The sequence below is a fragment of the Leptosomus discolor genome, chromosome Z (genome assembly GCF_034619465.1).
Source record: "Leptosomus discolor isolate bLepDis1 chromosome Z, bLepDis1.hap2, whole genome shotgun sequence".
NCBI classification, from domain to species: domain Eukaryota; kingdom Metazoa; phylum Chordata; class Aves; order Leptosomiformes; family Leptosomidae; genus Leptosomus; species Leptosomus discolor.
The window spans coordinates 12,383,635-12,527,813 of NC_141419.1; the positions used below are offsets into that span (position 1 = coordinate 12,383,635).

Genomic DNA, 144,179 nt, shown 5'->3' on the forward strand with positions numbered 1-144,179 from the left:
AATTTCACTATTTGCTTTTAAGTAGTCAATCAATAGCAGTTAGCAAAGTATGTACAAAGGACAAGGAGGGAGGATTGTGAAATTATTTATAAAACACATCTGCAAAAGTAAACATAATGCAGAACATTGTCCACGTGAAGCATTGCTTTTAGTAATATAAATAACACGTAACATAGTAGCATGTGCTATTTACTTGATTCCTAATAAATTCTTCCCACTACTGACAAATATATTGTGACTTTATATTCGAGAAGATGGTGCATTATTTTAATCCAAACAATTTAGTTATTGGTGCATCAGTACAGAAATAAAAATGTTCCAGAACATATTCACCGGTGTAAGAAGCTAGACTATGGCCCCTTTAATTTAAAAATTCCAGATGGACTTTTCAGTGGAGATTGTTTTAAATCATTTCGTGGGAGTTGAGTGGAAAAGCTGTCCCTAAAGATGGGCAGCGGGGGGGGGGGAGCTGTTGTAGAGAAACAACAGGACACAGAGGTTCTGTGAGCATCCTGTACTGCTACCCAATGCGTCCCCTTCACCTTGGCATTTTAGCTTCAGACATGTGCTGCCAGGAACTCCCCTCTAGTTGCCACAACCCTTGGGAATGCCTGGACAGTTTGTAGAAAAAGTTAGTGCAGTTTGAGGATATTCTGTGAAACCAGCAGGAGACAGTATGTTCTCTACGCTTATCCTCAGGCTTGCTTTACCTCTGTCCATCTGAGTCCTGAATGTAGCTTCTGACTATGCTGACCATGAGAAGTGGGAGAAATGGCAAAAAAAAGGAGGAAGGCTTTATGGAAGGTTAGGAAGAATGTGGCTGCAGACTGTTGGTAAGATGGTATGCAAATGAACGAGAATGGACACTATGTGGTAGTCGAACTTAAAACCTTAATCTTGCAGAGTTTTTTCAAACAAAATTCCTGTTGAAGTGTATAGAACTAATCTTTCTATGAATAATCCTTAATTGTTGCAACATAGGGCAGCTGTCTTAACAAAATCATAACAATGATTGTTTAAATATGTTCTGTACCTATAAGGAAATTATCTTTGAAGCAGTATTTGATAAGAGCCTGTTTTGCCCACAGAATCCTGGAGAAGTGGTCAGTTTTTCCTTTATCTTGCTTATGTATATAAGATGCAGACAAGGAATTGATATAGCAGCAGAGTGAGAAAAAATCCAGCTTATTACCCCACTGAAATATATGAAATAAGTGTGAAACTGCACACTTACCAAACTTCTACATGACACTTTTTTTATGTCACCATAGTGAGCCAGGGAATGCATCCTTGCAGCGGCATATAAAATGTACAGCTTTATCCAAAACACACATACATAAATTTTAGAGATCAGAAATATGACCATAAATGTTAGTAAGAGCCTACGGACTGGTACACTCGTTTAAAACTAAATAGGATGAAGCAAAATTTCATTAAGGTTCTTGGGAACACACCTTAAAAAAAAAATAAACCCCAGGCTTTTTGGATTACTAATACTCTTATTTATGTGACATGTTGTTAGCAATAAGAAATAATTTTAAAATACATTTAAAAATGTGTATTAATTGGAAAATAATATTCCATTTTTTTCTTAAAAGGCAACACAATGGAATGATTGGCAAGCTAGCTAATTAAAGCAGAACTGCCTGTAATCACACCTACAAAAATGGAGAATGCCTACCTATATCCTTGGTAGGTAGAAATCTGCATATCTTCACTGGGATAACAATAGGATCTGGTGCTTCTCTTTCATTGTTGATGCTGCAATAAAAAAGATAAAGCGTAGGACAGAAACAGAAGAATATTATTCTACATTTCCTATAATGTTCTTGGCATACAAGTAGAAAATTGGACTAATATTTTTGTGGTTTTTCCAAAACTTTACATTGACAAAGCAAAATTGGAATCTATCTTCAGTACAAGTTCCAGTACTTAAATCCCCATCCAGAACATTACATTAAGTTCAGTTATGCTTCCAGTAGATGTTGTCACAAGTTCAGTACTACATTCCATGGTCATCAGTAGAATAGTCATCTTGAACGCATCCTTACTGAATGGTATCTTTTCTGGAATTTCGTGTTTTTAAAAGAGTCCATCAGGGATAAGGTACAGTGGTGACAGGCATAATGCAAATCCTTATGACGGATGCAAAGAAAGCAATAGAAGTGGTATTTTTGCATAGCGTTTTAACACTATTAGGATGGGTTTTTTTCCCTGCTGCTGATCCTGCAGAAAAATACTTAATTGAGAGCGCGAGGATATCTCAATGGAGGCAGAGTGTGTTCTTTAACTTTTTTTTTTCTTTTTTTTTGTCACTTAATAACAGTATGAAGCAATATCTGATGCAGCAGAGTCATGACACAAAAGAAAGATATTCTGGTCTGTTTTGAAGAGCAGTACTTGTCATGTATCTGGACAAGTGGTGATTTTTCTGGTGCTGCCTTCTGTTACAAATCTCTAAATGTCGTCTGTAAAGCAGTAGCACTATGTTCTACCACATATTTCTGTATAAGATTAAAGGCAAACCTGTCATGAGACCATCACCACTTTGACTACCCCAGACAAGACATGGAGTAGCGCTTCTACAGATATCTGATAAAAAGTAATTTTGAGGATGGTCAGGAAGAAAGTATTTGTTCTCTTTTTCGCTCTACTGTTTTCCAGATGTGATTGGAAAGAGCAAGCTGTTCCACTAATGGCTCAGAAGATTGCTCTGTGAATTAAACATCATCTGAAAACACAGCTTCCATGTTTGATAGATATAAGTTCAAAATACAATGTAGATATATCAAAAAGGCCTCTTTAAAATCACAAGGAATGTATAGACATACAGTTTTGTGAGATTCCCCTGCTGATACTTGAGAAAAAAAAAATCATCAGCATTCTAGTCTCATATGTTGGTCTAAATGCTAATCTTAAATGCAGAACAGTTAAATAAATACACGCTATCGTGTCTGTTCACAGAGCATGTTTTGAATATATCATCATCTAAACTAGATATCTAAGATTAAAATACAGGTTTTCTATTGAAAAAGTGAAGCTACAGCACATTCAGTTCCAAAGTGCGCTCCAAATTTTAAACAAGTTTCTTGAATATAATAATCTCCAGTGCCACATGCGACCCATCACTGACAATTTCCAAAAAGACCAGGCAGCGAAATCCCTCAATATGAATTCCAAAACTTAAAAATAAAGAGGGAATTTTAAAAATATATTGTGTACCTTTAGCATACAATTCACTAATCATCACCTCTAAAAAGATACATGAACTTTATTTGAGGCAACAGATGCAAGGTAAAAAGTTCTGCAAATGAAGTGCTGAAGCTGCACAACAGTCTGATACATACAATATAAGAAAGGGACACAGAACCCCTAAATGTAATTTTAAATGCAGCTGCAAACTTTTTTTTTTGGTGCAAGTCTGTTCTGCAATGTCTCCATTCTCCAAGGGCAAAACATGGTTGAAAATTGGCAAATTTACTGAAATGCTGTAAAAGCTAAAATCTGTTCAGCATGCTGGGATGTATCCACATAATTAGAAAGGACTTAGGACAACAGGAGAAAGGGGAATTTAGGTTTTACTTTGCTGTGTCCTGTTGTCTACTGCAAACCACATTCCCAGATTAAGTCTATAAATTCTTCGTAAGCATGGGTTTAACTTTTATGGTAGAAATTCAGGATTTGAGAAACTTGATTTGAAATACTTTCTACCTTAATTTAGGGCAGTTCACGGAAAAGACAACTCTCTCTTTCTGGAAGTGTCCTTAATCAGTTGGCTATAGAATATTCTGGGAGAAAACTACTCTGTTTCCAAATGTGAGGCCATCCCATTTTTGTGTAGATAATTAAATATTCATCAAATGAAGGGCTGTAATTGAGTCATGTTTCACTGGAATGACATAGTTCCTTAGCTATTGAGCTGATCTCTTGTGCTCTTTTATCTCTCTTACTCAAAAAATACAAGCCTTTCTGTGTTTCTAGTCTGTAATATAGCTCAAAACTAGTTTAAAACAACCAATGCCTTACCATTTTTCCTATTGCATTGCCCGAAAAGTTTGATTTTACTTTATAAAATACAATGTGTAACAAGAAAGTGCCTTTTGCTTTATCTTTACAAGTGTGTTCGTCTAAATATGTGATCTTTTGTAGATACCTCTGTGTCAGTCATTTGTAATTTTTGGTGGCCTCATTCCTTCATTTGAGCTTGTTTCTTGAACTGAGACATACCAAGCTTATCAGAGCTCTGAAATGTAGGAGAGGAGTTAGAAAAATGAAGAGGTGTTTGAATACGAGGACAACGAGCATGCTGTAAACGAGTAATGGATTGATTACAGGTTCGTTGAGACAGGAAGTACAGCTTCAGGGAATGGTAAATTTCTCAGACTACCTACGAGTCTTTAATAAACCTTTATGAGAAGAAATAGTTCAAAAATATCCATTATGTGCATATTCTCAGTCATCTTCCGTAGAGCTTGGGTGGTCTTTTAGGAAAGACCTTGTGGCCTAGTATGCATGCCTCTTCAGCCAGTTTCTTGTACAGTTAATATGCCTGTTGAACATGTGGATGTGAATCCAAACTTGACTTTCTGACCACATTATTATGCTTGAATTAATGAAGAAGAGTAACATCTCTGGTTAAAAGTTGTGCCAATACTCAGTCTGGACTAGTATTTATCCAGGAGCTTGAAACAGTTTGTGAGTTGTAAAAATGTGCTGCTTTTTCCTTTTCTTTCAACTATAATTGGGAAATTCCAATTTCAAAAATACAAGGAGAACTTAGAACCACAGATCATTAATATGTTTATTTAACAGTATTTCAGATGTAAGTGAATATATGAAACTATGTCCTTTGCTCATGTATTCTGTCATAACTCTGCTGACTTGATGACCTACTAAAAACTGCTTTATATACAGAATTATCATTCATGCTGTTAATTAACATCCACCTCTTTTTCTCAGTTCCACTCTGACTCTTTTTCCAGACTCATTAGAAACAAAGGTACCATTTGAATAGAACATTTCAAAAGAAGATCTCCTTATCTTCTCTTCCGGACCACACTGGGAAGAATATGTAGAGATCTGCCACTTCTTTGATCAAGAACATTATAAGCAGACTTAAGCAGTTTTCAGAGGAAATGAGATGGAACATGAAGGTGCATTATACGCTGTTCTAGAGCTTTTCTCAGACTAGGCGAGTATACATCAGCTTCTGTCTGCTGGATGTTAACTGTACTATGTAATGATATATATGAGTTTTATAAATACAAAATCCTTCCGTTTTACTAATGTGATTCTGAAGTACCATCAGAATATTAGACAGTCACTGCATGTAGAATATGTAACAGGCTGAGACTGCTGGCCTCATGAGGCTTCCAGATACTCTAAATAGATTACTTGAGCTGCTCGGACCATTAGGTGCTATACTAATCTTTACTCAGCTGGCGTTTACATCTTATTCCTGATATATAAGGCAAAGCAGAGTGTAAAACATCAGAGCAAAATTCAGAAGAATTTGTTTGTCTTTGTAATCGAAATACTGTTTTCTTCTTTTTTTTTTTTTTTTAAAAAAAAAAGGCACTTCCATGTCTGTTTGGTCTGTCTTCAAGTGATTAACCGAAAGGGAAACAATGTAAGTTACTTTACACCTGAAATAAAAGATTTATTTTAGAGACTTAGCAGAATTTCTGAATTCATTCCTGAGCATAAGCATGCAGTTCTGCTGCCATGGTGAGTCAACATCTGTGCTTTTTAACTATTAGTAAAGATCAGGTTCTCCTTTTGTATGAGAATACACAGCTAACATTACTTGTGGTAGCAGTTCTGTACTGAAAGCTGTAACTCACTGATCCTTTTTACAGCCATATTTTTAAAGCCACTATACTCAATCCATATATTCAACAGTAAAACTTGAGAGCAATGGTAAAGCTGACTCAGTCACAATTTGTACTAATGTAAGCTGTCAGGCACACTGGTCCTGTGACGCTAGAGTACTAGCAGGTTATTTGTTTAATGTCAATTTTAGGTATAACAGTATTTTTGTCTGAAAGCAGAGCTAAGCACGGGAAGGAGAATCTAGCATTTAGGATGGCAGCCTGGATTTGGGCAGTGTGGGTTTTTCTTCCAGAACCTATTTTAGATGACTGTGAGGATTTCGCATTGATGGTACATCAATTCTCTGTTTGTAGAATGAGGATGGTATTTCCCTGAGGCAAATTCTGTGGGACCCAGACACTGTGGGAATGGTGGCCATATGAGTACCATAGGGAGTAAACAAGACAATGTAGATTATGTAGTTGCGTTTGGAAAGTTACAGTTTAAAGCAAAGCATACAGTCTGCAACAGACTCTTAGATAACTTCACTTTTGTTTGAGAGCCATTTTAATTAAAGTTTAGAACTTTCTGCTTCTTTCTGTCCATTTTTCTTCTACTTCTTTAGTTGTTGTGCCAAGGTATCCATGTGTGTTTCTTCCACTGTCATCTGGCTCATTCCCAGCAGATGCACACAATCTGTTTTGCTGTCACTGACAGGGCTCAGTTTATGGAAAGAATGTGACAGAACATGCTGCTGTATTCACTTATACAGGACTCTCTTTTCTAAAAAGTAACTGAGGATAAATTCGTTCCTTTATTTTTTTTTCATATATTGTTCAGTCATAGGGTTTTATCCAGGCTACTCTGCATCAGGTTAAACAGGGTATTTATTTAACATCTTAGCTTTACTTTTAATTTCTAGTTTGTAAAATACACATTTGCCAATAATGTATATAGGAAATCATCACAATACGTTGACAGACCTCGGTTTCAAGTGGTGGCAGTTATCCTGGCCATTCTGGAGTAAGTGTAATACTCCCAGCTATTTTGCAGAACATATTATGGCATTTCTTTTAAATTCTGTATTCTAATTTATAAGTATTACTGATCATCCCAAAATGTGGCATCTTAAGCATCCTGCATGCGTATGAAGCCTATAAAAGGATATTTTATAAGGGGGTATGTGTTCCTTCTAGTGCAAAGCATTTGCCCAGTAAGAGGCTAAGAAGGTACAAATAGCAAAATGAAATTTGACTGTTTCAGTCTTTGTTGCCTACAGAAAAAAAACTTTAAACATTAACGTTACACTTATTGTTGTGTTGTGATAACAGCTACAGGTCCTAAAGGAGATTAGGGCCTATAGTGCATGATGGTATGCAAATACGCATTAATGGACAGCCTCTACCTCCAGGCACTAAGAGTGTGAACAAACAGGGTAAACAAGGTGGAAGGGAAAGAAATGCAGATAGTTTTACTGTTAAGAATGACTTGCGGTTCTTCTCAGGGTCCAGTAGGAAGTGGTGTTTTAATTAAACTTTATGGAATGTGTCTAACCAGCACAATACCGTTTATGAGGTGATGGGGTGTTCCCATTAAGTCTTTGCCAGAGCAGGATTAGTCAACAGTTCAAATTTGGTAGAAATAACTTTGAGTTACTTCTTTGCTGCTTTCCACCTCTGTCCCGATGAGAGCAGGGATGACAAGAGCAAATTCCACACTGGGCTACTAAGGTTACAGCCTAAGCTGTTAAAAAACTGTTAACATTAAATATGTATGGGCACAGTAGATGTTTATTAAAGAACAGAATTTGTCTTACAAGCTGATGTTCATGTAATCCTATTATTTTCATCCTTAATGATCTACCTTCTATCTTTGAATCGTACTTTGTTCAGAGGCGTTAATGTGTCTGGGTTCTTTTTTATCTATAGCTAAAAAAAAAAGAATCTTCAACAGTGGAAATTTCTGTTAATTCCCAAAATCAAAAAGTAGTTTAATGAGCTTAGTGACTTGCCTGCATTTGAAATAACTGCGTATATACATTAACATAAATGAAATATATTTAAAGAAATTTGATCTGTATTTTTATGACATATTTTTAAACACTATTTCATTTTGGGGATTGCCTTTATATACTTAAAACTCTGAATTCATATGTTCGTACCTCACATAATTGCAGATTTAATGTTATAGATAGGGTATATATGTTAAAAAGGCTATCTAGAAATACACTACAGTGGTAGACTGCCATGTTAGCTAGGCTTGTGGTTTTTCTGTAAAATCACTTCCTGTGATCATGTACATATATTTATACATATGTACATATATATATATATGTGTGCTTTATATACAAATATACATGGGTTTCAAACTATGCTTGCATGCCTCTGGGTATGCCTTACACTGTAAATAAAACTGTCAAAATGTCTTTTCACAGTTAGACCTCATAAAAATAATCAGTCCATAAACACGTGGTGCTTTTTATTCACATATATACAGTTACTATGTAAAATGAAAGTCTTTCTCCTGTTGTTCTAGACTTACACTCCTCCTATATTATGGGTTAGAAACATAGTATTTTTTAAGGGGGTTTTGTGTGTGCTTTTATATTTGTTTCTGTATGCAGGTATGGGGAAGATATATATATTAAGCACCCCAAACATAACTTTTTCTTTGTTTCATGGGCAGCTTGGATTAGAAGATGACTGTAACCCCTAGTTTCCGTTACTATATTTCTAATATGTTATTTAATATTAATTACTAATACATTTTAGTATTATTTAATATTAATTTAATATTATTTTTGTCACAAGCTAGATCTTTCTAGCATTTCTACAAATAATACTGACAACTTAAATTCGTCCTAAAATTATTTTTGGGTGGGAATCAGTAATATGTGTATCTCTAAGAGACAAATATTTTCAGTATATCACTCATCACACATAATGTAAAAAGACGGCTAAGAGGAAACAGGGTCCTCAAATTATTTCTTTTGCTGCCTTGATTGAGAGGCTCAGTTCAACTCCAGAAATATTGTTGCCACATAGCTATTACACTTTTATGACCAAGATTACAATGCGACAAGCACATCTGTTAGTAAGTCAAGCAGCAGGAAGTGAATGGGATAATTTAATACATTTCTAGAAGAGTAGATTTTATATCCTGATATATGGCATGAGAATTGATATTTCTACAAAGTGTCAGGAAAGAGGCCAAAGACCAAATGAAAGACTATGGAATGTAATGCCTTCTACATTATGTCAACCTGTATTTATCCTGATTTTTTTTGGATGGACTTTCTTGTAAACTTAAGTGTATTAATTACACTTCTTTTGTAAGAAAACAACCTATAAATAGAACCGCAGTTCAGCACAGCAATATATTGCTTTCAGTTCCAAATACTAACACAAGAACCTCAAATCCATCTGCCTGGTACTTCATGATCCTACCTGGAACCTGATACGGTAAAAAGGATGGAATTTATACACATCCAGATTGGACAGATTAGCTGATAAATTTCAAAGCTGAAGACTTACTGTATAGAACTCAATGCCATAAGTTTACCAGTTTCAGAGTCTGTTTCAGTCATCAGCACTGATCTTATCTGTAGATATATCACAACTGAGAAGATAGAAAGTCAAGGTGTGGTGTTTTTTTCATTTTATACATAGCTGATAACTTCCATCTAAAAAAAAAACAACTCTGTAAGGAAAGCTGATCAAGTGATTAGCAGAAAAACAATAGGCTGGGAGCTACTTTTCCATAGACGCTGGTGGTTTTAGTTTACGTAGAGTAAGACACCTTTATATTCCCCTTGTTTTCATCTCTGTTGAATGAGGACTAGTATTTTCAATATCCCAGTAATGTTTTGGGAGAATATTGATAATAACTTAAGTGATTGTATGAAGATATCTATTTATCTTTAGATAAACAAATGTGTAGAATAGGTTGGTAAGTCCTGTATATGTTTGCATTTTATGCTTTCTACACTGTTAACAGTAACTTAAAGAACTGGAAAATATCATTAAAAGGATTAGTTTGATGTATGATTAAACACTGTAAAAATAAGGTAAAATCAATAGTAAAAAATTACATTTTATTGCTGTTCAGAAGGTGGAACAATACGGGCTTTTTCACTTGAAAACACTTTCCAGTGCCCTGCCAGTAACCTGTTTCCGATGTGGGAACCACCCTCCGTAGTGGTATGAAGCAGACTTTTTCCCTGTGTCAGCCTAGATGTGGACCTTTCATGAGCAGAGACAACCTACTTTTGTGATGTGAGCTGGCTCCAAAAATGTATTATTCATAGAGCAGTCCTCTTCACCAGTAATGATAGCTTGGATTTCTTGGGCTAGTACTGCCCCTAGTGAAAGCACTGTTTGTTCGGGGAATTTTTTCTTTTTAAAAATACACTTACACTTTTTTTATCTGTTTGCCCCAGGATGCGGGACCAACACATTACTCAAGAAGAAATTATACTTATCCACAATCTAAGAGAGAAGGGGACTGTCTGGTTGGAGTCAGAGTTGACCACTGACTCTTAAACGCCACACAGATTTGGCTGTGGTATGCAGTCATGCTCCACCTGCATAGATCTCATAAGCAGAAGTTGCGTGTATTTATACAGTGCAGGAGATGCTTCACAAATGATTCATTTTGAATCCAGACACTATATTCAACAAACAAAAATGTCAGTAATTAACTCTCTGGTCACTTCTATTACAGCTTTCCATTTCTGTTAAAATTTGTCCTTGGCAAAAATACAAACTGTGCTTTAACTACGAATTTATTATTGTGAAGAAAAATACATACTTTTTAAATGTACTTTTTGTAGTATTCAGAAAAATTAAGCATGTTAACTATGTTGAGATGGCTGAGGATGAACCAACCCTTTGGTAGCAGCACTTCTAAGTTATCTTGAAAACAGTTAAACTGACAAAGCTAATACCATATTAACTTTTTTAATTGGCAGTCTTATTAAGCTTTTGAATACGCTACCTCAGTAACTGTTCCAAGTTTTTATTTCTGTTAGTTAAAAAATGTAAAAATAAGAACAGACATATACCTTCATTGTTTCCAAAGTCTTATAATTCTGTTTTAGCTTGTTTGAAAATTAACTGTTAAAATATTAAATGTAAGCAGCTGAAAATATTATGTGCATTACAGCTCTCTCGTTCTGCATATTTCTACTGTATAGAAAATGTCCATTTGATGGGATAAAATGAAACCCTGCTCTTCAGTGGTTTATATTGGAATTAGCGGTATAAATTACGGTCCATTACATAATTACATACTACTGTCTTTATGTTTCAATGGCAAGGCAGTGGTAGGAGACGGAACTCCAATTCTGAAAAAATTTAAGCTTGAGAAAGCTCTTACTCAAATGGTCAGTTAAATAATTTTGCCTCCCTGTTAGTGTCACCTAAACCAGACCAATTGGGCAACTTAAGCGCTGAAGGATCTTGCCATTATGTTGAACAAGAAGAGCCAGGGCATTTCTGGAACTGAGAAGAGAAACAGTTCATTACAAGAAAGTAAAGCAGATATTTAAGAAACCTTTCAGCTTATCTCTCACCAACAAGATCACCTTCAAATCATCAATATTTACTTAATTTTTATGAAGTATATCCATGCAGGGCGTGCAAGGCAAAGGGTTTTTCTTCTCTTGTGCACAGAGAACACTTCTTATAAACAGAAGCTGGCTCACAGATAAAAATATTACATATTTATATTTTTAAAAAATGCAAAGCAGCAAGATGATCTTTCAGTCTGTATCATCAAAAAGATTTTGTCCACTACTGCTTTCAGTCAGAAGTGCTGCATACAGTAGCTTCTCAGTAAAGCGGGAAACAGCTACGTGTGTAACTATTTCAGCATTACATTAAGCTAATGTTTTCCTTCCCTAAATACCCACTGTTACATAATGCCATTGAAAAATCTTTTCACAAAACTGAAAAATACTCACATTGTTTATACCAACTTTTCTGAGAGATCTCTTCCTTTAAGCAGTAAAGTGACAGTGGAAGGTCTTTTTTTCTGAGTGATTACTTTGCCTAGTTTTGGTTTCTTTCCCTACCGTGCTTAATTAAAAAAAAAAAAAAAAAAAAAAAAAAAAAAAGAAAAAAGATGTAAGCAGATTTGTACAGTTTCTATTCTGAACTGTTGGGAGTGTGAGAAGACATTCTGTGGCGGCCATTTCTCCTCCTAAACTGGACTGATGGTACAGGCAGTTGCACTGTCGTCAAGGAAACTTGTGTTACTATCTTCTTAAGGTTCTGTCTCCTTCTACTGAAGCCTTGTTAGCTCAAGAGAAACTCTGTTCCACATCAGAATATTCACCAAACATGTTCAATTTCCTGACATCCAAAGGTGACGAGTTTTCACTGTGAAGCAGAGAAAATGTTTGATACAAAAACCTCAGACCAGAAAGTTTCTTCCTGTTTACATGAAGCCACGATAAAGATCCATGTTATGAAAGTGTAATTTTGTAGCTTTTATGTACAAAGCTACTCTGAATGAGGTTTTGGGGGACACTAATCTGGGTGAATTGTGTGGTTGTGTTACAGTAAAGGGCCAAGTCTTTAGTGGAGGACCTGAATTATTTTCCCAACTGCTTCTGGAGACCTGCTGCGTAACTCAAAAAAGCACATTTGAAAATTCCTGCTTTTGCTGTAGAACTTCGCTAGTTACTGTAAGTCAGGAGTGAAAAGCAGGGAGGAAAAACTTTATTTTATTATATACATTATTTTATAATCAGTATACTATTTTTGAAAGCTTCTGGAAAAATAACACTTGTCATTTGAGAGCTGCAGCTGTTAGTCTGTTGAGACATAGAGGGGATGGGGCATATGTTGAATTATTCATGAAGGCTACTGTTATAGTTGACAGAAGTTCATCAGCTAATTCCCCCACTCCATTCTGAACTTTCTTTCAAACTCGGTCAGGCTGTAGGGGTACAAGCTGTTACTTTCAATAGTCATGCTACTAGAAGTTTCCTAGACTGTATACATCACATAAGCGTTCTCTTTCAAGAAAGTTACCTATTGTTCATTGAGGGCCAAGAACTGCTTAATTTTGAATATTTTAATTCACAGATAATGTGAATAATTTTATATTATTATTTCAAGATGTAACTTACATAAATTTATTAGAAAATGTTTGTAATGATGCTTTGTCATCTTAATTCAATTTGGTGAACTCAAAACCCTTGTCATTTCAATTGTATACATATTTAATATTTTAATGATTTAAGAACACAAGCAGGTTTTCTGTTCTACTACATAACAATACTTTTTTCAGTTTATAGGCCAATTTAACATGCACAAATGCAAGGAAATCTTAGTTTGCACAACACAGGGAAATCAAGTACTTTATATTCCAATTGCTAAGCCTCATGCCTGCATAAGCCAACTATTTTGTTGTGCAGACTATCATATTAATTATAGAATTATTTTATGGTTCTTCAAAGCAGTGCTGAAGTTCAAGGTTAGTTTGGCAGACACCAGAATCGTCTCATGAAGTGCGTACTTGCGGTGGGTATTGTAGGAATGCTAAATATCAAAGACATCATCCCAGTTTGAGCGATAAGGAGTTGTGTGCCTCTCACTCCAGGGATTCCACAAGTGTAGCTCTGTTTTCACACAGGCGGGATTGCCAGCTACCTCTGCCTCAGCCACAGAGAAAGCACAAATCTTATCAGTGTGTATGTGTTATCTTTAGGAGACTGCTCTCTCTTTTTATATGTCACTACAGACTGATTTGGCAGATTTGAGTACAGTAGGAAATTATAATAAAAATTCCAATGTCCAGTTCATTCCGCTCTCCTCTATGGAGATCTCTGCAGTGAATGAGATTGAAAAATGCCTTTTTAGTGGTGTGCTTGATGCAGACAGTGCCCGTATTTATCCTGTGATGACCTCATAGCAGCAGCACATGCCCTCTTGATGGAGAGGATTATTGTAATTCCCTCCTAGAAAGGCTTCCAGCAGCTCAGCTCTGTCACTTGCAGACTGCTCAGAATGCAGTGACACACTGCCGTCCTGTCTTGAGCAAATGTGATCATCCACCTTGTACCTTAACCCATTTACTTCGTCTGCTATGAAGTAGCTGTTTGATTTTAAAGTTTGCTCTCTTAGTTTTGAAATCCTTAATGGTTTAGCTCCTGGCTATTTTCAAGAACTCCTCCACAAATATCATCTTGACAGATATCACCACCCCCGTAGCACATTTTAGGAATCTCAGCATCACATCTTAGGTTGGCAAGTTATGTCCTTTGCTGTGATAGGCCTTCAGTTAAGGAACTCCCCCAGGAAATCTGTCTTGAACCATATATCCTTATCAGAAAACATTAAAATTAAATTTACATTTTAGGCTAATTCTTTTTTCTTCACTATTGTTTTTCAGCATCATTCCTGTTAAGACCCTATTTATTACGGTTGTTCCTAATAATTCTTGGAGTTGTTATTTCAAATTTTCTTGTTTCCTTATTTGTAGAGTAACCTAAGCATGTTAGAGGCGTAGTTATAGATAATGACTTCTTAATGATGAGTTTCATGTTGCATGATAAGTGTACAAGCTTTTCCATGTTAACATACACAGTATGTCAATATAATTGCTGACTAAATAGGGCACATAGGCCATTATTACATTTAATATATTAAAATAAAATTGTGTTTGAATCTTTTTTCCTCTTCCTTAGAAAGAATTATTCCTTTCCTGTTCCTGCTGTGCAATCCACGTCACTAGGCTTCAGCTGTACAAAGCTTCAGATGGAAAGGAATCCTTTTCTTTCTTTGCTCGTCTTGCTGTCTATTTGTCTTGCTACTTCCATTATAGTCCCTGTAATTACGGTGAGATGTCTATAGCTATGTTTATACAGTGCCTAAATTTCTCCATTGATGGCAAAGTAAGCCTCTGTTTGAAGAAACTTAGACTAGATACCAAATGTTGATGGCTTCAGCTACACTTGTGGGCATTCATAAAGTACTTTGTGCAATACATAAGGCTTTTTTATTCAGTGCTATGTCTGTGTTTTCAGTCTAATTGCATTTTTCACACCTGAATTAAATTGTGGAAGCAGTTGGGACACTTTTTACCAAATTTCTTTAAATACTGTTCCATGCACTGATAGTACCACCTTTCACCTGATCACAGTGCCCATATTTAGATGCACGCAACTTGCATCCACCAAAGGTGTATGGACGACATCAAGGATGTGATTTTGCATCTCTAATGTACTCATTGGTTTCAGATTCTCACTGGCTTGCTTCACGCAGTGGAATGCAGTAACAACGTCTGTGATTTCATTCATATTAACCGTTACATGTGTACTTAATTTTAGGTACATGAACAATTCTGCAGCCTTCGGTGAACTATTCAAGTGTTTCAAATTAGCCATATACGTTCATGCTTGTGCGTTTGGGGCTACAAGCCATAGTACTGCAAAGACTTACACATTTGTTCAAATTTACTATTTTTGGATGTTGTATCGATGTCACAATTATTTTTGTCAAGTAAAATGCTGTCCTATTAAGCCCTCACTTGGCTGGTTGGTGATGAAGTGCTTTTAAATTATATCAAATCTTTTGAATTTTAAAGTATTCCATGGATGCAAGTTACTTAAATAGTCTGATTAAAATTATCAGAATTCAGAACATTTTCTAGACTCTATGTATTATTACAAAGTGAAAGCTAGTCTTAAGGGAAAAAAAAATGTTGTTGGTAGGTTTTTTCCTTAAATCAGATTTTTCAAATTAGTTGTTTCCTGAAAAAAGAAGGAAATTGAGGAAGTTGACATGCATACCTGAAGCTAACTTCATTATATTTAGAACTTTCTAAATTTATCTTCAGGGCAAACTCCTTCTTCTGCTAGGTCAGCTAAATAGATAATTTTTTAACATGTCTTTTTGCCTTGCTATTTTTAGTAGTCTTCTGATGGATCAGTCAGCGAGAATATGAAGGAACTTTTTAGTCCAAATAATTCTTGAAACAGTCCAAAAGTATAACATATTATTAAGCTGGGAATTTACAAATCCTCATTACTGGATAGTCTTTAGGGTAACTTACTCTTAATCATTAGGCCTTGAACCACAATCCCAGCAGAATGTAGTGTTTTTAATAGCACTGGTTCCTATGAGCAAATTTTATTGTGGCTTCGTGGAATACCATGCATTCTTTTGCCTTATGATTTATTCTCCCTAGATACAAAACTGTAAAAGAGATGTGTTAATCTATTTTTATTCAAAGTACAGAAATAGCTCTGTTACAGTTCAGGGATTGAATAACCAATATGAACATACTACTCATTCTTAGTCATGCCATACCTGATGCTCACAGTAAGAATATTGAACAATTACAGGCACAGATATGCAGCACATTTTACAGATCATTGCTAAACAATGCATTCTTCTGTTTCAGACTCTTTTACCAAAACACTGTTGTAAATCAAAAGCATAAAATTGCTAAAATTAAACAATGGATAATGTTCTTCAATGCTGATTGCAACTGTGTACTAGAAAAATACTCACAGTGAGGTGACTCAAAATTTTCCTTAAAGAATGACAGTATTTTATACGGTTTCTCCGTCTGATTGGATACTTAGGACACTGCTCTTCAGGGATTTATGCCCTACATATGTCTGAATTTATACAAGTAAAAAAGAAGTGTGTCAGAATGCAACATTTATCTCTAAATTGAGGGAAACTGTTATTCATTTGCCTGTTTCTCAGCGTGCAATTAGAAACTGGCTGTTATGCAGTGCAGAAAGGAGAATCAAGGCAGCTTAACTTGCTTGCCTGGCACTTACCATCCCACAGCTGATAACCCAGGCTGGCCCTGACCTTGGCAGCATTGCACAAGTAATCTTTGTGTGAGAATGAACTGTTCTTGAACAATTTCTCTAATGTATTAGACATAGGAAAGCTTTCCCTTTAACAAAGGAATGCATATTTTCTTTTTCCTTCTTATCTTGAACAAATGTATTTAAACAAGCTGCTGCCCAGGACCTTCAATTCTCTGTTTCTTGTTTGATCTCAGTCTTTTTTTTAGTACCCTGGGACTTGACGGAATGCATAAGTGAAGGTTACTTCTGTAGTCTTTTTGTGTCATTAATTTTGACAAGTTCAGATGGTGTTGTTTAGTGACCTAAAGCTGGAATATTACTTTAGAATGAACAAGGTGTCAGTAGGGACATATTTTTAGTCTATTGGCATAAGAAGAACCAAAATGATGAACTTTTCCCCATCATCAAAGGAGGTGCGCTACTGCTAACAAACAAGGTAGAGGTAAAAGGAATAATGCCATGGGCATTAGCATGAGTTCAGATACTAAGATAGAGGACACTAGGTAAGTCAGATGACAGAAAAAATCAGACCTTTTCTGTTACTTAAATTTCTGTGTGTTTGCTTCTAATGGAAGGTTCATCTCTTCAGGATATTGCATGTAATATTCATTTAAACAGTTTTCCATTAAAAATATGCAAAAGTTGGAACACTATTACACATTTTCAAAGTGTCTTCTTTTTCTGTTTTAGGTAACTAATGCATTCATCTTTTAAGGATGGCAAAAGGGAAATAAGATACATGTGCACAGATGCAAAAAGTCAGAACAGAGACTTTAGGCTATAACAATCAAGGGAACCTGCTTCATAATCTCAGATCAAATAATTGATAAGCAGGAACAGAAGTTGTAGAATATATTTTCTGAAGGGCTGTGCTACAGTGAATCTTTAAAAATCATTTTAGATTTACTGAAGACAGCAAGGGCAAAATGTTATACTACAGTATTACCAGGTTTTCAGTTGCAGGGAATACGCAGTCATTCCTAAAATGCAAACTAGGATTTTTTTATTATTGTCTAGCTGGCAGAAGAGAAGAATGTAGAACTAAATTACTTACCGTTACTGATCATTATTCTGTGAAGAGGGAAGGATTAAAAGGAGTCGCAGCACACTGCAACAGGTGGACAGCATTGCTGAGATGAGCCACCATTTCCACACAGTGCACATATTTACCTTTCACAACTTCTTGGTTTCATAATGTGCATGATATGTAATCCTACTACGCACATACAAAACCAACAGCCATGACAGTGGGGACATTTTCTGCAATAAAATGTCAAAAGTCATGCAGTTAGGCAAAAACAATGTGACAGTTTATGTTAATATTTATTGTGTAGTTCACAAAGGATTCAAGTTTATAATGCTTATAGTAGATATTGGTTAAAAGATATGTAATTACTTGCTAATGATCTTAATGTACTGAGTATGTTATATCATATTTTTCACCAGGTGCTTTTCTTCCAGTGAGACTAGGCCCAAACTATACCCTGTTTACACCCAATTTTAGGTCTTGCTATGTTCGACAATGATTTTTACCCTCTCAAGTGGAAACCTCCATGCATTTCAGTTGAAATATGGCCAAAATTTGGGGGGAAAACCCTATAAAATAAACATATCACTAGATTCTTACATGCAGATTTAACAGCAAACTGGAATCTAAAATGTCCTTCCTAAATTTAATGATAAATTATTTTACGTGAGTGAATCTTGCCATCTTTACCTTGGAAAATGTAAGAGTAATTTGTTTAATTATAGGCTATAATTTCAGGCTTAAGAAGTATCTTATTGCTGGTAGCAAACATTAAACAGCCTACTCCAAGTCAGTGTTGGTATTTGGCAAAAGTGGACCAAGACTTAGCCTTGGAAAAAGGATTTGTCCTTGGAACAATGCTAAGAAATTCAAGCTTGTGCTGCAGCACCACCTTTAACTTCTTTAGCTACTTTTTTTTAAAATGTGTTTGAAAGACAGTTGAGTTAGATCAGCCAGAGAGAAGCAACACAGTCAATTACAGTATACTTTAAAATTTGAAGTTTTTTCTTGTTTTACTATGGCTCAATAGAAACTAAATTGGTGCATATGCTGTAATTTTTCCTCAAATTAGTCTCAACTAATCTCAATGTCTGTACCCATTGAAAGTTACTATTTCTGGCTGATGTGTTTGTCCCGGAACTGCCAAACCTATGGCATTTTTGAGGTCCTTCTACCCTTTTTGTCCACTTCCAGGTAGAATTTGACCACATCCAAAGCTGATGATGTCGTCTGTTTTTGTGACATTTAAACACAAAGTGAGTGTCTGACATCTTGTCAGATTTCTTCAGAATTGTTTGATACATTGCAGATACTGCCTTCTAAAGCCTGACTGTAGGCTAAAGCATTGCCTATCCAGAATTTAAGAAAGTGTTCATGGTTACTGATGGCTATCATTCTGCCTTATCTAAACTTGGTTTCTGATGTTTTCTATCCATTCTTGTGTCAGTGTAGGTTGCCTTAGTGTGACATGTAATAAGAAGGAACAAATAATTCTTTTGTGGTTTTGTTTTTCTTTTTATGTTAGTATTAAAATCAACAAGGCTAAAAACCATTATTCCATGCATCATTCCAGGAGAGCAGGCAAGCAATTTTAATATCCACAAAAGTTTGCCTAACTTTAATAAGAAGCTATGCATGTGCTAAAGAAAATTCCTACTATGATTTTCAAATGACAGAATTTGTAGGCAATTAAATTTTCAGAAATAGGTATTTCTCAACCTATTTAATCAAATGGACAATACCTAAATCACCTCATTCCCCATCAAGAGAATAAAATCTCTGCACCAAGAATAGCTGTACTGTATGTGACAGAATAAAGTTAGGAAACACTATTAGGATCAATAATAAATTGCCTCCAACTGTATGATATTATAACATAATATAGGATATCTGTCTCCACATAGTTAGCATCATTTCTGTGGACCACCGATTTCGGATTTGTCACAATTTGAAAGCTTCTAAGAAGTTCTTGTAGGAAGAACTGATAACAGAGATAGTTTCTTGCTTAGCAGATTATTTTGGTCTCTCCATGTCAGAAGAGTATAGACTCTGGATTTCATGGGAATTCATTGAGTCACCATCCCTGGAGGTATTTAAAAGATGTGTAGATGTGGTGCTTAGGGACATGGTTTAGTGGTGGGCTTGGCAGTGCTGGATTAACAGTTGGACTCAATGATCTTAAGGGTCTTTTCCAACATAAACAATTCCGTGATTCTGTAAAACTTAATAACTAGGCAGTAGAAAAAAATTTATATACAATACATAAAACTCCATCTTTGACTGGGTTAAGCTGTGAACATGTCTGAGGAAAGAGAGTCTTGTTCCTCTCTTCCTGCATAGTACTTTTTGTGTGAACTTTCTGTTCTGTCTTTTGCATGATGCCAAGTCAGCAGTGTAAAGTGGACTTTCAAGTCCTCTGTGTGTTCTCCTTGTTAATGTATTCTTATTGTACTAAGAATCTGTTTTTATAGAGTTTGTTTCTCCCTGTTTCTAAGCATTAGATACGATATTCTGGTCAAAAATTGTATTTCTTGGTAAATTTTGGTGATCCAATTTACTAGTCAAACAACCAAGCCCCACCCCCAGCCCCTGCCTTTCTGCCACTGGAAGTTGGCCATTCTGTTCATTTTCTACCAAATACTGAGATTAGATGTCTCGCAGTATGTTTGCCATGAGATGTAATCACTGCCATAACCCTACTAAAAATTAGATTAAAAAAACAGGCTACTGCACAAAATACAACCACTAATACAATTGTTCTTAAGATACATTTTTTCTGTGACAACTTTAAAACATAAATAGGGTACTGAAAAGAGTAACCAGTAACAGAAACCAGTTTCCAAAAAGGCAATGTTGACCTTATTTAAAAATAATAATAGTAATTTAAAAAAAAATTATATGAAGAAGAATTTCCACACTCCAGGGTCTATGTCACGATTTACCCCTTGTCCTGTTTAAGACTGACTTATGTCCACCAGTTTGATCTGCATCACTCTGTATGCAAACTAATACAGGGAAAAATATAGGCTATCACAGCTTTTACAGGAATGTATGCTTCTGCTGTTGTCATGAGAAAAGCTGCCCTGAGTGATATGAAGCTGTTCTTTCTATGATCTATTGGTTGTGTCCACATAAACTGTTCAACTGTTAAGAAAAGATTATCAGTTAGGTTAGGTTTATTGAGACAACACTCAAGAATTATCATTCCTTTGGGTTTTGTCCATTGTTTTCTTTCATGACATTGTTACAGTCATCCATAACATGGTATTTCCAAAAACTCGATGTTACAAACAATTATATCTGAGAAGAGGAAATGAGGATACTAATTTTGTTGAGGATTTTTGGATGCAAAATATTCGTGTCTTCATTAATGTCAAAGGAGATTCTTATAAATATTTTTCTTTCTGTGTTACTTTTCTGGAAAAGCTGGTAAGAGGGAAAGACTTTGCTCACTTCAGACGTGATGAAATTCCTATTAATAAAAAAGCTTCCCAGTTATATAATATGAAATAGGCCCTACACAACCTATTGAAGTCTAAATATAAGCAAGGAACGTGATTAGTTCACGTGACTCTGAAGGCAGAGCCATGGTGAAATGCTAACACTTCTAACAACGTAAAACATCACCAAATGAGTTCTAAACCAAAAAGGAAATAACACCTTTTTCAACTGCATTAGAATTTATATTGGTGGAATAATGATCCAAGATGGAATTTGGCCAGGACATTAGACATAACTCATTCTGTAAAGACTGTAATGAAATCTTTAATGTTTTCAGTGATTAGGATCTTGGTTTTGCAATTCACTTGTAACACGCCCTTTTCTGTTAACATACTGCCTTCAAAACACCATTGATTGAAAACTCTCCAATTTCATGTATCGCCTGCACATTTGGATGTCTTTTGTTAACTACAGGTATATATGTAAAAACGTTCAGTAATATCCTGATGTTCCAGTTATGACTGAAAGCCCATTAGTTTACCTGTTATTTTTTGTACCATAGAATCTTATAGGAAGAGGCTGTCCCTGTCCTAAAGAATTTGCAGTACATAAATCTGACCCAGCTTGACCCTGATTAGAGTGTGAGAATCAACAGGATCACAGCACATGCTGGTTTGACTGCAGCAACTCAGGGAAGTGTCTCTTTCATTAACCAGGGTGACCATATGCCATACAGGTTAAGAGTAGTTGACACCTCTTTAATTGAGGGTGACAAGTCTTTAAAAAGATGAACATCTAATCTTACCCTCTTATATGGCAGAAAAGCATGGCACTGACTTACGGGTTGAGGAAACAGGGCCAAATATTACTACTCCCCTGCATGCATATCTATCTTGTGTGGAATATGCTTTGTTGGCAGGAGCAAAGCCTGCTTAATTTTGAAGGAACTCTTAGAGTATGCTTCAGGTAGTGCCAGACTCTCTACTCTTGCTGCTCTTCTGTTTTTCTTCAGATAAGCCAGGTTGAGGAGGGCGACCTGTGGTCCTAAAACCCTGTACTTTAAATCCTTCTAACACCTGTCTACCATGGGTGAACATCACGGTCAGCATGCTTTTTGACTGGGGAAGGGAAACGAGTGATGCACTGGCTTAACTGAAATATAGCAAAAAAATGCACAATGTCATGTTTCCACGTGTTTTTTGTCAAACAAGGTATTGTACTGTAACAATGACAACTACCAGTCTGTACACACCTGAATCCATACCACTGACAACTTCTTACACGTGTCTTGTCGTGGTTATTTCTACAGAACTATGCAGCAGTGGGGTTTCCAGAAACAAGCTCATGTAGATTTGCTACAGGCTCTGTTTGTCCCTGCAAGAGGTTTCAGCAGGAGCTGCAGACTTACTAATGCATGGCTGTCATCTAAAGAAACAGTTCTGGGAACTGGAACAAATTATCTTGGAATCTAACATCAAAGGATCAACAGACAACAAAATAAATATAAAAATAAAGATTTTGGCCTAAAAAATAGCCCCAAAACCACACTAAACTTAAAACCCAGCAAGAGAGTTGCTTCCATCTACTGGAGCCAAGAAAAAAATGACAACTGAGCAGTAAGCTCCTCTAACTTGGGCTTTAAATCAGTTCATTCCTGTCTCAGGCTGCTGCTACTAAAAAGTAAATCCGTGAGCTGGTATGGGAAAATGTTGGATGATTAAAAGGGCTTGAAAGTATCCCTTCAAGTTTTCAGTAACTTAGAAATTTTAACAGCAAAAGCTGTAGTTGTTTTTAAAGTTCCTAATTTATACTTGAACATGTTCAACATATTCTTATAGTTGTTTCATGCAAAATCGCAAAATGGAGCCTTTGGTTCCTCAGTGGTCATCTCTAGGTAACATACAGTACCAACACCTTTGTATTAACATGGCTGGTACTAAGTCACACTATTATTATTATTATTATTATTATTATTATTATTATTATTATTATTATTATTATTATTATTATTATTGTACTTTGAACATTTTATGCTTCATTTTTATGATGCTTTGTTACTGTATGGCATTGCTGTAGCCTATGGGGATTTAGAGCCTTGCACATCATAGTAAGTCATCACTCCTCTCCAGATCCACCCAGTGGACTCATCAGAGAGACTGAGAAGCATCAGCATATTTTTCTTGTATTTAAACAGGATAATGCCATAGAGATGCATGGGTAAGACCATAGAGAGTCTGCAGCCTTGATACAGGACTGGTCTTGGACATTTAATACAATATCCTTAACTTTTTTTCCAAAGACTCAGTGCTACTACTGTTAAAGTAAATAGAAAAATTGCCGCTAGCTTCCATATGCACAGAAGCAATCAGAAAATGAGATACTGTTTTCAGGAACTCTGTTTCCAAATTCTACAATCAGATTTTTAAAACAGTTGTAAAAAATCCTGTAACATCTAGAATTAGGATATGACATGCCATCAACATTTCCATTTAGTAGAAGCCATTACTGACTCAGATGGTTTTCACTTTTGCAGCACAACATGGATAGGTAAAAGGGTAAACATTTCTGAAGTATTAAATCTTGCGTTTGTTAATTCCGAACTAAAAAAAAAAAGAATGCTGGAGATTTCTTACCTGGAGATTCTGTGATGAGTCAACAGCAGATCAATTTGATAATTATGTTTAGAAAATACATTGCTTAATAGCAGTGGACGGATACTTACTTGCCATTTATGCATGTTCTAATTGTAATATTATCTGATTTCACCTATGAAGAGAGGAAATTAAGGTTTACAGAATAGAAAATCACTCTAACACAATATTTCCTTATGATGAAAAACTTGCTTTTAATTATTCACTGTTACTGTTAGCAGCAGGTTTTAAAGGCAGATTTATTATCAGGAATAAATATTAAATTTGAAGCTCACTTATCCAAAACATGTAGTTTTATTCTAAAAAAAAAAATGTATGGGAAAAAAAATACAGTTCTCATCTGACTCTTGTTTATTGTATCATTTCTTGAGTACTACTTCTTTTGTGCCTTGAATTTTATTATTCTCATCGCAAACTGTCTCTAGGGCCAAAAGTGTATTTTCTTTAATAGACTTTACAATGAATTTGATATGGAATGGATTTTGTCCAGTCTTTTTGTCTATTCATTGCAAAATGGAAATTAATCTCTTTAGCTTGAGGCTGCATAGTTTACTGTCGTTAGTTTGGGATAGTCAAAGACATGTGAAGCTTCAATAGTAGAGAAGCCTTGGGATTTTCAGCTCTTTCTGAGATCTTAATCAAAAATGTTACTGATTGCTTGGGAATCAATGAACACACTCCTGAGGAAAAAAAAAGGCGGCATAACCTCACCATTATTCTTAGGGTTTTCTTGAAAGGACATTGATTCATAACAATTATTTTTTTTTTATCTTAATGTAATGTAGTGAAGAATATTGAAGAACATTAGGAATTTTTGCTAAAAACAAATGGTTCACAAATGTCCAATGCTTTTGATCTTTTTGAGACAGTCTTACACATGAGTAGCTTTAAACACTTGTTTTCCTTTTGACCTCTTGACATATTAAGTTTTAGCATATTGAAAAGTCTGTGCCTATTCGGGGCTTTTGAAACCATAGCTTTAAAGTTGACGGATACTTCAGTACTGATATAATAAGTGCTGTTTTAAGAGAATTAACTTTGTACTGATGACACAAACTACAGCTTCTAGCATCAACGGAAACAACATTTCTGAATCGTTGAAGGACTTTAGCAGGAAGAAAAGACACTTAAAAATCATCATATTCCACTTCAGGAGAATACTGTCTCCATTGTATTATTCTCTGTTAGCATGATTAAAATTTGTCCCTGCTTTTAGCTGTCAACATAAGATTATATTTGAGTAAATAGGAGTTAAAGCATTTTTGAAAATTCTAGTGTCCAGTCAGACTACCGAGTTTCAAAACTTTGTTTTTCTTGGGTCTCTTTCAAACAGAAAAGAGGAAGCACTTCCTTTTACAACACGATGTCAAGACAAGGACACACACACTCACATATACACACATACAAACAAGGTACTATTCAAATTGCTTCAGAGTTTACTGACTGATACAGGATCCTAAATGATAGCAGGAAGAAAAATGCATAAAGTTTGTAAAAAATAACAGCTTAATTATGCAGTGTTTCAATAATTAAAGTATTTCTGTGCAAGACATAAGGAATAAAGATTATTGTTCAGAATAGGCACTACAGTCAGCAGTCTATGTTAATAAAGCAACAGGCTTCATTTTCCATGCATATATATGTGAAAACTATTTTTGATTGATGCATTTATTTAAAGGATGGTTGCAGGCTACATTCAGATCTCATTTTCACCAGTGTAAATGAGAAATAACGGAACTGGCTATGGTGCAGTTTTACTCATGGCCATGCATTTGAACAGCTAGGATCACAGTGCTGGCCCTGGGGCTATGGTGCACAGTTTTACAGTACTGTATTTTTTGTAGCAATAAGGACTTGCTGTGTTTTCAGCAGAATGTCTTGACAACAAAGTGTATCAATGAAGGCCACCTCACTCACAATGAAGATCTGTCTTTTAAAATAGCACTAAAACAAAATAATGGTTGTGTTTTGACATGATTCTTAACTATTTACAGCACAACAGCAAGAACAGTCAAAACTGCTTTAGTACCCAGATCTCTCTACACTGTAACTCCAAACCTGGAGGAAATACTATAATTAGGGTGGGGTTTTTTACCTATAGTTTTTTAAAATATAGTATCCATTATCAGTGTAAACATTCAGAAACCCAGACTGATATTTCTTTTTAAAAAGCAGAATTTTGTTTTGTGACAGCTGCATTGGATCTTTAATCATATATTATCTTTATGGGAGCCTTTTTCTAACATATGTTAATTGGCTGTTTTCTGTGACAAATTATGAGCTCTTACTTTGATGAGGTTCAATTGCAATCATGTTGAAGCTGAGTATGTAGAGTTTCCAACCCCCACTGGCTCCTTAAACCACTACAAACATCTGCACGTCACTGCAGTGCTGAGTAATGGCAGGATTTGGGTTGATCTGATTTCTGTATAGACTTTTTTTCCGCAGGATATTTTCAGCTTTTTGCACTAAATCTGTTACAGAGTTTGCTGGTTTTAGCAAAAGAATGATCTAAAATTAACATCTTGTATGTGATTATTAGAACACAATGAGAAATAATTTGCAGTACAGTATACTGCAATCTTTTTTAATCTTCAGTAATTTTAGTGCACTATCAGAAATACTCTGTCAACTGTTATTGCATGTTAGAGTTCAAATTTACCAGAGTCGTATAGAATTTACAGGAGTAAAAGTGTTGCCTGCCATATGAAGCCTATATTTTTTAGTTCCTAAATGTCAGTTTGGGAAGTTCTTTAAAAATAAATTTATTTTACTTTTTGAGAAGTGATTGGCATCATTTTAAATTTTTGCAAAGAAATGTATGTTTCACAGCCGGTCAGGAAATGTGTTTAATTATGTTTTACATAAACTTACACATTTTCCTGCTAGTAAAGAAAATGTTGCACTGAAATTTAATGTCTAGCTTTTTTGAGTTTAAGGAATATCATGCTTACATTTGTTCAGTATGTAAATGAAAGAAATACAGAAAACATTCACCACAATGGAAGTAGTATTGCTTTGAGCTTTTTTTATTTCTTACGTAGTCGCTTGATAATTGTGCACATAATCTTATTCTATACAGCAATTAGTTAGAAATGTTGAGATATAAAATGTGTGCTGTATTTTAGTATGGTTTTACTCAAAGCTGTACTTAGAGTGAATGTACAGAAACACAAAATCTTATATATTATAATACAGAGAGAGCAGTCTGTTCGTAAAATGGATGGAGCATCATCTTTTCAAAAACTGTGTCAAACAGTATCAATTACATTGCAATTAATTTAGCAGAACACCGCACAGCTCAGCTTTGACCTAAACCAAATGGCAGTAGATAAATCTGTCCCATTTGTTCTTCAGAGAAAAGATGGGGGTTAAATTTCCAGGCAGGTGTTAGAGTTTAGAATAAGAAGAGCCAGATGTGTATGGAAGCTACTTCGATCTCATGAGGCTGGTTTTAATTCAGCTATTTCTCTGGAGTACCACACAATCAATGAGTTCCAAATCCTGGAGCTACCTGCCTTTACATGAAATCATGGGAACGTTTCTTCACAGCATACTACTGAACATGTGTGGAAAAATTAGAGCAGAAAGTAAGGGTAAAAACGAGGTTGACCTCAGAAGTTGCACGAGTGTCATATTTCTTTTCATTTTGGCGATGAAGAGATGGTAACCAAGTGGAAATACTTAAAGAAGAGATGTATTACTGTAAGGAGAATTTTAAGCAGTGCAAAACTCATACCATGTATATTTAATCTATTTCTCTAAGCACTGCTCATTGTAGGTAGTGTTTTAAAAGTAAGCATATGTAGGTCATGTGCGGCACAGTGAGAGGCATTAAAGCTAGGTGAATTGAGCCAAGGAAGGGTTTCAAAAGGATGATTTTGAGAATGTTGTCTCTACTTCAGTATGTCTGTAAAAGTAAATTGTTGCATTTTATCTTAAATTAGTCTACACAATGGCATTCGGTTCCACTTGATAAGATGAGCTTAATTGGCTTTAGGAAAATAAAGCAAGGTAAAGGAAGATGTACAAGCGAAAGAGAGGGCTTGGCACTTTATTGGATTTTGAGGCCTGTGAGCCATGTGTCTTAATTGGGGCCAGTTGGGATCATTTAATAATTGCTGTCAGAAGATCAAATTTAATTCTCTTTATAAAAAGACCACAGTGGGATACAGTTAAACAAATTGTCATCTGAGGTTTCAAATGAACAAAGCTTTAATTAGGTTGATTAGGATGCTGTAAGAGAGAGAGTGTAAGAAACAGGAAATTGATGAATCTGCTGTGTACCATGTTGGACCTTATGTGACAGTACTGTCAAATATCTTTATTTCAAGAAGATATACATTAGCATAAAGGGCTATAGTACTAGAACAATGCGTGTATATAAATGCTTTAGATATACAAGAGAATTATAACTTTCTGAAATCAGTGATTTTAAACACAAATATTAATATTTTCATGATCATAATCTTTCCCTTACATTGCTTTCATACATTTTTAAATCTGTTAAATGATCTTTTCTGTTTGTATGCATACTCACTGACTGTGTCAGATGAGTATATTTACTGAGAGACCTCAGAATTTCTATATTGTGTGATAAATATTCACCGTACTGAACATTTGCATGAACAAATCCCCAGGTTTATTATCCCCACGTTTCCAACAGAGAAACTGAGTAAAAAATGAAGGTGGCACGAAATATTTTTGGCAGAAAAGGGAGCAGATCTCAGCCATGTTTGCATCCCAGCCTTAGATTCAAGCCTTACACTATGCTGCCTGCTACTTTTGCTGCAGCTGTCTGTTTCTAAGAACATTTTTTGTCAGAAATCACCTTGCATATCAGTAGACCTCCAAAAGTGCCATTTCTGAGAAAACATAATGTGCATTCAAGGCCACAAAAAGATTTAGCTAATGTATCTTTGTATTGATTGTGTTTTGGTTTTTTTCAGCGTGCTTCTAGGACAATAATAAAATAAGCAATGCTGGCAATGATCCATTTACAAAAAAAAAACCTGCTCATTCAAGCTAAAATGGAGACTGTCAAGCCAATTACACTATATTTCCCTCTGCAAATTAAGCACATTTTATATGTCTGTTACTCTCCTGATATTTGTCAAGGATGTTGACTTTTTGCATTGGCTACTGCCAAATGCAATATGTTTTGTACGTATAAGAAATAAAATAAATAAATCCAGCTGCGTGTGCTAATGGAGTGGTTATAACTGAGGTTCAGTAGGCAGGGTGTGGTGCTCACTTGTGGCTTTTGTAGTTGTAGACAGTGGTAGGTGTACCTCTGTGGCAAATACCTTCTGTTTCAGTAGAAAATTTGCTCTTACAGGTCTTGAGGTGAGAGCTGTTATACTCTAATTCTGTGAAAAATTAGAAAAAATCCTTGTGTGGAAAGTATGAATTACTTACCTAATACAATTTTCAAAAACTGAATGTGAACTGTGATGTGGTTGAAGAGCACCCTAAATTAGACGGGGCTCTTTTGTCTTTGTAACTGATTCAAGATGGATCTTCAGTGTCTAAAGTGCAGCTTTTAGCTCTTTATCATACCAAAACATAACTCCTCTGTGTGCTGTATATCTTATGTTTCTCCATTGTCTCTGTCTCTTTTTGTGTGAATATTTTTAACAGAAATATATCTATTGCTTGTCCCTTTGCCTACCACTAAGGAAAAAAAATCTCTAGAATATCCCACTAAGCCAGAACAGAAAATTCCTTCCTCAACAGACAACATAAGTCATTTTTTTCAGGCACCTTGCCCTTTTTTTCTCCCTTGAGCCATCTTTTTCTATTTTCTCCTTCATACCAAATTCTGTGTTATTTTTCCTTTCTTATAGCCTTGTCTGTTTATGCATTTTTTTCTAGTTCCAAACCAGTGGGAATCCAGTTTGGATCTTCCAGCACAGAGAGATGCCTCTTGTCAAGATACAGCCAGGAGGTAGAAAGCAAATAGCTGCAGCAAATGAGTAATGGTGTGCTAGCACTAGAAGAAATGGCTATGTACTTTATTTCTTGGTAGTCAGAACCTCCCATTTTTGTAACAGATGTCTCATCTTGAACATGTAGAATTCCAGACATGAAGCACCAGACAATATACGTACAAAGTTTATTTCCTATCATGTGGCTTACGAGAGGTATCAAATCATAAGTGCTTCTTTGCTGTTCTGTCACTGTACTTTTGGGTTTTTTTCCTTTTTTCTTTAGAATGGATGTATTACGAGTTCATGTGTTTCTACTTAAATTGCATGAAGTTTGTATATTTAAAAGCAGCAATCTATCCTGATTTATGAGCTTTGCCATTAGAAAAAGACATGTATTTCACAGGCAGAGGCAGTTCCTCACCCCTATTCAGTGAAATGCAGGTGTTTTCATTTTTTTTATTAGCCTTATTATGTACCTGACATACATTTTGTCTTCTTTTGTCCTTGGGATAAAAAATGTCTAAGTGGGATTGGAAGCATTAATGTAGACTTTTCAGCTGTCATGGTCATTGGGAAGATTGATATATTTATTTCCCTTGCTTTTTTTTTTTTTTTACCATCTTCCTCCTCATCTGAAGCCTGAAGCCGTCTCTGGGCAAGCAGTTGAGTTCACGGAGTGTCATAGGTTTTATACTCATATTTATCATATTGACGTTTACACAGAATGAATGAACACTTAGCAGCTCAGCAGCTCTCCACTATGTTGTGCAGCCTACCTTACATTCCAGAAGAGCTGTGTTTAACTCTTGACATTTCTGGGAAGGTCAGGAATTAAGAAGGAAAAGGATGTGTTTCTAGAACTAAGTATACAAAAAAAGAGAAGAACATCTCAGTATCTAATCATTCCTCTCTGAGAAATGAATTGCCAGGTGAAGGATAGACTCATCTGAGGTTGCCTTAGAAAACTAATGAAGGTACTTAAATAAGAAATTTAATTGTTTATTTCTATGTTGTAGGAAAACCAACTTTCTGTGGTGGTATAGTTGTAGGTGAGATGGTCTAACAACACAAAAAGAGATGATCTCTAGGCAGAAGTTATGTATTTCATTAGACCACCTTCTACAGCTGGAAAAAAAGGATGAGTTTTGGGTACAATGTGGATCCAAAGAAAGGATCGCCATAAACACGATTTATTTTTTCCAATTCAGTTAATCTAGATTAGATACTAACTGCTTACAAAGCTTGTCTAACTTCTTTTTCAGTACTAATGATGGATATGTCCTCATATTTGCAAGAGGTAGCTACATAAAAATCAGTGGCATTCTCTGGATTTAAAATCATCTGCCTGAGACTCAGTCCATCTTTAAAAAGTCAGTGATTGCTTTGGGTGACTGGTTGCATCATACAAGATATAAGGGTGAAAAGTAAATAAACAAATAGATAGAAAAATAAAAGTCTAAGGCATTAGTCCATCCATTCAGAATCAAATTTTTCAAGACTGAGTAGGATAACAGTAAACTACTAGCTGTTTAGCTTGAGAGCCTGGCACATACAGTTTCCAGGAATCTCCCAATATTTAGTCAGATTTTGAGGAATTTCTGTGGCTCAGGGACACGTGCCTGAAGTCTTTCAGTTTTGACTGCTTCAGTTCTCTGGGAGGAAATTGAACCATGTTAGGGTATGTGCTTAAGAGATGTTGCCCTTTTGGCTTGAGTAGCTAGCCAAATTCAGGTATTACAGGTTGTTTCCGTTAGGAGAGGGAAACTGACAGGTGACTCAAATATTTCCTTGATACTGTTTGTTTACAAAGGTTTCTAGTATCTCTAAATGTAGCAAGACTCAAGAATTAATGTCCATTATCAGGTATTAACATTTGGGTTTCCTTTCCCACTAGTAGTAACTTCAAAGCAGTTTCTCTGTGCCTATTTTACTTCAGGTTTTTACTCCCTGTATTTTCTATAACTAAGCTCTCTCCCAATTCTCTCAATTTTCAGCTTCTTTTCATGGTCACAAATCGCAAACCTCCATAAAATAACACCTAACAAAGTTCTTTGCTGTCTTTTATTGAAGTATCCAGGTCTATAAGATTACAGTTATGCTTATCAGGAGCAATCCTACCCCTTCTACCTTCTTTCACCTTCCAGCCATTACTCAAATTACTCTTAAAATGGCAGTACATGAGCAACACTTGCCAGCCAGGAAAAATATTATACCACCTTAACATATTTATACAGTTTCCCCATCAAGATATTTCCCATCACTAACCCAAAACAGTTTTATTTTCATTCAAGCTTTACTGTGACAAGTTTTGTCACTCACTTTGTTCATGTTAGAAAGGATTCCTTTTATTAACCCCGTCACAATATTTCTGTAGAACTTGTTGTCTGGCAGAGGCACTTTTTTTTTTTTTTTTTTGAGGAATTTATTTATACCTCAATTATTCTTCTCTTAATTTCTATACACATGTTCCCATTTTAAGGTGCTGTCATCCTCAATTTCGTCCCTATTCTACCTCCTTAGATGATCCTTTGTAATATTCAGCTTAGTCTTTGAATCAAATACAGTACTCACTCATTTATTTACTCAGTACTTTAAAGAGACTTTAGATTCTTGTGTTTTGTCATGCCACAAAATTTCCTTCTCTAAAAGCTTTCTCTTTTATCTAAAAAAATCCTGAAAAGTTTCATTTGCACATGTGTGAGATATTGCTTTTCAAAATATAACAATTCCGTTTTTACAATCCTAATCTTTGTTCCTCCTCAGAGAGATTAAGTGGTGGTGCAGCACAAACCCAGAACAGCAGAACTCACAGACAGGCATGATTACAGAGCCCTTTGAGTGAGAAAAGGGAGTATCCTGAGTCAGAGTGTATAAAATTCCTCTGGAGCTTATTGGATAAAGATGAAGGAGGCAGGTCTGTGTACATCTGAAGAATTCCACCTGTTTTACCCAAAATTTCATTCTCTTCTCTGTGTACTCTGCCTGTTGCTTCAAGACCAATCATTGACCATAATTCAGACACTGCTGTCTCCAGTTCTCTTGTCTAAGTGCATGTACCAATCTTCCTCCATTTCTACAATTCAGCAAATTATAAACAGAAAGTAATCAAGAATCTTTTCTGGTAACAAAGAATCCTTCTGAGAATCAATCCCTACTTTCTTCAACAGAGGACAATCTAAGATTGTCTGCCACTGGTATTGGCATTACCAAGCACTTGTGCCCAGGTTCAGACTGTGATTTGATATTGCAGTAGACAGCTTTTTCCAATAATACCCGTAATTGTCCCATGATTCTTAAAAGCCATTGTGGGGATTTATGTTCCTCACCACAGACTTCCTCACATAGAAGCACTAGTAACAAATCTGTAAATCTAGATCTAACCACAGCCAGAGGCTGCTTTCAGGTGATGCAATGTCTTAACTCTAGAGGTCTTAGACTTTTCTTGTAATAAGCCAACACTCTCCAAAGTCCATTGTGTATGAGACTGCTTCCAAACTGTAAACACTAGTGTCTTACCTGATACGAAGGATGTCTTTAAATATAGGTGGACAAAGATCAGAGTAGTTCCAAGACACCTTTTCAACCCACAAGGTGCTAAATCATACACTGTTGACCACTGAAATGCTTCCTCTTCTTCTCCAGCTCAGTAAATGACAGACTGAATTTGTAAAACATATTTCCTGATATTTATTGCACATTTATTAACTATAATGCAATTCAATTGAATTATTAGCTCAAAACTATTGAGACTCCTAGCTGAAATTGCAGAGTTTCAAATTTCCCTACTACATTTTCAGACAGGCTCCCATTCCTAGTCACTGTCTCCATTTCAGACCAATTAAGTGATTCAGTTTTCAGTCCTTTATTTTTCCCCTTGTATTATTAGCTTGTCTGATTCAATAAGCTGTTATGCTTAAGCCAGTTTCACAAGCACTCCAAGGATCCTATTCCATATTTATTGGTCAGACTCCCATTATGTCTGTCTAGCTGCCAAAGGTACTTCATGAACTTAATCATAAACCTGTAAACTTTTTCTTCAAACTATTTTATTTCCATTTTTTTCAACTGGGTGATGGGTGGACAATGAAATATCACCTGGTAGTCACTGTAGATTTAAAATCAACTTTTCACGGGTGAGTTTTTTAGTATACTAGCATTTCACTTAATTGCTTTCCTTAAAATATGCTTTAGTGTCTGTATTCTTTGCTTTACAAATCTTCTTCATCTGTTCTTCAAAAATTTTGTAAATTAGCCAAGTCTTCCTTTCTTCAGCAAGCGTGGCACACACATACCTCTTCTTATTCTGCTGCAGGCAATCAGTTTTCATCTAGATTGCCATCGGTTGCTTCCTCTTTTGGTGCACCACCGCAAGAAATGACTCACCATCTGTGGCAAATTCCACAATCACTTGGAGGACCTTTGGCCTCCTATGGTGGGTCTTTATCAGTATCTCCAGGTTTGGTATAACATGCACATACTATTCAGAAAACCCTCCTTCACTGTGGCTGAATGATGACTCTCAGCACATCCTCTGGAAGGTAAGCTGAAGTCATTCCTTTCCTTTTCATATAGGCATGGATCAGCTTAAATTGATAGGTGGCTACAGACTAAATAGTGTCTGGAAACTCAGTCATTTGAAAAGCAGGGCCTATTGCATAATGAAGTAGGACTACTATTAAGAAGTACCAACTTCTCCGCTATTTTGGCAATGACGCTTAATTTGCCCAAAAAAACTTTCTTTCTGTGGGGAACTTTGCAAAACAACAGCAAGTGAAACTCTTCCACCCACAATGTGTGAGTTCTTGCTTTGTGAAATAACTTTGTACTGTATTTGAGTTGTAAGGTACGGTGACCACAGTTGCCTGATTCAAGGGAGATGAAGTATGCTTACCACTAGTCTTCAGAAGTGTTTAACTCAAAGTTCCAAAAAATTCAGTGCTAGATATTCTTATGCCTTTTCCTCCTAGACATACAAATAATGGTATTGATCCTAAGAGAGTAACTTGGCTAAAAGAGAGGAATTTTCTGCAATTCATTGCTACATTGTCAGTGTAATAAGAATATATTCAAGTATAAATGTGAAAAGCGAATAAGGTATATCTCCTGAAGCTTAGGCTTAAAAATTAATATATTCTTCTATAATTTACAAATAAATAAATAAATAAATGGAGTATCAATTGCAATGGAGAAACTTACAAATTCAGCAGATGCTTTCAAAATCAGTAGTAAAACTAGCGAAATATGAGTCCATATCAAATAGTTCAAGTTTTCTCTAAAACTTCTAATTAACAACACAAATGTAGGGAATGATTTTGCAGTTCGCAAGTTTATGAACATTTTACTCCTGCTTTGATACAGAAATTCATTGCCCTTGAATGGTTCTCTGTTATAAATTAAATTCATTCCATAAATCATGAATCATTTAGATAAATGAAAATATGAATAAGCTTTGGTAGTTAAAGATTACAAATATTTTCTTTATGTACAAACTTTTGACATACTCTCTTTCGAGTAGTCTGTAGTATTTCATCTGTTATGTTACATCCATTATGTCTTAAATGTTTGGTATATGCTTCCTGTAGCAAAATGCATGATCTCTTGAGAGTTAAATTTAGTAGATTAAAATTAACTCCCTTCCAATCTTTTCATGTGGCAGCCTGCTCGTAAGATCAAAACACATAAATGGAGGTTATGTTTAATTTCTAAATCAGGGTGTTGTGGACAGATGTTTGAAACCTTAAGATGACTCAGATTCATTTCTTACAATGCTTTCTACCTAGTAACCATACTGTAGATCATGCCATTTCTGCTTTACTGATGTACTGCTGTGGTGATGACATATATAATTTTATCATAACCTTTCCGTTAATGGCCCAAACTGTATCTTCTGTAATGACCATACAACCAAACCACATTGAATGTGAAGGACCACTTCCAATTTTAATGTCAGCTGATCTCAGTCGGGTAACCTGGGAGACGATTGTTACTTTCACCCTTTTCTGTATTTCTTTCAATTTTATCCAGCTCAAGGTGACAGACCCAAAGTGATCGGTGTCTTTATTTGATACAGTATGCCCAACTGTTTCTTCACTGTGTGGCTAACTTTTTATATGGAACATAGTCAGCTCAGGCTCTTACAGAAAAAAATCTGAGTGGCCATATTATTTGAATATGTATTCCCCGCTGTGGATTTTCACGAATATGTTGCAGTTTTTGCAGTTCATTTTTCATCAGAAAAGTAGCTGATACATTCTTACTCAGTACATTTAGATTTTTGGTTAGAATCTGATTCAAAACTCTTTTGAGTAAAGAGAAAAGCTTGCACTAAAATATTTCCTAGATCTTTGAAGATACTTTTATTTATTAAGATAAGAATGGTAAGAGAAAGGGGACAGCATTTTTTGTTTGCTTCCTTATATTAGGAAAATAAAAAAAAAAAATTATTTGGTCCTTTAGTTTTAACCTAATTAACCCACTCAGAATGCAAGCTACTTAGTGGAACAGGGACATCTTTATGGCAAGTTTGTTTCTTTTGTAAAGCAACCATGAAAATGCTAAACCCTAGCACATTTTAACTTAGTTTTTCTCTGGCTGCCTTCTTGTTTATAAATTAAATATTTTGACTCTCCTGTTTTGATACTCCTTATTGCTCCTGGTGTGACTGTTCAAAGAACTCTCTGTCTGGGGTGTTGCAGCAGAGCAGATTCAGACAGTTCTGCTCGGAGAAGGAAGTGGAGAGTTTTGGTTCCCATTTTGCACTTCTGGAACAGTTTAGGGAAGGAAGCACCTTTACACCTTTTATTGTTCGTGGTTGCTGACGTCATATCCTTCCCTGACCACTCTGTGCGTGTTTCCTGCCATTCTATCAAGATTCTTCTGTGTTACAGAGGAGGGATAGTGGGTGTGCATATGTGTGTGTGTGTGCGTGCGCCCGTGTTTATGTCCGTGTGCGAATGTACAAACGAGAGACAGGAGTGGTCAAGTGATCTACTGCTTTTGTCCATTAGCTCTTTTCTCTTCTCAAGGCTCAGAGCAATCTGCTGTCAGCTACCACTGCCTCTGCCAAATCATATAGTGAACAGAAGCCCGCCAAAAACAAAGTTCCTCTTTTTGTAAGCAGTCTGATTTTTTTTTTTTTTTTATGTTTGGGTTTGCAAAAAGAAAAAATGCTGAAGACTGTAACAGTATGTGTTTCTTTAAGTGCAATTTGTTGGCATGTGACCATGTCATTAACTTGGGAGGTTTCTTTTATGTAGAGAGCTTCTTCAGCAAAGATTCTCGAATTTTTTTTAATTCCTTTTCAGATCCTCTTGGATAATGAAAGCCTGACTTTTGTAGTACCTTCAACTTTTCTAGTTGCTAGTATGCTTTTTTAGCATCAAGGAAATAGAATTTATCAGTTAACAGAAACTTTAAATAATTAATACTGTAATCCTTATTCCTGCAATAACTTTCAAAAGGTATCGAGAACACTGGTGAAGTCCTAAAGCAGCCACGGGGATTTGTTGGTCTCCAGAGTTCTTTACATTCTGTTTGACTGTCACCAGCCTTTGAACGTTATAGCCCTTCAAACACGTGTCTTGATTCACTCATCTGAATCTAACTGATTTGGAATCAATCAAGCTATCTGCTTTATATATGTACTAATGAAATTAATAGAACCATAGGCAACCACGTAGTAAGAACAGCACGTGAAGCAGTATGTGTTGATACGTATATATGTCTAAAAGAGTAGGGTGGGGACAGAGAATACCACAGCATTCCCAATTTGCATCTAGTAGCAGCAAAAATAGCAGAAATTATTTTTCAAAAAGGAAATAACTTTTCTGGAAAAACTGAAAAGCTTTTATTTGAAATTGGACTAGTGAGGAAAAAGCAAATTGGAGACAGGATTTTTTCACCCATGACAAAAACCTTAACATGTTATCTGTTGAAGCAAATTTGTTTCTTTGCAAATTGTATGTATGTTGGATACGTATGACCTAACACATTCTGTTTTCTCCTTCGGGTTCCCTGAGGTTGTATGATAATATTTAACAACCAAATCATCCTTGCATCCTTTCAACTTTATTTTCCTGCACATCTGTTTTTCCACTTAAAATAAAACTGGTGTAGTTAGTGGCTTACTACAAGTAATGAAGTATAAAATTCTGCTCAAGTGTTCATTAATTATAAGATAATTTTGTATTGATCATAGGGATTTTAAGCGTTCTGACTTTAAACTGCCTATAAAAGCTTTTGTTGTTTGAAGACTGGTCTTAAATGTGGAACCGATGAGTGTGTGGGAGGGACTCAACATATTGCTTTTCCACTAAGATTTTTGTCCTTCCTGGTAGATTTTCTCAGTGTTCAGTGATTTTTCTGAACTCTCTCAGCATCAGCTCCGTGATCTGCAGAGCAGCTCTCACCCTTGCTACCCCATCGCCACTGCTCTAATCTGTCCACCCTGACCTTCCACCTTGCAGTGAATAAGAGCTTAGGCAGGCGTAGTGCTGTAAGCCGATAGTGCCACTGGCCTCAGCTGAATGAAAAGAAAGGAAGTTGTTCCATATGCATTTGCTGTGGATTAGCGTATGGGCTTACTGTTGCAGAGAAAGCCTGTTAGACTCCTTTGGGTCCTGCATGTGCATGGGAAACACCATTCTAACTTGCTCTTTGTATCAGAGGTAGGACTATAGGAAAAACAGGAAAGAAATCCAGTCGGAGGAAATTTAAAACTGCTTCTAAAAATAGATTGGGTTTGTTTGTCAACACTGAATATCAGATAAGAGTGTCTCTTAGCTTTGTTTGGAAAAAAAAGTTTTATAAATACATGTAATCAATTTATTTCAAAGTTTTGGACTTCTATCTTTTGTTGTGAATATGATCAAACACCTTTGTGTCTTTTTAAGCAGTGAGAAGTTGAACTGTTTTTGAAAAAGTAAAAAGCAGCGAAAAAATTTTTCAGCGTTTACATTTTAGAATATTGGCAATATGAGTTGTTCCATATTCCATGTTCTGCATTACAGTAATGATTTAGGCATATATAAATCTGCCTAGCAAATAACATTAAAAGTCATTCATGTACAGAAAGGTAATAAATATTATATTTGAAATTTTATTTCACCCAGCAAATTAGTTATATCGTACTGGCTAGTCAGAAAACTCAGACTGACTGCTTATTTGTTAGCTTATTTTTTTCTTAGAGTGATAATACACTTGAGCAGCTTAAAGTTTAATGTATGCAAAGAAAATCAAGAGAGAATTGAAGATCAGAATAAGTGAGGTCTAGCTTTTCTACCTCAGTAGCTTTGAATCAGAGCCAAATAATGGATTAAATGGCCAGGACATCGGCTTAGTGTTACGTAACATATTGTGAGAATTTGTCAGGTTGGCTGTGAGACTACAAGCTCAAAATAAATAAGGAAACACCAGCCTATGTTTTAAAATTACTGAATTTATATTTCCAAGGCAATATTTTTAATACACTATGTATCTAACATGAAACTTTAAAAAATCATTTTAAATTAAGCTCTTTCAGATTTTTTTTTCTCGTCTGTGTTTAAAAGAACTCTGCACTGTTCTGTTCAAAATACATAAATATAAAAATATGATGAATGAAGGTTAAAAAGGGAAAAAGTTGAATCTTTTACTTTAGACTGAACATCATTTCTGTATTTTCTTCTATTTCTATCATGTCTTTTACGGCTAAAAATAGTTCACCTATGACAAAAATTAATTTTGTGATTTATGACATTTTGTGAAAAATGGAATATGTATGGTGTTCTGTATTTTTATATACTGCATCTAACTGTCCTTAGTTTTACGATAGAACTATTGTGAAATTCAGAGAGCCACTGTCAATGCATTACTAGAACTGTGGAAATATTTTTCAAAACATTCTTAAATTACTGTCTGTCGCTATTATTCTGTGCTCTATAGCTTGTATTTTGGTGCAAGAATATTTATAACGAAATATATACATTTTTGCTAGTTATAAATCATTTGTCAGAATGTTTTAGAATTTACATTGAAATGAAGTGTGGGAAAATGCACTACTGCTTTCTTCAACTATCTTGAGTAATACTTGCACTAATCTGTATTCTTAAAGAATAAAGTTAAAAATTTTGGATTTTAAAGTAGCTGACATCTCTCATATATCAAGTAACACTTTAATAAAGGTCCATCCTATTTGCATAATGAGGGACATTATCACCTCTGCTGTCAAAACACAAGATTTTTTTCCCTTCAGAAATGAATTAGCTGGCCTACTTAGCATACATAGGTACAGAAAGGTTCATTAACTCTCTGATTTAGGTAATTTTTCATATTACAGCAGTGAGTGATATTTAAAACTAGAGACACCTAATTGCATTAAATTTTGGCAAAGTGTATTTCAGTCCTTTCCTTCGTTTCTTGATGTATTGGTGGGTTTGTTCATAAAAGAAGCCTTTGAATTATATTATTTGTCTATGCATTACTTATTTTAGAGATGCAGTAGATTTTCACTATCATTTACTTGTACACTAAATTATGATGAGGATGCTTGGTCAGCTCCATATAATACCTTCCATCTAGTTATCAATTTTGTAATAACATTTTATTTCCTTTCTGTGTTTAGCAGGAACGGATGCAGGGGACTGTGAACTGAGTAGTGCAAGTGCTGAAGAAGGAGGTTTGTTCTGAGGAAGCGGGAAAGAGGAAGAAAAGAGAAGGGAAAAATACATAATTTTAAGGAAGAAGGAGAGAAAAAAAAACGGGGACTATGGGGAGAAAAAAGATTCAGATTACAAGGATTATGGATGAACGTAACAGACAGGTGAGTAGCAAAAATGCCATGTTTGAATGTCATAGTATGTTTCTAAGGTGACTTACTCTCGTAAGTGATTAAAAACTTGATAACTTTGTGTACATATACATATACCTACATATATGTATACATATACACTACATTTGGAAGACTATCAAAGAGAAAGTACTTTTGGAAAGAACCAGAAACTTCACAGACAGTTTTTTCAAGTTTAGTAACAGGCGTAGTTAGGAGCCTATTACTTGAGGCCTTGATTCTACAAAGACTGTTGTGTATGCTCTACTTTGGGCCCCCTCTGCACTCGCTTTGACTTCAGTGTGTAATATACATGGTTAAGCGCATCTGCAAATTGTCACAGGAAACAGGCTTTGAATACTGTATTTTGTGAACTATTATAATATGAGTTTATTTGCAGGACTTGCATTTAAATTCATAGGTCCAAATTATTTATGTTTCTACATGTTTGCAGCACTGTTTTTTTTTTTCTCCTTCATATAAAAATGAAACTACTCCATAAAAAATCACATCTTTTCCTGTCTGAATTTTAAAAAGAATTTGAGTAGCCTAATAAGTTCTAAAACCCACATACAGTAATAGTGGCATGTTGTAGTTAAGAAACAAAGTCTCTATTACTGATGCTATAGCTAAATAGGTCCAGAAGGACTGGATAATTAATTATTACCACTGCTTTAGATAAAAAAGCTGTCACATATTATCAACGCTATCTCTGCTATTTAAAATACAGTCATAAATTGGAGAATGCTTTCCTGTTTTCAGAAAATTAAAATTAAACAATTGGCTTAAAATAAAATCAGTGAAAAGCTGATGCTGTTTACATTTGATGTAAATGAATGGGTGTTTTGTTGAAACTGGAGATTCACAAGTGTGAGAAAATCTCTATAAAATTGTTTAATGTTCTTCATACATGTGACTAAAATTTAGGAGTAATCTTCAGTAGCTGTTTTTTTAAGAACTTGTGGCTGAGTTACTATTAATATAATAGTTCTGTTCATTTGAACTATAAATTTCTTCATATATTCAGGGGTTTTCTTAAGAAGCTGTTGTTAGTCTTCAAGGGTTTTATAAAGCCATAAGAAACTTAGCCTAGGCATAATAACAAATTATAATCTTTAAATATGCTTTTGAAGAATTTTTAAATTTTGTAGTGTCAGTAGTCGTTTGCCTTCTCCATGGCAGAAAATCGTGTATAAAAGCAAAATTACATTTATGATGGATGCATTTTTTGTTTCTCCTAAAGTTTGCCTATTGCTGTGGGCCAAGCCAAAAAGTAATAGTTCTATCAATATAAAACCGTCATTATATGTAATTTAGTTGGTTTATAGCCTGGAATTGAAAGTGAATTTGAAATATTGAACTGAACTTATCATTAAACATTAAGACAGTTGGAACTTTCCCGTACTACTATGGTTTCTTTTCCAAATTAATCTGAATTGTTTTGTAAGTGATACTGTGTAATTTTGATATTAGTAGCATTAGTTCATACAATAGCTTCAGTGTCAACTTGCTTAATCAAACACAGGATTTATGGATAACTTAATGCTCAGTTCTGTCATAGAGATATCTTTCAAGAGGCTAAATTTCCTTTAAAAAATGAAGACAGCTAGTCTTTTGTCATTGAGACTACAGTTTCAAGACTACTAGCACCAGCATTCAGAACTAATAATTATGGATAAAACTAAGACACTAGAATACTAACAACTGTAGTGTTGGTGCAGAAGGTGTTTATCTCACTTTGATAACATTTGATATTATCCATCATGTCAATTAGTCGCTGTGAGGCTGGAGGTATAGATTTACACTACTTTACACTCCACAGTATAATTGGCTTGATTCTGCTTTTCAGTTCTACTAGTGTATTGAAACATAGATTAGAAAGTGTTTCTACTGGGTGTACTCTTTTTGCATTTAGTGCCCTGACATAAAGCTCAGTGAAGCCAATGAAATGATTTCCATTGATTCATTTGGACTGTGGGATCAGTCTTTTTAGTTGTAGCAATATATATGTGATTAAATACAACTGGATTTTCACTAATAGCTGATGGATCTTTTAACTATTTGTATGAGTCGTACTCTTTCACAAGCCTTACTGTCTCTTAAAATATAGTGTATTCCATGACCTATTGCTGCTTCAGTGAAGCTGCATCAGTTTATGTGCCTTCTCATTTATATACTTCCATTAATCTTAAAATAGTAACTGGTTTATATTCCTTTTTTTATATTTGATGACATAAATACATTTGAATGCACAGAAAAGACTAAAAAGTTGCACTGGGAGGAAAAAAAGTTAAAAGCTTTTGATTAATAAAATTAAGATACAAGTTGAAGCATGGTTCCACAAAGCTTATTTGTAGATCCGTTTACTATGACATGGATGGAGACAGTTTTCTTTTTTCTTACTACCTCACCGAAAGATGTTTGCAAGAGCAGCAGCAGCAAACAGTTGACTTGAAATTGCCTTATTGTTGCTTATATTCAAACTCAGTGTGGTTTCACAATGCAAGGCATGTTAGATGCTAATATGATATACATGCATAGTGCATCCTCAGCTGTTTTTAAGCACATAAATTCTCTGCAGGACAGCACACGCAGGGAAAAATAGATGGAACACATTGAACAAGGGGATATAAGAATAGTTTGATTTTTCTGCCCTTTCAAGTGCAAAGGTGAATGTTTGAATAAGAGAGTTTTTTCGAAAGCATTTAAGTTGTTACAAGGCCTGTGGAAGGTGATTTCTGTCCTTGCTTTTCCACCCATTTGTCCAGCATCCTGACTAGCTATTTATGTTAACCATTGAATGGAGTACTTGTTCTGTCAGTATAACAGCTGTTTTCTTCCACGCTACTGTCTGCTCTGGTGGGAGACTCCCCTACTGTTCAAACGGTTTGTATGTGTGGATTGGGAAGGACAAAAACAGTGCTAACCGCCCTTCAGGAATATTTCTTCTGAGCAAGTCTAGTTGGTTGGATTGGTGTACTTTAGTGACCATACTGATAATAAATGTGAGTTGAAACTGTCCGGAGTCAGATGTTTGGATGCAAATCTCATAGGAATCTGCAATACGGGAATATGATCTGCACTTTTCCAAAAACTATTTGAAACTTTGACATTTTGGGATAAGTTAAGGAAAGCTACTGCAACCCAGACATTATAGGCCCAGTCCTTTTACCCTGTACTACGTAACAGCTCTCTCACTGACTTCAGTGAGTGCAGAATTCAGGCTTTTAATTAGGAGGAACGATTAATTTAATGTTGTTTCATGTGGGCTGCCAATTGGCTGAATTTTCCTGGCCCTCATAGTTACCATGAGGTGACAAAGGTGGCAACGATGTTTGAATCTTTTGTGAGTGATCATAAATTCTCTTCAGTTGTGAAAGTTTCAGAAAAGCCAATGTGAAAAATTCCCTTTTGCTTTGCTTTTAGCTACAAGGAGAAGGAGTATGAACAACTGCCAGGGCTAGAGTAAATGTGTATTTATTTGTGTAGTTTAGTTATCCTCATGGTAGTAAATGGAAATGAAAACTCTCAAGAGAATCCTGTTATAAGCAGCCAGTGTGACCAGAGACTTTCTTTTTATTCTTGTGACACTGGATAATACAGTGCTCATAAACGTGGAATGAATCTCTGGTAGTGTTACTCAGGTTCATGAGATCGTGGTAGCTTTGTCAACAGACCATTTCAGTAGAGTGCATACATGGTATTAGTTGCACTACCAACAGAACTAATTGCCAAAAATATTACCACCGACATCATGATGTTGGAACCTCCTGACTGCTACAAATTCTTTGTGCAGAAATTTCCTTCTGAGAAACTGGAGAAGGCTGCTGTGAAGAATTCTGTTGCATTTTGGGGGTTTTTGGGGTTTTTTGATTTTTTTTTTTAAAAAAAGAACATTGGCAAAAATGGGTGAACTTCATTTTCATTTGGTTTCCTAATTGAGAGAAATAATTCAACTAACTCTCTTACAATTAACACATGAAGGAAAAATTGCATTCATCTACCTCAGGAAAGTCCTTGTGTTTTTTGGTTTTGTTTTTCATCAGTTTGAAATACTTTGTTAGTTTTAATGAGGTCTGGTGTAGACTGGGATCATCTGAAACTCTTTGCAAAGTCCAGGCAGGACTGCCCAGGCCTAAAATAAATAAATGTAATGATGTAAATGATATTGTATTACTGTTATACAAGGTCACTTACAAAATATCTCATTAAATCCCTGGTCTGTGAGCTAAATCCAGAGGTACATTGACCCCCGGAACAGGGCATATTGACACAATGACATTCTGGTATCGTGTCTGGAACACCCTCTTGCTTCTAATGTATTGTTTTTTCTAGTTAATATTAAGAAATATCGGGTCCTATATGGCAATCCTCGATTTTTTTATCCCTCTTATCATCTTGCTCATTAGTTCTGCATTTTTTTTCCTGCTTGTGAAGCATGCTGTTTTCAGATTCACAGTTAAAACTGAGTTTGGCTTAGCTAATGATTCTGCATACTGTTTAAAACATCCCTTTCACTTTGTAATGAACTGCTGTGAGCTGAAGTGTTGTTAAATACCATAGGAAGTGTACACTTCAATATTAGGGTGCTTAAATAGTATGACACATTTTTTAAAGTATCATGTCTGTGTAATTCTATGGGGTACGACAGTAACTGACACTTGCTGTTTTAACTTTTTCATACATAGACTTTTTAGCATTCTTTGATTCCAGCCAATCTCTAAAGCTATAAACCAAGACTTACTGCAGTTATCAGCTCAATAGAGAACAAATTAAAGCAGATAAGTAAAGTGAGGTTATGGGGCAGGGGAAGAATATCCTGGAGGGAAATGACCGTTTTCAGGAAGACCTAGATTTGTTCTACTGACTTCGATACCTAATGCTGCTGGTTTCAAAACTAATTTCAGCCTCGTGTATCTATTTTTATCTGTGTTTCAGCTCTATTTAAAAGGAAAGAGTAAGAGACTATCATCGGCTGAATCAGAAACTCCCCTGTAGAAGGAGAGAAGAGCCTTGCATATTAGTGCTAACATGAGCACAAGTTAGATAGAAAACTTTTTTCCAACAATTTCCTGATATATTCAGTCTTCCCTCATGGGGTGTCTTTATCCAAGATCTGAGATTTAATGATTTTTTTTTTTTCCCTCCAGTGAAATGTTTTCATATGAAAGCATAACTGCTTAACTGCAACTAAGCATCATTCTGTTCAATGAACTTTTGTCTTAAACATCACATGCTTTTTATGCTTTACATATCTGAATTCCTTCTCTTGCTTACATTAAAGTGCACACAAAAAGACACGTACTTAGAATACAGCATTACAGTTAGGTCCTGTTATTTTTCGGAGGTGATGTTAGGTTTCTGTAAGCAAAGAATACACCTCAAGTTTTCACAGCTCCTAAATTGTAGTGATCTGCACAACTCTGGCATCACTTTTCACATTATGCCAGACTACCTGAGAAATACAGTTTTAAGAGAGCTGCTGAACTGAACCATGAATTTCTAGAATGTATTATATTTAAGGCTAAGTGTGCTTATATTACAAATGTATGTTCTGAGCATAATTTAGAGTGAATTAGCATAAGGTAAATATTTAGGTCAAATTACTTTTAATTTGAAGTGTGAGCAAGAAGCCTAAGCAGTAGTGAATGAGACATCTGCCAACACAGCAGAGCTGAAAACAAGTGCCGAGTGCCGGCACAGGCACAGCCTTGCTGCCTTGCAAGGAATGGTTTGGAAAGCCCTGGGGGAGAAAGAGCTGGAGGTGGGAAGCAGAACTGAAGCCATTGTGGAGAGGAAGAAGTTACACTCTTCCTGTTATGACAGGAAATGCAGACAAATGTGCTTCCTGACCATTTGCTCAGCAGGGAATGAAATATTCTTTGACCTTTACCTTATGAACATTTTAGCAGCACAGAACTAGTAAACATGTTTTTTACCCTAAACATCTATTTGTACCTGCCAGAACTGGTGATAGCATTCTGAAACAAAAGAAGTCAGCTTTCTTGTATATTGTATTAGCTACTGTGTTTTTGACAGGGATGATGTTTTTTGCCTAAAATACGTACATATATATACATCTGTATAAAATGGACTTAATCTTACCTCCTTGATTCAACAAAAGGAAATGAAATATCAGAGATTAACCATTCTTATGCTTGCATCCCTGTCTGGTTTTAGATCTTAATTTGTAAGTTAAAGTGGGAAGCGTATTGATACTGCCCTAACCTACTAATTTCTGGGTTGCTATATCATCTGTTAATTAACACATCTCCCAATTATCCCTCCTCTTTTTGCTTACAAAGAAAAATTCGTATGAGAGAGGATTTGGGCAGACTGAATAACATCACTATTTTAAGTATTTGATCTGTTATTTATGTACTAATATACAAAAAATGGGGTATAACACGCTAGTACAAACCCCTCTTTTTTTATACAGATTAATCATGAACATTTTATTTGTTATAGCTATAATTTTAGGGCATCCTTCTTAGAACTCGTCTTTATCTGGACTATTCAGCAAGTCATAGCTCAATAGGCTTGAGGCATTCCAGGACAATAGCTCTTTTACCAGCATAAATCACAGCTGTCTCATCCCTGTAAGTTATGCTGGAGGGTTGTAAGAACATGGAAGCAGGCTGCTGAAGGTCCTTCACTGCTGTTTAAAGGGTCTTTCATTTAATATGGCATGCATAGCTACTGCATAAAGGAAGGTTTGTTTACAGCGAATTGTGCATGGGTGCTTCTCCCCAGTCCCTCTGAGGGTTGCTGTAGTGATTGTTGCAGCCAGACCTCTTCGTACGACGAACGGATCTAAACAAAAATTAAATAGGAGGAAGGGCATGAGAGAATATGACAAGAGCTGTTGCCTCTCCAGTAGTTATCTGGGGTTTCAACACAATAGGATTAGGTGCCTGGCAGCGACGTTTTAGTCAAGAGCCCCTTGGTTTACACATGGCCAACTTGACTCTACTGTGTTTGAAGTTAGGTAAATTGCTCATATAGTACCACCTCCTATTTGAAAGACACATCTTATCTACCATGCTTGCTCTAGTCCCTGTGTCAGAAATTTAGACATTCCAGATGAAAGGAAGACAAAGAGAACAATGTTTGTTCTTTGCCAGGCAGTGTCTGTATCAGATACTTCTGTGCATCAGCTGGTCCCTGTTTTTCACTAGTTACTCGTACATGTTTTATGGCAGGAAGTGTATATGGGAAGGATTATATGCAAATTCTCTGTTTCTCTCATTTTGCTATGTCAGCAGCTATATATCTTTATAATCAGGATAGGAAGAAGTAAGGGATCACTGGTATTTTGCCACTGGCCGGACTGAATTTCTTGAAAAATCACAGGACTCCTACGTTGAAAACATAAAATGTTAGCAAATATGCTGTGACTGTTAGTGACGAATGCAGAATGCTGTTATGGCTCAGCCTCTTGAAGTGTGTGAGATTTCAGAAAAACTACTAGAAGGTACTGAATTAAAAAAAGAAAACAAAAACAAAAATTAAAATAATATAAAATAAAATAATCCCAAACTAACTCCCACCAAAAAATACAGAAAGAAACAAAAGCTACCTTGCGACAAAGGTAACTAATGTATCCTGAAGACTGTATTCATTAAATGGGAGTATTTATAGTTGCTGCTGTTCCCCCACTGATGTATTAACATCTTTAAGAAGCATGTAATTGTTGTTACAAATTTAGCTAAATAAAGACTAAGTGGCCAATATCACTATTTACATGCACATACACATAAATTTAGATTTCAGCAAGTGAAAGAATTTATACTTGCAACTGAGCAACATTACCTTCTCGTTTATTTAGTTTAAGTAAGTTTTACCTACTAGCGATTAAACAAGAAAGCCTGTTCCAGGCCAAATTACCCTCTAAATGGAGGATAATTGAATTCAGGCTGTGTACACTTGAATTCAGGCTGTTTACAGTCCCGCTTACAGACATTGCAATGAGTAGTCCGTGAACCACCTCTCAGAAGACCCTTGCAGCTTTATGCATGAAGAGCATGGAGAGCTAGTTGGGAGGTGTTTCCATGGTATTGAAGAAGAGCCAGAGTTGAAGTGAAAAAGCGTCCTTTTAACAATCCTCTTTTGTCAATGCCTCTCCTTTAGCGCACACAGTAGGTTTCACCTTTGGTTAGAATTTAATCTAAAATGCATAAAAATCTCGCCTTGATTTATATCAAGGAATTTGTAAGCTGGCTTCTTCACTCTTTGTTGTTTTTTTTTTCTTCTTTTTTTTTTCTAGTTTTCTCAGTACTTGAAAGCAGCATCTGATTTGCTCACATCCTACAAAGTCATCAGCATTTATACTTCTTCACATACAAAAATGCTGCATGCTTTAGCAAGCTACCTTCTCAGTACCATCATTCCTGTTATGAGGGCAGTTTGGCTCTTAAATTTTTTAAAATAACCTTTAAATAAGTAAAATAACCATAGGGCTAAGACAAATGTAATAGAGTAGTGTGGTTGAAGTTAATATGAAGAGATGGAATTAGCTTATTTTTCGTTGTGTTTCAGAGGTAACTGTGGTACTCTCTGCACATAGCTCTTTTTTCAATACATACAAAACTATGCATAAAAGCACCTCAAAACCGTGTTTAGAAATTGTGTACATGTTTCAAACCTTGTGTTTTATATACACATGCTTACAAAGACTTTAAATACAGTCGAATCCTGGCCTCTTATCTGTTCCACTTCCACCCTCCACTCCACTTTCATTCTCCCCAATTCTCACACTGTCGTTATAAAATATTATACCGCAAAAAGAGAAGGACTTCCTAAATTGCCTCTCATTCTCCTAAAGAAGAGAAAATCTGTGAACTGAAAAGCACCTACAAATTAATAGTGGTTTAAACAGCAGAGATAATTAATCATATCTTGACTAATATTGTCAGAAAAGAACATCTAGTGATTTGATTCTTGCTGCTGAAAAAGTTAAATATTAAAGAGATGTTGAAACTCATACACTTTTTTGGATGTCCTTTTTTTAAATATGTTGATTAGCTGTCTCACTGTACGTGTGTTTTCTTTCAGTCTCACTAGTGTTCTTTATGTCAAATGACAAAGTTACATTATCTGTTGTTGTATGGCACTATCATGACTGAGAACTTTGAACATGCTGTATGATAATAAGACTGTACAACCCCCTGGATTTTTTGGTACTGTAGCTACAGCTACTCAAAAGCTTGTGTTCATGTGGATTGTATGCCTTGTTTGTTCTCAGCACTGTCAGTTCAAGTGCAGTCAGAGCTTCTTAAGTGTAGGTTGGACACTGCCTTCCACCTAGACAAAAGAGACAAAATGTTTTACATAATTTATGCTAAATTTTACCACTGAGCAAAAATTCGGCAATACTAGAATATTGTCTGTTATCTTAGACATTATTTATTAGATACTTTTAATTTGGGTGAATATGGTTAACATAAAAAGTTTTTAACAAATTGAGACCCAAAAAAAGTTAAATCATAAAGAATCTGTCTAATATATTGCTCACAAAAATATTTTAGTATGTGGAAGAGAAGTATGTTCATCTTCCTTACACATATAAAGTATGCAAAAAGATTATTTCTTTTTAAACATCTTGAAGAGTATTCTTAATCTTCTCTGAATTTATTGGCCTTTCACTATACATTTGAAAATACAAGTTCACCCCTACTATAAACTGCTGTAAAAGTGTGGTAAATTTCCTTATATATACGTAATATAAATGTGTAAAGATAAGCCACAATGAATGGCACATTTAAAAAGAAAAATGACATTCCAGATCACCATAGAAACAGTAGTTTCAGATACAATTGTTTTTAATGCATTTATCAGCAGTGACAGAAAGCATTATCTGACAGATTTAGAAAATATTAGAAAGATCAAGGAGTTAAAATCAAATCCAATCCAGAGTAACTAAGATTATATTTTAAAGAAAGAAAAAAAAATCTAGCTGATTTACTGTTCTTTTTTTCACTTTCCACAAAAAGGAACTCTAACCAGTATCATTCTGGTGATAAGTATTATGAAATAAGTATGTGCTATGCAGCAGAGCTGTGTGGTTATTCTAAACGTTCGGGAGCACCTAACAGTAAATACAAATAGTGGCTTTAAAGATATTTCTGTACTGGAGTGTACTTTGATGGTGAGAAGCTGTAACATGCTGAATTCTGAGGTTTCTGTGCAACAGAAACCATGCTGTACAGAGACACTCCACCTACAGCACTGTGGTCAAAAAGTTGATTGAAAGGCATTTTAGACACAGAAAAATACGTTGAGTTAGTATATTTTATTTTCTGTATGTTTAGCTTTTCTTAAAACATGCTTTTATATATATATGTGTGTGTGTGTTTGAACAAATGCATTACAATTTTCTGTAATCAGAGAAAACATTAAAGGAGTATTTGAAAGACTAGGATTTGAAAGACTTTTCAGAATTCAATTGAAGTTTTATTACCTATCTCATTCATTCCAAGTATCAGAAACCATTGAGACAGAAAAATTTAGAAAGACTTTGCTATCAATTATGCGTACTTGAGACCAGTGCTGTGGAAAGTGTGTTTTTAAAATGCCTGAATAATTGTGTATAATGGCAAGCCATCTTTTCTCAGTACACTGACAGAGGCTAAAGAGATTGAAATGACAATAAGAGAAATAACATTCATTGTACATTTGGGAGAATAAATGTTCATAGTATTGGCACAGAGCCTCCTCTTTCTGAGATGGACTAGCAAATAGGGATTAGCAATACTTAAAGGTCACATTTTCCATGGCCTGACGTGCTGGGATTTTAAGGTAGTCTGGGGTTGCCGTTAGCATTAGCTTGCATTAGGGGTGTGACAAGATAAAACAGCAGCCATGTGAACCGTGTACAGATGAATCTTCTTGTCTCAGCATTAAAGTGCAGAGGTGCTACTGCTTATGGGTATTAAGGAATAGTAGCAACAAGTGCAGGATTAGGCAGACCTGTAAACTTGGTTGTGTGCCTGTCCTTGACACATCAAATACCTTGACTACATGTTAACTTTGATTAATAACAGGTTAGAAAAAAAAATTTTAATCTCAAATTCCTGTCACTGAAAATTATTAGAGAAAAAGATAAGTGTTAAAAAAATGGCAGTAATCATATACATTTAGTGAGAATTGCAGCATATATGAAGAAACAGAAGAAGGAGAAAAAATCAACCATACGTTAGCTTTAACAGCTCATGGTTGTTTCTTATTCTGAGTCACATGTCTTACTGGAACTTGTAAGCTAGTACAGAAAAGAAGAGGGGGAAAAAAAGAAGATTTATTTGATGTGCAAGTCTTTCACTGTCAAAACAGTCCCTGTGGAAAATTATGATTTTGCACTGAATAATGATGTTTTTCATGCTGCTGAGGTTTTGCATGATGTCAGGGCACTAGCTGGCCTACTGAAAACTTAAAAACACATCTCTATTTTTTCCTATATAATATGACCCAAAGTCCTTTGTAGTAAAAAATGACAACTTGTATTTCTAAGCATCGAATTTGAAATGAAATAAAGTATGCTACATCTGTGTTCAGAAAAGACCCTGTTTCAAAGGTGGTATTTGTTTCTGGCCAGCTACTGTTTGTTCTTCATTCATGGTTTATAAGTCTCATTTCTCGCATGAGTGTTTTAATTTTTAATGCTAGACTTTTCTTCAAAACTATTGTGAGTATGTTTATGTGAATAATATATCTCTTTTACACAACTTAAAATCTGTATGAAATAATTTCTTCACCAAAAATCTTGCAGGAGTTGGGGGGCATGGAATGAAAGTCAATCACTATCAAAAATAAGAATTGACTGCATGTGTTCAAATTATTTACAGCTGCAAATCCGAGGTGCAGTTTTAAAATATTGATGGGAAAGATGTATGCAGAATAAAGGTGTATGAATTAAAAAGTTACAGGGAAAGATGCAGTATCAACACTTCACAGTGCTACTTAATGAAAGTGTGCCATGCTCTTTACCTGTACCTGGACTTTTGTGCAGTGAGAATTAGTGAGAATTTCCTCAGTTACATAACACACACACATACTTATATTCCATTTTGGAACTATATTTATATTTATGCATTTGTCTTCTGAACGTGTTCAATTCAAAGACTACAGCCATCACATATTATATTTAAAAATAAATAAATAAATAAATAAAAAGGACTACAGAGACCAGCTTGGGGATTTTTGTGGACTTTTTTCTTTCTTTTTTTCCAGGTGACATTTACAAAGAGGAAATTTGGGTTGATGAAGAAGGCTTATGAGCTGAGTGTTCTGTGTGACTGTGAGATTGCTCTGATCATCTTCAACAGCACCAACAAACTGTTCCAGTATGCCAGCACTGATATGGACAAAGTGTTGCTGAAATACACTGAGTACAATGAGCCGCATGAGAGTCGAACGAATTCGGATATTGTTGAGGTAAGATTTTGTGTTCTGTGACTACTCTTTTTTTTTACTTTTCTTTGAGATGGAGGTACTCAAAGCGGGAGGACTGACCATCTTTCTCGAGGGTTGCAGAACATACACTGTAGGTGACACAGCGGCAGGAGAACACAACAGGGGCAACGGAGTATTGATTTGGGGGTTGGAGATGGTGCAGCAGAGACTGGAGGGAATCCATGTCTTCTGTGAGCCATAAGTTTTATCCTGCTGAGTCTCGCATGCTCAGGAGAAACTGTTGCGGTAGGATCTTGGGCTCTGTGTTATCCAGCTTGCTGTGCTGCTCTCTCCTGTTAGTCCTTTCCATGCCTTGACCGCTACCTCCCAGATGAATCTCCCCCTTGTCTCCTAGTCCATCCCAGCGACATGTTCTCCAGAAAACATTGTGTGCCCTGTCTCCTCACCCCAAAAGTTACAATGTCCCCCATCCTGGAAGAACTAAAAAATACATATTGAAAGATGTGGAAGAAAAAGATTTAGAATCACTGCTTTAAGGCATTTGATAAATTCGTTTAGCTTTTTGTTATTTACAGAGGAAGGAGTTTTAATAAAATGCAAGAAAAGTTTGCTTACGAGCTGCACAATAACAAGTGTTTCAACTACCTCACACAGAATGCTGTTACAATAATATAATAATAACAGTACCAAAGCCATGCTATCAGAATGCTAGGGACATCTTGTAATTTTATTTTTTTTTAATTATATAGGGCAAGTTTTATTTGCAACTACTAAAAATGATTAATTAAAATTTAAGATTTTCAATTTTAAGCTTCTAATATTTGCAGAAAAGTCAGTTTACTTTATAATGACATTAGGATTCAAGCCATGCAAACTAAATAAAGCTTTCAACGATTTTGTGGTAATAGAAAAACACTCAGAGTGATATCTAAAAAACTAGTTATGTGATTTATGCAACTCCTGTTTTCAAAGCACCTGTGTGATTAAGCATCTAATGGTATCATTTAAAAAAGTATTGGATGGATGAAGTCCTGTCTTAAAGATCAGTGAAAATTTATTCATAAATGCTACTGAATACCTTGGCCTATACACGTAGATTACAGCAGAACTTTTTAAAAGTGCAGTTTCAGATTTTTAAGTAATCTGGATGTTGTCTAAAAAGAGACTTTTGGTGCTTTTGGAATCTTCACCTGGATCAGTCATGTATTTGAGACTAGCAATGGAAGAAAATAAGTGTGTGAATCACGTTTAAAATGTTTTTGATGGAGAAAAAATAGACATCATTACACTTGTTACAAGATGTCACAGTCACACCACCATAGATTGGCAAAGACTGCAACCCAGGAATATGTATCACTTTTCCGTCTATCCTTATGTCAACGTATAGGATGATACTGTTTTGCTTCCTCCATGATCTCTCAGCAGATTTCTCCCTCATTACGAGAGGATGAGGTTCTGACAGCAGAACAAAAATTTATGTGAGTTAAGACTAAGAGGAAAGTACATAATTTCTTCCTCCTCTCCATCATCTCTTTTCCTCTCTTACTTCAGATCTCTTGTATAGACATGAAGCCTTTCCTGTCACCTAGCTCTGGTAAGCCCATGTCCTGTCCAGCAGAATTAAAATTCTGTCCCCAAAATCATGCTCTGTGCTCTTTCAGTGGCAAAAAGCCAGAATATTCTTAGCAGGAAAAGTTTCCTGTGATATCTTTATTTCTTCCTGCAGGCTTTCTTGTGGGAATAGGTGAGTAAGCCAGTAGTTAGGGATTTATTACTTGCTTCATACTGAATTAATACTTTTGATCATGAGGACTATGGTTTTTCAAGAACCTTGAGTGAAAATGTAAAATTTAAAATAATGTTTATTTTTGTGGTAACTTTGAGATTTTCAGAAAGAGCACTCTCTGCACCGGTAAAGTCCCTTTCCTGCAAAAATAGCAGGCCAGTTTGGATAGGCTGATAGGCAGTTTTGCATGCAGATGTGCAATTTCCTGGCTATACCTAAAATTTGGTGGGCACTCCTTTTCACTGCTCTAAAAGGAGCCAGATAAAAGTAGGTAATTGAAATAAGCATTATTTAAATTGAGTAACCTAACAATAGGCATAAAAGGCCAAATGACATTTATAGTTTTTCCATATGTTCTGTCAGCTCTGAATCCAGTTATTTGATTGTTTTGCTGTTATGGTTTTCAACATTCTGCCTGCCAGTACTGGTTCCACACCAATGCCAGTACTGGTTCAAGATGGAAGAAGTACTTGTGCATTATCATGTCTTTACTTTGTAATTAACATCACAGTTATGACTACAATAGAGGAATTGAAAGTATGCAATCTGAGAAATGGCTTGACTCTTAGTGTAGCTTGGATATATTTTTAGGTACAGAATATAAATCTGCCACACATTTAAATATTTAAATTGATCAGTTAAACTGACTACATTACACATATTTTCCTTGTAAGTAGTCCATTTTTTTTTTTTTTTTGCTTTCAGAGAAACAGATTTCACACTTACAAGTTTTTAATCTTGTTCTACCAGAGCAATCAACAGCAGCTGAGAATCAGGCAGTATTATTAAATCTGATCATTTTCAACTAAATGACTGTTCAATAACTATATTTCAGCAGAAGAAAAGGGCATAGCTGTACTCATATATTTCCTCACAGTATTAAAGAAAGAAAACTTTTTTAGGTAGCCTTACAAAATTATGAAATATCTTTCATAATCAACCATGTAAAGGTCTTTAATTTAGAATCCAATTGCTGTTCACATTCAGCATAATTAACTATTTAGTTCCTTTTTGGTTGTGGTAGAACTGTGTAACCATCATTAGAATGTGGTATAACTTCTTTGAACAATCTCTATTCAAAGAAAATCAAAAGACTATGTCTCTAATATGCAGTTAATTATTTTTGAGTTAAACCACTGATATTCAAATGGAAAAATTATATAATTTTTCATGTAGGTCTGGCTAAAGCTGTTAATTTTATTAAGCAAATGTTTGCAATTTAATTACTGGGATTAATTATATTTAGCATTTCTGATGGAATGAGTCTTCAGGCCAGATTTGTTATTTGAAGTATCAGAAGACACTGTCATACATCTAACAAACATTACACTGTTTTTCAAGGGAAAAATTATTTAACATTCATTTTAATACTTGTACTACTGCAAATCAAGCAATTTAGTCCTACCCAGCTTAAAGGTATACGACCTGATTACATCTGTCATCATGTAAAATGGAATGGCTAGTAGTAAGAAAATTATAAAGTTCAGTTACTATTATTCTTTGAGCTTTTTTGGTTTAATGATTTAAAAAATTAGCTTATACCTACTTTACACATGTAGAAATTTTATTTACATATAATAAATATAACTGAGATGGTCTTTTCTGGTTGCCTTATTCAAAATGGCATTGATTAATGTGCAGTTTGATATATTTGATTTCTTTAGATCAGAAAAATTATCTACCAGCTGAATGTGCTTCAGTTATTACCCAGTAAATATTCTTACAACATCCACAGGTAACTAAAAATAAATGTGTACTCCTGAAGGAGAAGATATTTGCATTAAATGCTCAATTTTATCCATTTTAAGCAGCAGTGACAATTATTGTGAGTCTTAGCAAAATCTGCATGGAGGTTTTATTATACGTATCCGTTCTGCGCAAAAAAAAAAAAAATGTTCATTCTGAGCCTTCTGTTTAGAGTTAACTGCCTTCTTAAAACTGAAGCCTTTATGTCCTCACCCATCAAACCACTCACACCACAACCATTCGTTCAATTTTGCTTCAGTTAAAAAGTATGTGTTGGTTGCTGGATATAGGAGCTTATTTTAAGGAATAGCAGAACCTGTACAGGGTACCTTGGATACCAAGGAAAAAAAAGATTAATTTCATCTTTATGTTAACTTCCAAGTGCAGTACGTAAATACCAACAACAATAAATTCAGCAGCTGTCATTTAAAATCCTGTGATATAATTACTAGAAGATTTGTAATCCTTTACTTTAAAATGGGATTACATTTTCCCTCATTACAAAATTGTGTGGCGTTTGGTACAGAAGTATTGTTTTTACAGCTAGAGTTCCAATCTGTCCTTAAGAGTTTGTCAATGCATCCAGTTTCTATCTGCTTTATCAGAAAAAACTCACCTTATGAGTTTGTTGTTTAACTTTATCAGCACAGTTGTGTAGAACTAGGTAATAATTTTCTTATGGCAACGAGGAAATGGGGAAGAGTAAATGTCAGAGTTTTACGACAGATGAGTACATGCGTTATGCATTTTTTGCATTTCTTTAAAATGAGGCCAGAACCTCTCCTTGTTTCTGCAAAACAGAAGTGGATGTAACACAACTTAATTCAGTGATATTTCACTGCCACACTACTGTGATGAGAATCCAGTGCTAAAGCACTATAAGCCCTCTGCTTAGGAGCTCAGAAAGGACATTGCCCTTAGATTGCAGGGGGCATGTTTCAGAGGAGGAATACAGGGAAATGTTTTGCATCTTGGCTGCAAATGTAATTACAACCCTAACCATATTACAGAAATCTGCTGTAGTTCTCCAGCTAAGCCATCAAGCCTTTGCTGACTTAAGGCGAAACTTCCTGCCTGTTTTCTTGCTCACTGTCCCTTCTTCTTTGTCGTTTCTTTCCCATCAAAGCATGAGCTACTGTCTCAGCTTTAGCAGACCTCTAGTGATTTTTTACTATGTCCTGGTTTTGATTCTGTTTCTTAAATACTGAGACTAATATGTTGCCCCTTGCTCTGTGTGCACATAAATCATTCCTCCACAAATCACTAACCACTTTATCTTTCATCTCTTTTTAAGCCCCCAATCCATCAATTTCTTTGACTCTGCTCCTCTTATTGTCCCTCTTTCCCCAATTGGCTTCTATGCTTCTGCTGATTCAGTGGTCGCTACCTTTAAGTCAAGTTCTCTAGTAGCCCTTTCAAACTCATCCCATTAAACATATCTTCCATTTTCTGGCCAACATGCATCCACCTCCTCAGTTCCTCTCTGCCATACTCCTAGTCACTGGTAGAGATAAAAGAGGAACAACAAAAACTTCCTCCATTTTTCTCTTTGCTAACTGAGGTTCTATATTTTCAGTGCTGATCACCCACAAAACCTTCTCTGAATTTTGTGAATTTCACTACTTAAAACTGCTATTTTGCATGCATACACACACACACACATCTGTGTCACCTTTGCAGCTGTCTTTTATCTTACAAGAAACTCTTGCCTGACCTCAGTGTCTTTTCCTTTTCTGAAATGTCTCTCTTCCTATCTGCCCTTAGCTCTATCTTTTACTGGCATCTGGCTTTCTGGCTTCAACTACTTTTTATCTTTCTCTTTTTTTTTTTTTTTTTTTTTTTTTAAACTTAGAAGGAGGATCCTTGACACAGACTTTTACGTATAAGAAGATGTCAGCTCCTTCAGTACACTGTCATAACCTTCTGCTTCAATAAAATCTTATCCTCTTTTGGCTTCCCAGCTATACATTGTCTTACTCTGTGGGGTTTTTTTCACCTGAACATTTACCCAGCATGCTGTGCCCTCTCACCCACCTCTCCACTCTTGCATTTTGCTGTATTCTAATGCACACTAACAGGTCCTGCCTCAAAGTATTCACAGCCCTACTTCAGACATGGCACAATAAACACAGGTAGCAAAATAAGGTGGTGATGATGTAGTAACATGATTCTCCATGTAAGATACATCAATCCTGTTTCCTTCAAACAAGGTTTATACTACTTATACCAAGGATCATCTTTTGATTATTCATGTTCAATTCATCCTTGGTTTTGTCCATCTTAATCTCTTGCCAGTTGCACTCCTGTACATACTTCTTTTTCTGTCTTACTGTCCTTGAGAGTGTCATTAAGTTGTGCTCTCCTTTGTCTCTTGCCTCACCAGCTGCTCCTTCAGTCTGCCTGTTAGAGATCGTTTTTCCATTACACTTGGTGCCCCTACATCCTCTTTTCCCTCTCCTTTCTTACTGAAATAAGTCAGGTTTGGAGAAACTCACATTGGGTGACCTGCTTTTAGTGATACTGAAGACTTCATCAACAACTTGCCTGACCTACTCTAGGGGACTTTAATTTTATCCTAGGGCCATTTTGATGGGGTGGCTGGCTGGCCATGGGGAAAAATAGTTCTAATTTGCAATAACATATCAGATTTTTAAATAATTACAAATTATAAATTCTTTTTCATAGATAATCAGCATCTAGCATTGTCTTTTCAGCTTCTTTTGCATGAGGTCACAGATCTTCATTGCTCTAGTAACTGCTGACGCATTGACCTTTTGCAGAGTATTTTCCCTTCCCCGGTGGACTCCTGTATGTGGTGAGGGAAAATGAACTGAACATAACAGGAGAGATGAGTGCCATTTGTAACAGCATTTTCCCGCAAGGGGAAGAAGTGAGTTTGTGGACATGTGAAATTCTCCCTGCAGATTGCATATCCATTGTGTTTTACAACACATAGAGACACCTTTACAGATCTTAATGTTAAGATTGTAGGGAACGAAGTAATATCAAGCCTCATAGGGTGGTGAAATTCAGAATTTTGCTTTTTCTCTGTGTGTGTTTTTATTTGTTTAAAAAGCATTTTGCTCTAAAAAACTGTGTATATTAAAAACATGCAACTAGTGATAGATAACAATGAATACTTCCGCAGGTTTGTAGAAGAACTATCCTGAACTGAAAATGCAGTTGCTTTTAGTATGGCCAGAGACAGAGTGTTAATGGGAATAAAGCACTACTAAATCTCCTACAGGCTTGAGGGACTCGAGATTTAAAACTTAGTACAGTTTTAGCACATTGAAAGGTTGGAGTTGATGAGGATGGCACTCAGGCAGCAGAAGCTGCACACATGTGACACACAATATGGGCAGTATATTGTGCCTAAGAGGATTGTCACAGTTGTGTTTTGCTGATGGACGTACTGCACATTATCCCATCGATTCTTACAGGTGTGCTGTGGGTCCTATAGCACATGTAAGATAGTTACTTGGTGTGGAAGTTCTGAATGAGATGAAGAGGAAAAAAATTTCATTCTGTCAATTATTTCTAAAGGTCACAGAGCTAATGACTAGCTGGGAGGTTAATTAGATTCTGAAAGCCTCTTCATATCAATTAAGACTCTTATATGTATATTTGTAGTAAATAAGCCTATATAACTCTCTAAATGAGCTCTTTTTAGGAAAAGTAAGGCAACTGTTGTAGCTTGTTTAATGTAATAAGTGTATTTTCTTCTCTTACCGTCATAACATAATTCTGCCTATAAACAGGCTGTGGAATACACACTGAGTCAGCTCTTCAGCTGTTGAAATCAGGGGAATTATTTCGGCTACCATGGGTTGAAGATCTGGGACAGTATAGAAAGTAAGCCTGTATTTAAGAAAGGTTATTCAGGGTGATCTAAAGAAGTACAGTCTATTGGATACTGCCCTGGACTAGGACTCATGAGACTTGGATTTTATTAATAGCTTTGCCAAATACTGTTATGTGACCTTGGACAAGTCACATTTCCTCCTAGTGCTTCAGTTTCCCTATCTGTAAAATGGGGATATCATTATTGATTTCCTTTTTAAATTGGTTGAAGACCAGCTTGTTGAAAAACAGCTACTGTTACCAGTTTCCACAGGCCAGGAGATGATTCGATAGAGTTAACCAGCCAAAGAATTTCCTTTGGATGATATTCAGGCTTTTTTGTTTCTTACTTCTTGTTTCATTTTTAGAAAATATGGGCCAAACCATTATTACCAACGTCATGTATGACAAAATCATGGGATTGACTTCAAGGTCTTCAGCATTTTTGTAACACTCCTTTGGTGTTTCTTTGCCTTCTGAGTTTTGAGCTTTTGGAAAACATGTTTGTAACCTAATATCCTCATGTGAGTTTTTTCTATGTTTTCCCTAACTGTGATTAGTACAAAAAGATCTTGGAGGGAAAATATCCCATTTTCAAACATAATCTAAAACTCTCCACTTTATTAATCTTAATTTCATTTTTTCAAGCAATTACTTTAGAAATACTTTTTTAAAAAATCTGATACTCTTACTTAATCTTATTATTCCATCAATTTAGACTTTACGTAAATATTAGCTATTACAAGATCACAAGAAAAATTTCTAACTTGGAAAACTTTGTGGAAGGCAATTCTATTCTGTCCAAAGTAGCCCCTCAACGGGACTGCTGTTCCAGTGAGTGGGACTGTCCAAATTAGTCCCTCTACTGCATCCAATAGATAGCAATTTATTCCCTTCCTCCCACTTACCCACATGGGATTTTTGACACTGTCTTTCCATCCACAAGCAGTTGTTTAAGCTCTCCTTGATAACTCTGCAGCATCCTGTTGCCGTGCAGCTAATAAGTGATAGACTTTTGATGCTTTGCAGCCTAGAAGAAAGGTAGAGGGTCAAGTTTTGTCACTATTTTTTTTCCTATTATATTTCAAATTAATCCAGCATATGAAAAATGCAGCTAAGGGAAAGTTGCATAATGAATTGTTTTGTTTTGCTTTCCTGCTCAAAAAACCCAAAAGTTTTCCACTATGATTTATTCGCAACAAGGATTTGGTTGACATGAAACATAGTTTGTAGTCCTAATGTATCTCAAATGAAAGTGAAGTAGCTCACCTGATAGCTTGTTTTTCCATACCTGGAAGAAGAGAATAGGGACAGACAAAACCAAAATGGATGCAGAGTTAGTTACTCTGAAGCACGTGGTAGAGCAAAAACTACTTTTGAGTATATTTTGAGCGAGCTCTGGACCTCCTGATTTTTTACTTGACAAGGATCAGTTTTATTGGTCATGTCCCCACACTACTTTTCTTTTATTCTTCTATTCTTTTGTTCTTAGTAATAGTTTTAAAAATATTTTAATAACTTAGGAAATGTTTTAGACAGATTGTTGTAAAAGTGCTATGATGAAAAAGGCAAAAAATATGTGCAAAATATAATGCATTTCAAACTCTGTTCATAGCTCCTTTCTTTGACAAACTGGGAGCTTAAATCTCTGTTTGTTAGAGCAAGGTCTATTTCTTAGATCACTGTTTCTTTCTCCAAAACATGATATATCTGGCTGAGAAGCTGGAAAAATCTTACATGTCTGTGTTACATTCTTATAACTTAATAGTGCCAAAGTTTTATCTGAATCTAGTCATTGGAGAATGTTCTTTGTTTTTGTAGTCACTGTTTAACATAGTAACAGCTTGTTGTATTTTGGTCTGTTTGCCAGAGGGTAGGTTTATTTTTAAATCCCTGAACTCTGAATTTTCTTTATTTTTCCAAGATTGGAAGCAGCTGAAACGCCTGGAGTTACAGGTTGAAGGGTTTGCTTCACAATATGAGATGGAAAGCCTCATCCCCTCCCCCTTTTGTGTTTTTCTTTTTTTAAATTTTTCCTAACAATATCTTTTAACTGATATTTGTCTAAAAATAGAAAACTGCCTAACTAAAAATAGCTTGGCTCTCAGTCTTGCCAAGGAAAATGGAGAGGAATAGGCGTGGAATAGAAGGCTGAGTAATCCAGCGCTATTCATTCACAGATCCCTTTGAGAATGCAGGCGATGATAAAGTGCCCTCAAAAAACCACAGGCCTGAGTTACTCTCTTCAGACTCCTGGGTGCCAATAAACATTTTAGCCCAAGGATATTTTTCTTTTCTCATGGATCGTAAACACTTTCTGAAAGACAAGGCTTTGTTTCACAGAAGCTAACTTACTGTCAAAAATAGCTGACTTTCCTAAGGTCCTTTTTTTTTTTGCCTTTCCACATGTTTTTTAATTTATTTTCAAATGAGCAATGACTGGAATGTTCTGTCAAGAATTACCATGAAATGTCACATATCTAGTGTGAATGAATGAATGAAAAAAATAGTTGCTTTTCATTGATTTGAGACTTAAAATTGTGCCCTCCAAACTTCACGTATCAATAAGAAAAAAATTCATTACTCTGAGTGGCAAAAATGAGTGAATAGACAGCTGATTTATTTCGCTGAGAAATCAAACTTTAGCTGCAGAGCACTTCTGCATATACATAAGTGAAGTTTTTTGTTTGTGATTTTTTCATTTATTGAAACTCAGATTTCACCAAGAGGGTAGAGGAGATGGGAATGGCAAGGGGCAGGATCTAATTAACTTAAAAATAAACCTGTTGAGAACCCCACAAAGGAGGAACTTTTAATTTGAAAAGCTGTCATATTAGAGAAAGGCACTCTTGTTTCATGCTACAGAGGTTTTTCTATCACATCACCACTGTGGTATTGCAGTGTGAGGTATCAGTAATAATGGATGGCAGAGAAGACACCAGGAAGGGTTGAGCATGTTATTTAAAACAGGAATGTTTGTTGTTGTTCTGTATGGAGTTTTTTGGGTTTTGTTTTTTGTGGGGTGTTTTTGTTGGGGTTTTTTTGTTGTTTTTTTTTTAATCTCAGTAACCTGGTGAAACACAGCAACAGGGTGTGGAAATGTCAGCACAGTTCACAGGGTTATTTGAGCCTGAGTATTGTTTTGTTCAGTTCCTGTAATGCTGCTTGTGATAAGACTCTGGAGACAAAGGACGATAATTGATGGAAAGGGACTTAAATCACTCCAAAAAGAATCAAGGTCCTTGTATTTGGGTACATCGACTCTTCTGGTCTCCTTCCTCCCTGTAAAGGATTTTGTCTTCTTGCATGTTGGCCCCCTACTGCTCTTTGTAATGGAGGCAGACCACAAGTGATTCCTTTATGCCGTACACAGGGTGTAATTGTGTCTGTGTGGTGTATTAGTAATCACCAAGGCTGAATTCCCGTATTGTATCTTCACTGCAAGCATGGAAAAATAGGACACACTATCCTGCATTACCATTTTCAACCTAGATAGTGAGCTACTTATAGCTACATTCCAGACACAAAGGCTTTTGTGAGCAAACATATTTTTAATTTTCATCAAGACATCCCTGCTTTGTAAGGTAAATACAAAATGTGGTTATTTACCTGGGTTCTTATACAGTAGTAATAATCACAAGTGTAGAAATACCACATCTCCTCTTACCTCACAACTGTCTTTAATGCAAACTGCTGACCTTGCCCTCGTTTCCCCCAAGACTTTTTGGTTTTTTGAGCTCCCTTAAGCTGTCAACTATTCTTTGTCAAACCAGTGTTGAAGATTATGCAGCACTGATTTTCTAGCAAAATCAGCAAGTGATATGCAGTTCTTCATATGCTTACACATGAGCAAAGTTGTTTTTACTGTACAAGTATTTCCAGATGCGGGCCCTTAGCTACTGCTCGTAGTTGTATTAGGTAAAAAAGAGCCTTACGCTACCAAAAGCCAAAAAATTCTGATATGTAATGTCCACCATCCAGGTTTAATTAGGCCCCTGATTTAAAGCCTAGAGTGGTCAATAGGAGCCTTCTGACTAACTTCAAAACTAGCTGATTCCTAGCACAGACACCAATTTCCACAGATTCTGTCACCTTTTGTAGCAAGCAATGCTAGAGTAGATCTTATTTCTACAAAGACTCATAGAAGCCCTGTTTCAGACAGTAAAACCATTCATAAGGAGAAAGTTGAATGCTCCTGCAAATCTCTTCAGAATCATGACTTTATTTCTGAAGCAGCTCCAGTGTCAGTAAGAATGGCAGAACTGGGACCTGAGTAGTTCATACCATAAGTAGCATTTATGTACCTGTACTGAGAAGTAAAAACATCCACTTCTCTACCATGCCACAGAGAGCTGTCAATAAGTGAATCCTCTTTTCTGAGTAACAAAGGGCACTGTGCAAGAGAAGCTTCATAACCAGAGAGGATAAAAAAAGTCAATCTAATCCTAGCTTTTTGCCTACTTCACTCCAACCTGCCAGGGAGCTCACATTTTAAATGTTTTGCTCAGGCCAGAGCACCTTACCCTTCTGTTTTGCATGAGGCAAAACTTCTCCATACCTTTCCTTCCCTGGACCCCACAGATACATTACTTGTTCTTGAGATGCTTTTCCACAGTTTTCATAGTTCTGGCAAAAGTTCTGTTAAACTTCAAAATACGCTGACTTTTCTTCCTTCTTACAGTAAGAAGGTATAAATTAATTATTTATTTGTGTACTATAAAATTTGCATTCATCCTTTATGTATTATGTAGTTCATATTGATTAGACTCCATTTGCCCTGAATTCAGGGAGGCCTCTGTGTTTGTTTATATAAAAGATGATTGAAATTAATGTAAGTTGCCAAATTTACAGGGCTATAAAACCTCAAACTTTATTGTGCTTTATTGTTCTACATTTTTAATAATCACAAGTCTAGCGGTCAGCTGTGAATTAATGTCCATAATACAGAACTGTTGAATGTAGTTAAAACTTAAATAGCCATTGTTCTTTGAATCAAAAAAGAGCCTTTAAAACAGTGTTTCAATCAACATTTTCTTTATGCAGCAATTTATAAATCCACAACTTTAGGTTCTTGTCTTTTCCTCACTTAATTTTGCTATGAGTGTTTTTATATATGACTACCAGTTAATGGAGGAGTAAAAACTTCCATTAAAAGATGTTGCATCATCTGTATTCCAAACAGTTCATTAATATTTTTGCGTGATAGTGATGTTAAAGGGAAAAATACGAGATATATTGAACAGATTTGTATTAAAAAAAAAAATCTCAAACCTATTTATTTATATAATCCTGTGCGATCTATAGTCAACTATAGGTACATTTTATAGTGCGGAGTTATAAAACTGTGCATGCACTTTACTTTGGGTTGTTAACATATACGTTTATTTCTTTGATCAAATGTTACAGCACACAAGCTGTTCAAAGAAGGCAAATTATAAAAGAGTCAATAAGAGTACTTTAAACAACACACAGCTGCTATAGATTGATTCAAAAGAGATCAAAATCTTGACAAGGAAGCAGTTCCTAATGGAGTGTACGGTGTTTAAAGTATATTTAGCTTACTACAGCTGAATCATGACTATAACATGAAAAACATAAAAACACGTAATTTTTCCTTTCATTGTTATAATCCAAGGCTTGGTTATTACATAGTTTCTAGCATGTTCAAACCTCTATCAGTAAAATGGAAACTTTACACTTTTGTCTCCAGCATTTACCAGTATGAGCCTCAGCATTTAATCTGAATTTTTGTAACCTATGTGAAAAGAAGCTTGCCTTGTCAAATGTAAATTCACACAACACACATATATTGTCTAACTCATGAATAAAAATTCCTAATTATGCTCAGTACTTTCCATCCTATATCTGAAAGTGTTTCACAGAAGTGACTAAACATAAACTTTAAAATATGTCAACTAAGGTCATTTATCCAAAAGCCTAATCTGGAGGCACTGGAAAGATCTTATTATTTGACCTTGAAGATTCCTAGGGGCCTGTACTTGCTTACTAAATATTAACCCACTGTGGACCAACATGGAGAGTCTTCTCCCATTGGGAAAATGGAAAGTTTAAGCCCCAAAAGATCTAGGAACTCTCAGTTCTCCATGAACAAAATACCCCTGGCAGCAAATTCCTAATGCAATACACAAGCACAGATTCAAGATTTTCACAAAACAGGATCAGAAAATATTGCTGGTGTTCGTGTGCTATCAAAGGGATAGAGACTTCACTTTGATTCCTTTCTTAAAGGATTCTTTCTGCATTATATTGAGAGTCTATTCAACATAAAATGCAGACACCAGCTCTGGAGCAGAAAACAGATTTCAACAGACTCTTCCCTCAAACAAAATTGCTGTAATAAGCCACAGAGCTCTGTCCCCTACTCAGGTCTGTTGCTCTGACCCAACAAACATTGCATTTGTTAATGCACAAAAGCAAAATATTATGGGGAAGTGCAGAAGTTTAACCTATCTAGAACTGCACAGAGCATGGGAAGCTGGGTAAATCCTATCCCTTATAGAGGTATGGGCAACAATGGGTTAGAGCCCATTCAGATCAAAGAAGAAACAGAGCCTGTGTTTCCAGTTTTGTATCAGGTTTCTAACCACTAGTTGTTACACAGAAAATCTGCAACAGCAGCCTTTTCTTAAAAGGGAAGAGTGACTCTTCCTCAAGTCTTACAAAGATTAGCTGTAGGAGTGGACAGTATGCCTGACTCAATGCCTGCATGCCCCATAGGGCTTTGTGGATGAAGCTGTCTCTGCAGCCCTGGGTAAGCAGTGTAACTTCTGATGAGAGTTACGATTTCTGAAACCCCATTTGCTTGGTCTGGATCACTCAAGACTTCATCACATGCTGCTAGGTTTGGATCCCGTTCTGTAGCAACAAACTCTTCCGCTGTCCTGCATAGGGAGCCTCAGGTCCTAACACAGTGTGAATTCCACTCTGGAGGTCAGGTGCCTAAATAGTAAGTATTGCCCAATTGAGCTTTCTATGTCCCTAAATCCTTTATTGGACCTATTCCATAGCTCTTTCCTGTCACAAGGCCCTTCCTTGCAGCAAGGGAATTGCAGCTGGGTATGGACTGCTCTTCATGGTTTCAGAGCAAGCTCCAAGCAATGCAGCTAAGATGGAATACTCCTCATTGACTCTTTTCCTACCCTGTCCCTTTAAAAAATGCTTCCATTCCCCAGGATGCTTAGAAAGGTGTGGTCTCATTTCTCTGTCCCAGAGATGTCTTCATTTATAGCTTTCAAACGCTGGTGGGTATAGTGGAACCTGCCTAATTGGATTCGTTAGCAGAACCTTTGAACTATGAGGAACCCCGTAGATAAATATATTTGACAATTCTCACTTGACCTGTGTCAATAGTAAGGAGTTTGTTTAGTAGGACTAAACTCAGCTGCTAGTAATGCCCATGAGGGATTCACAGCTATAGTCTGAACAGAAGTAAGATGCTTCTGGGCCTGCACTTCAGGTGAAACACTGGATCCCCAAGGGTTATAGAAACCTCTCTTGTCTCTCCCACAGACTAAATCTTTCATTCCCTTCCATTAAGGAGTCTGAGAAATCCTCCTACTCCTTCTGTACAGTCTTTTTAATGGGAGAAATGTTCCTAATTCCACCTCCTCCTTCACAGAGTGAAGGAGCAAAAGGGCTGACTAAACATTCTGTAGTTAAGTTTGCTTCCTACTGATATCCATGGCCAACTCAGTGACAGGGATAAAGGAAGTACTCATCCATTCCTGCTACCACTATTTTATTCTGGGGTCTTGTGATCTAGCATACCCCAGGCAGAAACAGGAACCTTCCCAAACTTTGGAATCAATGTAAGTAAGCTTTGCTGCAGTTTGAGTGTTTCATGTTGCTGAGAAGCTCCAGGCAAACCTCAAGACTGTGAACATCCCTGCAGATACTAGGAAGAAAACTGGGTGCTTCTGAACTGCAGAAGTTCTTATATGCCTGTTGGCCTCTTCCTGGAAAGAATCTTGTAACATTACTGATTTTCACTGAAATTTTGGTTATTAGGACATTTCTGGTCCCTTTTGCTACTGCAAGTGCTATGTGAAAGCCTGGGTCCATTGAAATGTCAGGATCTCTTTGCCAGATCTTTGATTTTAATATATTGATAGTAAGAGACAAAGCCACGTGTGTTTTGAGGTAATCTCAATCCTCAATCTTATCGTCTCTGATTTCTTTGGCATGGTCAGCTTCTGATTGCTTTTAAAATTGAATCTTTGTATTCAAACATAAAATGAATGTTAAAGAACCTGAAGTATTCCTTTATCATTCCATGTAATACTCTTCACCTTTCCTCTAGATTGTCTTATTGCATTGTAAATGCTTTGCAGACCTTAGGAAAGCGCTCTCGCTACTGTGATGGCAGGTTGATGGCTGCAAACAGCTTAGAAAATAGCCAAGATAATAGCATAACTAAATGAGCTCAGTTTTCTTGCCACAATAATGTTGATAGGAAATACTATTGTTCCATCTCTCAGCATAATGGTTTCAGGTTCAGTCTGTAGTTGGTCTAAACCTCCATCACAGCAAGATTTTTGGACTGGGAGTAGTGCTTGTGCACCTGTGGATTTCAGCTCCTCGTTAAGTAGGGATCTGGTATGGTTCTTCCTTATACGCAAGCTGAGCATGTTAGAAAAAAAGTCAGAATGTTACTGACTTCTGAACATTTTTCTCAGATAGCCAGAAGTCAATAGAGATTTATCTTTTTCTCAGGAGCACAGTCTCCAAAACACTACCTGTGTCCATGTTGCAAAACACACCGAAGTGATAAATGTGTCACGTGTATCCTGTAAACCAAGAAGGTCAGTTCTTTAAATCAAATAAAGTCCTTCAGGCTGTCCTGGCTTTGGAATTCACAATTAGAAGAGTTCCCTTTCTTATATGTAATATGGCTCTGTGAGACTCTGAGGGAGGCTGTCTGAGGAAACAGCTGTCGTATCTGGAGATGTGAGTACCCCCAAGCTATTTATTGCCTTCCCTCCGTTGGAGGTTACCACCTTCACAACAGAGTCCAAGGAAGGGAATGCATGCTCACTCCTTGCCTGCTCCACCTCTGCAGCTCTAGTATGGGGTGAGTAATCTCTTATGGCAGGGCAGAGCAGGCAGCTCTGCACGGTGATTTAAACTGCAGCAGCGACACCCACCAAAGGTGGTCAGAGCCAACAGCCAAGTTTTCACCAAGTGAGACAGTACCGATCATGCACGTGTTCGTGTTCACAGCATCCTTCTTTTCCACCTCTACCAAGTCTTGGAAGAAATTGAACAGGCTGAAGTCTTGCTCCATTTGTCCAGCTCTCCTGCAGAATTAGGGGGCCCAAGCAGAAACATCTTTCATAGCCCACAGAATTCTCTGTGCAGGAATACCATATGATTAAAGGTTTGAAGATTTCAGACAGTAGGACTTTGGCAGGCCAATGTACCAATTCTCCTTCACAAAACTATCATTTTCTCCAAAAAAAGAAATCCAGTTTTACAATGAAAAACCCTAACATTTAAAGTATGTTTTAGCTGCTTCTGGAGAAAGATGAAATTTTCATTAAAAGATGCTTCGTTTCTGAATGAAGATTTTTTTCTTTTCTTTTCTTTTCCATTTTACCTTCTCAACCAGACTTTTTTTGGTATCCCCCTACACTCTGTCTGCAGTTGTGGTCAAATTTTTCTGACTAGATCTTGAGTCTGCCACTTCTGCTTTCTTACGCAGGGAGAAGAACTAGGAGCTGCTCTGTTTCTCAAGTTTTCTTCCTTCCCAAACAGAGTAACTCCTAGTTCTGACCATTATGTTGTTAATTTAACTTAGATACAGAGGGAGGCGTGTAAGCCAGTGTTTTGCAGGTGTATGTGAGGGTCTGTCTGTCTATATTAAATTTAGACTCCTTGCTGAGTACATTACAGTTTGCTTGGGGTTTTCTTTCTTATAGCACCCTAATTACACTGGTAATTACTATCATTCAACTTTTTATAGAGGGAGAACTATAAAAAAGTGAATTAACAAAGCCCATGCAGGTAGTTAGCAACAGAAGTGGGAGATAAATTGCAGCTTCTCTGGGTATGCAGTAGGAGCTTAACCCTCGCATAGTCTCATGTAAAGAGGCTAATCTTTTGCCTCCATCAAGGCACAATTTTTAATAATGGAAATTTAGAGTTCCCTTGCCTGGAAAGTTTCCTAAATTCTCCAACATTTTTTCAAAATCTAAACACTTTTAGCTAATCCTGTCATGTCTGGTTCTTTTGAAAGAAGTGCTTACTCCTCTCAAGGGAAAAGCAGAGTGATAGGAGCAGTATGACTTTTGAAGGAGTTATGCTTCAGGAAAACAGAGTCGCTTGAAGGACAAGCTTTCTAGAATAGTCATGCAGTTCTGGAGTTTCATCCAGCTCCTTCATACAACTCCTGACTGTACTCTGTCACTCCTTTGTTTACTTATCTGCAAGTTTCAACTTGCAAAGTTTCTGTCTGAATCTTACCATTCCTGTAGGATTTTCCATGGGAAAATAAAACCCAGTTCTTTGTTTCTAGCAGATGACACTTTGGTAAACAGACAAATGCATATTTTAGCCTAGAGATTTTAGCAGGTACAATTCGCACAAATGTTTCTGGTAAATAACAGAACTTATACAAATTGTTGGTCTAACAGAAAAAAAACCAAATCCATCTTAAATCAAGTATGAAAGTCTGAATCCTTTGAGTCATCTGTTTTCACAGCTAAGATTGTGGGCCAATTTTTCTTCTCAAATAGTGCTTGCTCACCCTAAACTTAGTGAAGAGACTTCTTTCTCTTTCTCCTTGGTGAAAACTTGACTCTATCAGCAGAACCGTGAGTTGATGGTTATTGCTTTGTTGCTATTTAAGGCCTCCATCCTGCAAAGAAAGAGGAGGGTAGAGTTTCAGAGATCTAACCTCTATTATAATTCACCATTTTAAAAAAATTTATTGATTTGGGCTTTTTAACCAGTGGATAAAACAATTATGGTACTATAAAAATAAAAGGGATTTTTTTTTCCTCTAAAAGGAACTGCTGTTCAGCACATTTTCTCATTGTCATATTGGTGCAGTTTTTTGTAATACCCTGTAATTTGATCTGCTGTAAAATAATGTTCAAATTCTGGAAAAAAAAAAAAAAAAATCTGTTCAGAACTTTGATATATTCAAGATTTTTATGGGAGACCTCCAAAGAAAACCCAGGTACTGAAGGAAGTGGTGCTCTTGTCTCAGTGGGTGGCATTTTCACTGCTGAGTCAGTACTGCACCAGTTCAGTGCTGCTGGAGGTTCTCTCTTTCAGATTAAATGGAAAAGCAAAATGTTGTGGTCATCAATGATTCCCTGGGCCCATGGTTAAGGGTGAAGGTGTTTGCCCCATGGCCTAGGAAAAATTCCGTCTCAAGTAACTTATATCATATGTTACAATTTTATTTTTCTGAAGTATATACCATTTCTGCTCCTGAAAACTTCATTGTCTAGTGCAGCTACACAAGTTGACGATACATTCACTGCAGGATGGCTGCATTTTAATGATATGTGAAGTGGCCCTTAAACATATAGTTTCAAGATCTCTTTGGGATCTTTTAGAACACAGATAATGCCTAAAATATATGCAAAGTATAATTCCTATCAGCTGCTATTCTTTCTGTAACACATTTTTGTGACAAAAGATTCTGTAGGATATATGTGTTACTCTGTATGTCACATTTCTGAAATATTTTGAATATGGCATTTAGTATTAAAGGTTCCCTTTTATATCATGGAAAAACACCAGCTGCCTTTAAAATAATTAATTGTTTCTGCAGTCATTTATATTAAGCCCTGCATATTTCAAATACTGTATGTTTGAAGAGATAGTAACACTGATGTAACAGAGTTGGTAACACCACTGTACATCTAGAATAACTCAACTGGTGTCTTTACAGCTGTTCCAAATCCAGCTACAGATTTACACTAGTGTAAATGAGATCTGAGTTCAGCCTTGTATTTGTGTATATGTCTGGCTAAATTAGACACAAATGAAAATGTTGAGGGCAGTGCTCCATCTGGAAGGGCTGGAGTCAGTGGAGAAGGATTATAGATAGGCAAACATAAAAAGAAGGAGGGAAATAAGAACCTGTTGATGATTACAGTGTTTATTTTTAAGTGGCCTCATATTCCCTAAAGAAGCTGAGATGATTCTGCTGAACTACTGTAAAGTTTATTTTTCCATTCATATGCTTTGTGTGTCTGGCAGCAAAACCTAGTACAAATCAAATACACTATGTCTCACCAGTATCTTCGTCTATTTTAAATATGCTTAATAAAGCTTAGAAAAAAACTGGCTATTTAGATAATTGATACACTTTAGAGGTTTTGAAAAATCAGTAAAGGATGTAATGGACTGATATTATGCTGTGGCCAAGGGGCAAGAGAAGAGTCAGAGATGCATCTGTTCTGGCTTTAGGCCATCTTTGCACCTCTTGGCCAACCGGGTCTACTTGCAGACTTGTGGTGCTCCTGCCAGTAAACTAGTGAAAATAGCCAAAATATTCAAGTTTTGTCTTCATGGAGTCATTCTGTAAATACTGCACCTTGAGAAATAGTGGAATTCTATTTTCTGTAAATCCGCTTTCCAAGACAGAGGATGGAAAACAAGGTATTTGCCACCAGGCTGTGGTGCTAGCCTTCATTCTGCAAGAGAAGGCACACATTTATGGGCAGGGCAGCATGCATAAAAAGGGGTGTGAAGAACAGGAGAGCAAGCTGAACTTTTCTGTCCTTACCTACATCTTCTGTGTTTCCATTACTCAAAAGCAGTGTCTGTGACAGGTCTTTGAACCTTAGTAAGGGCTTATAATCATTGGGGTGCTCAAAGAGTGGTGTTAACTATTCTAACCCTAAAACACAAATATCCTGAGAACATCTCTGATCTAAGCAAATAATCTGCTAACTTTGTGCATGAAGCACTGACAGTGAGATTTTGGGAAGCTGTCAGGATTTTTTAACAAAATACAGCAGAATCAGACTGTCTTTTCAAAGTACAGGTTTAGATAGCTGTTGCACAGAAGTTTCATTTTAACACAGTCTTTGGGTGTAAAGGGTGCATTTGACATTAGAGTAAATTCTGACTAATGTTTAAAAGGAATTTTTTTGTCCAAGGACAATTTTTTCTCTTTTTAGATCTCACGTATCTGTAGAGGTGATTTTATCAAAAGCTGTAATCACAACTAGGTCAGCATTACATTTATGTCACTAATCTTAACACCTCCAGCTAATCTTGCTCGTGAATTCATTATTTAGAAATTGCCAATCTTGTCTGGAAATGCACATCCCTTTTTTTATCTCCGCTAATCCAACACACCAGCAATATTAAGCTGGTATTAAACTGCACCATAGCAAACGGAGGCTGGTCATGCTTATGCGTGAAGACATCTAAAAAATCCCTCTAGATCTGAACAAAAAGGTGCTGAGAGTTGATCTAGTAGAGGGTATGTATGTGTATATATATAAATATGTGTATATATATATACGCATATATTTATGTATATATATATATCTCTAAATCACAAATGCTACATTCCTGTAGGCTGTGACCACATGAGAGCCGAGAAGTGTGACAGCAGCACGGGTGAAGAAAAAAACAAAAAAACAAACAAACAAAAAAACCCACCGACTACCAAAAAAACCCTCAAACCCAAACTGGCTGGCCAGTAGGTCCAGGAGCGGAGTGTTCCCAATCAGCGCAGCAGCCCCAGGGACAGCCATCTATGGCCATGGGGCAGCAGGTGCCGGCACTGACAGGTGGGGATGACAGGGATGCGTGACATTGCTGTGGCCGGGCTGGGGACCTGCTTGCTGCCAGCCAGAGCCACCGGTCACTTGATGCTCTGCTCCGCCCGTGGATTCCCAGGCGGCCGGGCTCGGCGGGTGCTGTTGCCCATCTCCTCTGTTGAGGCCAGGGAAATGCGATCCCCTCCATTGAGGGCTGGCGTAGGAATCCTACATCAGCTGCCCAGGGGGATTTGTGGGGGTTTCAGACCTTTTGTGGCACGATGATGGATGGGAATAAGCCTGAAGGATGAGGAAATATCCTTACTTAGAACCTCGGGAATTATGCAGATCTAAATTCTTTTAAAAAAACAACAGTTTCCATGTGCACTGATGGGCAGAAGTCTTTCATGTGTCCCACGAAATATTTGTGAACATAGCAGGGGGCAAGATTAGTTGCATTCATTAACAGAAATTTCAATACAAACTTTAATGCTGGAGTCTTCATGTGATTTGATTTTGGTTTAGATTAGCTGCGATGAGATCTCTGAATCTGACATATCCTTCTTCTATTTACACTTATAAAGCCAAAGTTGCCCTGTGTAATTCAAGTCAATACTAAATAAAAAAGCACTGGCAAGTGTGTAAGACTGAACATTTATGAAAGGGACTGCGCTTGGTCTCTTTTAGAGAGCAAACCTCTGCCATCTCCCTGTCTCCAGTCTCACCATCTCCCCAGAGGGGTAAACCGGGCACAGCAGCCAGACGGCAAGGTGTGCTCTCTCTCATGGATGCAGGAGACACACTGCAGAGAAACAGCAGGAGATGTGGTGAGGCTGACCAGGCTGCTACAGACTGCAAGGTCAGAGCAAACAGGCTGCACCTCCAGAGGGCTGCACCAGGTGCACTGCCTCGCCAAGCTCCCCCCAAGTTACATAGCACAGCTATGGGGAACAAAGAAGCAAAAATGCCACTGTCCCAGTGCGCATTTGGTTTTATACCAGTACTACAAAACATTGTAGGTATGCCATGGCATGTGTCGAGAGTGTGAGTGGATGAAACTAGACTGAACTCTGTAAGCAAGGTAGAAACCTCGTGTCCTGATGAGCTCGCAGCATACATACAAACATTTGTAACATGCTGGTTGATCATTCATAAGCAAAGAGAAGCAGATGTTACTGGCAAAGGGTGTCGCCATTGTTTGGTTTCACAAGAGGTGTGATTACAGAAGGTACTTGAAGGAGAGAATAATCACTTGCCATGCAAAAATGAAAGGCAAATCCAAGTAGAGGGTTTGGTGTATTGTTGTGAAAAGCTCACTTATGTATATTTGTTTGAAGAAGACAGACATACAGGACCAGACAATGGAAAATTTTTTTTCTTTGAAACTTCGGTGAAAATAAAATAGTAACAAAAAGGTTAACATGTGGTTAGAGAAGCTAAGCTATTATATAAGCCCTGTAGCTTGCTTCAAAAAGAGTATAAACCGCAAAAGCATTTTATGACTTATACAAAAGAGGTAAGAAATGTTCCATTTTTCTGTGTTACTGGTATATACATTTTTTTTTGCCTGGAGCTTGTTAGATAACAGTAAGTATAATAGTGTTTTATCTGATTCTCCTAAACATGCAATTAAGGTACATTAGTACTGGCATACTAGTTTATGTTCATTATTAAATGTAAAAATCTAAGAACTCTACATTAATGGAACATAAAACTTGAGATTTTAGTTACACAGAAGTCAGGGGATTCAGATGGATGGTTCCCATAGCAACCTATCTCTTCCTCTTTGTGTTTTTCATTTCACTAGAACCTTTCATTACTTGATTGCACCATACATTGTATCGTGCAATTTCATCATAAAATTTCATCATTATAAAACTGTGCAAGAGAAGAGAGTGAAGGTTTTCTTCACTCAACACTTTCTAACTTTAATGTTTCTGTTGCACAGAGAGAAAAATGACGCTTAAGTGAAACAGGACCATGGTCTGACTATGTTCTGCTTTTTGGGGGGATCTCCATAAATTTGGCTGGGTTCTTTGGAATGGCTATAAATAATAAAGCAGTTGAGCACAGTAGCATATCATTCCTTTGTAGTTGGCTATTGCCTGCCTTGCCACGTAGATATGTGGCTCCAGTAAGCAAAAAAAGAAACCAAACCATTTTTCGTTTGTGGCTAAAATATTTATCCCATCCAGATACAGGGAAGAAAGTGATAGTGGAAAATGGAGGGCACTTGTGGTTTTTGTCTCCTGACGGTGGAATATAATTTACCAAATTACAACTCTGTGGATTGTCATGGTTGCTAGTGAGGTTATCAGCGAGAGATCATTGTGTGGGCTTCTAGACAACCTAACAGATACAGGAATTTGTGAAAGTAGACCTGTAATTCTGAATTTTTCCATACTGTGAAGTTTGCTTACAGATGAAGAAGAGCCAGTGAGATCTCACTTTTCACTACACATATGAAGGCAGTGATTAACCTTGTGATAGTCAGGTCTTTGTCGCAGAGGATATCAAAGTGGAACAGACAGAGTGGGCTGGTCTCAACCTTATTGGGAGGACCTTATTGACTGACTTGTATTTTTAATTTGGCAGCTATACTGTGAGCGTTACCAAGCCCCAATATCTGTGGCTTCTCAAGCCCTGGAGTGCTGTGCGGTAATAGTTCCACAGCAGATGAACCTATTAGGAAGAAAGGAGATACCCCTCTACAAAGATGAGCAAACTAAAGGATAGCATGAAAAAAAACAAACAAACAAACAAACAAAAAAAAAAAAAAAAAAAAAAAACCCAAATAATTTCTAACCTTTTCCACTCTTCCTGTTAAAGAAATGCTAAAAGAAGAGGATAATACTGCAGAAACAGAGACTACTGGATTAGGAAAATGAAAGGCTTTTCCTCCTCAAAAGCCTTCAAATTGTGATGATTTCCATTGCCTTGATAAAACCAGACCTGGCTGTTAGTGCCATATTTTCTTTTGCGCTTTTGTAGTGATAATAAATTTTGCATGAAATGAAAGTAAATAGTTGTTTATACTTCATTTTACAGCAGCCAGTATGTCACTAAGTCAGCACTTCTCCTCTGAGATTTATAGAGCAGGATTTAGGCTAAATTGCTGGCATATGAGATTTCAGCCAAAGGTTGTTTTCCTTTAACCATTTTGTTTTTCAAATGCCTTGGCTGATTTTAGGTTATTGGAGCCCAATATAATTACTTGTTTAATTGCTTGGAAGAAGTGGAGCTTCCGTAGTTCAAAAATGGCTCATTTTCTTTAAAAATAACTGAAATCTGGCTTGGGGTTCTCTAGAATGCAATGCACTATACAATTGTGTAATTTTATCCTCTTAAAAATTCCCTGAATAGTCATTAAATCTTTGGAAAGTAGCTAATCTCCAGGAGAAAGCGATAGGTCTGGCTATTTTCCAGGGTTTGCAAGAGGCAATGACAGCTTAACATGGTAAGAAAAATGGTTTCTAAATCACTGCATGACTGAGTCAAAGACTCTAGCCTGCTAAAACCCAGTTGGTCTTCTTAATAACTCCAGTCTTCTCTGATATCCAGAACCAACCTCTGCTTTCAAGAGGTGACACGGAGCAGATAAGAAGAGGAAAAATTGACACAGAGTTCAGAGAGCTTGTGAATAAGGATTGATCAGTTAGATATTGGTCAGTGCCGCTTCTAGTTGTGCTGTACCAACTTGTGTTGTGTTGAAGCACAACAATAAAGGAGCTTTATGAGAGTTATAATGTGGCAGATAGTGATATAAAGGAGAGTAAAGTAACAAACAAGGCTGCAGCCTGCATGTTGAGAAGCCAGACATAATTCTAAGATGTTCAGGATCATTATATTTGTGATGAGTATCACTCACTACCTTAGTGCAGAGGATAAATACGTCACTTTCAGCCTGCTTTCCTCTCTAGAGAACTGTGTATGCGAGCATGTGTGTTCACGTGCCTGTGCAGTCTGTCAGTCTGTTCTTCTGTCTTTTCCCTTTAACTTCTTCATTTTTCATTTAGCTCCAAGTAAATCTGGTGCAAAGGGAAGGGTCTCACAGACAATGAAATTCAAACAAGTTTCATGAAAATTACATGCTCTTGAGTAGAAAAAGAGAACTAGAAATTACTCCCAGAAAGACTCCCTGCTGAAGGCAGCATTGCAGCATAAGGCCTCACACACAGAAGCAACAAAGAATCAGCAGAAGGATGGGTAGGGGGCAAGAGAAGCCCCAAGAGACCCAACCACAGCAAATCTTCTCTGGATATTGCACTTTACCCCAAAATGTAACTCACAGAGAACCAGGAATTAGTTCCAGCACTCACAAAGCTCAGAGCTGGGCCTCTGACTGCAGCACACTTGCGGAAATTTCTTTTGCCATTACTATACTGGAAGAAAATCTGGTCTCTTTTTGGAGACTGCTGCAAGATGTTCTTTAGGTTACATGGCCTTTCCTCCTCTGAACATCTAAAAGACGGCAGTGCATTCCTGAACCTCTACAAATCGCAGAAGTGGCTGTTTTACATGAGTGCTAAGCAGACAGTCACAGAACTTTAGGGCATCGTGAGTGTGCTGAGGACAAGATGCATCTTCTTTTCACCCAGACACGTTCTTGTGAATTCAGCAGACAAGGGTTTGGGAATGATAGGAGTGGAAAAATTTCAAAGAGGCTGCAAAACATTCCCCTTCTTGTTTTTTCATATTGCTCTTCATCTGGCTTGTCTAGTAGGATAACTATTGTGCAGCTGCCTTCCCTCACCTGTGCCCATTCAGTCACAGTAGTGTTGACCTCTGCGAAAAAAAAGAGGTCATTGCTGTTTGTAAATAGAGGAGCTGGATTGTCATGTCACTTCTTGGATTTGAGGATGCCAGCCACTGCTGCTCACATCAGAGTCCTTCCTCAGAGACTCCATGCGAATTAGCAGGACTCCATCAGTGACTCAGGCTCAAGAAAAAGGCCCAAGAGTGCTAAACAGGGTTCCATGTCTGGACAGCTTGATCCAATGGATCTTGAAACCAGAATATTTTATTTATTCAGAGGACAACTCTTTTGTACTTATCTGAAGAGAAGAATGTTAGATGAGATTATTTATTCAGATGTAAAAGAGAGCTTTCACTTTTAATATGTCATAGTGTATCTACTAAGTCTATCAAACAACAGCTGTGTCAGCAGTAGCTCATGGGACTGGATGGGAAGTCTGTATAGATACAAAGTTTGAAAAGAAAGACCTACATTAAGCCAGCCTTCCACAGTTGCCTAAATCTGTTTCAAAGATCCACAACATGAGTTTGCAAGGCTCAGATCTCTTCAGGCAAATCACCATGACTTTGCTGACTTGATGAAAATGTGAGGTTCAGGGGGTGTGTCTCCACAAGGAGAACAGCTTTATAGCTTTTGCAGGAGTAGGAAAGCTCTATTCTTATGTTTCAGGTAAAACGCAGAAAACTGAGTCTAATTTTTATAAATAAATGCAGTAGTACAGAACCAACATATGACATTATAATACTTGAGGGCTTTAATGGTGGTAAACTGGGCATTGCCATAAAGAAAACAACTAGGAAATGTGCTTTCCAAGAGGAACAAGAGCTCAGATAAGAGGCAGGCATATGAAAAGAAGGCAAAAAGAAACAAGTTAGAGCATCCCACACTAATACACAGCATGAGCATAGCCACTTATTAGCAAGAGTGCTATGTAATCTACAGGTAACTGAGATTGGTCAGCCAGGTTTCAACTCAGAATTAACCTCAAGCTGTCTAATAAAGTTTGTAGACAACCAAATGGACTCTTTGAAGAGTTTTTGACCAAGACATTCTTGAAGCTAAATTTGAGAACTCTTACAAACACTGACTTTGTGGACTATTGTTTGTTCTTGGGGGATCCACAAAGACTTGCTTCTCATATTCTTTTACCTTAATGAAGCCCATGACTGTTCTTTGGTGATCTGTTGAAGTAGATCTGTTAAAACCTATTTGAGGCCAGGCAACCATTCTGAATTGTTAGCTATGGATTTCATTCTGTTTTCAAGCTTTTTCATCTCCATTACTTATCTTTGTGACGATAATCATGGTTGCGAGGGTTGATTTGAGCTGCTGAACCTGAAATTCATCTGTGTTGGCTTTTCACTAAGCACCCGTTTTAGCAGTGCTTTTTCCTGTACATTGAGCTTCAGCACTGTGCATTTGTAGTACTGTAACTGGAGTCAATAAAAAGCAAACACCATGTCTAGAAGCTCTTAATCAGTATTTCACAGCCACATTAGCAACTCCATCCTCCCCCTAGTCCTGTCAAAAGCATACACTTAGGAATGGCAGGGCATTGCTAATGTCATCCCTTACATCCAATTCAAAGGAAGAATTCAATTTAGGTACGCCTCCTTCTTCATCTATGAAGAACATGAATTCCTAAATTTGTTGTTTCGGGTTTTTTCTTCCTCTTTCTTTAGAGAAAAAGAAAACACCAGGGTATTCCACTGTATGCATCCTTTGCTTTTAACGTTCATTCATTTCAAATGGATAAATATGTTAAAACAAATTGCATTCTGGGTGGATGTCTTAACTCCTCAATGCTATGGGATATGGTGGGGAGAGGGGGTACTAGAACAGGCACTTTGCCAGATTGCCAGCTTCATTCTTTGTTGACTGATGCTGGTTTCAAACGAAAGAGATCTGTATGGTCCTCTCTTGCCACTTGTATTCGGAGACATATAGCATCAGTGTGGTGGATCTCTAGTCACTTTCTTTCCCTAAAGCATAATGTAAAACGATCCACTTCTGGGCAGTTTGTGCTACTGTTAACACTGCTGAGTCTTTCTTACAGCCTGTGTCAAGGATTGAACTTTCCAAATTATGTATTTCAGACGTTGAGAAAGAAAGGACTTAATGGCTGTGACAGTCCAGACCCCGATGCAGACGACTCAGTAGGTCACAGCCCTGAGTCTGAGGACAAGTACAGAAAAATTAATGAAGATATTGATCTAATGATCAGCAGGCAAAGATTATGTGTAAGTACTCTGAGCTCTCTTTCATTTTTTTTACTTTTTGATATTTCTCTGAACCTGGCAGGCATTGAACAAGAAAGAAAACAAAGGTTGTGAAAGCCCCGATCCTGACTCCTCTTACGCTCTCACCCCACGCACTGAAGAAAAATACAAAAAAATTAATGAAGAGTTTGATAATATGATCAAGAGCCATAAAATACCTGTAAGTACCAAAGGTTAGATGGCTGTCTGCTGATAACTGCTGCAGTAACAAACCATAACCCTTTCAGTTCTGGCTTCTTAAGGAGAACATTTCAGCTGGAAACAGGCTTTAATGGCCCTATATGTAAACATCGTGGTCAGAAAATTTCACACAACATATTTTTCTTCCAAGTCTCTACTTCTGACACAGACAAAGCCGCCTACTATAGGTGAAACCTACAGAAGGAAGTGAAATATACATATATCCATTTTATTCACTTGATTTACAGAACTGTTTTACCACACCACTCGCCCAAATTATATCTAAAAAATAATGATGGAAATCTTTCTTTATGGACAGGCTAACAAACCCACAGAACACTTTCTGTGGTGATATAGAAAAACTGATGTAGAACTGAAATTCCTTTATATATAGTAATTAGTGCATTCTGTGAGTGTCACTTCAGTTCTCAAGTGTCTCTGCTAAACTCATTTGCAGCACTGAAGGGTTACAGCTACTTGCTCGCTGCAGATAAACAGGCTGCATGAGAGCCTAATGGTAGGATTCAGACATGTTTGTGTGTTGGGGTGATTTTACAGCTTTATCAGAGAATTTGCTTTAACTTCATCAGCAGTTCTTTAATGCTTTAACATGAGCTAAATTTTTTTTAACCAAGTCAAAATTTCTAACCGTCAGTCATATGCCTTGCCAGATATGTAAGAGAAATAACTCTGCATGTGCTATTTGGTTTGCACAAGACATACAAGGGGAGAATACTTTGTCATTATGTTTACTATTACATTTATAAAGCCGACAAAAAGAATGTGGCGGTTTGGAGGTTATGTTTAGCCTTTCTTCCAAATATGTGTGGAAGAGAAAGTAGCAAACCAAAGATTTGCCCAGGTCCAAAGAACTGTCTGAATTTGCATAGGTAACTACTTGCTTCTAAAAGAGATCATTTGGATGGGTTCATTCCGCATTCCCACATGCAAGTTGTATGAGTAGCTGCCAAAAAGGATGTCTGTATACCCAGAATGAGCAAAGTCTCTTCTGTAGTTCTAGTTAATTGTACGTACAAAATCTGATACCTAAGCCGAGGATATCTCTTAAGGATGCTCAGATTCTGTCTCATGCAGTGTAAGTGTTCTTTCCATTAACTCTCAGCAGAAAGATTTTCACTCAAGTTAATTAAAATTTGAAATTCTCACATCATGGCAAAGTTTATTTTCGCAAAATTTAAAAAAAAAATAAATAAATAAATAATAAAGATTTTTTCCAGAGACCAGAATGGCATCAAATTTCATAAATTAGTATTTGGAATGGCTGGTTAAGAATGGCCAACAGGTATATAAAATATCAGGAAGCAATACATATATTTTCCATCTTTTTTTATCTCCCTTTTTATTTGCTTCTTTTGCACAGATGTTTTTCTCAGAAAAGAAAGCTCTAAAGCTGTAACCATGAATTTGATTTCTCAGGATAGAACTCAGTTTGACAAATGATGACTGCAACATTTAGGGTGACTGTTATAACCTAGAAAGCTTAACCCTTTTTCACATAAAAGACTTACCAATTGCCATTCCTTTCCTCTTTCAAGGATCACCTTTGGCTTGTTCAAATCAAAATGATGGAACTTTAATCACACAGTGTTTAACCAAGCTACTTTTCCACATTATAAATTGGTTTTGGGATGGTCCTTCAGATCATCTGTTTCTCTCACGCTACCTGTTTTTGTTCCGAAAAAGCAGCACATGTGATAACTGTTTGAAGTCTTAAGACATGAAAAGAAGAGCTTGGAAAACTCACTGTTGTGGAATCACTTTCTTTACCACCACAAGCATTTGGAAAAATCGTCTTTTCTATAAAACTAGAAAAGCCCTAGGAATTCGAAACAATACAGTTAATCTAAATATGGTACATCAATTTTGTCCTCCCAAAAAGTAACAGACTTTCACTTTGGTTGCTTTCATTGAAAACAACCTTTTGATGTCAAATATAGTCCTACTTCAGCTATTAACTTAGTGATTAACTTGGTTTCCTGAGCTGTATTTTGGGTATGATGTAACTTCCTACCTTGCAGGGCTATTACAAGGTACAGTGTACTATCTTTTTGTGAAATTGCTTCAGAGATGCTTCAGAGATACAGAACTGCAAAACTTTAGTGTTTCTTTTCATGTAAGACAGGATATCCCTTCTTTGAATATTTCTCACGCAGAGCTCAAGGTCTGTGTGCTCCATCAAGCTGCTTACCACAAAAGGAACAATTGGTAGATGTTCTTCCCTAATGCAACAGGAGCTCCTTCTCTTGGCATAAGCCAAAATGGAATAGGCAAGATGGAGCTTTGAGCTAGTACATGATGGAAATTTGTAAATATGTTTTTATATATACATATTATATTGTATACAATAATATCCTTAACTGTACAAATCAGTATAACTTCAGGGAAGTCAGGGAAGTTAATATTCATTTACATGTGATCATCAAAGATAGCCAAGAAAGCTGGGGGGAAGAAAGCAAAACTGAACAAAAAGTCACCAAGTCAACTCATTAAATCACTACTCACAAAATATATAAAACAATGCAATGCTGTGCCTTGTCTTGTAACAGAATAAAGCTGCTGCCAAATGAAAACTAAATTGGCTTTTGCTCCTAACAGCTAAGGCCAATAATGTTTCCTCAGATAATTTTCTGGGGATAAGTATTTATATTGTTCTAAAACATCTGATAATAATTAGACGTTTATTTGTAGTTTTCATAAGAGTGATGAAAGCAGAAGAGACAGAAATAGTTCACTAGAAGGGAGCTATAAGTATCTCTGTCTCTACATAAATGAAGGCCTGGTTGAACATGGGAGGGGTAAAAGCAATGTTTAACACAAACTGTTTGGTCCATTAATTTCCAAGGGTTTTGAGTCCCCAACACTTTGCTTTGCACAACATACCACAGCTTGTGGAGCATACATTTAACACAGTGTGTGCTGTACACTGGCAGTGTCCTCTCAGGTGAGCCATCTGCCCTCTTTGACAGTTGTGTCCAAAGGAGAAAAAGACAGAGAAAATAAAAAAGGAAAAAAAAAAAAACAAAATATGGCACGCTACATACATTAGAGTGAGGGTTCATCTATGTTAGTAAATTAGCAAAGGGCAAAGAGCATACCAAGGTAGTGTGAAGTGCTTATCTCTGCCATGAATTGTTTGAGTAGCCCCTGGCACGCTTTTGGCACTGGCCAAATAACGCTTTTTCAGACAATCTCATAGCTCTGTTTGGTTGTTAGCCCAGGCCAGGAACAATTCCCAATTGTCAGTTTATGTGTAGTCATGATGTTTTTGAGGTTGAGAAAGCTTAATAGTATGGACATGGACTGCTCTGTGGCCTCAGATGGCTGCAGCTCCTAGGCAAGCTTCATTTACTAATATAGATATTGCGCAAGTGCATCATAAGCCTTAATGTCCATCAGGCCTAGCTGGAATAGATACACCCCATGACTTACCACCAAGAACGACAAGGAATCTGCAGGAGACTGCAGTTCTTGGTGAAGGACATACGAGACTGTAACAAAAGTTAGGGAACTGGAGCAAAACTGTAGCTAGAGACTTACTGTTTAAAACTGCTCCTTATCCAGACAAACTTCTCTCTCTAACCTTTGACTACTAAGGACAAGAAATAAAAGCTACTATATTCCATGTATAGTGTGTACTGTGCTGCAAAACAGAGAGTAAACTGACTTTGTCCTGCTAAAAATTGCCTATACTCCGTAAATAGATGTAAGTATATTCAGACAGTAGGTAAAATGGTGAAAACGAAACCACTACTACAGAAATAAGAAAATAATTTAACTAGCTTAAAAAAAAAATTTTAAAATGACAAAACGAAAGCTAAGTAACTGTTTCAGCAATGTTTCAGTCATGACTAGTGAGACTGGCAGCCACAACAGCAACCAAGACTGGAGCTCTTTTCTGCTGTACTAACATAGAAAAAGAAGATTACAGCCCTTGAAAGATTTGGTTTGTACATGGAAGGAAGACAGAGCATAATGATGAAAGCAGACAAGCCTGTTTAGGATTGGCAAAACCTTCAGATTTGCATTTGGACCTGTGTTTTAGTTTAGATAAATCAACAGAAATTTGGATTAGCAAAAGAAGTTAAGAAAACAGATGAAATATTGGTGTCTATTGAGGCTCAGAGGGCAGATTTCACAGATCTCATGACAGGTGAATAAGACATTGTGCAAATTGCTCCCAATGGGTGACACTCAATCTGACTTCGGCTGGCACTCAAGCAGGCAGGATCCTGTGCTCAAAGCCACCAGGCAGAGTGATCTCCAACACAGCCCTGAACATTGCAATAGCAAGAGACTCCATATTGGCTTATTCATGTCTCACATCCAGCTGGAGGTGGAGCTAAGACATCTATCCTCATGTGAATTCACTGGCTAAAATCTTTTGAAAAAGCAGAAACCAGCAGCAGTAGCTGACTTTGAGCTTCAGGACCAGCCATGCACTTCTGACTTTCATGGGATTTGGGAACATCTTGGGTCTTTCTGTGGCCAGTGAAGAGAATGTCTTGCTTCAAAACATACATTGAGGCTGGTAGAATATTTCAGATCATGTGAATCAATTCCTGAGGAGCCTAGGCCTCAGTCATGTCATACACTGGTACTCCCCGTGTTATGTTCTTTGCAAATTTTCCTTTGAAAGACAAGTCACACATGCTGCTAGCGAGCTGGACTTCAACCATAAGAATGTCTGAAGGCAAAAAACTGTTGCTCCTGAAAAAAATAGGAAACACACTTTAGTAATTACATTTTTCGTCACATAATCATTTATTCTCTATTTTTCTGTTTGTGAGACATAAACATTAGTATGCTTCAGGATCCCTACACAGACGTAGCAGCATGTCTAGTTTTGCTCTTTACACACTGAACATGTTGATTCACCAGACTCCTCTTCTCCCCTTCTCACCTCTACTTAAACCAGTTAACTCTATGGAAAATATGGCCCTTGGAGCAAAGGGAAACAAGTCACAACATGCAGCCCCACCAGCTGGGGAGCAATTCCAGCAGGTCCATCCACTCAAGTGCCCTGCCTGATCTCAGCTCTTATGCTATGGCCATCTCTCACAAAACCAGGCCACAGGTGATGTAGAGGGTTTCAGAGCCAAATAAAGACCTTGAAATAAGTCCTGAGGGATTTGTGTAATGTATCCTTCACATCACACCCTGAACTAAAATTTTGTTGAGTGTTTCAGGGGTTAAGCAAAATGATTCATCTATATTTAGAGCAAAATTATATCTGCCTCTAGAAAGGGGAGAGGACAAAAAAAAAATAATTGCGAGATAACCGTCATTTGATGGCCAGCGCTGTAATATGCAGGGCACAGCCAACAGCTCTGGCCAGGCAGAGAAGATATGTGTGGGTGGCACAAGGTCAGGGTGCCTCTGTTGCCTGACACAGCAGATTATGTGTCCAGCTCTCAACATACTCCCATCTAGGTCCTTGAAGGCTTACCAGTACTATCAGCTGCCAAAAACAAAATTAAAATCTGTGCTTTCCTCCCACTGAAGATGTTATGAAGCTGGCTTGAAGAATTTTTGATGGGTTTAGACTCCTGAAGCTTATAAGATTTTTAAATGGTAAATCGACGGGTACTTCTTTTGCATTCGGGTATTTGCATATTTAAAATGCTGTCAGGTAATTCTGAAAAAGTTTTCTTTCCATTCACAAAGGCAAAAAATTAATTATTTTAAAAACAAGTAGATTACGTACGGAGTTCTGATGTGTTGGATGAGAGTCATAAATTTTAAAGAAATTCAGGCAACTGCCACCCAGGAAAACACCAACCAAAAAACCCAGCAACCAACCAAGAAAATCTGAGTTGGCCTTTCTAAGAGCATAATGAGAATCAGGTACTGCATCTCCTCACACCCTCTGTCAGAGTGGTCCATAATTTGATTCTTTTTTGAAAGGGATTCTTGCAAAGGAAAGTGGTTCAGGGGAAGATCCTGCCTTAAAGTATGAAAACAATATATTGAAAAGGTGTCACCAAACACCACCACCACCCCAAAAAAAAAAAAACAAAACCAAAAAAAAACCCACAAAGACAAGGAGACTGGTGTGTATTTACTACCTGTATTTGCTACCTGTGTCTGGGTAAAACTTTGTTTCTTTTAAGCCCTGCCAAGATAAGATAAAAACTTTTTTAAAAGTAATTTACTGTGTTGATGCCTTTAACGTGATTTGGGATCATTTTGGTTGCTAAAGCAACATAAGCTGAAATTAGAGCTTTCCCTTTTGCATTCCACCCCTTCTAATTTTTTTCGGTGCAGTGAAGTCATCATAATCATGTATCTTTGATCTTGCAGTCATCTGTGACACTAGATTAAGATATCACAAGCGAACAATTATGACTTCACGGAATGAAAGAGAAAGAAAATTAAGCTTCATAAAGCACAGTTTTGTTTCAAATTAAAAAAAAATCTTTGCAGTCCTTAAAAAGTAAGTGTGCAGCTGCATTAAAGGAAGATGGAATCATGCTTTGAAAAATCATACTTAAAAGCTTTGGTAACTCTTTTGAAACTCTTCTCTTGACTATCGGGGGAGGGGGGCGAGCGTAAATATTTTAACCACCAACTACAAAATATTTGCACTAAATATAGAGTAACTGTACTTGAAGGCTGTTGTGCTTCTGTACTATTCTCGTCTTTGTTTCCCTTTTTTGCTTGTACAGGCTGTTCCACCACCAAACTTTGAGATGCCAGTTTCCATCCCAGTGTCCAACCACAACAGTTTGGTATACAGTAACCCAGTCAGCTCGCTGGGAAACCCCAACCTTTTGCCGCTGGCTCATCCTTCTTTGCAAAGAAATAGCATGTCTCCTGGAGTGACACATCGGCCTCCAAGTGCAGGTAACACAGGTAGGCTCTGTTCAATCCCATCCCTTTAAATGCTCTTTTATCAGCTGCTCATGTGCCTTAGGTCACTTTAAAATTTACTCTGAGAAGCAAGAACTTGCTTTTACCAGTCGTAACGGTTCGTCTAAATTTACTGTGCTGAAAAATCAAAAGAAGAGCCAAAGGGGTTTCTATTCCCATTTTAGAAAATTAAAAAAAAAAAAAAAAAAAGAAAAGAAAACCCACAGTTCTAGAAAAAGCTGAATATTGACTAAGATTAAAGGAAATCAATAAAGGATAAAAGGGCAGACAATTTGCTGTTTCATAAAAAGGCAGCTTGTCTGCTTAATTCATGCAAGAACTCACTATACCATAAAGCTTAAGAGGGCGGGGGAGAAAATGTAGCCAACGCAAACAAGTTGAAGCAAGTAAAAAAGGACACTCATTACTGAAATCATCAGTCTAGAAGCTGAATGCAGAATTGGTTATTATTTATGCATTCACAAGTTCCTTGATGGGTAAATGTTAGTTGAACTCTGTACCTGAGTGCCTTGTATAGCAAGAGGCTGTGTTTTACTCCAGTGATGGTGAGGGCTCACTTCTGAACAGGGTAAATGGAGATTAAGTTCATTCAATCTGTCTGGCTGAAGCAGCATCTAGAGCCTTAAGCATACCAGGTTAACAGAACCATTTGAGGTCCCCAAGTGCAAAAAGAAGTTTTAAAAATCCTTAGAGTGAATGTCTCTGAAAGGCTGAGGAAATTAAAATTAAAAGCTATGTAAAAAAGTATTATAGCTTCTGAGTTACATTCTCGTCCAGACATTTTCAATCTTTTCCTCCCAACCCTATGTGGAAGCCTCTGCTTTTCTGACTAATACCGAACTAAAGATGGTTTTCAAATGAAGTTCCACTATACATAACTTTCAAATATAATTGATTTTTTTCCTATGCTGTGGAAGTATGAAAATAAAATAATAAAATCTTGTCTACTACCTGTCTTGTTTGTCCTTGAAAGGCAAGTGTCTTATATGGGTAACATTAAACATTGCAATTTTATGACTATGGGTCTGATCCGATGGCTGTTGAAGTCAGAGGAAAACAGTGGTGGGTAGTGAAGCAGCCTGTTTGAAGTTAGAGAAAATGTTTTGAATGTTTGCCTGTTATAATTTATTGCCTCATTTTTAGTATTTCATTTCAACCCCCTAGGTGGCCTGATGGGTGGGGACCTCACAACCGGTGCAGGCACCAGTGCAGGTAAAGAGAAAAGAATTTATATTTATTTTTCTAAGTGAACAAAGGGTTTCCTTCAAAGGCTGAGTCCTAAAATAGCTCCATATTGGAGGTGGGATATTAGAAAGTGATCAGCATTGGTTTATTTCCCCCAGCTGAAGGGTGAGGAGTTGATATTTGTGCTTCTTCTGTTAGTAGGAAGAGGTTGTTTTCAGCAGGGTCAAAAAATCTTTCACCTCAACAAATTCCACAGGTACAAACATGTTTTCCTTCATATTAGCTTTTCTGTAGAAAAAGTTTTGGATGCATTGCATAGCCCTGTTCAGGCAAAACTGCTGCTGAGGCCAGTGTCAGAAACTCTAATTCTTTTGAAGTCACAGGGAGTTTTTCTATTGACTTTAGTGGAATTGGGGTTTTCATTTTATGATTTAAGTTTGAGTAAAGATTTCAATATTGATTTGCTCATTAGACTTCAGTCTACTGAGCACAGATTTGATTTCAAGCCCCTGCTCTAAGACCATTGCTACTCAGCAAAATCTGTTAGCATTTACTTAAATAATCAGTAATTAACTTAAGCTTAGTTTTATGTATTTGCTTAAGTGCTTTGGTACACAACAGGGAAAGGATTTTCAAAATACCCATGCAAAGAAAAAAGATTAACCCTTTTAGTCCTGCTCCCACAGAATTAATGAGAACTGTACTTGCTAAGGTCTGTGTTATCAAAGCAATGTTGTCGGAGTAGTCCCCTTTGCTCAGTAAACGCAGTGGTTTGTTAGCAATGTCAGCAATGTTGCATTATTACAAATACAGATTACAAAAGACAATGGCAAGATTACTGTTTCAGTTTGAGAAGTAAACACATGTTCAAAGAAAATAAGCTGAGTGGTAAAACATGGACAACATCCAATTTTACTGGGTTAACTCCTTTCAGAAAGAGCTGCATGGAAAAATAGTTGGAAGATCCATTTTTTGCACTGTAAACCAAGCCTGATATATATGCCGATTCTGACATTGTCTCATAAAATTATTTATAAAGAAATTCTGGATATAGTGATCTTTTCTTTCTTGGCTCTTCTCAGCTCGCATTAGACCACCCCTCCTTTTATCTTCATGCATGGATGAGTCACAGATGTTTGTGTGATGCATTTTCAGTAAAATTGAAACTGCACAGCATTGTGTCAGAAAGGCACTTAAAAAGCATGCTGATGCTTTGAGGGGTCATTTTGTATTAATTTAGGAGTAGGGAAGGCAGACCACAGGAACTTAGCTATTAGTCTCCTTTGTTCTCGAAAAAAGAAAGCATGATAGAAAATTATAGTTTTGTTAATTACCTTTTGTTAGCCTGTGAAACACAGCTAAAGAAAGATTGATTCTGGCGATGTTCGCATTTCATCTCCTTTTAACCTCGTACATGGTTGAAACTTCAGGAACGGCAACGGAGGGACTTGGGTTGGAAACTGTTTGCCCTGTTAAGGGGCTCCCTCTCCTGGTTCATTAAGAATTATCATTGCCTCGTTACTGGTTTCCCTGTTCCTTTAAAAAGACACTAGAAAGCAATTAGTAAAGAAGGTAATGTTTTCTTTTAGAAGGGGCACATACTGAAATAGAAGTTGGTCTACACATGCATCTGGCTTAATAATCCTTGTGCTTAATAACATCTGTATATCAATATGCCAGCTGAAAATTTATATTCTTTCTAAACACATTTTTTCTTGGAAAAATATTAAAAGCATACATAAACATAGGAAGAGGGATAGCTTGCTTATTTACTCACAAATTAAGAATTTGTATTTCCTCCACGCAGTGTTATGCATTAAGCTCTCAAGCAATGCAGCTTTGGAGTAGGCAATTGATTTGAGGGGCATATATATGAGGGGCATTGCTAGGAATGCATCATAAATATTTAATCGCATGAACAGTCTTTGTTCTTTATCTGGCAATAAGAGCTTTAAACACCATTAAAGAAGTGTTTTCTAAGCCTCCTCAATGCAGAGCAGTAGGAAGAATTTGATACAGGGCTGAAAGAAGATGAAAAGGTCACTATAAGGTTGAATCCTTAGTTGCATCATTCCGCAATAGCTCTATTTTGGACAGTACTCTTTCTTTAGGTTGCAGAAGAATAAACATCAAAAGTTCTCTTTGTTCATCATTCTTCACAAGAAACAGAGACCTCTATGTTTTCTTCTACTTGGCATCTTAGAAGCTGGTAGCATGATCATGTGGTTAAATCTGTTGGGGTTCATATTTCTGGCCAAATTAGAACATTATGAATTTGCATTTTTCTGCAGTGTCCAAAAATAGCATGTGTTCAAAATAACATACTCTAAGAAGAAGAGCCTAAAGATTTTCATTTCTGCCATTATGAAATGAAACTACTTTTGATTACCAACACCAGGCTTCAGCTTCTGCACTACTTTAATGAATTACATTATAATAAATTGTATTATAACAGCAATATCAGAAGTGGAAAAAGATTAGTTAAGCCTGTGTTTTGAGCAGTATGTTATTTTGTTGGTTTGAAATCATCCACAATTTACCTTGGGAGTCAACCCAAGACAGAAATAGAACATAAAAAAGCTGACTACGTCTTTATCATCCTACACAACTGAATATCATCAGTGGTATTTTTAAGTTAAACCAAGGTTATCTCAGGTTTGTTAGAGTAAAATTGTTCTTGGCCAAACACTGATTGAATAGTTTCTATCATGTGATACTAGCAACTGCCAACAAAGTTGGACCGAACTTCACGTTTAGTATAGTTACTAAATTATAAATACAGCAATGTCTTTGGCACTGTTCTCTCAAACCAGAGGTTTTTGTTTGAAAGAGAACAACAACTTTTTGGACCCAAATTGTTATGCTGTGAAACCATTCTAGCTTACCCCATAACTAGTATGATGACTAAGTGACATTACCTGTTTACATAATAGACTATATGTGAAGTTCTTTTAATTTTTGGGAAGCATAGTCTTTAACAAAACCACTTAACAGTAATTTGACCAGAAATAAATAATGTCTTCGAAGTTTTAGTACTGAATTTATTATGTATTATAATTTATCTGAACTCAAATTTTATTTAGTGGCTCAATATTTATGTTGAAAGCCTGATGAAAGATTAAAACTTTAAAAATATTTCAGAAGTTTTAAAAACAAAATATAACAGTATTGGGGAACATCATACTTCGCATCTGTACTTTAAACTTTTGATTTTCAAACTGAGTTGTATTTTTAGATTATGTTTTTTGGTTTTAGATGTTTTTCAGATTATGACATTTTGTATTGTATAATTGTTTTCTTTTTAATGGAATAAGCCCATCTATATCAATAGAATTTCTTTACAGTTTAAAAACCACTATAAATAATAAAATCAAAAGAAAAATTCAAATTCGGGTTTTAAATCCAGGATGTATATAATAAAAAATACACTTACTTTAATTGCTTATTCATTCTTTGTAATTTTTTTGTTTCACTATTTGATCTCTGTACCACCTCCATCTTGACATTAATATTAAATTGATGGAGCAAGTTATTCAAAAATACTTGGGACTCTGCAAATGCTCTTAGAAGGACTAAGTGCTTATTCTCTTTAAATCAAGCATCCTCAAACTACCTTTAAACCTGTTCTTTAAATTCATTAAATATTGAGAAGATCAGTAGTGCATTTTGAAAAATTCATCCCATCTCTTCTTGATAACTGGATCCCATATTTACCTATAAATCAGCATCTGGTAATTTCCTTCTAGAAGTTAATACAAGCTAACAGTTTCTCTGCTGTGGGCTGAGGTCCTGGATCTGCCAACCAATATCATGACTGGCTAGAGCTTTCCCATTTATTTTTCTTTTCTTGGTCATCTACTGACTGTGGGTGAATGTGTTATATATTCTACTAGTATTTCAAGCCGCATGGGACTATATGTAATACTAGGGGTCTTTATAAGCCCTTAGGGTACAGGCAATCCGGATTGTACCTTCTCAAAAAAGAGCGGTTTGCTAAGAAAAAAAAAAAAAACGAAACATCTGCCCAAACAAGCCTGCAGGCAGTACCAAAAATAAGCAAGAATTTCAAAGGCACCTAGTTGCATTAGCATCGTCTGAAACTACAAACACAAAAAAGCAAACAATTACTAAAAATAAAAATTTTAAAAATTAAAAGGTTACTTAAATATTCTCCACTGTGCCCTGAAAGCATGCTTGGCATAGTCAAGAGAAAATAATTGTTAGGCTACAAGTGTGGAGTATGTTAAATAAACAAGTGAGCTTAGAACAATGACTCCCAAACCACAGTTTATGGGCAATCTGTTAGGACTGGGTTAGTCAGGGAAAGCACAACAATTCATTGCCCTTCCGTTATTGCTTGATGAGTGCAGTCACCCACAGACCTCTGATCCAAAGATTGGGCAACATGCGGTACAAAAATATAGTAAACAACAGTTCCTGTCCAAGGAAATTTACAGGCAAAAAAGAGAGAACATGTCATTCATAACAGTGTTTGTGATGCAATAGTGGCAAATCTAAACAATAAGAATTCACAAACTAGCAGGTTGGCTTAAAACTATAGAGGGGGATAAGAAATGAAAAACATAACAACTGTCTGTTTCTTTTCTCTTTTTCCACTCATATTATGCCATTAAGTGTTCCTTTTCTAAGCTTTTCTCCATATAAAAAGGATACATACTTTGTTTTTCCAGGGTTTTAAGGGAAGTGCCTACAGGTAGAAGATTTATGATAAAGTAGGAAGAACACTCAAACTTGTTTGAAAGCTCTAATACATACTATGAAGGAAATAGTCTAACAGTACCTGAATTTTATATCTGTGTGGGCAGTCAACACAGGCCTTTTAAAAATCAAGTCCTGTTTCTGCCCTAGGTGACCTATATGTCTTAAATAGCTTATTCAGACTCTTTTTACACAGGTAAAAAATCACATCAGTGAAACTTTGAGAATAAGTTTGAAAGGATAGATGCTGCTGTTCATGTCAAAATAAAAAAAAATCTACAATGGGTGTCATATCCCAAGCACTAATACAGGCTGGATGATGAGTAGATCGAGAGCAGCCCTGCAGAGAAGGACTCGGGGGCCTTAGTGGATGAAAAATTGAGCATGACCCAGCAGTGTGCACTCGCAGCCCAGAAAGCAAATCACATCCTGGGCTGCATCAAGAGCAGTGTGGCCAGCAGGTCAAGGGAGGGAATTCCCCACCTGCAGTGCTGTGTCCAGCTCTGGGGCCTCCAGCAGAAGACAGACTCTGACCTGCTCGAGTGGGTCCAGAGGAGGGCCATGAAGATGCTCAGGGTGCTGGAGCAGCTCCCTTGTGAGGACGGGCTGAGGGACCTTGGAGAAGAGAAGGCTCTGGGGAGATCTTATAGGAGCCTTCCAGTGCTTAAAGCGGGCCTGCAGGAAAGGTAGGGAGGGACTCTTGATCAGGGGTTGTGTAGTGATAGGATGAGGGGTAACAGTTTCAAACTGAAAGAGGGGAGATTTAGATTAGATGTGAGGAAGAAGTTCTTCCCTGTGAGGGTGGTGAGGCACTGGCACAGGCTGCCCAGAGAAGCTGTGGCTGCCCCCTCCCTGGCAGTGCTCAAGGCCAGGTTCAAGATGGGGCTTGGAGCAACCTGGTCTGGTGGAAGGTGTCCCTGCCCATGGTGGGGGGTTTGGAACTGGATGATTTTTAGGGTCCCTTCCAACCCAAACCATTTTATGATTCTATGATATGCAAAGGGTGGATGCATGCATTTTCAGCTAGCTCATGTGATCTCTTACCAATGAAGAGTTCCACATAAGCTCATTCTGAGCAGACCACAATGAAAATCTGTGAAAATCTGGCCTTTATTGGGTTTTCATCAGTTATGTAAGTGTTGACTCAGTAATTTATTTAGTTATTCTGTGTCTCATCGTCTCTCTAATCAACAGTGTCTCAATATTTGTATTTGTAAGAAGACAGCTTGAAAGAATTGAAAGGGAGAAAGCCCTAAGTTCACATGTAGTGAACAATTAAGTGAGTCATACAAACTGTGGTTCTTTGTAAGTGGGATTTTAAAGACAGGCGTGATTGACTTCTTTTCCTTTATGACAAGCAGTTTCAAATGTTCCTCAAGAATAATTTGGATTCTTTAGATAAAATTATTTTCTTAGTGAAGTCTGCGGGAATTTTATTCTTTACTTCAATGAGACAGGGATTTCACTGAGTTTTTTTGTCTGTGCATTCTTGATCATTAAGACACCACAGTCTTCTGTTGCATACTGCAATCCGTATTCTTGTTCAAATTCAGAAAATATAAGAAGGCATTGCAAATTAGCAAACATCTGGATTTCATGCCTATCCTGAGTCCTGAAAGAGATAGTTGATGTTTCCTGGATCTGGAATGCAGCAATGCCTTTCCTCTGAGAAAGAAAGCAACACTTTTAACCTCTTGAAGCTGGGACTGCAGCCACACGTGTAAGCTCCTGGCAGTATTAAGCTGATTCAACCCCTACCCTTTAACTTTTAACATGATTCCCCAATTAAGATATTCAATCGATAAATTCAATTTGTTTTCCAATTCTCGGGCAAGCTGATTTTTCCTTCGGTAAGAGTTGAAAGAGTCTCCCAGAAATAAAAGCCAGAGGAGACAGGGTTGGGTTAGTTTCTGATCTTTTCTCTGCTTAAATTTCAAAACAAATCTAAGTAGTGTTTTACAAAATATTTTCCTTTGTGTGCCTATCTGTTCTAATAATATTGGTTAGTTAATAATACAAGTATGTATCATTTGTATTTAATATATGCAGTCCTGAAACTTTCCTGACGTTGGATTTTAAATTATGCATTCTTCGTTTTTCAATAATTGTGCATTGAACAAAAATCAGTAAGTTAACTCTACCTATATGTTTACCCAAAAAAAAATTAACAGTTATTTATAAAATTTCTTTGGGGAAGCAAGAAAGTATATTTTTGAATAACGTGTTCAGTTTATAATTGGAATTACTTCTTGTTTTGACATATTTTTCATTTAAAAAGTGTCTTTCCCAAAATTGTAGTTGATTTCAAACACCGGAAAAAAGGAAATTATTTGTCGTCAGCAAATGGTTTGTTAAAAGCAGATGATTTGCCAAAGGCTGTTCCTCAGGCAGTCAGGAGGAGAGAGAAGTCCTCTACTCTTCCCAGGCTCATGTCTTTCTCCTATACATCTTCAGAAAAAGATTGTATTTTTCAGTAATGTATTTTTCTCTCTGACATAAGTCAGGTTTTTTTCCTTTCTTCTGATTCTAAAACAGCTTGTATGAAAAAAAGAAAAAATACTGGGTTTTTTTTCGCATAAACAGGACAAAAATGGAGTGTCTTTTCAGCTACTATAAAAGATGAAGGAAGATACATGCTTCTAATGTGCACTATTTAATTGCTTTACTGGAATAACTGTTAGCTTACAATCATAAGAGGCCAGCTAGGTCCTGGAAACATATTTTGAAGAGGGCGTTATCTTAGATGGATGAGGACCAGGTATGATTTGTGCGTCATGCACATGTTAAGAGATCATCCTTATGCTAGTTACTGCAAGAATTTTGGAAAAGCTGTCATGCAAGCTAAATTTCAGATGAGCACTATTAAAAACCACCTGTGATTTTTGGTACTGACCTCTCCTACCAGCGTAAACCTTACTGTGGAAGGTGTCTGCATTCCTAGCGTAAAGTGTGGGCTAACCTTTGCAAACATGAACAGTGCGTGAGGAGGGAGCACTATGCAAGGTCGGGGACATTGCACTGTTCCTGCTCCTCATGGTAGCAGCTACAATGCCAGTGGCAGGAGCAGGGTAGCTGTTTTGCCATGGTAAGACACTTTTAAATGACTCTGATCCTTAGCATGTTCTTTGGACCTTAAAAACTTATAACACACAGGAATATAGTTCTGATGCTCATTGTGCAGTGCCCATGTGTTTGAACTATAGATGGGTAATATTTATAAAGCACAAAATTGAAGATCACTGTGTAATTTTCTTAAGTGATTTTTCTCAATAATTACAACTTAGATACTGTGATGATGAGGTAAAGCTTCAAGCCAAACAAGATGACTTGAAATATGTGGGTTCTGATATTAGCATAGCTACTGATAAATAACCATGTTAGAACAAAATGGTGTGGTAGATGTGGAAATAAACTAATCAATACAATCAGAAGTAAAGCTATAGGAAAGATAGTGTTTCTGCATTGAAGCTATATGCTCTGAGATTCCTGAAATGAGGTGCCGCTAGGGAATTATGAAAGCAAACTATAAGATGCTGTGATAAGACAATATAAGAAGCATACTGACAGTAGTAACAGTACTGCAAAATTGAAAAGCCACAAACAGGACTTGGACTTGGATCGTTTATTGCTCTGTTTCTTTGCAGAGCAGAAAAGGGAAGAATGAGGATGGTCACCCTTGCAGAAGGAAGAGCACTCCCTTTTCTCTCAGTGTATAATTTGCAATAGAACCTCACTGCCTGCTTGATATCCCCCCAATCCAAATGTTGCAAGGAAGGAGACAAGAGATATGCTGAAATATGTGCCTGCAGCTTGGGAAACCTAATTACAATAAGAAATGTTTTGAAGGCTTGCTTGCAGTTCCTTATGTGGGTATCCACAGGCTAATTCTGTAGACAGTCAGGTGCCACCTTTACATTTATTTTATTAAGGTGTGAATGCCTAGACCAAAGTGGGAGAATACCTAGTGCAACAACTACTTTAGAAACATTTAGATACAGATCTTATTATAGCAACAGAACATAACCGCAGTGTTGGTCATCAGGTTAGTTTGCCATGTACTTAGTTATGCACTTGACTCAGCAGCAAAGTATTTGCATGAAGTCTAATGGTCTGTGATACACAGGTCAGGTTTCTGTTCTCATGGTCTTTCATTCTACATCTAAACAAACCTGTCGATTTCTCCATTTGGCTGAAAAAGCTTCTCAGATTTCTAGATTCATGGCATGTCCTTAGATTTTCAGAAATGTGCTTTGCAATGTGTTCCATGTTGTCAAGTGGCAAAGAGCTACTTCTTTACTTTCAGCTCCTGCCTGAGAATTATCATCTCTGTCCTGAAGGAAATCTGAGCCCAGTTGCAGCAATATGGGATACACGTGCCCTTTTTCAGCAATAGTTGTGTGCACCTGCAAATACTCCACGTGGAGCAGATTGAAAGGATGTTTCAAATTTTATATGGCACTAGCCCAAGGGTTAGAAATAATTTTGACTACGTCATTCGGTTCATTAAGGTAGCTGGCAGTACTCAACATGAAGATTTGAAGAGGAAAAGTTGGGTTTGAATTCTTTCATGATAAAGAACATGCCACCAGGACGCGCTAGGGGCTGGGGGCAGCTGGGGGCTGGGAACAGTGGAGGTTCCTGGTGCTAGCAGGGCAGAGCTTCGCAGTCAGGACCCATCCCACTGCCTCAGCCAGGGAGCTGGGCTGGTGAGGAGGCAGCCAGGGCAGACTCAGCCCTCCATGGGCGTGGGCCAGGATGTTGGCTTATGGATGTGGGCCTGGACCAGACCTGGTGAGGGGAACCATAAAACTGGCTAGAGGACTGTTAATGACACTAAACATGAAATATAGCAGCAAGAGCTGTACTGTCTCAGTATGGAGGATCTAAGCCTAAGTACTTGAACCAGCCCAAGGAGACAGCAAGACTATCAGAACAGAGGAGTTCTGTTATGGCTTTCTTCATAATATGCTACAAATATAAGCAGATCATACATACTGTTTTCCTTGGGAAATTTGGTGAAGTCATCTACCTCCGCTGCAGTGGGAGCAGTGGAGATTTGCCTTGTTCCCAAAATGAGATCTCACTAACACCCAGAATCGTTAAATGGGATGCACCGTGTAACGTTTAGCTTTGTGCAATCCCAGCGCAGGTGGCCCCCCCATGTACACCTAAATTGCCTACAGTATTAGTAGTATTTTAGTGCTTCCAAAATACCATCTTTTTTTGCCAGCACAGGACAACTCTAGTGCCCTTAGAGCCCTTTACACAGCTTTAGACCCAAAGAGCGAGAATTTCCCATCAACAATTATATAAGCTCCATGGCACAAATGAATGAGTTAGAGAGAGACTTGGATAGCAACTTAGTCTTACCTTGTTGTAGCAATCTCTACCTTTTTATTTACATTATTTCTGAATGGTTGGTTTCTAAAACTATGACAAAGACCTGTTGAGATAATTTACTTCTCATTCTCTTCCCATTCTTCCAAATGTCTGTGTGTTCACAGCACTTTCATCATTTTTCAGTCCAAAAAGCAGCTGATATTTTACACAATGCTTGAGAATACTTTCACACAAAGTCTGTAGGTTTTATATACCACAACTGTCTGAGCTGGTTCCCAGTAATTCAGTAAAGTAGGTCCATTAGTGTAAAGTTGTGGGAATGGGCAGCTGCTTTAATATAAAGATTTTCTTTTTTCTGGGTGAGCATATCTGCAGATTGGTTTTATTCTAGTGCTTGCTGTTGGTAGAGGTCATGTACTGTGAAACAACTAGCATGCAACATGTGAGTAAGAATCTTCAATTGTCTGTCTTAAAAGTTATGTTTAGGGGAACACCAGTACAGCTTTCTGGCATTAGTGCTTTATTGTTGGTATTTATTTTGTTTGGGTGGTAAACCATAGCCTGATCCAACAGTGTGTATGCATTAAAAAAAAAGATTTACACACAAGATGTAAGAGAGAAAAGGAACCTTTTCATTGACTTTTAATTACTATTCTCCAGAAAGTGGGAAAATTAACTGAGTGAAGAGTGTAAATTTAACACAATTTCTACTCCTGCATTGATTGTTATATTATATATATTTTGAAGTGGAGATAAATTGTAGCATAGCTGGCTCTCATGTTTATACAGACTCATTCTAAATCTAACATTATTTTTGAGAGGCTTGGTGGTCAGTCATAATGTCATATATACGGGATGTGCATTCAACACAGGAAGAAGCAGGAATCCATGAAATAAAATGTACATATTCTTGAAAGAATTGTAATAATTTCTACAAGTAAGAGCATACATTTGTTGGAAACTTGGAATTACCATTAATATTTATGGAAACTCCTTTGAGAATTTGAAGGCTTTTTTTCCTATTAAAATTAAGGGGAGGTAAGTATCCATGGTTCCTACAGATCTTTTAAATTCTCAATCCATATGGTCAGTGAAAAGCATCAGAGTAAATGAAAAAGAGATCGAAGAAAGGACATGTAAATTTTGTGTCTTCTTCTTCGTTCTAGGTTTTTTCATTCAGTATATTTTTCTAGCTTTGAAATCACAAATTAAAAAGAAACAAGTAGGCACATGACAGATTCAAAACATCGAGAAATCAAAATACAACAATTTTTGAAGATTTAAAGACTTTGAATCATGACAATGCTGTTCAAGAACATGGAGAGATATGGAAATAAAACTTTCCTCATTTGTGTTACCCTAACACGTGGAAAATTTCCTGGCTTGAATGCTCAGTACAGAATTATTGCCCCAACTCTGCTAATATCAAGAATTGCGGTCACTTTGCAATCACTGTAACACCGATGACCAAAACTACATGTAAGGTACAGATGTTATTAGTGGGGGATGAAAGAAGCAAACTTTGCTCTCTGTCCTGGCTCGAATAAACTTGTGCTCTACTCCTACCCTTAAATTCTTAAAACACGGAAGTGACCGTTTAAGATAGTAGTACATGAATCTGTGATATAGTTCATAGTAGTTTTCCATGAGAAAATGAAATTTTTTTTTGACAATTCTTCTTCACTGACTAGCTACTGATGCACAAAAATAACTTTTCTGGATGTTTTTAAAAAGTGATATTGCAGTGATTAATCATGCAGTCTGTACTTGGACAGAATTCCTTCTAAAGTCAATGGCACTTGTGCCTAAATGCAGAATGTGGGAACATGCCCAGGAAGATCATTCTATGCTCAGAAAGCATTTGTCTTTATATTCTGCCATTAGTCCAAATACAAAGTCTGGCACTGCATTTCATGACACGTGCTGCTCCACTAGCTCTGTCTAGAAACAAGATCTTTTCTGTGTAAAATATTTTTACTCTTTCAAGTCAGTATAACAAACAACATGAGGAAAAATAATTTTCTCTGAAAACTTCTTGAATTGAAAATGCTGTAAATTTACGAATTCTGACATATCCTTTTTAAAACTTGTGTATCTACTGTTTTTATTTTCATTATGCATTACAAGTCATATCCGTAATGTTTAAAAATATTCTATTCCAGCAAAAATATGGCTTTTAACCAAATAAAAATGTAAAGCCAACTTGCTCTAAAATCCATCTGTTTTTCATTTTCTTGTAATCTATAATCAGGAAATCCATTCATACATGACATATAATTTTTGTGCTTTCAAGTGGATAGTGGAATGCGACGTTCTGCATACAGTCACATCTAAATTGATAATTGACCAGGCAGAGTGTAATTTTAAAGTATAGGATGAAGGAAGGTTTAATTTGTATATTAGAAGTCTTATACATTTTTTTGCCTCTGAATGTAAATGAGGCCATTCTTTTCAGTGGATTTATCTGAAGGTGGGACAGCTGCCTCAGAGCAGGCCACAGCTTTCTGAGTAAAAAGGGTACAGTTTAAAGAGCTTGTTTAAATGCAGACTCTTCTTAACTGTAAACCGCATCCATCCATTCACCATTGATTTTCAAATGATGGGTTTCTGTATCATTGGCTTAAGGTCCACAGTCTTACATTCCTGAATCCGCATTATACCAAAAGAATAACAATTTGGTGGCTGGAAAGAGGAATCGTTATTATATGGCTCCAAAATGCTATCTGGCGTAATATGCCATGAACAGCAGAAATCTACTGGTAAAGAGAAGATTGCAGTAGCTCTTAAAAATAATTTGATGTTCTAAAAATACTAATGTAAGAAATGTTATCACTGTTCAAAATATTTTACATCAGTAGGTAAACAGTATAAATAAGAGACGAAAGTTTCTGAAAAGTAAAGTTTTATACAGACACATTCTTTCTCTTCATTTTTAATAGTGAATTATATTAAGTAAATCTTATGTAGAAAATAGGAGTTCTTTCTTGTAAGGGTTTCTATTCTCCAAAAATCACAACCATAGAAACAGACATGTAGGTTACAGTGCATGCTGTTTCATTAAATGACGTAGGCTGTATAGTATATTGTAGAACTAAAAAAAATACACTGCTTCTTCAAACAGCTTCATTTTCACCCTCTGAACAAATGCTTGTCATACAACAGATTTCACAAGGCAGTTTTACTTCCTGTTGGTAAAATAGCACCAGAGAAACTCTACTTTTGCTTCAGTTTCTTCTGTTGATCACTTCTCCACATCATTAGTTTTTCAGTAGTCAGTTTGTAAAAGACTTTTAAAAGGCACTGTAGCTGCTAGAAGATGTTGTATATTCAAAATGCCCCTTCTAATTTCATTGCCTCTTGTAACACATAGCATTAATTAGAGCATAATATGTAGCAAAAGCATGTTGAGAGCAATTGTTCATTTAACAAAATGCCTGCTGACACAAAATGGAAAATTCTTGACAGTGTTCTGCTATTTTAGCTTGATACATGTAAAATACACTTTTTTTCAATTAACTCATGTTATCTCACTAACTGTAAGATATTATTAAGGAAATAAACAACAAGTCTAACTGCAAAAAACATTTTAATACAGAACCTCTGAACTGATCTGAGTGCTTCTAGGTTTCCATCTTAATTTCTTTTTGGAAAGGCTTGGGAGATTATGATAATAAAATGCATGAGAATAAACAAGCCAGTCCAGACCAGGGACTAAAGATACCTCACAAATATGGAAGTGAAGCACTTCATGATACTTTTCCTGTGTCCTAAGTCTAGTATTCACAGTTCAGGGTCTTCTGGAGCCTGAAGTGGTGTTTTTGTATTTAATAGCCTTTGACAGATTTTTTTTCCCATGGATTTGCTGGTGTGATAAATACAATCAGCTGATATGCTTGTAGATTAAAAACACGATTTAATGTTAGTCATGCTTGGACACACTTCATTATCCTGACTAGAAGACAGATTCACTCTCATGTACGGTGATTTTTATGCCCACCTCACAGACTTTATCAAATTTAGTTCCATAATACATTCATGTCCTTTAGGGCTGTAAACCCCACTTCATGTTTGAAAAAAAAAGTAGGATGCTGAGTTCTTCACTGACTTTGGGACTACAAAGCAAATTTGAAGGTCCAGGGCTTCTAACTCATAGGGCTTTGACACAGTCAGTAGCTCGTCTTCCCACACTATTTCTACGTTGTGCATCGCAGCTTGTGAGTTGTGAACAAAAGATGAGCACACAACAGAAAGACCCCACTAGCATTTTTTCCCTTGGTACTTATCCGTGAAAGTTTTCTCTTTTTGTACTAGTTTTCATGCTATTCCCTCTCTATGGCTGGGCAGTTTCTGTATCTCTCTTGAGCCTGTGCAGACAAAATTTCAAGGCTACACTAAAAATTCGTCTCTTTCTCCAGACTTTGTGTGGGTAAGAGGTGAAATTAGGCAAATGATATAGGAAGGTCTCATTTTTAGTGGAATGGTAGGTCAGTAGCCTTACAGATATACAGTTGTCAGTACTATCTGGTGAGAAAAGGAAACACTTTTCTGAAAAAGGCAAATGAAACATTCGCCTGCCAGAATTATTACTGAGGCCTGGAGAGAGTGGCACAGAGATGAAGATACGGTGGTATTTTCCAAATAAGGTTATGCTCTTGCTCCCATTGACTTTAGTGTTGACAGAATCAGGTCCAAAAAGTATGGTGAAAAAGAGCCAAAAACATTTTAGAATCTTCCTAGTCCTCCCCCTGCCTTTTCTGGAAATTATAGCCTTGCTATACTCATCCTTTGTTTAAAAACAAAACAAAATCATGACCTGGAAAGGGCTGAGTCAGGCAAGGCAGAAGCCTCTGTAGCTGTCGAGCAAACACAGCATAGCTTTGACTTTTTTTTAAGCCATGAGATTACCTGACTGTCCTGATTTTCTCCTAAGGCAAATGTTAGATCTTTGAGCACACAGTATATTGTGCTATATGCTATAGTGCTGTAAACAGAGTCATATAATCAAGTTAATTTCAGCATATCATTGAGATGTCATCTGCCATGAGAGAAAGCATTTTAAGACTAGTTCTTCCAAATATGGCATGTGTTGTAGTTTCCGATAAAGATACATTACATGACACTGGTATTTACCTTGATTTTTATTTGACATTCTTAGTGTTCAGTCTTAAGAAACATATTGGAGTTTATAACCTTTTTCTCTTTTTCCTTTTTTCTTTTTTTTTTTTTTTTAAATCTAAACAGGAAATGGTTATGGCAACCCCCGCAACTCACCAGGTCTGCTGGTCTCACCTGGCAACTTGAACAAGAATATGCAAGCAAAATCTCCGCCTCCAATGAATTTGGGAATGAACAACCGTAAACCAGATCTCCGTGTGCTTATTCCACCTGGCAGCAAGAATACAATGCCATCAGTGGTAATGAATTTTCAAACCTTTTTGTATCTCTTGCAGATAAGAGATATTTAGGAATTTCAAGGCCTGCTCAAGCAACTAAACTCAGCAGAATAGTATTCCACGTTCTTACTTGTTTGGTCTTTCTGTCTAACCTTAAGTCTTGACATCAACCTGAGGATGCAGACAGAGCCTGTTCAATTGTTTTTATGAATTCATATTTACTTCATCCCTTTTTTCTATTGAGTTGCAAAATAGGAACTGTGTCCTGCACAGTCTAAACTTCTGCACTGTCTTTCCTAGTAGCTGGAAGAGCCTTTCCTGGATTTGTTATAAAGTCTGAATTTAACCCTGAGTATTCCTAACCTACTAAGTTTTTCTTAAATATTTAGTCACACAGAGTCTCAGCAGGTGGCAGATTAACTACAAATAAGTTAATTTGAACTCTATCGCTCTGAGCTTCAAAGGCCAAATTTTGTAATGGTAAGAGACAGTCAACAGATAGAGCAGTATAACAAGGAGCATGAAACTGCTGTATCTCCTGTCAGGATTAACAAAATTTAGGCAGGGTATTATGCTAGAAGGTTGAATTGCGAAGGTGTCGTGTGTATCTTGTAGCTCCCTTCCGAAAGTCAGTTAGTGGTTGCAAGTAAATCTTTCATGAGTGATTTAACATAAAGTGAGCTTAATTTGAAAAGGATTTTGATGGTAAATTTCAGTAACATTATAAACACTTTTTTTTCCATTATGTAACAAACACTATTAAAACAACTTCCAAGTTGGCTACTTCAGCTTGACACATAATAAATTAACTTTGAACGTCAAACTAAAACCTCCCATAAATGTGATGCTGCCTTCTGAGAGGATAAGTTACATATAGTCTCCTGCAGGGCAATGTTCAATGTCAACCAAGACAGTGACAAGCTGTCTGCATCAAATGATTTATTCTAAGGCCCTTAAAACTGATACTTTCCAAGGGATTCTGTGAATGGTCAGGTCTGAAACTAGGTATAGCAACACAGTCTGCAGCCACTGGGTCTGTGGAAGAAATAGTGAATTCTTAGAGAGAATCTTGGGCTGAAAACTGGGTAGATTGTCCTCACAATTGAGACAAACATCCCATTAGAAGGATAAAGAAAGAGATCTATGAAGTGTTATTTTTCCAAACTATGCTTGGAAAGTGTTTAATTTGCTGCCTCTATCACATGAAGTTATTCCCTAGACTAGAAATCTGCATCTTGGTAAATATTTACATTTACTAATTTTTAATGCTCCTTTCCTATGCACTCAGTCTGAGGATGTTGATCTGCTTCTGGTAAGTGGTAACAATGTTGATCTTAATAACGAGGAAAAGAAAATCAGTTCTCATGTACGATCAATACTTGTGTAGGTGGTGTTGGTTGAAATAAAATGGAAAAATTTACCATAACTATTTTATGAATAAAAAGGTCATCATAATTTTTGAAATATAGCAATATGGAGGGCCAGGTGCGGTTGTTGCACGTATTCAAATCACATACGCTAGAATAAAGCTTTCTTGTTACTGATGCTTTGAGGACGTGTTAACATGTGCTGTTGAAGGTGGTACAGCCTTATGACATTTTTTTGGTGGCTTTCTGGTCATTTTATCTTGCCGCTCACAGGATTAGCATTCTCTAGTGCAATTTTCAGTGCAACTTCTAGTGCCCTGGAGTTAAGTATAAGCATGTAACTCCTGTGCTGCCTAGCACTCTTGAAGTTTGTTTTATTGCACAAAAACGAAGTAACCAGAGCACCATCTGCTGGTAAGAGTTCAGAGATCAGCAATATCGGGGTGCCCCTCTCCTTCACAGCATAAAATCCAGTACTGCTGGGTTTTGGGGGGGGTTCTTTTTTTTTCTTTCTTTTTTTCTTTTTTTTTTCTTTTTTTTTTTTTTTTGATTTGAGTGAAAAGGAAAACAATGGGAATAGAGTCTACATATTTCATTAGTTTTTCACACAATCTGTTCATCTACCCACAATAAAAGTAATCTTACTTGTTACTAGTTCAGTTACCTAGGAGATACTGATGTAATGGGTTACTATGGTGACAACTGGTCTCTTGAAGGCTTGTAAATGATAGGGTTGGCAGAGTTCATAAAAGCCACATGTTAAATGATTAATTTCTAGAAATTTGTGTCAGCCAGTATTTCTCATGCACAAAATATACCCAGAAAGTTAATACACACAGCTAACTTAAAACTAGTCAATAATATGTTTATTTTACTTACTTTAAAAGAATCAGAGGATAAATAACTCCCAGTCTGCTCAGTCATTGGCTACTCCAGTGGTTTCCGTAGCAACTCCTACTCTACCAGGGCAAGGGATGGGAGGATACCCATCAGCCATCTCAACAACATATGGTACTGGTAAGTATGGGTGCAAGATGTAAAGGGTGGGGGAGGTGCAAGATGCTGACAAATGTCTATCTCAGTACTAATGGATTAGCTAACATTTGTTGGGGAAACTGAAAAATTCATGTTTGATATGCTTTTGCACAGCATCTACTTATTCTGTATCTGTCACTAACTTGAGATATATCTATTTAAAAGGTAGCTACTTTGTTCGAATGCAAAACTGCTTTGATAGCTTTCTTTCATTGGCTTTAATAAAACATGTAACTTAAAAGACATTTCTTAATCTCTTAATACCACAGGTAATTTCATGTATTTGAGTGCATCTTCCTAGAGTCGTAAGGGTAGTGGGAGCAAGCAGCTTCACGGGCTTCAAAACAGAGTTTAATAATACAGTTACCTGTGAAAGACTAGAAATGAAGGCTCAAGAGATCCTTTCCAGTTCTCATTGCACACTGCTGCTGTATAGAGCCTGCTAGTGTACAGATCCATTAAAGGAGTCGTGCGTTGTTCAGACATGGGCTGCCTGCTGGGTTCTGCAAGAAGACTATAACTGAAATATTATTATGTTTTTCACATCTTTGACTCTGTGAGAGTGCATCTGTACTTATGGTGGATATACAGGCTAAGAATGCTTTGGATCATTCAGATCCAGAAAAGCCCTGCTAAACTACAGAATAATTATTAGTGCATTATTTGCTCCCAAGTTAATGAGTTGAGGGAAGAGGAAGGTCTAGTTTCCCTGCTGCAACTTAGTGTGATTGGTGTAATTAAAATTAAAAGGCTTTTAAAGTGACATCTGAAAATTACGATGCTAGTTATCGTTTAATTGCTTCCTCTTTAATTCTCTTTTAATTATTGCCTTTTCTGTTTTCAAATCTAGAATATTCTCTGAGTAGTGCAGATATATCATCTCTCTCTGGGTTTAATACAGCCAGTGCTCTTCATCTTGGTTCTGTGACTGGCTGGCAACAGCAACACCTACATAACATGCCACCATCTGCCCTCAGTCAATTGGGGTAAGCAGTGTTTTCTTTATTTTATTGTTCTACAGTGAATTCAATCTCCCCAGTAATCCCAAATCTGAAGTATATCAAGACAACATATCAGCACACTGTTAAATATCTGTAAGAGCTCCATTTCCCAAAACTGGAACTACATATTTCATCAAAAGTTTGTTAGGTAGCTACAATGAAGTATTCCGTATCCATGACATTTTCTCAGTAGTGTAGTAAAGACTACTGTTCATGTTTTAATCTTTATTTCTTTGAACTGCATTTTATTTCACTACAAAAGACCAAACTGAACACTTATACTGTGCTGTTGCTGTATTTTACCGTTTATGCTTTTTATTTCCAGTTACTGTAGCACATTTACAGTAAATTTTAAATGTTTCTAAGTATTTTTAATCAAGTAAGAATGACATAATGATTTGACCAGAGATTAAGCCTTAACCTTATATAATAATCACATACTCCATTCTGCTCAGCTCTGACGTTTAAGTTTCGTTTCTTTGGAAATGTTTTCTACAAGCAAATAACATAATTAGGCTTAAGGACTGTAAGCCCTCAAAACTCATGGCGGTTTGCCTGTGTTGAGGAGGATAGATGTTCGTGCCCTCTAGTGGCTAATTTCAATACGTTTAGCCAAGTCTGGTGAAGCGCACTGCTAAATCATTTCAGGATTTTCAAAGGTGTGACGATTCACACAGGGAAGTCAGCTAATGCGTTCTTGAAAAAGCAACCTATTGGCCCATTGCAGGGAACTTTAGCAGTATGATTTTCAAAAATCCTGGTGTCTGCAATTTCTATCAACTAAGACCATAGGCACTCACCAGCACACGCAGCCTAAGGTATGGCTAGACATGTTTGAATTTTAGATATTTTCATCACAAAAATAGAAGCTGAAAACAGCTGGGGTGTATTTATGAGGAGACATTTAATTCATACGCATTTGAAAAGTAAACTCTTTTTTTTTTTTTCAGAAGGAGGTGTTGCACATATGCACTTATTTTTTTTGCGAGATGATTGCCATAACATAAAACTATTTAATACTCTAAATGTGGCTCAAACTTCAAAACTCTCCTTCTAATTTATCTGACCACTTTTTGTAACTTAATGTAGTTTCTTTACCATGTACAGAGAGTTTAGGTTTTTAAAAGACCACTATACAAGTGCTTCAGAGGAAACAAAAATGTTTTAAACCTCATTTCTATATGAATAAGCATATATAGATAGTAACTACATAAAAACATACAACTGAAATAGTTGCTGTAACAGAAAAAATAGTCTTAATACCTTCATCTTACACTTCTATTTTCTTTTCAAGTTGGCACTGTTTCTGAAGCAACAATCAGGCTAACTGTACAACTAAAGACATAAAGTCTCAAATAAATTGAAAACTCACATGTTAGATATCAATGTATAACCTTACAATAAGCTGATTGTTTTCAGTGGTGTACCAAAGAATGTAATAAGGCTATTTGGTTAACCAAAAAAGTATAAATTAAATCCTAAACTAACTACATGCCTTTTCAGATGTGTCACACATCGTCATCTGTTTCTAATTCATATCACAGAATGTCTAAGTGTAATGGCTGTGGCTGGTGGAATACATTCTGAGTTGCTATTTTTATTATTATTATTCTTTCAGCAATTTGTAAATGAATTCAGCTATGAAAGCTGCTTCACTGACAGTTCTGGAGAAGTCTTCTTTCTCTGCAGAAAATTATATGCATTTCTTTATTTTATTTTAGTCACTGAATTATACATGCAAAAGTACCTGTGCTACCTTTTGGATTAGTTGAAAAACGCGAAATTATACAGAACATATTCAGTCCATGTCAACCTGAGCTAGAATTTGCAGGAAGATTAAAACAATCACTCGAAATTATAGTCATCCGCAGGTATTTGAGAAAATACATCTACAAAGGGTTTGACAACCCAAATCCCTGTGCTGGGTGAGCTCATATGCTTGAATAATTTCGCAACTGTGAGATGTTCATTGGTAACAGTGGGCTGTAAAGACCTGTGAGAAAACAGAGTTACTGGAAGAGACATCCTTGTTCTCCAGCAGGTTTTGTTTTTCACCGAAGCCTAAAGGTGAAAACCAGCTCTGTTTCCTCAACACACGGCAGAAGAATATGATTAGTAATAAAATAGGGTATGGTTAGACTTACTAGCTTGCTCCAGATAAGTCCCCAATGATTTCAGCAGCACTCTCAGAACCATCTTTAAAATAATTGGAGAAGATCTCTACAACCTAACTCCTAACTCTTCATGTTGACTCTCCAAGTAGTCACCACATTAGTACCAGTGGGCTTGAGGACAAATACCTGAGGACACAGGATTAGTTCACTTTCGCTATCTGCACAGCTTTTGGCCTTTTGCTGAGCCTGGTCAATAGGTTAACAATGTAGAGCCTGGTTTGATATGTTTGGGACATTAAAATGAGTCAGACTTTTCAACTTTTTGGGTTAAAAAGCAAAATAGTACTTTCATGGTCTTTTAACTAGGCCGACATCTGGAAAAAACACACACAAATTCTATTGAAAATCAGTTCCTCCTCAGACTTTGAGATCATGTCTCAATATTGCTGCAATGTCTCTTACAGAGAGGGTTACTGCTTATCTAACACAGACCAAAGAGTCTAACAGAAGTTAATTGCTATTAACCAGAAGTGAAATCGGTTCCAAACTCCAAAATAAATTATCTCAATTTCTTAGGCACCAGTCCATTATATGGAAAATGTTTTCTTTCATCCATATTTCCCAGTCTAAGAGAGAATCTTTTCTTCTTTATCATCTCCAGGTGAAATTTTGGCTTTCCTAAAACATAAGTTAAAACATAGAAACAGTATTTCACCTGAAGACTTTTCAGGATAGATAATTATTTATGTAAAAGATGTTTCTCCAAAATTTTACCCACCTGCACAAAAAAAAATTGTCCAAATTCATGTGTATTGTTGACTTTTTCTGTGACTCTTACACAGCAAGCTTTTTACTTAGCAATGATTAATTTTCATTAAGTAATAGCTGTAGCTAGATATGGGCAAATATTCATCATTGAATCATTTTTACTGAAATATTTAGATGCAGTGATATTGTTTTGTGAATTCACATCAGTTCTGCCAACTTCCTTGTTCTGAATAAAAGCCTTATATATTTAGTATTGAGCCTTTTTTTTTATGCCACCGTTGTAAATAAGATGTTCCAGTGTTTCAGTTTCATGTTATTCTTCATTTAGAAATTTCTTTTTAAAGTGTAGACCTTAACATGTGAAAGCTAGCCAAAATATCTTGACACAGAAATTCTTATTCTGCCTTTACATTAATTAAAAAATATTTTAAAACCTACTGTGTTTTTACCTAAAAGAAAAACAGAGGGGAGGGAGAAGTTTGCATTGCTAGCAAGTCAAAAATATCCTCTATTTTCTTAGTTACAGATTAGCACGTAACTAAAGATACGTAACTAAATTTTGCCATGAATTTTCAGTGGTTCCTTATATATATATATTTATGGGGAAAATTATATGAAGTGAGGAAGTAATTTAGAGAAGCAAGTGTGGGCATAAAGGAAAAGGTATGTGAGGCTCTTTCTTCCTTCAATAGACCACTTTCTCTCTCTGTAAAAACCTACCTGGTGCATGTTCATGTCCTCACTCATCACCTCCTCAGACCTGCACTTCTATCTGTGCATGCTGAGCTTCCACATCAGTTGGAGATCCGAACAGATAGACACACACACAGAACTGATCTCACTGGCATCAGCACAGACTACACTCACTTTCAAGCTCATTGCATCCTGACTTGCTTCCCACCTCTTACACAGCAGAACTGTGCAGTTGTGCAGTGTTGAACCCAGATAGGAACCAGCATTTCTCCCACGTGGCTGGTGTGTTCTAAATGAACATCACATTTTTCACTGTACTGGGCTCAATAGGAACTGCTGTGCGAAACTGAAACATCAGTTTTCTTCATTGTCCCCGTAAAAGTAATTATTTTCAATAAACATATGAAGAAGGTGATTATGTTACCATGGGTGGACTGCATGGCACTTATTGAGTGCTTATGATGATACACAATCCTTTGAAGTCATTTGCTTTATTTTCTCTGTGGATTTTCCATATTCAAAAACTGTTTGTTTTCCAGTGCACTTAGTGTGGGTTTCAAATTATGAAAACAGGGCATGCCTGAACCACATTTCCATAGTTATATGCAGCAATAGTGTAAAATATACATTGATACTATAGATATACAGAGCTGTTGCTACACTCACACACATGCATATATGAAAAGAAATCATTTTGCAGCAGGCAGAATTATAATTTTTACAATACAGCTTCTGATCTAAATAGAAGTCAATCCTCTGCTTAGAATATGGGTTTAAAAACTGCACCTAAGTATGTTCTATTTCACCATTCACATCTATGTGTAACAGTAGGTTTCCCTTGTAATGGACCATTTTAACTTACACGAGATCCTCATAAAAATGTTTCAGAAAATTGTAAAGAAATGCATCAAAAAACAGATATTAAAATTTGGAAATAGTTTTAGCAGGAAAAGACTATATTTGAAAAGGAAAAAAAATTTTTGAACAATGACTCAAAATAATTGCTTTAATATATTTATATTGATTTAAACCTCAAAAAATTAGTCCTCACTTGCCAAAACGTCAGTAACCTTTTGTCGGTTTACAAAGTGTTCAGAATGCGGATCAACCTGTAGCATTTTTAAAACTGCCACAAATCTGTCTGCCAGGTATTTACATAACCCTTCTGATGAATCAGGAGGAATCTAAAGAAAAGTCCACAGAAATACTTTTTTGTACTGACTTTAGAAACACTGTTAAAAAAGCAACATTGCAGTATAGCAATACTAGCTCTATTTCATTGAAATTGCAGCTTATCCCTCTGGATTTCTTCCTTTTGGGGCTGTCACACAATGGAATGCGAGTATATTCCATGTGAACAAATTTGACTGAATATGGTTGGTTTTAACTAGCATGGGTTTTTTAGCTGTCCGCAGCTTTGCAAACTGACATGTCATCTGCTCACATCAAACACTTCTCAATCAAATCCCCAGGCTCCACCATCATTTATTGTGGGACTCTCAGGTTTAGCTATAAGCTTGGCATCTAAAATAATATAAAATCCTATCATACATTCTAAACTAATAGCTTGTTTTCCCAGGTGAAGTCTTACCACCCCCTAAGCAACTGAAAAGTTAAGTCACTGGAAATGAAAAGCAAAAAAAAAAAAAAAGGAACTTTTTTTGATTCTTGTTGGATTCTTTTCAGCAAGTTTTCAGGAAAAGAGTGGAATATTTTACTAAATTGAAATGACAAATTCTGATATTTAGCGTTTCTTATATATGTTAATTTAATTGTTACAAAAGCAAAGAAAACATCCTCTTTGTCAAAAAAAAAAAAATGCCTGCATTTGCTGCTGTGAGGGCTATTACTCACAGACTCTGTGACATGACAGGAATCATTGCAGATTTGGCACATTCATCTGTATAGGAATAAAGTGTAGATAAAAACAATTGGAGGTAGAACATCCTGTTTTCTAACAAGATCCATCCTTTATTAAAGACTGCAATAATTCCTGATAAAGGCAGTTGATATCATTCGATATTGAAGCCTTATAGTTCCATTTTAAATCTGTCAGAACAAAAGAAAACAACATATTGTCTTTCATCAAAGTTGTAGTAAAAGTTGCTTAAGTAAAGAACAACTCCCAGTTGATGAGGTATCAGGAAAAGTGCAGTGTTTCAATAAATGAAAAGACCACATCTAAACTTAATTGTTTCTTCTACATACTTAAAAATTAATCCAAATCCCAGTATTTCTTCTGCTTGCAGTAAAAACGCCTGCATATCCCTTTGGGCTAAAATGTTGTGAGGCCAATGGGTCTGTTGCCATTTACTGCCTCCAGTGTCCCCCTGTATAAATATTCACAAGTAGAAACCTTGGAACTGTGTCTCTGGGGTTAAACACTAACTTCAGCCTAGCAGATGGTCCCTGAAGTGGAACATCATGGGAACCGTGTGTTGAGAAGGCTATTTTAATAACGAAGAGAAAAGCCAGGTTTTACCAGGAGATGGTGCTTTTGTACAAAACATCCTGTAGATGCAAGTGATCTGATTTATCCCGTAGATATAAAGCACATTCTCAGTGTTTCATCTCCTCCCTGCCTTTCAGCTTTCCTCTGCCAATACCTGCCCACAAACATGCACAGAAACAAAATTAACTTCGAATAGTTATACAGCTTGCCTTTGGAAAAGCTTTAGGGTAGCAGTTTCTCTTGCTAGGAGCATCCTCTGATTCGGGCTCTCCTACAGGCAAACAGTACGATCCTCTGACATCTTCCACTACTCTTCAGCTTCTCTTCTGTAGTTTATTCAAAAGCATTCTGGATTGAGTTATGAATTCATAGATTTAAATGATAAAATCATATCTAAATCCTCACCTGCCTGTGGTATTTTATTAGTGTCAATCCTAGTACCGGTAATTTCAACTCTATTCTGAAAGATATAAAAAGTACCTGGCCCAAACTTTTGTTTCTGTTTTGCATCTGAAGTCGCATGTCAAAATGAACAGCAATAAAAATAGCTGGGCGCATTCAAACTAATTGGATTAATCCCAGCAGAAAGTCCGTGCCTCCCCTGTCTCAGCCGGTGCATACACACACACAAGCATTAGTTACAAAGAAACCTGCAGGTGGTTCCAACAGTGCAAAGGCTCGCCTTCCAAAATTTGTTGTGACACTTGAGTCAAAAAGAGGAGAGAAAGAGAGACTGAAAGCGAGACTTCCTTTCAAACCAAGGGCAAGTCCCGCTCAAGCGGACCGCATTTGTTGTGATGCTTTCATCTCTTTGAATTTGTGAACCCTGCCCAGGAAACAGTCCTCATGCTCTCTGCATGCGCGAGCCTTTACACTGGTGTTTTGTGTGAGTGTTTGTGCATATCTGGGGGCTCCATGCCTCCTCCGTCTGTAACTGGGTTTCCTTTCCTCCTACAGAGCTTGCACTAGCACTCATTTATCTCAGAGTACAAATCTCTCCCTGCCTTCTACTCAAAGCCTCAACATCAAGTCAGAACCTGTTTCTCCTCCTAGAGACCGTACCACCACACCCTCGAGATACCCACAGCACACGCGCCATGAGGCGGGGAGATCTCCTGTTGACAGTTTGAGCAGCTGTAGCAGTTCCTATGATGGAAGTGACCGAGAAGATCACCGGAATGAATTCCACTCCCCCATTGGACTCACCAGACCTTCGCCGGACGAAAGGGAAAGCCCCTCTGTCAAGCGCATGCGGCTCTCTGAAGGATGGGCTACATGATAACTTTATTACCTATTAGGTTTTTTTTTCTTGCAGTGTGTGTGTGCTATACCTTAATGGGGGAGGGGGGGTCGATATGCATTATATGTGCCGTGTGTGGAAAAAAAAAAAAGTCAGGTACTCTGTTTTGTAAAAGTACTTTTAAATTGCCTCAGTGATACAGTATAAGGATAAACAGAAATGCTGAGATAAGCTTAGCACTTGAGTTGTACAACAGAACACTTGTACAAAATAGATTTTAAGGCTAACTTCTTTTCACTGTTGTGCTCCCTTGCAAAATGTATGTTACAATAGATAGTGTCATGTTGCAGGTTCAACGTTATTTACATGTAAATAGACAAAAGGAAAACATTTGCCAGAAATGGCAGATCTTTACTGAGAGAGAAAGCAGCTGTTATGCAACATATAGAAAATGTACAGATGTTTTGACAGACCCAGCGGTTGGGTGGCCGTGAATTGATGGTAGAAAGAGACTGGGTCACCTGACATACCGAAAATGCTCACAAACATGCAGGCATATCATTAGAGTATGGCACTCAGTTAAAAAGGATCAAAACATTTAAAGAGGACCATACTTGTAAAAATGTTGAGTTCGAGGGCTAACATATTTAATTTTAAAAATTCTGGGTCTGCATCACTTACTAAATAAAAAAAAAATATAAAAATATGTACATTACATTTTGCTTATTTTCATATTAAAAAGTAAGACAGAGTTTGCAAAGCATTTGTGGCTTTTGTAGTTTCCTTAAGCCAAAATGTGTTCTTTTTTCCTTGATAGCTTCGCTAATCTTTTAAACAGTCCTGAAGAAACAAACGAAAAGGACTTTTTGTATAGAAAGCACTACCCTAAGCCATGAAAAACTCCATGCTTTGCTAACCAAGATAACTGTTTTCTCTTTGCAGAAGTTTTGTTTTTGAAATGTGTATTTCTAATTATATAAAATATTAAGAATCTTTTAAAAAAATCTGTGAAATTAACATGCTTGTGTATAGCTTTCTAATATATATAATAATTATGGTAATAGCAAAAGTTTTTGTTATCTTAATAGTGGGGAATTATATTTGTGCACTTGCACATTTAAATATTTTCTTTCAGTTTTCTTTTACTGGGTATACATTTTACAGATCGAAGTCAGCTGTTGAAAGACTGATCTGTAAAAAGTTAGAATTTACCCATGGTGTAACAACTTAAATCATTTTAATACAGCATTTTACAATCAGTTGGGTGAACTGCGATCCATTGTATATACTGATTAGTTCTTTCATGCTGTTTTGTGCATTGTAACAAGTTAAGGGCCCTCCTATTACTTAACATCCTGCGTATCTTGTAGTTTTCCATGGGTTAAATGACAAAGTGGCGTAACTTGGCCCTTTCTCATCAATGAAGCTGGTATTCTGCCTGTCAGAATTGGATATACAGCTCTAACGGCTGTCAGTCACGTGAGTGCAGGTGAATATTTGCAGAAGCAGTAGGGAGAGTTAAAGGGAGGGACTGGCACAGACGTGCCTGCTATAAAGATTACGCCCCTCTCTCACAGGTTTAAAACTGTTAGAGAGATTGCCAATCAAAGAACCATTCAAAAGCTGACTGATCTTACACAGCCAATAGTGGCCATCAGGTCCCTGGTTCTCATGGACCTCTGCGGTCGCGTCTCACAGTGGGCATGTTGTTGAACAACGCTCCCTGTGTGTTTGCACCCAATAAAGATTTACTTCAGTGTACGGCATCCACATTTTCTCCTGCCTCGTATTGTTTCTTTGACTAAAATAGCTGGACCAGAGGGAATGTATCATTTCTTTATGTCCCTCTTTGTCCCTCTTGTTCATTAGAAGAAAATGGTGTATTCAGATGTTTCAGTTTAATCTTTCTGTTGGAGGGAAAAAATGTTTAAGCAAAATGTTAGTGTCAAACTGTAATATTTCTCCTTTTCCAAGAGTCCTTCCAGCTCTCACCTACGTTCATCGACACTATGATGAAGGACATAGCTGCAAAAGCTAAATATCAACACCGAATATTTTGTTAAGGGAAATCCACACTCTATTTCCCACCTAAACATGCAGTTGCTGTGCACTGCTCAATGACAGAGTGTACCTCTCTGTAGAAAAGAATGATGAACAGACTACAGTGTGCATAAGGGCATATGCTTTTCACTTACCATGACTTTATAGAAGCCTGCCTTACAGGCACTCTCAGCTGTGCAGGGGCTAGTGCATAATCTGGAAACTCTATAAGCAGAATACTGTGCTACTAATGCATCCATCTTATCTCGTGTAGCAATCTGCAGGGTAAAGAAAAAGATACGCATGTTATAAAAAAAAAAAAAAAAAACAACCAAAAAAAACCAAAACAAAACAAAACACAAAAAAAAAAAAAAGGTAAAATGGGGCCCACAATTAATTTTAAAACACAAAAAAACCTGTTTTTGAAACCACTTTCTTCACCTTCAGACGAACCTGTATTCGTATTCTCTTCTGAGAATTTTAAACTTTGGTGTGTCAAAAATATGCAATTATATCACAAATGTACCTTGTCATTTCAAGAAAAAATACAACTTTATCGGTATTGTAGTAAAAACTTGTCAGTGGGGAAGGGGATTTGGTCTATTGATATATGAAGAATAGCCATATTAATAGTTTACCTTGCGGTTTGCCTCAGCAACGCATGAAAAAGGAAAGATATCGTATTTAACGAGATGCAGTGTAATATATTACTGCAAGTAACTAAGCAGAAAGTAGCGTGAAAAGTATTGCCTGGGCAATTTATATTAACTCTGACAGTGATTTTTGTATAAACACAAGTAGAACAGAATCACGTGAAAATAAATGCCAGCTGTCCCTCTTGTTCCTGCTGCAGAGGGCAACTAACTTATACTGGCAAAAATGTGGGGGATAATGCATATTTGCAAACTGATCTAATGATAAGAAGCACAACTTTGATTGTGAAGTCACTTTCTGTAAAATATAACTGTCTACCTTTCTTGTTACTTTATCTGTACCTTACCATTTATTGTATTTGCAAAGCTAATTTGGGTTTATTGTGTGATTCCTTTGTATTTAAGGAGTTTGGGGCAGAGCCCTGAAAGAGTATTAACATTTACTTTACCTTAACCCATGCTATATAATGTTTTAGGCAACATTCTTAATTGTAAGTTCAAACACCTGAAGTGGCATTCTAGACATCTGCAAGTATTGTTATAGCTAAGCTAACCTCTATTAAAAGGTGTTGTCAGTTAGTGTTTAATTGCTGGTGACAATTATATGATATACCCTATCTGCACAACCTGTATATTGTATGCATTGAGCCATTCGCAGTAAAGCTTTTGTCATTTCAGTGTTTTTCAAAAGTTGTGTTTTATAACAAAATGGCTTATATTTTTCCCAGAAGAGGAATTTAGCAGTTTTTAATGAATAATATAAAAATATCTGTTGTCCTCAGATCTTTTTCAGGTAAAGCTAGCGTAAGAATAAAAGAACTCATAGACTGTTTTCAAGGATGTCAACCCTTTTGTATTGTATGTGTTATCCTATATACCCTCTTTTATCTATAGTCCTAACAGAGCTGTTTTGTTTTCCTTCTTCCTTCGCCTTGAAGGTAAATGCTTTGTAATTTTTTAAAAGCCACTTGAAACCTCAATAAAGGCTGTTGCCTAAACATGGCATACTTCATCTGTTCCTGTTTGTGCCATCTGCTGTGATGTCGTCAGTTACATGGCATTAATTTCCTGCCACTACAGGTCTCTTGAAGGACTGATGGAACATTAGTGTCTGTTAGAATGCTTCAGACTGTAGATGTAATAAAAGGCTTTTGTTAATATATTTTAACCAAAGATGTGGAGCAATCCAAGCTTTGAGCCACAGACCTTCTGCATCAAAAGTAACGGTTTGATTATTTTCATAATCAGGTGTTGCATTTCTACCTTCCCTTATCATACCTCAGACTGATCCGTACCTCAGTTTGATTCAAAAATGGTCAGTTAAGTAACTCATTAAAATAAAAAAATAAAAAATGCAGTACCAGAGTCTTTTGTGGAGTAACTAATACCAGACCTGGGTTACCGCAGGCATTACACTTGGATTGCTTCAGATGGTTTGTTGTATCCTTTTTTTCTTTTTTTCTTCTCTTTCATGGGGATTTGCTTCCATAAAACAATGGTGATAACAAAATAGCTTGTAAATGGGAGCATACAAGCATTTGCAACAAATATTAAAGTAGAGGCTCACAGCGGCATAAGCTGGACTTTGTCGCCACTAGATGACAAGATGTTATAACTAAGTTAAACCACATCTGTGTATCTCAAGGGACTTAATTCAGCTGTCTGTAGTGAACAAAAATGGGAAAATTTCAAAAGATTCTCCTGCTGGAAATAAGGTATAATTTGTATTTTGCAGACAAATCAGTAAAGTTACTGGCTTTCTTAGTGATACGGTGTCTGTGGTGCATTTTTTTTCTTAATTTAAATAATGTTCCATTTTCACTGTTTTGCCCTGTAACACATGAAAGGATCAGCACTTTAACAACAAGCCGTAGCTTCGAGGTCCCTCTGCCTGTCCCTTGTGCTTGCTTAGGAAGTTCAGCAGCTTTTTATGGCATCCTGAGCATCTCAGTGCCTCTCAAATGTTAATGTCCCACCACGTATCATCCCACAGAGCTAGAGAAAGTGGAAGTTAGTGCGATTTTGGATGAGTCCATCTGAATCTGGACCTGATGGCTGAGGTGGCAGAGGAGCTAGGTGAGACAATGCCTGGCTTTTAGATACTTCCTCACTGACAGGGAATCCAGACTCATATATACATGTCCTGTAAATTCTACCCATAGGGAGAACCATGCCAAAACCCTCCAAAAAAAAAAGCATGTTCTGTGTCAAAATAATGTATCATTGGGTCTATGCATTATATATAGTCTCTAACACGTTAACTTCATAGGCACAGCATCAGAACTAATCTATTCCCTTTTGTGTACTTCTGCTGTTGTTGTTGTTGCGAGGTTTTTTTTTTCTGTGTTAACATTTATAGTTTTGGAGTGTAGGAATATAAGGATCACTTTATTTCAGTGAGATGTTTTTTCATGCCAGAGGCAGACAAGCTGTTAATAACTTAAGGTGCTTGGTGAATGTGGCAATTTCAAAAATAACATTAGAAGGCTTAGTCGTTAAAGGTGTTTATGAAAGAAAACAGCTGTGCTGTTATTTACCTGCTGCTTTTAATGACCTTTTTTTTTAAAGAGTTGTTTCTAGTATTGCAGTGTTGGACAGAGCATAATAATTAGATGCTGAAACTAAGACTAAATGTTGTTTCGTTTATTACATAATACATTTTTCTCCAGTAAATCACTTTATGTCATCATTGGCAAGGATGAGCAAAATATTTCTTGAAATGCAGTTGAAATGTAATACTCGCTGAAATCTTAGAAAATTCATATCTAGGAGTCCTTGCTCCTGCAATCAGTTATCTATGTGATTAATACTAATGATGCTATGCCTGCATTGGAAAAGGAATTACTTAGCAAATAGAGTCTGTTATATACTTTGTGTTGATATTTATTACTCCAGAAAAATAACAATACACATACTGATTACTCTGGTTTAGATTTTATGAACTATACTTTTAGACAATTTTTTAAATTGCGTGTTGCAATAGAAGTGGGGACGTCATCAGTTCTTTAAATGTGCTTTCTCACTTTAGGCTTACATACGTCATTCTGAAGAGCAATTGTGAAGTGTGTGGTCTGAGATAACTAAGCACATACCTTCTCCATCCAAGAGTGTTTGCTTTCCCTCCAAACTTTTTTCTTCTTTAGCAAAACTCAACATAGCATCTTTTCAGAAATGGAAAACTATGGCATTTGCTGCGTATGTGTGACAAAAAGACAGCAAAGACTGTCAGTTCTGTTTATACCTTGCTTATTGTCAGTGCGACCCGTTCATACTTAACCCTTCTTCAAACACAATGCCTACTTTTCCACAGGTAAAATACTGCTGGAGGGAGGGTCCAAGAAGCAGCAAGGAGGAATGGTTTCAAAACAATCAGACCTTTTATTCTATAAACAGCAGAAAGATATTGTTCATGCCTCTAGTGACAAACATATTCCTCATTAATTCAGTGGAAATTTACCAATGCAGATGAATGCAGCAAGGCTTTACCTGCTCCTTGAATGTTCCCACCTACACATATAAACAGAACTCCCATTTTCTGGAGTCCCTGATCTTGGGAAGCTCAGACTGCTTAGCCATACAGGCTACATTTGTTTTGTATTCACGTACTGGACACTTTTCACTGAGTATTCAGAGCACCTGCATTAAGTAAATCTATATGGCACTCTCTGCGGTTCATGTAAACACATAGAAGAAAACTTTAAGTGTTGTTAGCAGGCATTATGGCTAAAAAATTTCTATTATGAAAGTGTTTCTTCTTCCTCTTCCAGCAGATTTTGGAGCATGCTTTTGTTCCGTTCTGTGTCACCTTAATTGCTAGAGATAGTTCAACACTAACTTGTGGGTGCTTGTGCAAATGATGAATTTGAAATTAGTACATTGCTTCTGAAAGCTGGAAAGTGTGCTGTTCTAATTGTCCTTTCTGCCCTCTTCTGTCTTTGTGCATCTGCCTGTGATTTATTCATACCCTGCCCAGAGTTTTCTGTTTCAAGTATCCATTTGTATTTGCCTGGACAATGACCCGTACGTTGTTTTAGGCTACAAAAAATATTGTCTCATTCTGGGGGGTGGTGGTTGATCACTCTGAGCTGTGAAGGTTTCTCTTCTTTGACTGAAGACAAGAAGTGATGTAATAGAACATTTCACTGTGTGGGAAAAAACTCAAAGGTGATAAAACTTAAAGGTATTATATTTGCGTGACAAACATAATTGGTGTCAACCACAGTTTTGTAATGACAGACATTATATAGTTAATTATTTTCTGTATTTAGGAGAGTTGCTCAGGATAGGTTGGACAGTCTCACAGTGAAAACACAGCATCCTGTGACAAGTATGTACAGAAGTGTGTTGCTATCACCAAAACTCAAAGGAGGAAACAAGGAAAAAAGCATCTGGAATCTGACTACAGAGAGTTGACAAGCCAAGGTGCAGCACTCAGACCACCAAAATGGCCTGCAGAAATTAAGTTGGTTGCATTTACTAGGTTGCATTTTTAACGACTCAGAAAATCATTACAAAGGAAGGAATTCCATATTAAAATAATAAACCCAAAATATTTCTGCCTTTCTATGCCTAAATATCTGAATATATGTCAAAAGAATGGTGCTTGAAATGCAACACTTTTGTTTCCCTCAGACACTAATTTTTCAGGAAAAACATCACTTTCTCTAATTATCATTTACTGTATTACATAATAGTTAACTTGGAAAAGCTGAAAAGAGGTTTCTGGCCTAAGTGTGTTTAGTTCATAGTCAGTAGCCAAGGAAAAGTAGCCTGATTTACAGCAGTAGTCTCAGACTATGGATATTGAACTTTCACTCAGCAAAGTTTAAGGCATAAACTTGGAGGAGATTGCACTGCGGCTGTTGCCTCACAACAACACTCTACACCTTCAAAGATAAGCTTGTGTGAAAATATAATACATGTGGCACTGAGTCATTTGAAGTAAATTTCTCTCTCCTTGGCAGAGGCCCAAGTCACTTTTTTGAAATGTTAGATTTTTTTTTGAAAGGAAAAGAGAGCTAGAAAATATCATTATGACATGCTTTGCAGTTGTGTTCTTATAGCGGGAAACCCTGATCTAATATACATTACTCCATCTCAAAAAGAATACAGAATAAGATGAGCTGGGGACAAATCTGCCTGGAAGGAGAAATTACGTAAAATATGAGTTTTCAACTTGGTAAATAAGTGAATGAGAGAGTGTATCTGTATGTGAATGGTGTGGAGACAGCAGATCTGCAGGAAACTACTACATGCTCTCTCTCAAAAATAAGTATGTCCAAAGAAAACCGTCAGACAGCAGGTTCACAAGGACGTATGATGAACACATTACGTTGAATCTTCAAATCACAGAACGGTTTGGGTTGGAAGGGACCTTAAAGCTCATTCAGTTCCAACCCCTTACCATGGGCAGGGACACCTTTCACCAGACCAAGTTGCTCCAAGCCCCATCTGACCTGGCCTTGAACACTGCCAGGGATGGGGCAGCCACAGCTTCTCTGGGCAACCTGTGCCAGTGCCTCACCACCCTCACAGGGAAGAATTTCTCCCTAATACCTAATCTAAATCTCCCCTCTTTCAGTTTGAATCGTTACCCCTGTCCTATCACCACACCCCCCTGATCAAGAGTCCCTCTCCACCTTCCCTGTGGGTCCCCTTTAAGTACTGGAAGGCCGCTAGAAGGTCTCCCCAAAGCCTTCTCTTCTCCCTCTGAGCATTTTTGTGGCATCCTCTGAATCCGCTCGAACAGGTCCATGTCTTTCCTGTGCTGGGGGCCTCAGAGCTGAACACAGCACTGCAGGAGGGGTCTCACCAGAGCGGAGTAGAGGGGCAGAATCCCCTCCCTCGACCTGCTGGCCACACTGTTCTTGATGCAGCCCAGGATGTGATTGGCTTTCTGGACTGCAAGTGCTCATTGCTGGGTCATGTTCAGTTTTCCATCCATGAACACCCCCAAGTCCTTCTCCCAAGGACTGCTCTCTATACACTCATCACCCAGCCTGTATTTGTTCTCGGGATTGCCCCAATCCAGGTGCAGGACCTTGCACTTGGCCTTGTTGAATTTCATGGGGTTTGCACAGGCCCACCTCTCCAGCCTGTCCAGGTCCCTCTGGATGGCCTCCCTTCCCTCCAGCATGTCTATCGTACCATACAGTTTCGTGCTGTCAGCAAACTTGCTGAGGGTGCACTCAATCCCTCTGTCGCCGACAAAGATGTTAAACGGCACTGGTCTCAGTATTGACCCTGAGGAACGCCGCTTGTCATTGGTCTCCTCTCAGACATCAAGCCATCGACCACAACTCTTTGAGTGCAACCACACAGCCAATTCCTTAGCCACCAATGGGTCCATCCATCAAATCCATGTCTCTCCAATTCAGAGACAAGGATGTCATGCGGAACAGTGTCAAATGCCTTGCACATGTAATGAAGTAGTGGGACTTGCAGCCATAAAACTTTGTGGAAGCCAAAAGCCTGGGTAAGTTCATAATGGTATAGATAAGTTAACATGATGCAGCTCTATTTGTCCTGTTAAGTATGACGATACACTTACAGTTACGAGCTAAAGGAAGATTTTCCATGGTTTATTTCTGCAAAATGAGAGGTGTTCTAGGGGAGAATTCATACATGCCCCTTTTTTGTGTGTTCTTCCCTGTGAAAATCCCCTGCAGACCACTGTCAGGGAGAAGATAATGAGATAAATGGAGTTTTGATCTGATCCCATATGGCAGTTCTTGAATCTATATATCACATAATATAACCGACCTTCTTTTCCTTGCAAACCCTTTTTTTTTTTTCAGATTATGAGTGTTGATTTTACAGTGTTAGAAATTAACACAGTGCAGATGAAGCAGTCAGCATGCATAATAAGCCAAGAGCTAAAACTGTCAGGCCTTTCCATTTAGTATGGTTTTGCTTTCTCAATATTATGAGGCACACCCAGTTGACTTAAGTGTAAACATCCACCTGTTTATTTATTCCACAACAGCCAGCAAAAATGAATAACTGCATAAATTACAGATGCAAGAATACAGTTAAGGGTGCGTGACTGATAGAGTTAATGTTCACACATGAGAATGAGACAATATCAGTGTGTAAGTATGGGGGCAAGAAATACAGACCTGGGCCTGTAAATTCAAAAACCTGCTGTTCAACCAAGCACCAGAACTTTGCTCAAAAGATGGATTTGTAGTTGTCTGTGAAGTGCCCTCTAGTGCACCGGCTCTGCTCCAACCATGAAAACTGTTGCTTGGATGTGTAAATATGCCAGTATTGGGCATCAAACTTTTATTAATAAAATACAGGCGTGCACAGGATAAATAATGAAATCTTTGTTCACTGTCGAATTACTCAGCTACACAGGAAATTCCACGGAAAAGCTTTATCAGGAAATGTATTACATGTGCTCATGTCAGGGCATAAGACTGCTTTTGCAAGCAGCCCATCAGACCAGTGTGCAAATGGATATGTTGAGTTAGCCACTCCTGTGCAGACTTTGTTTTCTATATCTAGACTGACTAACTTAACAAAGGATATGCTCTGGTTTAATCAAAATTACAGGGCTAAGTGCAGAAACTCCTGAGCAAAATTCCACAAATATGTTACACTGATCAAACTCAAATGATGACTTCTACTGCCTCTAACATCTTTGAGTATAGACTGAGGTATTTCAGGAGTTTCCAAAAATGTTTTTGGATCTCTGAGACTGTGAACTAGTCAAGTTTATTAATAGCCTAACCATTAAGTCATTTGGTGAGAGTAATTTAGCAGCTCATGAGAAATGCTCATGACAGATGCAGCACAAATATAACAATCATTTTAAAAAATCTGTCTTGTATTACCTTAGCATGTAGAGGCAGAGGCTGAGCCCTTGTCAAACGCAGCCTCCTGCAGTGACTTATTCTCTATTTATACCCTCCAAATATTAGCTAAACAATTCGGTGTATCAAGTCATTTGATTCTTGCAGAAAAACAGACTTTGTTCCAAGATAGAAGATAGACAGAAGAAGACAGCTGGGCAAATGAAAAAAACATATAAGAAGAGTAAACAGTCTGCAAACAGCATTTCAGTGCCATGTTTTTGACATCTGTTTGAAATCTCAGCTGTTCTAAATTTGAATGGTTAAAAAATAGAAGTCACATTTAAAAACTTGTAAAGCTAATCCTGATCTAGCTTTTTGTACAGCTGTGTCAGCATTGCTCACAAGTGCACGTAGCAATTGTTTGGGAGTTTGCAGAACTAGAATCAGCCTGCAGATCAAGCCATGGAAGTTGCCAGTGCAATGACTTCTAATTCCCTTTTAAAGGCAAAGGACCTTTACAAGAGGAAGAGCAGCATGGCCTTAATCCAGGTTTTCAGAAGAACAAAGATGGTTGATCAACAAACACAGAACTCTGATATGGGCAAGAATTTCTGAGGCATTAGGCTACTGTGTTTTTAACTTTTGAATCTAGGAGAGGAAGTGCACACCCTGCCTCCTGAAAACATGGCAGAAGTTTTTCCAACCAAGTGTTTGTGGCTGATTAACTCTTTCTGCAGAATGAAATGTGAATATGCATGAAGTACATTATGGTTTGGTAAAAGTTTGGGTTGTTTTCTTCTTCCAGCACTCAATATCGCCTCCTGAGTTTTTCGTTGAAATTTCTTTCCACTGCTAGCCTTTCTGAGCCGCTCTCCTGTTAAATACTAGCAACATATGGCAATTAAGTTCCTGAGTCACTGTATTAAATATCTAGCATTTCCGCTCTTTAGTTCTTATTATTCTAAGATGTTTTCAGGATACTGTAAAGACACACACAAAGACCCATCATTATGTCGGTATGGCTCAGAGAAAAAAAAAATTCTTTCTGCTTCAGAATATTGTGAAATGAACAGCAGCTTTGAAACACAGTGCCAACAGAACTGTTGTTTTAGGGAAAGGTAGTCACAGGAAAGCCATAGAAAAATGGGTGCTCCAACAACTTGCATAGTCAGTGAAGGCAACGCCGTAACAAACATTCAGCTGTCGCTCTCTCCATTGCTGATGGATAACAGGAAAAGGAGAAAAATCTCTTTTCTTCCCTCAGCACCCTTCTGCTGTCTTAGATGTGCTCTGGCTAGAAGGAAGACTCTGAAGCACATTTCTTTTATGCTGGACCTCAGGAGTTGCTTATCTCCTCTTGACACACTTCAAGATGGAGTACAAAAAAAAGAGAGACGATTTAACATAATAGCATATCTGTATGGATTTATTTTTCAGATTTCCTTATGCAAAGTGGTACACCAAATTTCTCCTGACTTGTCATGATTATTCTTTTTTTTTTAGTATGCCCTGTATACAAGGTGCCGATTTGTTCCTTTTTAGTTTTTCTGGTGATATTTCTATAGAACTTAGCAGAATTTAGGGCAGAACGCTATTATATTAGAAAGAGAGAGTTAATCATACGTTTCTAGTCAGAGAAATAATTTTAATCAGAAAATTTAAGCTGCCAATTAGTGGTCAGTCTACACTTTGCTGTTTAAATGTGTCTCTACGCATGCAAGAAGACTTCACTATGAAGAAATAGTTTGTGAAAAAAAGCACTAATTTGAGGACATCTTTGCATAAGTGAGGGTCTCATTCCTCCTCTTGTTGATGCTCAGCGGCACTTGGATCACATTTTTTACTTCAGGTTCAGCACTTTTGGATTGTCCATTCCTGAGTTACCAGTAATAACTAAAATCACTAATCCCTTCCACCCCTCTCCCATGCACTTTTTCATGCTGGAGACTACCAATAAGGCTGGTGTGATCTCCCCTCCTCAGATCAGATCAAGGCTGTGGTGGGTTGACCCTGGCCAAAATGCCAGGTGCCCACCAAAGCCGTTCTATCACTCCCCCTCCTTAACTGGACAGGAGAGAGGAGAGGAAAAAAAAATAACAATAGGCTTGTGGGATTGAGATAAGGACAGGGAGATCACTCAGCATTTACCGTCACAAGTGAAACAGACTCGAATAAAGGAAAATGTAATTTATTACCATTTAATTCAGAGAGGAGTAATGAGAAATAAAACCAAATCTTAAAACACCTTCCCCCCACCCTTCCTTTCTTCCCCAGGCTTAATTTTGATCCCCATTTCTCTCCCTCCTCCCCCTCCCCAGCGTCACAAGGGGAGAAACAGGGAAGAGGGGTTGGGGTCCGTTCATCACACTGTTGTTTTCTGCCGCTTCTTCCTCCTAAGGGGAAGGACTCCTCACACGTTTCCCCTGCTCCAATGTGGGGTCCCCCTCACGGGAGAAAGTCCTCCATGACTTCTCCAGCGTGAGTCCTCCCACGGGCTACAGTTCTTCATGAACTGCTCCAGCGTGGGTCTCCTCCATGGTGTGCAGTCCTTCAGGAACCGACTGCTCCAGCGTAAGCCCCCCTCTATGGGGTCACTAGCAGCAAACCTGCTCCAGCGTGGGCTTCTCTCTCTCCACAGGCCACAGGTCCTGCCAGGAGCCTGCTCCGGTGCAGGCTTCCCACGGGGTCACAGCTTCCTTCAGGCATCCACCTACTCCGGCGTGGGGGCCCTCCATGGGGTGTAGGCAGTCATCTGCTCCACCGCCCATGGGCTGCAGGGGCACAGCCTACCTCACTGTGGTCTTCACCACAGGCCGCAGGGGAATCGCTGCTCTGGCACCTGGAGCATCTCCTCCCCCTCCTTCTGCACTGATCTTGGTGTCTGCAGGATGTTTCTCTCACATATTCTCACTCCTCTCACTCGCTGCAATTACTGCTGCACAACAACTGTTTCACTCTCTTAAATACGTTATCTCAGAGGCGAAAAACGCTGTCGCTGATGGGCTCGGCCTTGGCCAGCGGCAGGTCCGTCTTAAAGCCGGCTGGCATTGGCTGCATCTGACGTAGGGGAAACTTCTAGCAGCTTCATACAGAAGCCACCCCTGTAACCCCCCCGCTACCAAAGCCTTGCCACGCAGACCCGTTACAAAGGCTCACACTTTGAGGCAGTATAACAAGGGAGTTGTTCACCTCCTCAGGAGTTGTTCACCTCCTCAGGGCTAACAGTTTATCTGATTTTACGTATTCTCTGTAAGAAGACCCTAATTGAAAATCACAGGCTGAGTAACAGCTGAACAAGAATCTTGAAGGAAGGAACACGGAAACTATATCCAACTGCTTATAATTCTGAGGCTTTGCAAGTTTTTTGTATAATGAAGTCATTTTCTTACATAAGATGATTTCTTTGACCAGGGTCTCTCTGCTGCTGCTGCATCGTATATCCTCAGGTGATACCCATTGTGAAGGAGGTTTTTTATCTGTTTGCAGTTTACTGTGTGCATGCAGTATGCTTGATTTGAAAGACTGTGTCTGGGAAGCCAACCAGTTTGCTTTATCATGGCTCTTACTCTTTAAGCAGGCAAAGCTCTCTGGAAAAACAAGCAGATGGAGCATCCCCTGAGAGAAAATGAGCAAGGAGGTTCTGGAGTAATGTATAATCGCAGGCTGAGCAGTGGTAGGGTACTGACCACGACAAGAAAAGCCAGAAAACAGAGAGGGAAGGAACATTTCCTAGGAAGCTGAGGGAAGTTTTCTGAAGACTGTACAGCACGAGAGGCCATCAAAGGCTGCTGGAGTGGAGCACGAGACCAGTAATAGAGACTACAAGGTACAGGAAGAGAAGGGAGTTAATTCCTTTGTTCTTGTTTAGTATCTCCTCCTGCAGGCTTGATATTCTATTTAAAGTTTTCTTGTCTTTAGGAATTAACATTTTAAGAAAACTTTGCTTGAGATGTAACACTAATGAGGATGCTCACCATAATAAAAGGTCAGACAACATCACCTGAAGGCTTAGCTCAGCCGAGGCTCTCAGGAAGCATTTTTTGTCGGTTTCAGAACTCAGCTTCTAGGCCACTGTGGCTGCACAAACAAGCATCAATTAGGCTGTATCAAAAGATTTGTTCTGTGTTAAATTGTAAAATCCCCCTCTGGTTCCTTACTAACTGAAAAATTACTTTTCCCTGGTCAGAAGCTGGAGGAAAGAACACGATAATATATTTATCTTATGGAGAAGCAGTTTGCGTCATAATTATTTGGCCTCTTTGCCAAGCATGGAAAGATAACACTATATAAAAGACAGTAAAACTTCCTTAAACTAAGGCTAATTTTTCAGTAGACAGCATAGGCCTCTAGATCACTTTTATCCAATATATTCTCTTATCACAAAAGTTTCTATAGCTGAGAGAGTGTGAGATGCCCACTCGCACTGGTTTCCTCTGACAGAGCTAAACAGACCGACCGCTGTTTCTGAGAAACTTCTGTAGTTATGCTGCCAGTTGGGGTCAGGCCACGTAGTTAAGCTTGGATAGTTTTTCTAACGCTAACACCAGTCTCCTTCAAACGATCTATGAATAGCTGCTAAAGAGACAGCATTAGGCAGACCTTTTCTCTTCCCACCTTCTGAATGGCAGAAGATTTCTCCAGCCTACTAGATTGTAAGGAAGCTAATTTTGTCGGTAGAGAGAAATACCAGTCTCTCTTATATAGTTCTGTCCTATTTTTTTTGGAAACACAGATTATTAGACTTACAGAGGCTTCAGGGGGTCCCTTCCTTTCCATCTCCAAGGCATTTGGATTTCCTCTATCTTGCTCTTTGGCAGACAGTGACCCCAGGCAGTTACCTCAGTTCCTTAACAAAAAAAAGAAACAAACAAACAAAAAAGCCAATTCTGTTCATTAGACTGGATCCAATTACTTTAAAGGAACCTGTACTTCACCACTATCTCCCTGAATTTCCTCTTCTTTTTGGAGAACAAGTGCAACCATGCTTTCCATCAGTATGTGGTCCCATATCTATGCTTTGCTAACTATACCAGGTTTAACAACCCTTTAGCTGGTAAATGCAAATAGTCAGCCAGAAAGGGGTACAGAGGCCACACAGCCCACATAGCCTTTACACAGCGGCACCTTGGCTCAGCCTCACTCCTGGGAGACCTTATTTCCCTGAGGTTAATACTCTTTTATCCCAGAGTACAGGCTAAGCAGGACTGGATTTAATTTACACTCTAAAACTGTTCTCCGTGGCTACAATATGCGGAAAAATCTCATCCTGTCCTCACATTGCCCAAAGCAGAAGAAAGCCACTTGCTCTGCAGGGTACTCGGGTGACAGAGGCACGAGTAGTGTTCATCACGCAGCATTCCTGGAAGGCAGCTCATATATAAAGTGGTGACAGTATTAAAGCACATGGCTCAGTCTTCGTAGCTAGAAGTATGAGCTGTGCACTGACGCAGAGGGTTGGGCAGCCGATGGTGGGGTAAGCATCTGCAGACACCTTTGTGAAAGGCAGGGGGTTTAGAAGAGGCAGAGAACTGATCAAGCAGAGGAGATTTGTCAAAGATTATCCAGCTCCCATGTAGATCCCCTGTGTAAGGGCTGTAATACTTAAGACTTTACACAGGGACTTGCTATCCAGGTCTCCTTACTGTGACAGACCAGTGTGTCAGAGGATGGGCTGTCTCTGAAGTGTTAGTGTCTATAAGACAGTTAGCAAAGTGCTTTGGATCTTAGTTTTGCACTGTCTACCAGCCTGTGTGGTACAGAAGAGAAAAAGCTGTCTACTAAAATCTTGAATTTTGCCTCTTTATTAAAAAAAAATACTTCCTGTCCCCAAGCTTAGTCTCAAAAGAGTTTTGCAACTCTTAAAGACACTAATTTCTGATACCCCGTCTCCCTTTAATTCCAAAGTAGTTTTTAATGACTGCTAGGAGATTAAAATTTTAATTTTAATAACAGAGTTCATGAATAGACAGACCACAAGACAGAAATACTTTTAAAAGTCTTCATTAAAAGACTGGGACTTTGCAAAGGCATGCCAAACCGGGGCATATGGGTGTTATGTTGAAGTTAAGGTTGCACAGATAATCTTAACCTCCTCTCTGCTGTGTAATGTGTATGATTTAGGGCTGTCGCTCTTCTGGGCATGCTGCAAAAGACATCTGTTCTGTAAGGATTTTGGAAAGCAAAGAAAATATTCTTCCTAGAGTGACATAGGACTGCAACAAAGCTTTTATAACTGGTTGACTGAGATACTGTTTCATCATTATTTTTTCTGCTGGGACTTTATATTACTATTAACTGTGTTTTAGATGCCTAGAGCCTTGTCTAGGCAATTTTTTTGCCTTAATTACCATTTCAACTTAAATGAACAAATATTTCACAGTTCTTCCCAGGCAAGTCAATCTGTCTGTGTTTCAATTTTCTCCTGTGTCAAAGAGAGTCCTAATCCATTCAGGACCTTTCATCTGCAAATCCCCAAGTAAGCGAAAGACAAACGTAAACATACACGCTGTATTCATGGCGAGGGAGGATGTCAGACCCACCTTGGCTTGCATGCTGGGATGGAGAATCTCTCTGTTGGTGGAATTAGTTTCTTCCTTCTCCACAATGGGGAGAGAGACTTGGTGGCTTGGCACCACTTTTGTGACTATCAATCCAGCTTTGCAGACAAAGAAATATGAAATACAAGTGTGATCAAAGTGTTTTGTCAAGACACTCCTGCACAGCTATATCGTCAGTTTGCCTGAACTGGCCTGGCAGGTCCACAGGGCATGTTTCAAGCTGAAGCTCACTGAAGGTGTTAGAAGGGCTTCAGTTGCCTTCAACAGGCTTTGGAGTAGGACCTGTCTGTCCAAAGGCACTTCCCTAATGCTCAGCAGAGTCCTCGGGAGCTGCCAGACCATTGCTGCAGGTAGATAAAATGTGTTTTGCGTAGCAACACCCAGTGTTGCTGCTCAGATCCCGTCCGTCTAAGCCATGCCATAAAAGCGGGCTCTACCCTTTCGTCCTCTAATCCATGCTTCTGCCACACGGGTTTCACAAACGAAAAATGGCAGAGCAGTTTAAGAGTGATTTTAAAGCTTCTTGCCCCTGGTGGAAACTTAACTCTGCATCCCTCCTTAGTGCTCACATTCCCAACTCCTGGGCGAGCAGCAGGATCTCCTTTTCTTCTTCAGGAACAGGTAGTCGTCAAAGTTGGGGAGATGAGAATAGGTGTTGTGACACTACCCCGCTGTTTGTGTCATCTACAGTCCCTAAGTTTAGCGTTGCTGGAAGCAATCGTGCGCTCTTCTCTCTGTGTGTGGTTGTGTTAATAACTCTATGTTTTGACAGATCTGCAGGTAAAACCCCAGCTTGTTAATAGTCCCTATGGGCCCAGCTCTGCCCTCAGTCACACAACGGCAGCTCCCATTGGGCAGAGCAGCTATAGAAACTGCTAGTGCTGCTGCTTTGCTGCTCTCAGTTGGCAAGCTTTTGGTAAAAATATCACTCACGTTATCTTCCTGCACCAACTTCTACAGCTTGGAAATAGAGACCTCTGACTATGTGATACAAATGGTCCTTTCTGACCTTAAATCTCTGAATGTAGAGATGAAAACTATTTTTTTTATGAGTTGACATTATATGCTCTCTTCAGAGAAGCCCGTGGTATATTTGAAAAGACTTTGAGGATCACTTATAATTGTATCTGGTTTGCAATCAAACACTGTATGGTCAATATTTTCCATAATTTACAAAGCTTGAATAACACAAATTGAGCATATAGTTATGCTTAAGTATATAGTTATGTTTTAGTTAAATTTACCATTCTCGGTACACAATAATGGAATTTAAACATCAATGTTTAGAGGACTTGATGAGCTTAATACAAAAGCCCTACCTTTGTGTAAAATCAGTAGCAGGTAAAAGTTTAAGGTTGAAGTGTCTTCTTTTAGCGCTATAGTGTTAGTGAGGGCATGGGTTTAGGACAACCTACTAGCAGATCCATATCAAAAAGAGCTAACCAGAGGGAAATTCTATGATGATGTTCACCTGCTTGTATTACTTTATGTCATGAAATAAAACAATCAACTAGCAACCTGAATTACTACCTCTGTAAGCACGACCTGAAAGCATATGGCTGTGTGCGCCTCCTTGGGGCAAAGCTGGGTCACAGCACAGTACTAATTTGGATTCCAGGCACTGCAATGCCATTTTTCATATGTCCTCTGATGTGGAGGGAGAGATGACAGGATTTGACAAATTTCTATGTAAGAAGGAAAGAGGACAGAGTTGACATTAAAAAAAAAACAAATCCAAGTTGGGAAACCTGAGCCACCTGAAAGATGCCAATAAAAAGGAAGAAAAGAGAGTGAAGAAGGTCTAAAAGAAGATGTCAAGACTTTCCTCTTCAAGTATGTCCAATTTTAGACAGACAGTATTGAAGAGAGATCTTGAGGGAGACCATCTAGTGGAGCCGTGCTGACCAGCTCTGGTGTAGCCATGGACAGTACTTCCACTGAGTCCTGTCGTTCGCACTGGATTAAGCGGTCATCAGGCTGCCCTAGATACCATGCAGGCTCAGTCTCAAACTGTGGACCTCGGTTTGGACATGATGTTTTGAATGCAAACGATTCAGCGAAGAGGAAGGGGATAACTCCTGGACATCTTTGTTTCACAGTTGCACAGAATAAAGGGTGCTCAGAGAGGGAGAGGTATGCCTCTTTATGGGCTGCTTGTATACTGAAAACATGAGAATTTTTCTCCATGAGTGTACACATGTTTTGATTTTCCTTGCTGTATAGAGGACCATGTGGTTTGGCAGCTGGAATTCTCGCTTTTACAGCAACATAAATTTACATCTTTGTTTTGCATGAAGAAAAGCTGTGTTCTTGCTGTGCTGCCAGCTTTTGTCCCCTTCTTTGGCTCCCATTGCCTGCAGCAGAATGCCACCTCTCTCTCCCAAACAACAGAGACAGATGAAACTGAGCCTCACAGGCCGGCTGTCTGACACTCCTGTCCCAGAAATTTATGCTGTGGAGCTGGCATCCAAACTGCAAGGCATGCCGTTCATGTTGACATCTTCCGCTGTTCCAGAGCAGTTTAGCCCTTCAGTTATGCTGTCTTTGTTTGCTTGTGCACAGACACCGCACCTGAAATACCACCTGCTCCTGGTTCGTCCTCCTCTTAGAGACCACTCTGCTTCCTGGGACACTTGGAGAAACACTTTTGGGGTGTCCTGTTCCCCTCCTTGCCTGGGTAAGGCACTTTCCAGGTGCCTCCAGCTGCCGAGAAGCATGAGACGGACGGGCAACATGCATACATCAGCATCACACTGCCCCTGCCTTACCACCAGCACCGAGAAATTGTTCTCTTTCTGGACATCCTGTACAGCTGTAGAAAAAAAGCCTTCTCCTGAAAATGGTCCCTAAATGCTCTCATGGAGGACTCTGTCTCCCTCCAGTGACTATAGAGTACCTACAGGGAATAGCATCCTAAATTAAGTGTCTAAAGTTAGGGGGTTTAAGAAATCCTTTCAGGTTAGAAAGCCAGACCAAACCTGAGATCATTTCAGCTGACCTCTTATGTCTTGTGGGCTGTAGATTTTCACATGACACACGGCGCTGAGCTTACTAACATGATAAAATACATCTTTGAGGCAGGACAGCAAGGCTTAGCTCTTCTCTTCCTTTGTACTGGTGGTGTTCTCTGTCCATTAAAGATTTGTGGCTACTCTTGACAAATACAGCTATTCATCTGCATTTTTTTCCCTCCTCCAAGGAAGACCCCTTCAGCACATTTCTCTCTGTAAAGCTACTTACATCATATAAGCAAGAATTATTTTCTTTTTGATAGGCAGATACACATTTATGTGCCTGCCTGACTTGGGCTTTTCTTTTCATCAGTATTCAAATAGTTTTTAAGCATGCTTTCCAGTTTTTGAGCTTCCATTTTAAAAATTGGACCTGAGGCCATGTGAACGTGAGACACTGTCCTGGTTGTGACACACCGTTCCTGAGTTGTATGAAAATGCAAAATGATCTTCCTGTACACACTAATTCCTTATCACTGTTTGAGAATAGATCAGGTTTTTTTCAGCAGTCTCAATATCCTGGTTTGAGCTGAAACAGAACTAATTCTGTTTGGTGATGTTACTTTTCAGTTAAGTCTCTTCTGAGTAACCGCACTTTCTGAAACCATCAGCCTGTTTTTCCAGACAGTGACTGCTTCTAGCAGTGATAGCGCCTGATGTCACAGTTACTGCCAGGGAAGGGTGTGCAGAAAGGCTCTTGCTTAGACTTGCTCCTGTAGCAACCAAAGTCACTGCTGAATCTTGTGCCCCCTGTTGGTGTCCCAGAAGTGAAAAGGGTCGCAAGCATGTAAAAAGGTTGCACCTGCTGGGAGGAGCAGGCCGGACAGGTGACCCAAACCTGACCAACTGAGTATTCCATCCCATACATGTCACACTCAGTATAAAGCTGAGGGATCATGACAGTCAAGCTCTCCCTGTTGATGGCCAGCATCTGAGGAGGACTCCGTCTGTTCTTCTGTCTGTGATCCCAATCTGTGCATTCCCGAATCCAGCTGCTGTACCCAGTTCCTGTCTGCTGATCAGTCCAGCCTGGGACTTTCCCATGCCAGCCCTGCAGCATCAGTGGTGACTTATCATCATGAGTTGGGCTGCATTTGTTATTGGTTTGGCATTGGTTTTGTATTTATTTGTATATACTTCATTATTTTCCTATTTTTATTATTTTCTTTTATCATTATTGTTTTGTTAAAGCTGGTTTAGTTTTCTTTTCCAACCCATCAGTCTCTCTCCCTTGTTCTCTCTCCCTTCTCATTCTGGGAGGGGAGAGGGGCTAATAGAGAATGCCTGTCATTCATTAGTGGCCCGCCCAGCCTCAGCCCTTGACACTCAAGGTGAGGGTTACTGTTGAGTTGCATGTAAATTCTGAGGCTCTACGAGGTCATTGCTTTTCAAAAGAACCACCACTCTGCAGGTGGTTGCAATTGTTGATCCGTAATGCATGACTTTTCATTTGACTTGCATGGACTAGAAAATGCTTTGACTGACCCAAATTAAGCTACAAACCTAGAATATGCTGTACGACTCCCCTATAACTAACATCATTTCTCTCTTGTCCAAGGCTTATATAATCTGCATATATCGGCAGTTGTGATTTTCTATTTAGTTTCAGATAGTTAATAAAATATTGGAAATAACAGAGTCATCAATTGATCAATGGGAATCCTGTCAGGAAGAAACTTATTTGACAGTTTTTCCACTGATGCTATTTTTTTTAGGTCTACTGACTGGTTAGACCTCATAATAACATGTGCTTTATCGATAGTCTGATAGTCTTCAGTCAAATTGTCATGCATTGCTAAATCAAACAACACCATGCAGAACTATGCAGTTACTCTTCCCAGTCAACCCAGTTATCTCATAAAAACTGAAGTCACTTTTCTTTGATTAAAACCATTTTCCTTAAACCTGTGAACTGGCAGTAGTTGCACTGCCATCCTTCAGTTTCTTCTTGATTACCCATATGTAAGTGTCTTCACTTATGCTGTCTCAGACTGATGTTAAATTAATTATTTAATATATCCTGAGTAACATGACATTCTAAAAAAAATTAGACTATACAGAAAGATAAAAACTTTATCATGAGTGATTCAGAACTGTTCTTGGTACTTTGTTTAATACAAAACAGATTGTTACTGGCAGTAACGTAAAATTAATATTAATTGTCATTCACAACAACTCAAGATCTTGCTGAAAAATAGTCCTGGGTAGCTTCGATCTCACACCCGACACACTTTTAAAAAAAATTAATCACAGGAAGAGCACTGAGTTTCGCAACAGCTGCTCTTCTGCTATTTGCAGTCAGTGTCACCCTTCTTCTGAGGATGAAAAGACCTGAAAGTCTGCGTATAAAATCATATAGTTTTCAAAGCAAAGCATCAATTTGTGGTCACAGAGAGCATTATTTCAAATGTATCGTGAGTGAGATTTTTTGGTGTGTCTTTGTTGATATGGTGGGCAATAAATAGGGTCCCAAATGCATAGTCCACAAGCAGAACTATTCAAAATTGCCTGAGTATGTTGTTCAATAAATAACTAATGAAACTTGTCAACAGTTCAGATTTTGTGCAAGGCTGGAGAACAAGCAACATACAGCAGAAAAGAGGGAACAAATTACTTTCTTCCCCTAAGAGCACTTGCACAATAGTACAATGAAAAAATATTGTCTTCAGTCTACAGAAAGCAATGATAAAACGAAAGTGGATAATAGATGATGTGTTGGCTGAAGTATAAATCTCTAGAGCTGATTTTGCCCATCTCAAAAGTTTGGATTTTGAAGAAGTGAGGAGTGAAAACTTTTCTTAAGAAAGCTTTAGATACAGCATCTGATAACTTTGCCTGCATTTTGACTCTTTTCTGCAAATTGTAGTCTGGATTTGTTGTTTAGCAAACCAACTGAAGGACTTTTTATCTGTGATTATTGCAATTCCTAAGTGGTGAAACTGCAACATTCATCAACAAATCACTGAAAAGGCAAAGAATTGGATCACGTTAAGAGAGCTTCTGGCGACAGGACAGGCAGACAGCTGTCTGCATTGCCTGATGTTCTAAAGGTGGCAGTCATGATGCTCCCTCTGTTTTCCATCAGCTCAAGGGTGGATTAGGAAAGCTATTCATTTCCCCTCATGCTGAAATATGCGCAGGTGCATAACCCCAACTTAACTTCCGCGAGTACATTTTCCTTTAGAACACAATGCTGTCAGCGGATTTCAAGGCACAGCAGTTATTTTTTAGTGCCCAACAGCTGTAATGCATTTCACATGTTCTTCAAAAAGGCAAATTAACACAAAGAGCCTTCAGTGACCTTATTGGAGAGTGGCAATTTTAACACTCAGTACATATGCTTCCCAAGGTTATGCAGAGTGGTATCATATGAAGTGGGGTTTATCTTCTCTGTCCATCTTTAATCTTGTGATCAAAAGCCAAGAACTTATTGTCCAACTTCATTTTGTACAGTGAACTAAACTTGCTACTTAAATGTAAAAGAGAGAGAGAGAACAAAACCTGACTCAGTGCTGCTTTGATTGATCCACACAATTCAATCAGATTTATCATGTTACTGACACACCACAAGAAAATCACTGCTTTTCTTGTATGTGCAATTAATAGGGAGCAGTGTTTTTCCATTTAATTTACCAGGAAAAAACAAGTTCACTGGTAGTGTGTATTAAGGCTACGGCACACTATGCTCCTAAAGATGGTCTTAATGTCTTAGCACTAAGAGCTCATCAGGTTGGGTGCAGCTGGAAAGAAGTGTTAAATAAAGGCCCTCTCAGTGAGAAGAAGCAAGAAGGTGTAGCAACCTGAGAGGTGGGATCTAGAAAGAAGGCAGGACATGGTACTTAAGGCAGAGACAGATCAGGACATGTGTAATAGAGGTCATAGAATTCTTAAGGAGAAACCTGTCAGTGATTGAAGACAGATTCAGCAGAGGGGACAAGAGGAACATAGACTTCATTAGTTGGGGTGAGTGAAGGTAAGGAGGGAGGCTGTGAGCAGTTCACTGAAGAAACACTGTATTTCATGTCAGATTGCAGAAGGGTGATCAAAGGACAGATGCTTGTGATTTATTTGGGACACAAAGTCTGTGTCACCTCTGCCTTCCAGACAAGCTGTGGCCAACAAGAAAGAAATCCCACGTTGAATGCCAAACAAACATGTTATAATAACCTAGCAGTAGCAAATGTGAGAATCAATGTTTGGACAATCTAGCAGGAGGGTTGTTGTTGTTGTTGTTGTTGAATGGCTACAATATGGTGGGAAGTAGTGAAAAGCTGCCTTTGTCACAAGCGCAATATGCTGAGAGAAGGAAGGTTTTATAGGGGAATGTCAACAGTTAGTCTTAATCTGAAAACCCAACCATCAGCACCATCTGAGAAGAATGGAAAACGTAAAAGGACATTGGGAAGAAACAAGGGTCAACATACACCGCGTGCCTCATTTGGCAGCATGGTGGAGAAGGCCCAAGATCTCACATTGTGAGTCGTTGCTTCTTGTGAAACAATCAGTAATTGTTAGGTATTAGAGAAAAGTGTGAGATACGTACTCAGTTGAATCACTTATTTTTGTTGCTGAAGGGAACAAATGTCCAAGCTTGCTCAGTCTGCTTTTCCACCAGACCTCCTCGTAGTTGCCATCACTGCTGGAAACCCCTACAAATGCCAAGGACAGACTGGGTCTGGTGATCAGACCCCACTGTTCAGTCCCTCCAAATCACATACAGTTGTATCATGGAATGATACTGAATTTCACTAGTGAAGGAAGACCACTCTGCCTTTGCCGAGTATAAAACCATTCAGTGCAGAAATAAATTCTTCAGGGATGCCAAAACAGCTCTGTTCTTCATGCTAGACTCATTTTGAAATAGCAAGGTCAATCTGTAAGGACAATGAGTGTAGCAGATGTCTATGATTGTGAAAAAATTGCCTATCTGTAAATATGGTCTTTTTTTCTTTTACTAAATAAATTAAAAAATAACAAAGTAACTGAGCACCATGTTTCTGTATGGCTGCCTATTTCCATAGTGCATTAATTTCTTCTTAGGAAAAAAATGCTACTAATGACATGATTCTTGTTTGACTGTCTGGCTCTTTTCCCTTTGTGAGCAAAAACTGCAAGCAGAGTTTTACGGTTTTATTGCTATTGTTCACCTGATTGCATACTTTTCCTCCAGTTTTACGAGGCTGAGCTGTTTTTAGGGGGAGGAGGAAGGCAAGTTGTCACTTTTAGGAAACTCAAAACATTATCAGTTTGCTGTTAAAAATGTTTTTAAAAGCAGAAACCTGGATTTTCTAAGGGTAGGTACTTGTTTCATTTAACCTTCTCTAGAAATTTGATAGATATTATTTCATCCAGTGCAGCCAAAAAAATAATATTTACAGGAATACTTAGCTGATACCCGAAAGAGTGACTAACTGCTGGTTTCTGGCCTACCAAATATTTGTAAATCTGCACTGCATCAGGTATGGAGTAGAAAAGACAATATCATTGTAATTTTGTTTAAAATACTTCCTTCTCTCACTGACATTAATTCCATCGACAGAAGTATTCACCTCTTCACAGCTGAAATAAGATGTTGTGAGTCAGATTGTCTCATAGACTCTCAGTTCCCCATTGGGCACCATCCTCAGAGATGAACTGCTGCTTTCATCCGCTTTGTAAAATCACAAAGTACATGACCTGAATTTTGAAAGGTGTGCTTAATAAATTTTTAAATCTCTAAATGTTTGCAAAGTGCATGTATTAACTCTGCAGTCATTACAGTTATGGTCTGGTCTGTACTTCTCATCTCTAGCGAGTGTTGTGGATTGTGCTTCAAAGACTGAAGACCCTCTCTTGCTTTTGGGAAATTTAGTGGAAGTCTTGTGATTCAAGGGAAGCTTATACCCTGAGTCAAGAGTCCTTACTGCATTAAAGTAAGCAGTGATCTTACAAGATCACCTCTGAGTCAGAAAGCGAAGCTCTCAGGATGCCAATATGCCATAAGAAAGGGTCGTAGTGTGGTATCTGTATGGAGCAGCAGAGCTGAATACATTCTGGCTCTGCATTTTAATCCTAAAATAAAAAAATACATGATCTTGGTATTGCCTAACATTGCTAAGAGATAAATGGTCAAACACATAAAAATTTAATGAGATTAATGAAAAGAAAAGGAATCATAAGCTTAACTTTGATATTTCATATTTGTGCCCCTGTTACATATTAATTTATTTGACCAGTAACTTAATACATGACAAAAATAACATTAGTGGTGGTGTTAACATGTTGTAGTGACTCAGGCTGAGAAAGTGACTATCTACATTGCAACTTAACAGTTTTAGTTTTACTCTAAATATGTGGAAAAACTGAGGACCCTCAAAAATGTATCTAAGAATGGAGAGGAGGGAAGGTAGCTCCAAGCCTTAATATAGTGTTTTGGCGCCTAGCATCTACCATTCAGCTCTACTGCTCTGGACACAGGAGGAAAAAAGACCACTACATGTTACTTCCATCTATTTTGATCTTACTCTTTCAAAAGTGTGTAGAAGAGAATGGATTTTGAGTTCTGTTTTATTAGTTGTCTGTTTTCTGTTTGGCAAAATTGTGTGATGGGCACTCAGAGAGGAAGACTAATGTACCCATATCCATAGACAAAGAAAAGTTTAGCCCAGAAAATAATCTTGATTAAAACAATCTTTAGGCAAATGAAAACTGGTTTGGTTTTCAAGTCTTTAGAGCTTTATTTTCATTGTATTTGACTTTTGAATGCCACTTGCTGAATACCAGGTAAAATGTTTTTCATTTTTACAGGTTTGTCTGGAAATTCAGACAAAACAAAAAACAAAACAAAACAAAAATTTAGGAAGAAAAACTATTTATTTAACATATTTTAGGTCAAGTATTCACAAGCAAAGCAGGAGAAAGGCTGTGTGGGAAGCAGGGCCTGGCAGCAGAAACAAGACTGATCCTTCTTCACAGTCACAATGAAAACAGCTTGGGAAGGGTTGGCTGGCATTTGAAATAACTGTTTTCTGCTAATGTCCCAAACTTGGTGTTTTACTCTCAGTAGCAGCAAAACTCTGTAATTGGGAGGGGCCTGTTGCGCTCAGTAATGCTAATCTCCGTTAATAAACATGGATTTCCATTCAAGTGTTAGTATTCCTTTATGAAAGTGGGAGTAGGTGACTGATGACAAAACGGATGGCTGGGGGGAACCTACTTCTCAAATTGTGCTTCCTGAAGGACAGTGAGCACAGATTACATCTGTCACACAGAGACAGCTGTCACACATGGACACCTGAATCTACAAACTCCCACCTCTTTTGGTGGGCAGGATTGGGCATGGAGGGAAGGGATCGACTAGTGATTTTTCATTGTGATTCACCACTGGTGTTGTTCTCATAGAATCACAGAACGGTTTGCGTTGGAAGAGACCTTAAAGATCATCTAGTTCCAACTCGGCTGCCATGGGCACCTTCCACCAGACCAAATCTAGCTCTGCCCTGCCTGCAATAGGAGAATAATCGGGGGGGTTGGGGACTTATAAATTACGGTTATAATAGAGCCTGAAATAAATTTTCCCTTTGAGGTTTTATTAATTATCCCTACAGAGCTGCCTGGTTCAGGGAGTCAACTTTCCTCCCAGGTCCCACAGATTCAAAGTGTCACTACATGGTGTCAAGCGCTCTACTTGATTCCTCAAACTCAGTTGGTTATTTTTCCTCCACACAAATTTTTCAAGAAATTGTGTGCCAACACTGCGTCCCCACAGCCGACATCCGTACAGAGAGCCGTGCAATTCCCGCGGGAGTGCAGGGGGTGGGGTACAGAGGACTGAGGAGCATCTGCGGCGGCTCATAGAATCGCAGCTTGCACCCAAAAGAGGATAAAATAAAATAAATTTTTTAAACCTAAGTAAATAAATAAGTAAATAAAGTAAAAGACAGTGTTAAAAAAAAAAACCCACAACTTTCTTTTCCCCATTGCAGGTAATTTTTCATATTCATTTCGCGTCTTTTTCGGCCGCGCCCCTTCCTCTACACCCGCGGCCCCTTTCCTCGACCTCGTTCCGCCGCGTTTTCCTAAAATTTCCGCCCCCCCCCCCCCCCCCCTTGCTTGCCCCTCGCATCCCACCCTCTCCGTTTCCAAATGTCTACCCTTTTTCCCTATTTTTCTCTTTGGCTCCTCGCTGTTCCACTGGAGTCCCCACCCCCCGCATGCCCAGCCCGCACCCGCGGGGGGATGAGCACCGTCCCGGCCACTCCCCCACATTTCCCGATGGTTTTACGAAGTTTCGGACAACTCTTAAGAAGCAGAAAACCTCCTTTATTTGTAGGGTTATTTGAAGTCGGGGGAGGGGGGGGGGGGGGGGGGGGGCGGCCTGAACCCCGCCGCTCCCTCCGGCTCCGCGCACCTCCGCGGGTGCGGAGCGGGACGGCGCCGTGCGGCGCCGCCAGGGGGCAGCAGCGCCCTGCGCGCTGCAGCATCATTCCGGCCCCCCCCCCCCCCTCAATTCTTCCCCATGCCGTGTATGTCCCCCCTCCAGCCCCTCCCGCCGCTCCCTCGCCGCCGTTACGGCCACCCCGGGCCCGGTACCACCCCACCGACCGGGGACCGAGCCCTGGAGAGGAGGGAGGGAGTGGGGAGGAGAGGAGAGGGGGGTCCCATCAGCGGCACCTCGGGCTCATACAGCCCC

At 37.6% G+C, this 144,179-nt stretch overlaps 1 protein-coding gene across 15 annotated transcripts; it reads left to right on the forward strand.

The window, feature by feature from the left end:
• Nucleotides 1-40,441: 40,441 nt before the first annotated feature.
• MEF2C (myocyte enhancer factor 2C) lies at nt 40,442-115,487 on the forward strand. 15 transcript variants are annotated; one of them, XM_086480222.1, is made up of 10 exons: nt 40,442-40,495; nt 52,727-52,930; nt 80,888-81,031; nt 81,093-81,230; nt 87,937-88,123; nt 89,306-89,353; nt 104,627-104,799; nt 107,033-107,162; nt 108,031-108,166; nt 115,178-115,487. In XM_086480222.1, exons 1-10 carry the CDS (start codon nt 40,442-40,444, stop codon nt 115,485-115,487), a joined length of 1,524 nt encoding a protein of 507 aa, XP_086336348.1. The 15 variants fall into 15 exon arrangements, with proteins under 15 accessions (XP_086336348.1, XP_086336350.1, XP_086336357.1 ...); XM_086480224.1 differs by lacking the exon at nt 81,093-81,230 and adding an exon at nt 106,067-106,090 and having other exon boundaries at nt 115,166-115,487; XM_086480231.1 differs by lacking the exon at nt 81,093-81,230 and adding an exon at nt 106,067-106,090 and having other exon boundaries at nt 115,262-115,487.
• Nucleotides 115,488-144,179: the final 28,692 nt, after the last annotated feature.

What these genes read in the sequence shown, in the direction of transcription:
- MEF2C (XM_086480222.1), top strand. Translation starts at nt 40,442, where the DNA reads ATGGGGAGAAAAAAGATTCAGATTACAAGGATTATGGATGAACGTAAC. An exon ending in TCAGCAGGCAAAGATTATGT is followed by an intron (nt 81,032 to 81,092) that starts GTAAGTACTCTG and finishes TGAACCTGGCAG; the next exon opens with GCATTGAACAAGAAAGAAAA. An exon ending in CTCAACAACATATGGTACTG is followed by an intron (nt 107,163 to 108,030) that starts GTAAGTATGGGT and finishes TTTCAAATCTAG; the next exon opens with AATATTCTCTGAGTAGTGCA.